Below are 132,449 nucleotides of genomic sequence, written 5' to 3'. Positions count from 1 at the left end.
GATCCAAGTCATCCAACACACCCTTTTTTTATTTTTGCATTTCTGTATATAACATCTTTTTTTAGGTGAAATATACAGTATCAAACCTCCCTAGAAGACGAATTTAGAAAATATAGGACGTGAACATATTATGATATTCGATTGAAGACTACTGAAGAACTACTGGCGTCAATGTTCTCAATGAAATTCGCATCAAGAATAAAGTATTTAATTTCGTTAGTTTTTGTTGATAAAGAGATAAAACCTTACGTTTGTTATGCAAATTCTTACATCGAATATGTAGAAAACCCACTTCAAACTTAAAAACTTTTGTTCGTGACGCGATCGTTGCTAGATTTCAACAGACACTATTTCCACACTCATAGAAGCACTGCACGTGATTACGTCTTCTTTGAAGCACCGAGGCGGGAAATTTGAACTTGTATCAAACCTTCCCTTGTATCAACCCTCCCTAGTCTCCTCTACACTTTTGCATGTGATTGAACCATCATTCGAAATATTTTTTCCAGTCAGAAGATGGTAGTTCAAAATATGCATTTTGAAGGCCTCAACCGCATCTTCGGGCGATGGAAATCGTTGTCCACGAAGTTTATTTTTAATTTTTGGGAAGAGGAAGAAGTCATTCGGTGCCAAGTCGGGGCTGTAAGGCGGATGACCCATCAATTTGATTTTGTGTGTGTCAAAATGTTCATTCGTTGCATTTGATGTGTGTGAGCTCGCATTGTCATAATGCAAGTTGATTCGTCGTTTTGGGTTTGTTTCTCTCAATTTACTGAAAACTTAAGGCAAACAAATGGTTTCATATCACTCTGAATTAACGGTCTTTTGATTTTCAAAAGCTACAATTGCCATAGTTTTCGTGAAGAAAGACGCCACCATTTGCTTCTTAACGCTTCGAACAACTTTTGTTGGCTTTGCTTCACATTGAAACACCCAAACTGCCGACTGGCCTTTTCTTTCTGGCTCGTATGCATAAATCCACAACTCGTCACCTGTGACTATGTTGTATATCGTTTTGAATGAACCACAGTTGTATTTCGAAATCATTTTACGGCATCAATCAACACTAGCAATTTTTTGAGCATCATTCAACAAATGTGGAATCCAACTTGCACAGTGCTACCGAACACACATATGTTCGTGCAAAATCTTATGTATGCTAGTCATACTAATGCTTAAACATCTCTCGATTTCCTGATATGTCACATGACAATCTTCTCCAATTAGTTTTCGCACAGCTTCAATATTTTCCGACACAACGACTGATTTTGGACGACCTTTTTTAATTTCGTACGTGAACGAACTACGTCCACTTTTGAATTCTGTGTACCAGCGATATACAGTGTGGCTTCTAATGGAGCTTCATCGTCAAAAGTTGAATTTAGTTGATATAACGTCGAAAGTCATAATTTTCATAGGTCGAAAATTTTCATGAGTTAAATCCATATTTTGGCAGAGATGGAATTCCAATTTACTGTAAACAACAAAAATTGTGCTCGTACATCAAAATGTTGTGAGTAGGACTTATAACACATAAAATGTTAAATTTCACGATGTCGATAGCAGATTCCACCTGGCAATATCAGTGTTGCCAATTCTCAATAAATAAAAAGTAGCCTTGGTATATATATATATATATATATATATCATTATGTAAATTTGAAAATTTGAGCGCCATTATTATGTTTTTTGCGGGTTCTTGAATTTTTTTTGAAGGAGTTTCTGTTCTTCTTCTCAGGCATCTTTCCAATTTCATATGAAAACATATTTTTGAACTGAAAATCACCTTGTCTAATTTATCATAGGACGTTTTGTCGCTTTCCTAAAAAAACGCCCTTAATTATTTCGAAGTATCAAGCTCTATACTAAATAGATGACACAGTTCTTTCAGGTGCATTTTAGTACCAATTTGTGTTTTCATATATAACTACTTGAGAGTGCCTTTTCGTTTTCAATTGAATTGGCGCTTCTCAAATTTTAATTTACTACAAAGAGTGGTATTTTCATTAAGAACATATTTTTGTGTCAAAAAATTTATCTTGTTTTACTGACATTTGGCGCCCCGGCAAAATGTCAGGTGTGACGGTCTTGGCGGCGGCCCTGGACCTAAATTGTAACCAGTCATTTTTTTTTATTTTCCCTCACTTGAAGCTATAGCTATAGCTTTCCACGTGGTGATGTTGGTTGCTGCCCGAAAATCCATTGGGTTCATTTGTTTGTTGTTTTTCTTCAAGTGTTGCTCATCTAGCACTTTTTCACCGTACTGATGAGGGCCGAAATCCGAAACACGTGTCTACGGTTAGCACTTCTCCTGAGGGCTTGTCCAATATTCTTTTTCCTTGCTTTATAATAGTACCTTCGGTAACCTTTTCACATAGAAAATAAACTAATTCAACTTGCAATAAATATGCTCATGCCCAAGTTAATGAGGAACAAATGAATACTCATAGACTTAGAATGGAAAACTGTTACAGATTCAAGAAAGGCCGCGAAACATCCAAACGATGAACGAAAGAGACTAGTTAACGATAACCCTGTCGAAGATGTGATTAGCTACGTAGAAAAAAAAATTGAGAAAACTCAATTTCAAATATCGAAAAGAATGAAAGACACAGGTTAACAACAAAACCTCACGATAGGGATTGCAAAAGAGGTAAAAATCAAAAAGATTCAAATCTATAATAAGCAAATAGATATCCGGAAACTAAGAACATCAGGTTAGGTTTACTGAGTAGGTCATCCATGATCATTTTCCCTGCTTAAGGAAGTCACTTTATTTTCGCATCCACATCATATCTATTTTATAAAAGTATTGTTACTCCCTATTGTTTTTTATAAAAGATTTAGGCTGCAAAAAGTACACGGACTAGACTTTCTTGCGTTACACCATCTATCGAGGAAATCTCAATAAAAAGGTGCAAGTAAAATGAAAATGCACTTTACTAGTTCTTAAAGGAAAAGGTGTCCCAGAATAAAAAGGCAATTTTTATAATATAATAATAGTAGTCTGAATCAACCTTCAAAAAATAATATATCAGTCAATAGTTACTGCGAAATTATTCGTTCGCTGAAATTCTCATCGTAGTTATTACTCATCACCCAACTCAAAAAGCTATACCGAATTTCTTAAAAATTAGACCTGTAGAACGCGAATATTTGGAATAACTGAAATTTCTATGGAACCGCTTACGACTCAATCCAAATAACCAACCAGATTTCATCAGAATTCGATCAGTAGTTACAAGATATTGAGGTGGCGGAAATGTATCGTATGTGCATCTGTAAAGTGCATCGTATATTTGGACCAACTTGAACTCGTATAAAATCATTTACGACTCAAACTGGATATTCGTATAATATTTCATCAACATCGCATAAGAGCCAAAAAATAAGGGCTTTTAAAAGAATGTTTGGATACACAGGCTCACAGACATGACACCAAAGATCTTGGGAATTTTTTGTAATACAAGGTTTAACTTAACCTTCGATGTACTCGGAAGCAATCATATAAAAAATTTAAAGTATAAATTGTCATACTAGTGACTACAATAAGCAAAAGTAAATTTTTAAATAAAATGTAGGCAATTCGTAATATGGGAGGAGTTGTACCAAACTGTATTTTATCAATGGAACTATTAGACAAATGTATCGACGAAGTATGCATCACAAAATAGTGACTGTGTATCAGTCTTCTTTATGAAGCTGTTTGAATTAAAGTCAATCAAATATTTATTTTGATTGATATATATTGATGATATTGTTCAATAGAATTATTTTGTTTTATATATTATCCTACGATAATTTTGAAAAAAGTGTACTTAACACATAATTTTAAAATAACATTACTATGATAATTAATTTAGTTCTACATTGTGATTTGCTTTTTTTCATGCTGTTTCTTCAGTTCATAAAAAAGTATTCATGTTTATTATTTTTCCTTCAAAACAACTGATTTTCCTATTTGGTGTATTCATATAACAGAATAAATTACTTATTTACTTTTATTCAAAATAAAAAAAATAATATTCATTATGAAAAATAAATAGGTAGTATTCTATAACAATACCACATTGTATAAATAAATTCTCATTTCTAATAAAATTCAGGATTTATAGCTATTATTTTTCAATTATTTCAATAGAACCATTAAATTAAATATGATTTTTTGTTGAAAATAGTACAAGTTCTTGTAATATTCGTTCTTGAGAGCAAATGTTTTTCCTTCAATGCAATGGTTTCCACAGATGCTCAAAATCAAGAATAGTTATTTATAATACAAGTGCAGAAGGCATTGATATTCTTCCACGAGTTCAAAATTCAAAAACGAGCCACGAAGTGGCGAGTTTTGGAATGAACGAGTGGTAGAATGAGCCTTCTGTACGAGTTTTATACATTATTTTCTCTAATTCATTGCATTTTCATTGAAATTAATGAAATATTTCCATAAATATATTTTAGTGATTTTTGCATTGAAAAATGTTGGTTGGCAGAACTGATTTTTTTTAAGGCGAATTGATGAACTGACAGATAAAGCCGTGGCGGAAAGTTCGGAGTACCAACATAGAATAATAAAATATAACCATGAAAACTGTGCGTTTCTGATATATTCTCGCACGATTTTGTTCTACAAGATGTGGAAGAATGAATGGAATAACCACAGAATTAGAGAAATATAATTCAAATTTCTCAAAAATTTGGTTAGTTCTTGTTGAATAATGACAGCAAATATTCGACATAAACAGATATCTGTCAAATTAAAGGATCCTCAAATAAAAGTTGGTTTCCTGTATTTAAATAAAGTAAGGGAGGCCCGTATTTATTTAAATCTGACTCAATACACATGCGTACATGTCAAAATAAGAGATTTTATTTTAGAAGATTGCTTATTTGTGCGTTACCAATTACTCTCTATTAACGATAAAATGGTTATTTATAATACAAGTGCAGAAGGAACTAATATTCGACGAGCTCAAAATTCAAAAACGCGCCAAGAAGTGGCGAGTAGTGGAATGAGCCTTCTGATGTACGAGTATTATACATTATTTTTTCTAATGCACTGAATTTTTAATGAAATTGATGGAATATTTCCATAAATATCGTAGTGTGATTTTTGTATTGAAGAATATGGGTTATTTGGGAGAACAGTTTTCTCTATCACAAATTTGATAGATAATAGTCCGTAACAGGAGAGTTCCGAGTACCAACATATAATAATAAAATATAACTTTAAAATCTGTGCGAATCTGAGATATTCTCGCACGTTTTCGTTCTACAAGATGTAACTGAATGAACGGATTAGCCACAGAATTAGAGAGAACATGGAAAACCCCTAGGTATTTGGATCGAAGTCATTTTGCCAACTTTCAATGTGATTATATCGCGAAAGCTGGAAAAAAGGTATACGCCTGGCAAAGTGCTATTGCCAACCATGATTCAATCGGCGATAGTTCTTTATTTTCAAGCTTGCCGGTTCACCCGCATTTGGATATAGAATTTCCACTTTAAAAAACAGTGGTGAAACTTTAATCAACAAACAACACTAGAGAAATTAAAATTCCCTTATTTACGTCCATCATATTGCGCCTCTGCTGAAAAAGCATCAACAAGAACATGACACTCTCATAACCACCCCCACCACAAAAAAAAAACATTTCCTGCTCCGATGATAATACATAACTGTCTTCTTTTGGTGAAATTAAATTCTAGTGAATGAAGAATATTGATGTTTTGATATAAGTATAATATTACACGAAGTGTGTCCAAGGTTTTAGAATAAAATGAAACAGCAAAACAGAACAAATACATACATATGAGTCAAAAATATCGTTATGCATATAATATATCGTAAAAATATCACCCCACAAGACACAAAGGGCGGTGTGGCATACAATATTTCAATATTGCTTCGAAAACTAATTGGAATACGAACATGTGTTCTGGTTAAAATTTGATATGTTTCGAATGCAAAATCGTAGGAATTTTTCATATGATGAATATGTAAACATCGGCTTCCAAATAATTCGAAAGCGAAGCTAATGTTGTTTTTCATGTTTCTGAAATCCATAATGATTTTATGCCTCTCTCAATGAGGGCAATAGTGAATCTTGTTTGAATTGGACTGCAATGCGATTTTCATTATACAAACAGCTTAGTAAAGGCGGTTTGGAGACTTTTATTGCAGGGAATGTTGACTAATATAACACAGCGGAGCACGTTTTTGAGAATCAAGAATGAAATATGAAAAGATGGCCAGTAAATTGGGCCTAATTGCTGCCCCTCAAATAGAGGCGCCTCAAACGGTCGCTTCACTGCTTCACCCTTAATGATGGAGGTAAATAAAGGAATGTTAATAAATTTTACATACACACCGCCAGAAATAAAGAACAAATGGAAAATGTTATCGCAAACATCCATTAATGGATATGCATTGGAAGAAGGAGAATAAAGTTTCTTGTTTATGAAAATTGCACTATTGTTTTTTAAAAGATATTTCATTTTGTTTGAATGTTTTTTTTTCTATGCAAAATATTCATTAAATTTTACGTGGTGGTCCGTGAGTTGTGGAAACAACGGATGGTGAAAGTATACTCCCACTTCACGGTGTGGTCTGTTGAATTCATGGACGTGAGGAGTTCGCTCATTTCAAATAAACCTTATCTCTAGTTAACACAACACATAATAGATCTTCATGGGACAGCACCTTGATGCAAAATGAGAAATGCATAGAGATGTCTTGACTATACTCTATGACCATTACACTTTGAAATCACTCAGGTTTGCTAATCTTTCTATTCTTCCACTATAAAGCTGTAAAGCTAAAACAGTAGTGTAGAGGGATGTGGAGCATGAAGGGTGCGGAGCGTAAATTCAAAAAAGCATATAGAGAGACCTGCTTTTGAAATTAAAAATTCATAGATTTGTAGGTTTACCTTAGTAAAAATTAGTAAAAGAATAATGGTCTGATTGCTCTCTAATCACAAATTGTAAATTATTTCTTAATTTTTCAGTACAAAACGGCACAACCAATTCCACTTTCAGCCAGATCGCTGAATATATAATCGAATTAGTTATCATTTGATCTATCACAATCCATATATTCCTATTTAAAAAATTAAGTAAAGGGGTGCGGGGCGTAGGGAGTGAGAAATAGGTATAATATTACAAATTAAAGAAAGAACAGGATGAATTGCTTTTGAAATTAAATATCGACGGGTGCGAGGATTTTCCTTACTAATTTTTCATACAAGAATTATTGACGAGTTACGTTACTTTTTCGGCACTCTGTATACTATACAGAGGATAGGATTCATGTCCTTTTTAAAAAATACCAACTCAGCTCTATATCTCTAGAAGGATAATTTATTCCTACATGATTAGTTTAGTGAGGCTGGGAGAAGAAAATCTCTTTTTCTTTAATTTTATACCTTTTTAACTGGTTACATATTAATTGATAAAAATTACAATTTTATCGTTTTCAATTAAAATATTTTCTTGCGTCACCAGAGGGCCTCGCAAAATATATCTTACCCTCATCAAATTAAGATCTTGCTCCACCACTGTTTGAATCTATTAATTTCTATCTGATTTCCCTATTCCTCAACAACTTTTTTAGGTTGCTTTCCTCTCCTGGGTTTTTGAGACTTCAAGACAGAACTAGCCCTACGCATCTGATGGATGGAAGTTTTTGATACTTGTTTTCCCTGAAGTACATTTTGCATACTCTCATCTATACGTTTTTTCTATTTCGTTTTCCTTCATTCATCACTGCAACAATCAGTTTATCTCAAGGAAAAATCACATATAGAAATATAATCATAGATAATGTTCTAGTTTCTCCTCACAATCGAGATTGCCATTGAAAAACAAAACCTGGATTTCTTTTCAATATGCACTAAAATCCTAATGAAATGCACGAAATGAAGTGCGTTATAAACGTTTACAGCTTTTCATTACCGAACAGTGACAAGAAACTCAAGAAAATGGCTTGCATCATACGCGCCGTTATAAAAATGACCTTTTTCAACTAAACCGGTCTCTTTGGCACTTGGTCAGTATTATAGCGACCAGTCAGCGGTTCTTTAGCGGGATGGGCTTCTTCCTTTTTCAGCAGATCAAATTGGTACGCACAATCGCTATAAATCAGGAAAAATAGGTGCATCGAGTCCGGCTATTTCAACTAAAAGTGTACATACAAACATCCTTCGAAGTGATTCTACCATCTGACTACAACAGCGGTCATACCAATTGTGGTAGACTGAATTTCTAAACTTATGACAACAATACGTAATGTTCATTTTGATGAGCAAAATATTCAATCGCTTAATGCATAGAGTAATAATCATAGATAGAGTGAGTATACGTAATTTTTACATGTCCTCAACATGGGTAGATTACGTTGTCTGATTGTGATATATTTTCTAATCCACAATTTTACTATATCGTTATGAATGTATATTATATTGAATGAAATATATTTATTCGAGTGATTCCCGATTAAATATGCAAATTTGAATATTTGGAATCCGATATTTTTCCTAATTGTCGAATTTATAATAAGAAAAATATTGATTCATTTAATTATTTAACCTGTTCACTTTTTTATGTTTAAAAAGGGCACTGCCCGAAACGTTGCCTATCAAATGACAGTTCTATCGTAAATAATAAATATATTCAGTAACAACCCTGAAATCAAATTTCACCTTACAAAAATTCTTTATTATTTTCTGTATCTACCTGCTCAAATCCATGGTTTTGAAACTTTTGCTCTCCTAGTGTCATCGGTTGTTTCACGTCGTTTGGCGCGCTAGAAGTTTGTTTTCTGAATTTTTGATTTATTTAGGTATTTATTTCAATATATTTTGAGTTAATCTCAAACGTTGATTCACCATGGGACATAAGAAGTGCGTTTTTTGTGGAGAAACTCTCGAATTGAGTGAAATATCGTATCACTGATATGTTTTCAATTCCGCGCGTTTCATGTCAAATTTGATAGTTCATGTTGGGGACAAAATTTGCTTACGGAAAATGACATTTGTGCCTCCATCTATGTTTATTACTCTGAGGCTTAATGTAATGAAAAATTTTGTTGGCCGCTAGTTTCAGGGGAACAGTCTACATTACTGTATTTTTTTAATTTGGTGGTCGATAGTGACCTTTAATGATTGATGGTTTCAACTCACTGATGAAGAATTCGTGTTTAAAATCGATTCTATCCGTCCAGTGATCTGAATATCTCGGTTCTTTGTTGGACAAAATCCATTGATGTTTCTGGAGTTATAAATTTTTTCGGAGAAATCAAAAAATTAATGACATCCAATCGAACCGTAATTCATATAATTAACAAAACAAGTGTGAAATAAGAATGAAAAATTGGTTTTTTTATTCCGATATCTCAGAATCTATCCTACAGTGATCAGTTATCAGTTCATCGAAAAAGTGTATTATTCAGAAGTTTGGTGTAGATTTTTTACAGGGAAATTATCGAATTTTTCTGATCTGATGACCCTATGAACTACAGAATATGTTTCAGAGAATGGATAGATTTGTTTCCAAGGTTTTCGGTAATTTTCAAGGAGGCTCGAAGAAATGAGAAGATGCTGGAATATACAAGGACGAAATTTACGAGGTGTGTCTTCTTTATGGCAAGTAGGCGTAACATTAATTTCTCGAAAAATATTTGAATATTCATTTCAATAAATAAAACAATGAATTTTAATAAAAAAATGATTCAATTCATAATAGAAAAATTCGAATGCATTATGTCCTTCTTCCAATGACTTGGAGTCATGCTTATTATATATACGGGGTATTTATTCATAAACTGGGCAAATATTTTTTTACATGTAAAATGTAAATTTGAACTGATCCAAGGATGTTAATGGCTTTAATAAAGGTACCGTTTCATATTTTTGATTGTGTTTTCATATTCATGTAAGGTATGGAAAAAGTACAATCGTTAAACATTTCAACAATTTCGGATAAATTTTTTTTCACTGTACCAAAACATGAAAAAAAAATTTGTTCGATTTATAAAAAATGCTTCCACAGAAATTCTTAGAAAATTGAGTTAATTCAGAAAATGATATTCGATTTGTCCTCCGAGAAAAAATTTCGAACGTTGCAGGTTTTCCACCATTTTGAATTTTTTCACCAGAGTTATTTACCATTTCTGAATTGAGCACCCAAAAATACTCTGATACGACACAAGAAATCGTAACAAGGTTATACGTAACTGATCACACTCAATAGATTTCTGAGCACATCTGAGTAATAGAAATGACTTTGCACACCCTATATCTCGCTTATGCTTCTAAAACGAAGTATATGTTATGAGGCATCGAATAAATCATATCACCACGTCTCGACCGTTTCTGATGAATGTGCTGTATCACAATTTTTGTCGATGCATTGTAATCCTTTTTAACATTCAAATTTTTATTTCATACTATTATCGATCGAAAAAAATAACAAAAACCAATGAAAGAAAACAAATTTTATTATACAAAAAATTCGTATTATATGACATAATTTTTCAATGAATATGTCATTTCTGGATAATCAGAAATTAATGATATGGTGTCGATAATAAATTCAAATCTTTAATCTTTTCTCAAATATGTATAGGTAAAAGTTCCAAAAACTTCAACTAAACATTAAACAAATTAATTGGCTCAGTGATCAAAAGGTATTATTATCTTACAATAGTTTATAATACTAATGATGAAAATAATTTTCATATTCAGCGTTTTCTTTCGTAACCAACCCTTCCATTAAAGATGTATAGCTCCCATAAATTTTATAAAAAGAATTATCTACACATAACATCAAAATATTTTCAATTAATACTTTAAAACCACATTTCGAATAAAATAACAAATATGGACATAACATTTTGAAACATCTTCAAATTCCTAACTAGAAAATATTTTTAGGATCAAAGCTTCTAGAAATGTTCGGTTCCCTTAACTTTCTTCATGTCGTTATATAAGCAATCTGCTATCAGAAGTAGGAGTAGAATAAAAAAGATAAGGAAGATAAGGAGAAGCCACTTATTGTCGCGGACGTCATCTGAAAAAATAGAAAAATCTCATTATTTTCATTATTTGGTTTACCTACTTCTTTAACGCAAAAAGCAATATGAAAAGGTACACGATTTATATCTTATAAGTAATCAATGAATTAGGATATAAATAATGATAATAATAAAAAAGGTATTAATTGGAAAAATTAAGAAATAACATTGAACTGAACTATTGGGTTCGAGATTTAGCTCGCACCGAATTAGGGTAAAATGCAGTGTGTGAATAAAGTGAGGAACAAATTTCAGAACTGTGTTATTGAATGTTTTCAGCAAAAGATCGGACTGGTCAATATTAATTTTTAATTAACCTCTTTATGGCATAAAAAATTAACTTATCATTCATTTTTGCAGATTGACATTATAATTAATTTTTTTAATGACTTCCCCTTTTTTTTTCAATAATTTATTGGACGATTCAACTTCAATGATGACATAAAAAAAATGGTACCATTGAATACAATTTTTTTAAGATAATAACCCAACGTGAATTACTTTGTTTCATTTTATCAAACCTTATCCTTTGAGACCAACTCCGACTCAAAATTCTAAAATTTCAGACAATGCGATGAAATGATATTGCACTCACAAACTAACAATAAATGATGAATTATTCATGCATTAGAAATTGCACTTATTCTTAGATTAAAAGTTGATTATATTTATTTCTTGAAGTTCCCATGGAAAGTATTGTGGATTCTTTCCATTCTTCCATTTTTGACAAACATTTGTTGTTGCTTTCTCATCATCAACTTTTGTATTTATTTTAAGAATTTTTTCATAGAATATAAAGATTAAGATTTAATTAAGGATGTTTCATTGCACTGCAACCTAATGCACCTAGAGCTAATAGTCTATTGTGTCCCCCATCAGAGCTATTCTCGCTATAGCGTGATCTTCAGCTCGCCTTTCAGTTCCAGAGTTCTAACGAACTATGGCGTCAAGGAGGCTATTTCCTCACTTCTACAAGTATCTTGTCTTAAGCAGATTTTGCGCTGGATAGTGATGGCGAGGCATTCCGTCACTAAGTGAGTTTCCTCCTCCTCCCCAGTGAATCTGCACTCATCATTTTCTGCTAGACCCTTTCTCATGAGGTGTTACCTACGGCAACAATGTCCTGTGAGGAATTCAGTGAGGAGGTGTACTATATTCTTGCTGAGATCCACAGGGCCCCCGCAACCGCGCGTTCAACGCGTGCACCGCACGCGGGCGCCACTCTTAAGGGGCGCCAAAATCTCTTATAGACCGCATGAAAATCCGAAAGACCAAAGGTTTTTGAAAAAGATTTTTTTTTATTTTTTCAAAAATTTTAAACGTGCAAAGACATCTTTTACACATCCAAACAAGTTCCCGAACGTCACAATCCCTATAAAATAACCTCGGCCACAGATTGCAATTATACGATTCTTTTCGAGTAAACAAATCATAAATAATCATCCCTTTGTCGGTACGGGATTTCTTTATGGACCACCTTGCACCGGACGGCGGGCACCATTTCTTCGATCATCACTAAAACGCATATGGTACACATAAACAATCATAAATACCGAAGCGATAGCTTTTAGCCAGGGGAATTACTGAAACTTTCGCCACCATCTGTAGGAAAAATACTACATGTTACAGAGAATTTCTGAAACTACCAAAATCTGCTTGCTATGCTATAACAGCAGAAACCTATCCAAAGAATAGTTATTTTGTTTCCAAACGTTTAGGGGTTGAGGTCAAGACGCAAAAAATTAAAATACTCAGATAATTGGAAAGACTTGTATTTTGTGTAATTATGGTTTGTTTTACTGTTTCTTGTTGTGATTAAATTAAATTTTATGAAATGGTAAGTACCTATCCACATACAGTATTAGCATTAGCATTAGCACAATGGTGCACATCCTAAATTAGCCCATACCTATATACTATAATATTATTTTTATTTGCTTCAAATAGGGAAGTATTGTTTGTAATCGTGAAAAAATTGAATCGACTTTGATATTTTGAATTTGTTACCTGGGGCCACCATCATATCATATTATACTTAATTTTTTTTTCAATATGCACCCTGGATCTGTATTATTTATTTGATGTTCGTAGCCGTTTGACATTCTAAAAAAATTATATTTCACCTTTGCCAAAAATTAATTATTATAACATGAAGAGGGTATGTGCTTCAGATCGGTCTTAACTTATTATTATTATTAATATTAACTCCGTTTAGGTTTAAAGGCTCGGATTTAAGGTTTAAATTCATAAAAATGAAAACATACGGGTTATTCTCAAAGGGATGGCGCAAAGTAAATCATGGGTGAATGTCCTTACCAATTTTGGATCAAGTTTTTCTTAAATTCTAGGAGCCATACAAGAGAAAACGACCTTCTGATGCAAAATTTCGAGAGCAAAAACAAGCTAGACTTCAACAAAGGGAGAAGATGGCTGGGAGTATGGAATAATATTTAATAATTATTAATAATAATATTAATATTTTAATATAATATTATGAATAATTTAAAGAAGAATAAAGCTCAGGTTTTGAAAACTCTGCAGTTTCATTACAAAATTAAAATAAAATGCGGTTTTGATCGAATGCTTGAATAAAATAATGAAACATTTAAAAAATGTATTATGCAACAACTGACAGCATAATGTTCTTGAGGCATTCAATAAAGGTTGCTGATAGTTTTTTTAACCCTTCTACAAATAAATTCCTAACAAAAACTGAAACATTTTTTGCCGATTATCCTGCGACGTTTTTCTCCACTTTCCCCCCTTAAGGGGCGCCAAAATATTTTCGGCACGCGGGCGTTGATGACCCTTGCGGGGGCCCTGGAGATCCAGATACTTCTTGGATCTCACAGTGTCAAATTTTCGAAGAATCTTTTTGGAATGATCCAAAGCTGGAAGATTCCTCCAGAGTGTTTCTCTTTTACAATGGAAGTTATTGTACTGGGTATCCTAAATTCGATGCTCACTGAGAGTATCTCGAGAACTATGAGACTTGGAGAAAAAATTTTCAAAGACCTTCGATCTCTGTTTTCGAAATAATTAGATATCAGAAAACACATCATGGATATCTTGATTTGTTCTCGAGTTGCAAGGTGTTTCTTGAAAAATTTCTCACAAATATTAGGCTAAGTAGCTATATCTATGATCCGTTATGAGTAGAATCATATGAACTATAAAAATTACTGAAAAAAACGTTGTGGATTTTTTTGAATATCTGGAACAGTAACCAAGATATAGCGATATATTTGAGATACTCATATGTGGCAACGAGGTGAATGTAATGATTCTGACTTGTAAAAATTTACTTTCTCGTTGAAGGTTAGGAAATCATATTATATTTTTTCAACAAAAAACTAATTTTTTTAATAGACTTCATATCAACTTTTGAGCTAGCTACTTTTCTATGCTGCAATATCACGGCATACTTATTAACATAGAAAACTACAAAATAGGTTCAATCCATTCAACATCCAAATGATTTCAAGCAAAATAAGGGTGCCCACAAGTTAAATAGCAAAATACCTGATGAAATCAAAGTAGGTCAAAACAATTTTTATATTACATTAAAATTTGTGGAAGTTTAAGTCATTATTAGTTAATAATCATTCAACGATCGTAGGCAACAGGCATAGGTCTCGTAGAACTAGTTATTTGAAATGCCTACCTTTGCACTCTGTGGTACGCCTCGGTTGTGCTCAACCGAGGCGTACCACACTTTGATTTTCTCTCCCTTTTTTTACCTACACATGCATTACCGTCATGTTGATTATATCGAAACCAAGGTATTTTACTATTTATTAATAGGAGAATTAATAGATGAATATAAAAGATGACATTTTCAGCATATGAATATATCGTAATGGGTTTAAGGTTGAACCTCAAGGAAATCATTTTATTCAAATGGATTATTTAATTCATTGTTTAAAATCAAAAATTGCTATATGCTGAAGAGATGTTTGCTCCTACACCATTTCCAATTGTAATTCAGAAAGCGTAAAATGTAATTCAGAAAAGCAAATTGAATTTCAGAAGATGTAAATTGTAATTCAGAATAGGAAGTTGCTATTCAGAAACTTGAATTCAGAATTGATTTCAGAAAATATAAATTGGTATTCAAATTTGAAATTCAGAAATAGAAAATTGTAATTCAGAATTGGTTACATATATTTCAGAACTAATAAAAATGAGTAGCCATTTCTATTATAATTATTATTACTGAATCAAGGTTGTTGCAGGAGGCCGCAGATACTGTTAACGAAGCCAGCAACATTCTTAGGAGGCTTGCCTGTTACTTCCTGAGTCTCCAGGAATGTCATTTCCATATGAGACCAATCAACTACAGACATTTGCACAGAACCTGCAAATCTCATCTGCTTACTCATCCATGTGGTACAAAAGGTATTTGCACCAACAGTGTCCTGTCAGCAGTCCCACCATCACCTGAAGCTCAGCTCGTGGTAGCTGCGAGAGCTTCCTGATATAGGTCGGTGAAAGCTCCACAAATTTCATTTCCTTAGCAAAATCAGGAGTGTTCCTCTCTCTCTAGAGGAGATTTATCCTATTGTTCAACTCCTTTTGTTGGACCTTATATTTTCCTTTTACATACCAACAGAAAGGCCCAAGACCAACAGGTGTACACCTTGATGCTTCATCGGCTTTTTCGTTTCATTCAATATCACAATGCCTTAGTAGCCATATCAATGTAATACCTGTGTTGAATATCGTGCTGGTACCTCACATTCGGTACTGTTCTGAATTAATTATTACATTATTTGAAATTGATTTGTTAACTTCTGAAATACAAATTTCTTTTTCTGAAATACAATTTGCTGTTTCTGAAATTCAATTCACTAATTTGAATTAAAGAATTTGATTTTCTGAATTCCAACTTCCTAATCTGAATTTCAATTTCGGTTTTCTGAAATTAAATTAATCATTCTGAAATCCCATCATTTTTTCCGAATTAAACTTTCCTATTCTGAAATACATGTTCCTTTTTCTGTAATTGAACTTTGATATTCTGAACAACAATTTAAAAATGTGTAGTTCTCTCATTTCTTATGTAATTGAAAAATTACTGTGAAGCTGTTGATAAAAACGTTACTACTAGTTTGGTTATTACAGATTGATCCAATATTAAAATTTTAAATTTGTTAAATTATAAAAATGACGATCTGAAGACTTGTTGTTTATATAGGTAAGTTTACTCAATCTACGAATGAAAAATATTACCAATTCTCTGAAATATCTTTTATATTCTTTAAAGTTATTTACAATACATTGAAATATTTCCAAAGAATATTTTGCGAAAAATTGATATAATGAATCAATATAAAATAAAGTTTGTATAACTTATGTCAGAATTAATGCGATGAAATCGAAATATATTCTCAGTATTGCTATGACAAAAACTGAAATTATCATAATAGTGAAAGTATCATTATATTTGAAAGCTCGGCGGTAATCATCCGAATCTGAAAAAAAAAAATATATGTCATTCTGCGATTTTGTTTTTCCTGAAATTAGAGAGTGATTGATATCAATAAAAAGAATTAATTTATAAAATCACGGAGTAAATACAATACAAATATATGAATCGATGAAATGCACAATTTTATTATTTGACGAAATAAAATCTCTATTACATTGATTTTATTCTTATTGTACTATTTCCCTATAAGAGAACAAAAATTGAAAATTAATTTAGATATTGACAATTTTTCTAATTCCAAATAAAAATTGAGAAACTGTCATTTATTTCAAGTCCGAGAGGAAGTCAAAAAAAATTGTATATATTTAAAATTACAACTGATAAATTGAAGAATTCTTTCTTTCAACAATGAAGGTTTGACATCGAAAGATGGAATTTCAATCCAGTTTCTAAAAAGGTTATGGTTATGAAATCAGTGAAATACACATTATTTCTACTTATTTCAACCTTATTGGGCGTTTTTGAATTTTCTGCTTTGATAAAAAAATGTGGAATGAATGAAAAATTAACGTTAAAAAAAATTGTACTTAGGCGTACAATTTTGCTACCGCCGTTTTAATCGACATTCGAGGCTCTATTGTAAAAAAATGGTTATATATTTATGATTCAAAGTTTTGTTCATCGCTGGTCACTACTTCCGCCCATCTTTTGGGCAGCGTACGAATCCTGCGTTGGAAAAACTGGTTATCTTTTGAAGCGATCCACGAATCGATCCAGTTTTTTGTTTCTTCATAAGTGATGGTCAGCCAGGCCGTGTGCCATTGATCGAAACAAGTGTAGTCCGAGGGAGCAACGTCTGGAGAATACGACGGATGAAGTAGGACTTCCCATTTCAACGTTTCCAAATATGTCTCTACTACTTTAGCAATTTGGGATCGAGCATTGTCATGCTGTAAAATCACTTTATCATGTCTCTCGTCGAGCATGACCTTGGAATCGTGAATATTCGGTTTGGCCATTGACGTGGAAGCATGGCCGCGATATCCCCGTAATTTTATGCGCTTGGGATTATCATAATCAACCCATTTTTCGTCTTTAGTCACAATGCGATGCAGAAATCCCTTCCGGCTTTGCCTTGCAAGCAACTGTTCACAAGAAAACTAACGCCGTTCAACATCTCTCGGCTTCAACTCGTACGGCACCCAATTTTCTTCTTTCTGAATCATTCCCATAACTTTCAGGCTTTTTTAAATGGCTTGTTGCGTCACTACCAGTAATCCTGCTAATTCTTGTTGCGTTTGATACGAGTCTTGATCAAGTAATGCCTCCAATTCTGCATCTTTGAAAACCTTCTCTCTTCCACCGCCATGCTGGTCTTCGACTTGAAAATAACCGTTCTTGAACACGTTCTTTCACTAATAGCGGCCTCACCATAGGTATTTGAGAGCATTCGATGAGCCTCAGCCACAGATTTCTTCATATCAAAGCAGAAAATTAAAACCTCCCTCAAATGACGAGAATTTGGTTCATGAGCTGACATGAAGCAGACACAAATCGAATAATATTTCGATGGCGTTTTGTTTACAAATAACTTAGCTTATTGTATGACATCTACGATCTATTTATTTCGACTACCACTTACCGCTTCAGCCATCTATTGTAAAATGGCGGAAACAAAGTTCTACACCTTAAGTGATGAAAATTGGTATGGATATTCAGTTTGGGTAGGAAATCTTCCAATTCAAAATTCAGCATTTCCATATAAAGGATGCGCGTTGAGCATGTACTAAATACATATCTCACATTCTACTGGTTCTATGTGAATTCAAATCTGTAGGTTTTGGTAGTAAGTATAGTTTCATAAATCAGATCTTTCGGATATTATGGTGCACCTTGATCAAGGTAATAAATATAAAACAAAAATTGCAAGCCTCTGGCAAAATTTAGTGTTGATAGCGTCATCATGAAAAATTCAACCAAAATATCTAAAAAAAACCTTTCTACTAAGCTGTTCTTTTTTTTCAATTATGGAAAATTAAATAAATTGTAAGAGGTCTTTTTTGAAAGAATGGATTTCAATTTCGAACAATAATCTTGAAATCGTTTTGGATACTGTCGTATAATATTATCCTATATCAAATTCAATATAAGCTAAGAGACAATTTCATTTCAATTTTATTATTTAACGTGGGTTGCTGAAGAGTCTCAAGGGATCAAAAACCTCTTACATTCAATGCTGATTTATTAGTCGGAAGGTCGAAGGTATGCACCTTAATTTCTTGCCTAACCAGTCAGACATGTGAACCCTTCTTAACACAGACTAGGAATCAAATTCTTTCAAAAATAACGGGCGTGTTTTAATGAAAAAAAGAACTGACAAATCATGCTATAAAAAATCTTGTAGAATGTAGATAACCAATTATTTGACCTATAGAATGCCATGGACACCACCGAAAAAGCGTAGCCTAGACAAGATAAATTGACCTAGGGCATTAAGGACCGTGTTATGAACTACAGGTTGTACAAGTTTCTGTTGTTCCCTAAAATGCAGTCAATCGTTTTATTCCTCTCATAATAATAATTAAGTTTAAATGGGTAACCATGGGCGTAGGTAATGTGAAGACCTTATGCATTATGTATACAGGATGGCCACTTTTTCATTGGGATTGTATTGGTAACTTTTAAACCATAAGTTTAGTTAGAAGGTCGGTCAAATGGAGAAAAAGTTGCATGCATAGAAGCATTATCATGCAGTTCAAACAAATCGAGATTGTCAGGGCCGGTTATTGAGATATAATAAGAAAAGTAAATTCTGTCATTTTGATTTTCCTTTTTTTCCCACTTTATTTCAAATATTATCAAAAAATGTTAAAGGAATTTTTTATTCGATAGTAAATTGTTCTCAATTTGACGTAATCAGATTTCGTATCCAACGTTTTGTGCTCTCTGGGCCACCCTCAACCTCATTTTTTCAATACGGACCCGTATATTTTATTACACTTTTCGAAATAACTTTTAACGCTGAATTCAACGATATATCATACAATGTCATTCCAAGTTGATTTTCAGGTGATTTTGACCCTTATCCAATTTTCTTTGGATCGGATTTGTAGTGAATGCAAATTATCAAAAACTGCTGTTAATAAAATAGTCAAGAGACGTGATAATAATAATAATAATAATATTTATTTATCCTTCAGAACCATATTTACATGTATGAATACAAAAAAAATATAAAAGTTATAGGATATGTCCAAAATGATTATATACAATCAAGTAGCATCTGAAAAGTATTCCTGAAGAGAGTAGAAACACTTAGACAATAAAAATTTTTTAACTAACCTATTGAACTCACGAATATTTTCAATTCTTTTTAATTCTAAGGGGAGTGCATTATAAATTTTGATTCCCATATATCTTGGTGATTTTTCGAATCTTGATAAGTTATGATTTGGAATTACCAAATCGTGCAATTGTCGTGTAAAATAGTCATGATTAAAATTCAGAGGCAGGAATGTATTCATGTTCTTTTTGACGTGTTTTACAATTTCAAAAATATATAGACAGACCAAGGGTAATAGCCTCAGTTTTTCAAAGAGTAGTCTGCAAGAAGTTCTATGAGATACCCCACAAATTGACCTTACTGCCCTCTTTTGGAGTTTGAAAACTCTTTCAGTATATGAGGAACAGCCCCAAAGTATAATTCCATATTTTATCCTAGATAAAAAGTGGCTGAAATAGTACGAGAGACATATTTCCCTATTGGTGATATCCATGAGTCTATACAGAGCAAAGCATACAGATGATAAAATGGAACAGAGTCTGGTAACATGATCTTGCCAATTCAAATTTGAATCAATGATTACTCCCAAAAATCTAACCGAATGAACTTGTTCTATTGAACTCTTTCCAACTCTTAGTAAGAGGCTTTTATTTCTGTGGTCTTCAGTATTTATCAAAGAGTACCTCATAAAAAATGTCTTTTCCGTATTCAGAAACAATTTGTTATCAACAAACCATTCAGAAAATCGTGTCATGTTATTACTGGCACTCAACAATGCATTCTGCACTGATCCCTCCGAACACAGTAGTGTATTATCATCAGCAAACATTATCAGCTTAGATGGATCATCAGCAGCATCAGAAAGATCGTTCACAAATATCAGGAATAGTAATGGCCCCAATATGGAACCCTGAGGTACGCCACACCTAATCTCAATGAAAGATGAACGCACTCCTGCTACCTCGACTAACTGCATTCTTCCACAAAAATAAGATTTTATTAAATCATTTATATGGCCTCTGAGACCTATCGAGTTCATTTTCTCCAGTAACAAATCATGCGCAACAAGGTCAAATGCTTTACTGAGATCCATAAAAATTGACAAGCATTTCTCCTTTTTTTCAATACTTTCATAAAGTTTAGTAATGAAAGACTCTAATGCAGACTGAGTTGACCTTCCTTGTCTAAATCCGTGTTGACAATTGGATATTAAATTATGTTTATTCAGGAATGAAATAACTCGCTCAAATATTACTCTCTCTAGAATTTTCGAAATTGATGACAACAGTGAAATGGGTCTATAGTTTTCAACATTTGTATGTTCACCCTTCTTATATAGCATTTTTATACGCGCCAATTTTAAAATATTAGGAAATATACCAGTCTGGAGTGACGCATTCACGAGATGTGTTAAAACAGGTGTAAGCCAGGCAGTAGTGTTTTTAAGAAGAATTGTTGAAATATTATCAACACCCCGCGAATATGATCCTTTCAAACCGCTTATAATATTATAAATTTCTGTCTCAGATACCGGCAAAATGAACATAGAAACGTCAATTTCATTTTTAATATTAAGTTTCTTATTTATGGATTTATCATGCAATTTTTTGTACATTTGTGGGGGCAAATTAGCAAGGTAATTATTGAAATGATCTGCCACAATTTTAGGATCATCAACAATTTTCTCGTCGATGAGAAGACTCATTGATTTTACAGTATTAGTTTTCACAGATGAGCCTATATTCTCTTTTATTATTTTCCATACTGTTTTAGATTTATTTACCGAATTGTTATAATCTCTGCTATTTTGAAGTTGTTTAGCTGCCCTTAGAATTCTTCTGTATATTTTTCTATATTTCCTATAAAAATTGATATTTTCAACTAATCCTGTATTATGAGCTAGTGCATACAGTTGTCTAAGCATTTTCGAAGACGTTCTGATACCACTGGTGATCCATCGTTTGCAGACACCCCCACCCTTAGTATAGACTTTCTGAATGGGAAAAGCTGAGTCAACATAGAAAGACAAGGAATTAACAAAAATTTCGAATGCTAAGTCAACAGACTGTGCATCATAAACATCCAACCATGATTCCCTTGAAATTAGGTATTGAAAACTATTAATGTTATCTGAGCTGAACACTCTAGTGAAAGTATAAGCCCTAAGATCGGGACCAACATCTATAAGAAATGATACTTCTTGCGAACAATGATCTGATAGACCATTGGGGCATATCTTAGTTTCCAATATTACATCTTCAGGCAAATTAGTACAAACATAGTCTATACAACTGTTTCTATAAATTCCTAATCTAGTAAATTCATGTATTAACATTCTAATATTATATGAGGTGAGTAAATCAAGAAGTTCAGATTTGTATATTGTAGAACCCAAAAAATCTATGTTCAAGTCTCCACATATCACAATTTTACAACAATTTGAACAGAGCCGACTCAACAATGAGTCAAACTCTGTCAGAAATAATTCAATGTTTTCCATAATCGGAGATCCATACATGCTAATAATCTTCAATTTTTTTCCTGTCGCCAAAGTTAATTCAATACCACATACCTCTATTATCTGTTCTTGAGACCTCGATACTAGATAAGGAATATCAGTAATTTCTACACTCATACCATTTCTACAAAATATAGCGACTCCACCATTTTTAAGTTTTCTCCTACAGTAAACAGCACATAGTTCATATCCACGGATCTTTATCATTTTAACTTCCTCCTCACGCATCCAGTGTTCAGAAAAACAAACGATGTCCATATCTCTACTCTCCAAGGCAACCTCAACAACCTCGATCTTATTTCTCAAACACTGTATATTCTGATGGAAGACACTCAAATTAAAGCATTTATTTTCTGCAATATTAAATTTCGCCTCACTTGACGGAGGCTCTATTCCTCTAAAAAAGAAGCCTTTTCCTTATCATCTTTACGTTTCTTCCAAAAATTATATCTTCTAACTGATACACCTTTGGGCCAATAATCTGGATTTCCAATTTGGTCCAATTTTTCAAACGGAATACCGATCATAAATGACGAATACTCTCCCTTACTGTCAAGTTTTTCAACAATAAGTTCATCTTGTGGTATATTTTCTATTTGAAGATAATCGATGATCATTTGCGGCGTTGCATTTTTGTTACTTATGCTGCCTAGATAAAGCCAACCTTTTTTAGGTTTTGCCATTCCAATGAGTTGACCTCTAGATCTATCTATACAAGACCTGCTAATTTGGGTATTTCGCTTGTTAACGGAATCGTTACTCTGATTTTTTATATTTGATAATCTGGGAGCCTTGGTTTTCGTGGCTTCTGCAAAAGTATTTTTATGTTTTTCCGAAAGGTTTGTTATTTTTTTCTTATGAGAAACTTCGGCCTTGTTATCGACGAACGGAATTCCATCCTTCGGTGATTTGTCAGTTTTGTTGATATTCATGACGGGTTTCAGATTTGAGACATCTGTATTGACATCCGATGCATTCGTTTTTCCACTTTCATTTCGTATTTTTATTATTTCTGATTTTAATGCTCTCACCTCAGTTTTCAGGTCGTTGATTTCTCTATTTGCTTCTTCTAATTTGTGGCATACCTCAGTCTTTAGTAATTGCCGGAAATTGTCCATCATAACTGAATACAATGATTTCAAATTTGAATACCAAGCCTTGCAAAACTTATATCGTAACGATATCAAAATAAAGTTCGATTCTGTAATTTGTTTCAACGAAACAAATGACAAATCCAACAATAGTGATTTCTCGCGAGAAGATTAAGAATGTATTGGAAGGTATTCAAGAAGACGAAATAAACAAATGTAAAAGAAGTATGGGTCCAGAACCGTTAAGTGCATTTTACCAAATGGTGGACATTTCGAACACTTACTTCATTCATTTTCATTTACTTTCGAATAAAATCATTCGATTTTTCTTTCATTGAATGAAAATTCGTTTAATTATTATGAATTGAAATATGTAAACAATTATTACCTGTTTCTTGATTTGATTCTGATATATTCCATTTAGTTCAAGATGAGTAAGTTGATTTTCTCATCGAAATGTATTGCATGTTGTTAATTAAACTAAAGGTACCTAAATGTAATACAGATCCTACCCAAATAAATTTGGATAAGGGTCAAAATCACCTGAATATCAAGTTTGAATGACATTGTATGATATATCGTTGAATTAAGAGTTAAAAGTCATTTTGAAAAGTGTCATAAAATATGCAGGTCCGTATTGAAAAATATGAGGTTGAGGGTGGTCTAGAGAGTACGAAACGTTGGATAGGAAATCTGATTACGTAAAATTGAGGATATTTTACTGTCGAATAAAAAATTCCTGTAATATTATTTGATGATATTTGAAAAAAAGTGGGAAAAAAAGAAGAATCAAAATGACAGAATTTACTTTTCTTATGATATCTCGATAACCGGCCCTGATAATCTCGATTTGTTTGAACTGCTTGACAATGCTTTTATGAATGCAACTTTTTCTCCATTTGACCGACCTTCTAACTCTTATGGTTTAAAAGTTACCGATACAATCCCATTGAAAAAGTGGCCACCCTGTAGAAACCCTTATCGTTTATTACGATTAGAAAATATTTAAAAAACGTTCTGAAAAGCTATAAAACCATCGAAAGTACCTACAATATGCAGTCTTATATGCTATTTCACCTACCAAAGTCTTTATGTTATTGTATTTGCATTATCCGAGATCATTTCTAGGAATAGTAGAAATTTGACCAACGTGCTTAATCTGTAAGTCCAGATTTAGATAGCTAATGAGTTTTTATATATTTTTTCGTATTGTAAAAAATTGTTTCCAGTGCCCTGAAGATGGCCATGTAAATGACCGAAAGCTAGGTCAAGTTTAATAAAGAACTTAATAAGATCCTTAAGTGACTTTATACCCAATACATTATTCATTTGTGTGTACATATCTGCGCCTCTTATCTAGAAGTTTACTCAAACTTTTCCCTAACTCTTTTTCAGACACCAGTGTGTTTGGTTAATCGCACCATCAGCAGCAACAATTTTTTTTCATCAGAATCTCTGTTCTATGAATTAAAAAGCGTACGAAATCTCAAGATGAAATTACTCAAAGAAAGTTACCGGGATATACAGGGTGTCCCGGGAGGAACTGTATATACTCTTATGTAGAGTAGGACGAGGTGAGTACAGATTGACTGCAAAAAATTCCGAGTATTTTCTGTCTTTCCTAAGAAAGCTACAGGGTGAGTTTGTATCATCATCATCATCATTCTCAGCTACCAACCCATTGTCGGATTGAGCCTCCCTTAGTTTTGTCCATCTCTCCACATATTTTTCCTCCAACTTCTTCCAAGTTTCCCGGTTTTGAGCTTGTTGTCCCCAGTTTGTGCCCAGAAGTCTTTTAATAGTTTGCATATTCATGGAAATAATGAAACTATCATCAGCACCAAATTTATCGACATAATTTATTGAAACTTGGGATGTAATTGACACATGCCGAGGACGAGTCAGAGACATATTAATTTTTTTAGTATTCCAGGACCGGACTCATTATTTCTCATTTGATGTGTTCAGGTTGAAAATATCACCTTGTATTTTGAATTTGAAATCATTGTTCATATTTTCAAAAGGTACCGGGATTTTCACCTTAATTTGACCCCCCCCTTTAACTTTGTTACTAAAAGGGATACAAAAAAATGTTCTCCACAAAAGTTTAACGAAATCAACTAGTGTTTTTTAAAATGATTTTACAAAACGAAATATTTACAGAGTGGGCAACATACTGATTGCAACTTCGTTTTCTCAAATGGAACACCCTGTATATTTTCTATATTTGACTAGCTTTTTTTCCCCTGACTTCGAATATATAATATATGTTCGGTCTATCTCTCTTATTCTGAGTACCACAGAGAGAGTTTCAAATTTTAAGAACCACCTAGCATGCTCAGTAATCAGTTTTCAAGTGGTAGGCTGCGATAAATCAAAATGTCCTTTTTTGAGTTATGTCGTTGGCAATGATATGACATACGTTTTTCACTAAAAATTGGAATTCGATTTCAATAATTCGGATGCAACTCCATATATTCTCTCCTTGTAGCTTTCTTATTTTTATTGTTTTGTTGTTCACATAAAGTGAAAATATTTCAAATTTTTCCGCTTATGTGTAGTACATATTCGATGAATATTTTCATTCAATGACAAACGTATGTCATATATCGTTGCAAACGAGATAACTCAAAAAAGGGCATTTTGAATTATCGCAGCCTTCCACTTGAAAACTGATTACTTAGCTTGCCAGGTGGTTCTTAAAATTTGAAACTCTGTTGTACTCAGAATAAGAGAGATAGGCCAAACATATGTTATATATTCGAAATCAGGGGAAAAAGGGCTAGTGAAATATATAAAAATATACAGGGTGTTCCATTTGGAAAAATTAAGTTGCAATCAATATGTTGCCCACTCTGTATATATTACGTTTTGTGAAATCATTTTAAAAAACACTAGTCGATAACGTGAAACTTTTGTAGAAAACATTTTTTTGTACCCCTTTCAGTAACAGAGTTAAAGGGGGGGGGGGTCAAATTATGGTGAAAAACCCGATACATAAATTCAGCTACAATACCCGGTAGGTATCACTCAAAGTTATCACATCTAATTTCCTTTTTTAAAAGTTTTTGATATTGGACAATTTTTGAAAAATTTGATTCTTTATTACATGCCGAGAGAAGATAATTGATCCTTTAAACTACCCCTTGAGTAAATAGAAGTAGTAAAACCTTCGTTGGCACTCTACATAGACCCATTAAAGGTTTACAGGTATATAAATTATAAACTCATCATAAAGGGTGATTCGAAATTCAGTATGGAGATTTCAGGGGCGTATTTTTCAGTTCAAAACCAGACTTTTTGCCCCAGAGGAGAAAGACAAAATCTGATACCCCATTCTCGTTCTCTTTTTCTGAGAAACTAACAAGGGTAGTATTCATTTTTGGCCACCTTATTTTGTTTTCGAGTTATAAGCGAAAATTGGAAAAATGGCGATATCGAAAAACATTTATATCTCCGCTCTGATATTAAAACATTATACAGGCAATTTTTTACGTAGAATCCAGTGGCGTGCTCGTCTTTTCAAAAGGGTTTTTAATTACGAAGCTATGGCCCAAAGTTATGTTTTTTTAAATGGGAACACTAGATTTCTGTGCCATTTTTTGAAAGCTTAATTTTTCCTGATTTCAAAAATATATATTATCGTAGGGTTTGCATTAAAATAAATAACAGAAAATGGTCAAAAACCTTTTTTTATCTAACCGTCCCAATATTTCTATGGTTTCAACTGTTGATGAGCACCAAAAAATTGAGCTTTCTATAACAAGAGCAGTGTCCTTCCATCAATCTGATTACTTCTATGCTTTTCACTCATTTCTACAAAATTCGAATCTAGATATATTTCATAAAAATAGTTTCGAAAATATAAATGAACTCGGAGAAATTTTCCTTGGTTGTTTGAACACAGTTTCCAATATTCATCTATTGAATTCGGTGCGAAATATCTAGGAGATGTGTCGACTGTGCATTGTGCAATTGTTGTCATTATCAGGTTATATATTATTTCTTGTTTGTTCCCTTCGTAATTAAATTGTTGAGTTCAATCATATATCCGCTGTTTCATATGCTATTTGAAAAGGATTGGTTCTTGTGCGTATTCATTCTGGAGACCTATGAAAATAATCTTCTGATACATCCATCTCATTACAACTCTTTCGATTGAAACATTCGATCTTGTGGATCTTTTCGTTATTTCCAAGTCAATTTTCAGATGAAAAATTTATAAAACATATCTAGATTCGAATTCTGTAGAAATGAATGAAAAGCATAGAAATAATCAGATTGATGGAAGGACACTGCTCTTGTTATAGAGAGCTCAATTTTTTTGTGCTCATCAACAGTTGAAACCATAGAAATATTGGGACGGTTAGATAAAAAAAGGTTTTTGACCATTTTCTGTTATTTATTTTGATGCAAACCCTACGATAATATATATTTTTGAAATCAGGAAAAATTAAGCTTTCAAAAAATGGCACAGAAATCTAGTGTTCCCATTTAAAAAAACATAACTTTGGGCCATAGCTTCGTAATTAAAAACCCTTTTGAAAAGACGAGCACGCCTCTGGATTCTACGTAAAAAAGTGCCTGTATAGTGTTTTAATATCCGAGCGGAGATATAAATGTTTTTCGATATCGCCATTTTTCCAATTTTCGCTTATAACTCGAAAACAAAAGAAGATGGCCAAAAATGAATACTATCCTCATTAGTTTCTCAGAAAAAGAGACCGAGAATAGGGTATCAGATTTTGTCTATCTCCTCTGGTTTAAAAGTTGTAGTGCTAAAACATCGAAATTTGCCCACCCTGTACATTTTTGGACCCGATAGTTGAAATAATAGAAAGATTCGTCGGTTCGCAATTGAGAATCAGATTCTATTCATATTCATATGAATACCAGTTACTTGAATGAAATAAAATGTATGTAGCTCTCTTAAAGAGATTGATAGAATGACTAATTTGAATTCGAATTTTATCATATCAAGTTCAATAAATGAAATTTTCAGCTATTTTAATACTAATAAAAAATTTGTTCATAAAAAATGGAATATTCAGTGAATATTCGAATAATGCAATTCGCAATTAGTCGAAAAATATTCGATGAATATTCAAATCATTTATTCATGATTCCCAGCCCTGATTGAGACACGTTTTAGGATACGATCTTGGTATAATTTACTCCTACATTGAAAAAATTGGAACTCTGTTTCTTATTCAGATTGTCATTGACATATCTGGAAAGATGACTTAATTTCATCATCAGTTTGAAATTCTAGATTAAAATAAAATTACCTAGAAACCGATAAGCTGTAGTTGGACGAACAAAACCATTTTCTCTTGTATTATCGGGAATATTCACATAATCATCCAAAAGCGGTTCATTATCACCGGAGTTGTTGCTGCTATAATCACTATTTGATTCATTTTCTCTCCTTCCTTCAATTCCCTGTTTATCTCCTTTCACATCTTTTTCCTCTGATTTACAATCCTTACAGCTTTTAGTGTGATCTTTAATCATTTTCAATTATTGAAGTGAAGGCAGAAAATACCTTTCAGGATTTGAATTCTTCAAGCTTGGATGCAGTTAGCTCCTTACACACACAACAACTGAAAAAGTTGGGTGTCAATGAATAGAATAGAGAAGGAATTAAATTTGAACGAAACACGTTTTAAAAATATTTGAAAACAGTAAAAGAGCATAAATACAGTTTACTTCGTATGAGATCAATTGATAAATTTATCCATTGATACTTAGGCATGCAGGGACACCATCAGACATTTTAGAATTCCGGCAAAAAAAAATTCATCTTTTTTAATACAAATCGGAATTTGAACTGTAGAACTTACCTCATAAAAGTTTTACACGAAAAATTAGGAACCTCTTATTGGAGAAAATGATCTATTATATTAATGAATTTTTTGACTGAGATATGTAATATGTTTATAAAATCTTTTTTAATTGTAAAGTGCTAGTTATCACTTGTGTAAATTTTAGATTTGTTTGTTATATACTTGTTTTTATGTTTTTATTGACGAGCCATGTAATAACAATTTGTTTTGATGGCAATAAATATTATTATTATATAAAACTACTATCACGGATTGACTAAAGGTTGGATCACTTCTGTCTAACTAACACCATACTCAGAATGTTAATTTTTATAAATAAGTAAATTATATAATTTGATGCGACCGTTGTATTGTATTGTTTAAAAAAAAAGAATAGAAAATAAAAGAATATATTTACCTAGGTGAACTGAACAAATTCCATTGAAAAATATAATGACAGTAACTTTAATACCTACATAAAAAACTTAAAATTAATGATATAAACTTTGCGAGAGAACTGCTATCGTGATTGGAGAATGGACAATCATTTTTCATTTTTGAAATATCAAACAAGCCGTCTTAAGAATATCCCACATAGAAATAAGCCAACTGGTGAAGTTGGGAGCAAATGCCGACCAAGGGCGAAGAAATGGGGGGTATTGGGGGTAATTACCCTCAAGATTTCCAAAATATAAAATGAAGAATTCTCTCAAAGACGAACGAAAATTTTTCCATAAAATTAACTAATACTCTTTTTTACTTTTCTTTGAAATCGACATGGCACCAAAAAATCGGACACTTTTACAGTTAATGAGTTTATTTTCGCTTTCAAGATGATTATATTGCACTACGAGCACATCTATATCCGAGGTTTATTATTTTCCTTTATCTACCCATTTTGTCGGCGTCCTCCTTTCCCTTCACAAGATATTTAACTTAAATTTGGCATAGATATTCCAATATAAAGTTTCCGTGATGTGGTATGCTAATTTTGAATGCAAATCTACAGGGTGATATTTATTCTGGAAGAGTTTCCTCTTCTTTCCACCAGATTTTTTCTTGCTGAACCACTGGTAGTTTAGCAAAATGTAAAAGGAAACGATCACTAATAGCGTCTGGAGAAATAGGTACAAGTGTTAGAAAAAATATTTTCAAGAACTTGCGAACTTTTTTCATGAACGAAGTCAGAGAACATATAACATATAACTTCAAAACAGATGACATTTTCGAAAAACCAATAAGGTGATGATATTTGACTAATCTGAGGCTCAACTAGGATAAAAAATATAGGATTTTCATTGAAAAAACCAACTTTCCTTCAAACCTATTTAACAGTGATGAGATATAAGTAGCATTTACATTACTTCTCAGTAATGTTCAGATTAACAGATCTCAATAAGGATTTTGCAGCAGTATATTATATTATACAGGGTGTCCCGTAAAGACCACGTCAAACCGAGGGAAAATGTAGATCAAAGGATAACCCACCTGCTATGACAAAATTCCTATAATAAAAGTCTTACCGTTTTCGAGACATTTTTTTTTTGTTGAAAATAATGAATTTTTGCCCCTTTCAATAGTTTTGTCCTTACGGTTGGTACAATTTTACATCTTTTTGGTTAATTTTTTCAGTAAAATGTTGCTGAAGAATGATTTTAACGTTTACATTGAAAACATCCTCCGAACATTAAAAAGGGGGGCTATGAGAAATATTTTTATTGGAAATTTTGGTAGTGGATTATTTTGTTCATGAAGTTTAGCCCATCGTAGTGGAAAAAAAATGTACCGAGCTACTGCTGCACATTACACCAATAAATTGTCTATTTTATAGTGATTTCAAAAAGGTATCACACAAGTCATTTGTTATTAAAAGAAAAAAGATATGGGTGTTTTTATCCAAATGGGTACGTTTCTGACAAAATCGAGTTTGTCAATTCTGTTAAGAAATCTTCGATGTTGCATTACTTAATGAACAATGGCAATTGTTTACGTGCGAAAATATTACTCGCATAATTATTCACCTCAACGAAATTCAATTTTGCCGGCAAATTTTGGAAAACATCATGCAGATACAGATTCTTTTAATAAGATCATTTGGAGCGACGAGTCTTCCTGTACCAAGGATGGGTACATGAAGACCTAAATCCTCTGGACTTTTAATATTGGGGCTGCCTAAAAGACAAAGTATACGCAACACCCATACGTGATGAAGCCGAATTGCGGATGCGTTCTCTCAATTCGGCTTCATCACGCATGGGTGTTGCGTATACTTTGTCTTTTAGGCAGCCCCAATAGTAAAAGTCCATGGGATTTAGGTCAGGTGAACGAGGAGGCCACAAAATTTCACCTTCTCTTCCAATCCACCGGTGGGGATAAGTTCTATTCAAATGTGCGGTAACTTCGAGTCCGTAATGTACTGGGCATCCATCATGTTGAAACCAGACATACGTCGCAGCGCCAGTGGCACATCTTCCAATAAAATGGGCAGCTGGTTGGTTAAAAATTCCAAATAATTGTTTGCGTTCAGTGATGGCGGCAGTTCGATCGGGCCCGAAATTGCACCATTAAATATTCCAGTCCATAAATTGATCTTGAATCGATATTGAAATCTATCTTATCTCACCTCGTGTGGTTTTAGATATTCCAGCTATGCAAATTATGAAGATTCATGTACTCATCCTTGGTACAGGAAGACTCGTCGCTCCAAATGATCTTATTAAAAAAATCTGTATCTGCATGATGTTTTACAAAATTTGCCTGCAAAATTGAATTTCGTTGAGGTGAATAATTATGCGAGTAATGCAACATCGAAGATTTCTTAACAGAATTGACAAACTTGATTTTGTCAGAAACGTACCCATTTGGATAAAAACACCCATATCTTTTTTCTTTCAATAACAAATGACTTGTGTGATACCTTTTTGAAATCACTATAAAATAGACAATTTATTGGTGTAATGTGCAGCAGTAGCTCGGTACATTTTTTTTCACTACGATGGGCTAAACTTCATGAACAAAATAATCCATTACCAAAATTTGCAATAAAAATATTTCTCATAGCCCCCCTTTTTAATGTTCGGAGGATGTTTTCAATGTAAACGTTAAATTCATTCTTCAGCAATATTTTACTGAAAAAATTAACCAAAAAGATGTAAAATTGTACCAACCGTAAGGACAAAACTATTGAAAGGGGCAAAAATTCATTATTTTCAAAAAAAAAATATCTCTAAAAGGGTAAGACTTTTAATGGGAATTTTGTCATAGCAGGTGGGTTATCCTTCGATCTACATTCTCCCTCGGTTTGACGTGGTCTTTACGGGACACCCTGTATGTATATATATATGATCTGCTTTCTGATATCTCTTTATCTCAAAAAATAATTCAGCAGTCCTAGAGCATTTTTTCTCAATAGGTAATTCTCATGCATGATCGAATTGAGGATAAGTGGTTATACATTAAGTTTGAAATTGACAAAAGTAATATCGATAAACTGAGAGAGATAATTGTGAAGGAAATTGATTCAATTTTTGTCAGTGCCATCACAGATATTCAAGAAGATTTTCAAAGTCTGCAGCTTTGTGGGCGGCTTAAGGCATGGAATTTTATCATTTCATGTCATATAGCATATACCTAGGTTTGAGTCAATTGTGAATTACCTATTTTAATCATGGCCTTTATAGTTGATAAACAAATCGAACATAGAAATTAATTATGTTCAAACCAAAACTGCTTAGTTTTCAAGATAACTCTGGAGGAACGTTGTGTAGTCGAGCATTTTTTTTTATATTTCTTCTAAATTTTACATATTCCAAAATGAAAACAGAGAAATTGAAGAGGTATTTCATTATGAACTAGGTATATTGAAGTTAACATTCGAAAAATTATAGAAACCTTATCTCTTCCATGTGATGTTTGTTATTATTGATTATTATATTTATATCGGTTTATCAATTTCAAAAATGGTTTTCAATCGAATCAGTGATTTTTTTTTCAATAACTCAAGAATATCATGACAAATATGTAATGAAATGAAGTCGAAAAGATGAATCTTCATTATAATGTACCATTTTGATTTCGTTTTCGTATTCTACCAAAATGAAACTTCATTGTGAAAATTTAAGTAGCAATAATTATTTTTCAACAAATGAAAGTATATATCTTTCGATTCAAAAATTATTTATTTCTTCAATTCACTCGAGCTGTTTGTCTAACCTTTTCATATTAAAATTTCTTTACTCATTGTTGAAACATATAATATTGATTTACTCACAATGTTCATAATCAAATTCATTATTATGAATTCATTTTCATCAATCATAATTTAATTCTATCAAGAAAAAATTAAAATTATTCACCTCATTAACAGACAATCTTCATTACTAAATACGACAACACATCACAAGAACAAATGAAGGGAGTAACTTGAATGACATATTCCTAGATTGGTAATACACATTATCGCCCATAAACATATGGAAGAAATTAATAAAGAAGAAAGAAAAAATTTTTGAATTGATAAATCGCTGCAGATTCCATACAAATTTTCAGTAAATGGATCTTTATACCTACAAGGAGAATTATATTTCGTCATCTATAACATTGAGGAAATCCCATATTCGGACCAAAAGTATACAGGGTGTCCCAGCACTACGTGACTCTTTCTCAGGTGTGAATAAAATATATAAAACCAAGTGAGCTACTAGAGTTACTTAAACTTTTTTTCTTTGATTGATATTCATTTTTCTGAAACTCCCATTAGCTCTCGTCATCATTATGTATTCGTTATTCCACTGTGAGATTCAGATCAATTTATGTTCTGTGTAATAAATTTGGAAAATAAACTTATTCTTTATTCGATTTTAATTCATCTTATATTTCCGAGACGATATTCAATCAAAACTTTTTCTACAATTTGTATTGATTCAAATTAAAAAAATTACCTGAATCGGTTGAGTCCTTCGAAAGTAATCACAAAAAACTGAATTGAAGGAGTACTATTTGAAGGTAGGGTGGCCTCGTAGTAAATAGTTATTTACCTAACAAGTGCGGAAAGTGGTACTTTCCCGCACGAAACTGCCGTTGAGTTGGATACTTTCCCGCAAGAGTTAGGAACAATATTTTTGCTACAAGCGCTTGAAATTAAAACTCAAAAAATTTGAATTATTATTCCTATACACATGATTGACAGACGTAATTCCGTTTTGCTGATTTTGCAATTATTTTATTCTTAGTAGGCAAATTCTAGGAAAGGCTAACAATATTTGAAATGCTTCCAGATTCCTCGGCATCGCTCGTTGTATGCATTTTATAGTTATTTATGCAACAAGTGCAAAAAGTGAACGTTTATTGCACTCGACGTGAAATTGTCCGACGAGGCCGTTAGGCCGAGTTGGACAACACGTCGAGTGCAATAAACAATTTTTGCACGAGTTGCATACAACATTTTTTCTACGTTCACGCAAAAAGCAAATGTTATCATGAGGTGTGGTCATAGTACAGACAGTTTGCTCTATGTAGGTAGACGGTTACAAATCGGATCAGTTTTGATTAAGGAGTTATTCTCGGGAAGGCATTGTTTGTTTATCTCTGGCTGCTAACATTAATACAAAATAATATAAAATATGTAACTGTTTAAAACGTATTGCCAATCTCACAGCATATCTGATAAATATGTAGTGGGTTTGAACGTTTTTGTTTGTCATGATGACAGCACGTTGAAGTAGAATGATAGATGAGTGCAATAAAAACTTTATTGCACTAGTACAATAAAGAACTTCTTTTTCCACTAAATATAGTTCAATAAAGTTTTGCTTTTTGCATGAATGTAGAAAAAAGATATTACATTTGTGCATAAATTTAAAAAAGAAATAAAGAACTATCTTGTTGACATGTGTCCCTATTCTGTTGAGGAATATTTTGAGAAAACTCATTGAACTATGTCCGGACTGCAGCATTCACTTTGCTTGATTTTAAATATTGACTTAACTGTGTGTTTCTAGTGATTTTTAGTGTTTTCTTTATGTTTATGTATTGCGTTACTGTATTTGTTCATTAAAATGATTGCTTAGTTCTTGTATTTTAAGGTAAATTCTGATTTCAGTTTTCAATTCAAATTTTCAATTTGTTCCTATTCTGACTTGTCTTATGTCATTTGATATTACGAGACCAATAAATTCTATCTATATATCTATCTATCATGACGTATACATAAAAACCTAGTTGTCATCTTTCATTATTTTGCCTGGTGCTCAATTTTTTTTTCTTTTGATATTTTTGGGCGCTCCTGCGGACCTTGTGTTCGTGGCAAGTGACACCCTCACCACGCCCTAGATACGGCCCTACAACAAAACACCCAAGCGATATAAAAAACTGCTAGATAATCCATTATAATATCACAAGTGCATAGACAATATTCGATTGTACACAGATTCACTAGACGTAATTCGCGAAACATCACGAGAGCACAGTTCTAGTGGTGTTTCGCGAATTACGTCGAGTGAAGAGGTTCGTATAATCGAAATTTATTGTCTATGCTCGAGTGGTATTCCTTACGATTATATAACGAATAATTGCAATAACTATAACCGAAGCACTGCATTTTAATAATTCAATGACATTTCGCTGAGCTTGACTTATTTTTTGGCGAACGTCCAAGAATGTTACTATGGAAATGATCACAATATGGCAGGAGGCGAAACACCAAAACGATTATACCACGTCGTCAAGTAGTATATTCACTTATCAATAAGCCGTAACTATGGGAAATTTACGGATTCTATTGGTTTATCTACTCCTATTGAATTATATATTCATTATTCAACTGCTTTCGAGCAATTAATAGTATCTATTAACAAACATCGTGAGTTATAATAACTCACTACTATAACTCACTATAATAAATCGGAAAATATGGATCTGTGCTTCTATACTTCTCTGCTTCTATTCGATTGGCCGAAAAGGAACATTCCATTATTGTTATTGGGGGGAGGAATGTCCGAGAGAATGTCACTTTAATAATTTTGACGTTTTCAAATTAAGTTGATATCTAATTATTGTGAATGTTTTGCTGAAAACGATTAATTCAGATAGTGAAGATGAAATATTATATAGGTATACATTTCCAAAAGACAAACAGCTAATGTTACCATACAGAATTACTTGCCCGAAAAAAATATAAAGGAGTTTGTAGCAGTAAGATCAATAAGTCGTCGTTTACAGGGAATGTTTTTTGGTATATTTTAATGCATTTTTATAGGCAACTATTAAGGGTTTGCAATATGTCTGTACTCTGTACTGGATTCGAGTTAGCCGAAGCTAGTTCGACTGTGATTGGTGACACTAAGATTCCATCTCTCTTGTAGTCGGGATCGAACACATATGTTTATTTCCCGTTCCTTCTGTCTATATTCTAGGTCTGTATTTTTTTCTTAGTATTTATTGATATAGTCGTAGATAAAGTATACCTATAGTATTCAACTTGCGGTAATGGTCATAACTCACTTGATGAAACTTCATCTGCGTGAGTTATGACCTACATTACCGCTCGTTGAATAATATACTATTATCAGAACATGAGTTGTATAATCTCCATCATTAATATCTACATGATACTTTTCAATCTGCTGAAAATTTCAAATCGTGCACTAGTCGTTTATCACAGGGTGAACCATTCAAAATTTGCATCTTTAAACGGCTATAAATAAGAAAACTTGACATTCACGAATGAAAAGCAATATCATTCAATGATAGAGACGGAATCCCAGGTACCAGAAGACCAGTCGGCAGACCCCCTAAGCGCTGGAAAGACTCCTGGATATCTACATCCACCGAGGACTAAAGTGGAATATACAAGCCCTAGGCTTAAATTAAGAAGAAGAAGAAGATTCAATGATAGCCACGACTGGCAAAACAGTACCCCATCAGATAAACCCATAGAGTTACAAATTTTGTTTTTCAATAATGCTTAAAAGTAAAATTAGCACAGATGAAGCCAATAGGGTTATTGGTATGATCGAGGCTGGACGTAATCATAGAGATGTTGCGAATTCTTTCAAATAAGTGAAAGCGTAGTTTTCCGACTCGTCCATCGATAACGAGAAATTGAAGACATGACAGAAAGACCAAAAAGCTAGTGGACGCCCAAGATCTACCACTCATGCACAAGATCGGTTTCTGACTGTGTCTACCCGTAGAGAGCTTTTGAGTATTTGTCGAATAATGCAACAGCGGCTTTTGAACGCTTCTGGTGTTTTGGTTTCGATTGAGACAGTTCATGAAAGACTTCGAGGTATTATTCTACATTCTCGACGACTTTTGAGAAGGATTCCATTAACTCGAAATTATATGCGACTGCGATTGGAGTGGGCCAAAGAGCACGTGCATTGGTTCAACCAATGGAGGTCTGCATTGTCCCCATAGAGCTCTGGAAATCCACGATCAAAGTTGACTATGTTTTAACAAATGCAAATTTACTTGATTGTAATGTTAAAGTTTACGAACCTCATATTAGTGATCATCGGGCTATTACACTCGAGTTTCAAATAAATTTGCCCCTAAAAAATCATGATGTATCGAAGTTAGTTAGAGACCTTTGTCGCCAAAATCTGAAGGATTTTGAATATTGTATTTCAAATTGTGATTTCCATGAAATGTATAAATATCCACATGTTGATGAATGCTTTGAAGTGTTTGTTAATTTGATTCAGAGTTCTTTTGAAACTTGTTGTCCTATCACATGATATGTCAACAATGTCAATGTTCTCAAGAAATTTACTTCTCCAGAAATTATTTCGGCGAAACGAGACCTGAAAAATCTTCACTGGTTACATATCAATATCAGGAGTGAATCTACCTATAATTTGTATAAAACAGCCAAACATTCTTATAATAATCTGTTAAGAAATGCTAAATTAGATTTCCACTGTAATCTTATTGATAAATCTACTAATAAAAATAGAACTGTGTGGAATCTGGTCAATACTATGACCGGACAAAAAAGCAATGATCAAAGAACCATAGAGCTTGTTGTTGAAGGTGTTTTGTTCGATGAGGCCAAAACTGTAGCTGAGATGTTTGCCAACCATTTTACAACGGTTGCGGAGATAAGCCTTAACCGTTACTATAATAGTTCATTGTCCACTTCATGTACTACTTCATGTATGCTGAATAATAACTCTTTCTTTCATCCAGTTATGGATCATGAGGTTGCTGACGTATTGAAATCTCTTAAGAATGACTTAGGTGTTGATTTTGTCTCTGCGCGAATCTTGAAAATGATAGGTCCTGATATCAGTCGACATTTCGCCTATTTGGTTAACATGTCGGTTACCACAGGAGTTTTTCCTGATCTCCTCAAAAAGGCCACTATTATTCCAGTTTATAAAAAAGGTGATGTATATGATATTAGTAATTATAGACCTATTTCTGTTCTCAGTTGTCTTCCCAAACTATTTGAACGATTAGTGTTCAATAGAATGATGAAATTCCTTGATAAGTTTCAAGTGCTTACCTCTGCGCAGCACGGTTTCAGATCAGGTCGCTCAACTCAAACTGGAGTTTTTGAATTTGTTGAATTTGTATACGACTGCCTCGATAATGGCTCATATGTTGCCGGATTATTTTTTGATCTTTCTAAAGCATTTGATAGTATCTCCTTTCAATTCATATTAGACAAATGTTACAATCTTGGATTTAGGGGAGTATTTCATGACTGGATTCGAAGTTATCTTGAGGGCAGAGTTGCATCCGTCAGAGTTCAGAATTCTTCATCCAGTAAACATAATTTGAAGTTAGGTGTGCCTCAGGGCTCTGTCTTGGGACCGCTCTTGTTTTTGATATTTATCAACGATCTGCCTGAGAATTTGTTGAGGTTGTTTATTAATAAGTCTAAAACTTGTCCAGATCTGATGAAGATACTAAGAGCAATCTTGTTTGCTGATGATTTTTCATTAGCCGTTGCTGCGGATACTTTGGAGGAGCTACAGGGGTTGTGCGATTTATTGGTTCATTGCTTCGTTGAATGGTGCTATGTTAATGCTATCATGATAAATGTGAACAAGACTGAATGTGTTTACTTCTCGATTTCGAATAATGATAGAACCCTTGTAGTTCGACATTCAGATTCTATTATTACATCAAAGAACTGCACGAAGTTCCTAGGTATCTATATCGATAGGCACTTAAAGTGGAATTCACACGTTGATGAAGTATGTAAAAAGCTGTACAGTTCTTATTATGCTTTAAGTCGTGTCAGGTATCTACTTCCGTTGTGCTCACTTATGAATGTATACTATAGTTTAGTATTTAGTCACCTATCGTATAATATCATGGTATGGGGTAATTCGACAGAAACTGATAGAGTCTTTATTATTCAAAAAAGAATTTTACGTATGATATTCAACGTATCTCCACGATCCTCTTGTAGACCAGTTTTCTTAGAAAATAGGATATTGACACTGGCTTCCATTTTCATATTGAGATGTTTGGTTTTTGCAAAGGAAAATGAGGAAAGTTTTGTAAAATTGTCAAGCTTTCATTCCCATAACACTAGGAATAAGAAAATATTGTCAATTCCCAAACATAAGACATCAAAATTTGAAATGTCACCTAAGTACCAGTGTATTGAGTTATTTAACCATCTACCTAGTAACATTAAGTCGCTCAATTTATTTAAATTTAAGAAAGTTGTTAAGTCTTTACTTCTAAAGAAGTGTTTTTATAGTGCTAATGAGTACTATAATGATAGCTTAGAAAATGTCTGAATTGTTATTATTTTTGCATTTGTGACTTGTCCTATACATACCTTGTTTGTCTAAAAGGATCAATAAACTATTATTATTATTATTATTCGACTTTTGCCTATACGCGTAGGATTTCTCCTCGCCGTCGGCTTCTCACTCCTCGCTAAGAGGAACATTCACTCAGTCCCAGATATTTAAAATATCAGAAGGGTAGAGCTCGGTCGTGTCCGGTCCTTGTGGTCCCCCTGGTTCTCGTCGAACTTCTGGTCCTCTTACACGCGTTCCTTGGACCTGTCCTTCGTTTCCTAGGAATTTTCTCACCGTCCTTGCAGTACCTAAAAGAACAGCTTTTTGCATTATATTACATATATACTCACTAAGTCCTAGTTGCTTGATATTTCTCTTGAGATTTTTGGGTACTATTCCTGTTGTTGAGATAATAATTGGAATAGTTCTCGTTGATATCATTCCCCACTGGCGCTTTATCTGAAATTCGAGGTCCCTATATTTTGAAATTTTTTCGACCTCTTTTTGACGCATGTTGTTGTTATTAGGTATAGCTACGTCGATGAGTAGTGCTGACTTTTGATGTTTATCAACTAGCAATATATCTGGCCTGTTGTGAGGGACTGTTTTATCAGTCAAAACTGTACGATCCCAGTACAGTTTATAGCGCTCGTTTTCTAGGATGGTTTCCGGTCGGTACTTGTAATATGGCACTTTTTCAGAATGAATTAGTGTTAATTTAGTTGCCATTTCTTGGTGTAGTATCTTTCCTACTGCATCGTGTCTCTCTTTATATTCATTTCCTGCAAACATTTGACATCCTCCCGTGATATGTTGAATTGTCTCATTCGTTGGACACCCATAACGGCATCGATCGTCAGTAATAGTTCGATCCTTTATGATATGCTTGCAGTAATTTTTTGTTGAGATCACTTGATCTTGGATGGCTAAAAGAAATCCTTCCGTTTCTGGATACATCGCACCTGATGTGAGCCAATAGTTCGACGCTTCAATGTCGACATGATCCTGGTTCACCTCATTGAAATGTCGTCCATGTAGGGGCTTTTCTCTCCATCTTTGCAGTTTTTCTTGGATTGTCTGGTGGTTGTATGACAATTGCTCCTTGTGCAGTTGTAAAGGTGTTGATTCGTCTGCTTCACACAGTACTTTGTAGATCTCTGACATGCCTGATTTGTCTTTGAAATATGTTCGTAGGCATTCAATTTGCCCATGGGCAAGTTCCATGATGTCTAGCAGACCTCTGCCTCCTTTATTCCTCGGCAGTGTCGTCCTCTCAATGCTACTTTTCGGATGGTGCTTGTGTGCTTTCGTCATCAAGGTTCTCATTTTACGTTGTAGGTTTTCTATATCTGTTTTGGTCCATGGAATGATACCGAAAGAGTATGTAAGAATTGAACATGCATATGTATTGATAGCTCTTGTCATGTTCTTGCTGTTGAGGTTTGTTTTTAAAATTTTGTTGATTCTCCTAATGAACTCAGTTGTTAAGTCTTCCTTCATTCTTTGATGGTTTATTCGTCGGTTTTGTTTCATTCCTAGGTATTTATAGAGATCGTCCGATTTCATTGCTTCTATCTCCTGTCCATTGGAGAGAGCTATCGGTTCATCTTGGATTTTTCCACGCACTACGCTAATAGTACGACACTTGTCCAATCCGAATTTCATCCCCACGTCTTCCGAAAAATTTTCCACCAGTTTGACCATAATTTGCAAGTGGTTTTTGTTGCCTGTTATAAGTTTTAGGTCATCCATGTATAGCAAATGATTGAGTGCAATAGTATTTCTGTTTCCTTTGACATTGAAACCTTTTCCAGTAGCATTCAGTTGTTTAGAAAGGGGGTTCAGCGCCAAGCAGAACCATAAGGGACTTAACGAATCCCCTTGGAAAATTCCCCTTTTTATTGGAATATCTTTAGTAGTTATGTTCGCCGTAGAGAGTTCGATATTCGTTCTCCAGTTGCACATTGCATACTTCAGAAAGTTTATTGTAATTGGATCGATCTTGTATATTTCCAAAATTTTGGTCAGCCACCCATGTGGAATAGAGTCGAAGGCCTTCTTATAGTCAAAATATGTCATAAAAAGATTTCTGTGTTTTTTGAAGGCTTGGTTGCATATGATGGAATCTATTATCAGCAGTTCCTTCGATCCTAGTGCATTCTTGGAACATCCTTTCTGCTGTGCTGTCATTATATTATTTGTCTCGCAATGTTTGTAGATACGAGATGCTATACATGATGTGATGATTTTATATATTGTTGGTAGACATGTAATTGGTCTGTATTTTGATGGATCCGCTGTGTGTTGCATATCCTTCGGTAAGAGGTAAGTGGTCCCTGTTGTTAAAAATTTGGGCATTTCCGTTGGATTACTTATAACACCATTTATGGTTTCAACTAGCCTGCCGTGTATACACCAAAATTTTTTCAACCAAAAGTTGTGGATTCCATCTGGGCCGGGTGATTTCCAATTGTGTGTGTTTTTCAATATTTCATGGAATTCTTCTATTGAAACTGCGTTATGAGACATTTGTTCTATTGTCTCACAGGATTTCTCTTCACTTCTTATCCAATCAGCCTGGGAGTTGTAGGGGGTTGGTGTAGCCAGTTGATCTGTCCAAAAATTCTCAATATCCTCGACGGTTGGATAACTTCCTGGTGTTGCTGACATATTATTGTTTAACATTCTATAGAATTTTCTTTCGGAGTTTTCAAAAATCATATTATCCTGTTTTCTTCTATAGCTCTCATTGTATCTTCTGAGTCTTTCGGAGTACACACTAAGTTTTTGTTTCAGTGTGTCTAAAATTTGTTGAGCATTTTCATTGTTTGGATCATACGTTGTATGTTGCCGGTGACGATCCATTATTATATTCACCATTCTTTGTAATCTTCTAGACGGCGAACCTTTTGCAAATTGGGTGAGCCTCCCAATATCTTGGCGGATGCTATGAACTTTGTCTTCTAGCCTTTTTTGCCAATGTGGTTTATTTTGTTGTTGTTCTCTTGCTGGTTGCTGACTTTTAGGTTTTGGCTTCACACCTAGCACTGTTGCTATTGAAAATGCTGCACAGTATATGATGAGGTGTAATGATTCGAGATCATGGTAGTCAGAAAGATACTTGGGTATAATCTCCTTGTTGGTCATGACCAGAAGATGAGATAGTTTCTTAGATGTCCTCAATCTTGGCAGAAGCGGTCGTCTCAATGGATCTGAACCCTCAAAATCTATAACGCATCGATTCATTGTGGCAAATAGTCGCTCCAGTAGTTCTCTTTGGTCTTCTTCTGGATTTTCGACGGGTGCAGCATATATATTCCGTCGTTGAGCATCACTTATTGCTATCATATCTGTGTTGTTTTGTTCCTCAGAGTTCATTTGTGCATTGATGTTGTGTTGGTTTTCAGCACAATCGTAGTTTTCTTCAATTGTCGTTTCGTTGTTAGTGAGGTTCCTATTCTGTAGCCTCAGTTGGACTTCATTTTTTATGGTGTTAAGTCTCTCGTCGGGTACAAGTTTATTTCTCAATATGACCCGGTATTGGTCGGCTACTCTTTGCTCAGAAACTTGAAGTTCGGGGTAGTTTCTGTGGAATTCTGCAAATAATTTTTGACGGTAGCCTATTTTATCCTCTTCCATATTAGTCACTTCATAATATATGCGCATGATCGTTTCATTTATCGAACTTGTCCATTTCATGCGTCTTCTTGGTAGACCTGCTTGGGTGAGCGCTGGTTGGGGATCCTGCGTAGCACCTTCAGCGGTCGGAGAAACTCGTGTTATTCTTCTCCTAGAATGTTGAGATTGTGGAGGCGTAGCATTTTGTTCGACAGACGCCCGTCTCCTTAGCACTCTGTCACCGACGTCCCGCATACTGTCATGTCCAGCGCCGGCTCCAGACACGCCCTGACGAACCTCAGGCAGCGGCTCTATATTCCTATTTCTTAAATTCACCATCATTCATGGGTTCCTCCGTGTCGTGGAGGAGACGGCCTTTGATCGCTTTTTACGATCCGCAGAGCTACGGTGGGAGAATTCTTGAGCTGCTTTCCACACGGCTTTTATTATTATTATTCCGCATTTGACCTTGCCCTCTCGCTCGCCAACCCTCAATGCCATCGAACACACTTGAGATAAGCTACAAAGAGCTTTCGATTTTTACCAATCACCTCCTTATACCTATTTTTCCGCATTTAAAGTTCTTCCTCGATAACTCTTGAATTATTCATTTTAGGTATAAGGTTTGCTTAAGTAACCCCCACTATTTTTGTACGTAGAATCGACTAAAATAATAAAAAATATAGGTTCTAATTTGAAAGTCTTGAGTTTTGATGAATTTGAATTGTCCAAGTTCATGATCTTCTTATAAATACTCTGTACATTTTTGGTCATTTTGGAAATATTCAAAAAAATGTCCTCATCGCCACTATTTATTTTATAAGAATCCCATTAACTCTTGAATTGTTAGGTTTTCACCCAAGGTATAGCATATTGCCGAAATAATCATCAAAAACACTATCTAATGATGAATAATATACTGGGTGTGCCGTTTGAAATAAGGAAGAAGTAGTCTGTTTCCGGTATAATCGGGAGTTATAGAGATCTGGAAATATTTTAGGGAGAAAGATCATTGTCTCAAACCCCAATATGCAAATATTCAGCTCAAGATTATGATGAGTTTTCCATAAACGTCTAATAGGCCATCCCGGTGAATCACCCGGTTTTGACTTTATAAAACGCTGAGCTTGTTGAACTGATTCAATTGATTCTACCTAGTTTTATTCATCCTAAATAAATTCATAACAATAGGTTAGGTTAGATGCTGAGCTCCCTAAAACTTTTTGGGCCGAGGCTATAAATACAGCCATATATCTCAGAAATAGGTGTATAGAAAGAGGTCTGAATTACCGAACCCCATTCGAACTCTGGTATGCAGCCAGAATCTGGTAAGAAACCAGATATTAATCACCTTAGAATGTTTGGCAAAGAGTTTATGGTTCATGTTCCAGAAGCCAATCGACTGAAATGGAAGGAAAAAATCCAAGAAAATGATACTATTTGGATTTGGAGAAAACGTTAAAGGATATAGATTATATGTCAGAAGAATCATATGTCAGAAGAATCATAACCAGTCGTGATTAGAAAGAAGCTAAAGAAATTTTAGTCAATGAAAACTTTGGCTTGGACGAGAAGCAAGAAGATACCAATTCAGTGGGGGAAACAGAAGATCATGAAGACTCCTTAGACTCGGATGATGAAGAATCAAATATCCCTCGTAGATCAAAGAGAGTCAGAGTACCAAAGAAGAGATTGGAAGAATACGTAACCTACGTTTGCAAGGTTTAAACTGATATAGACGATATACCAATGAGCGTCAAAAGCCCTATCAAGACCAGATAAGCACAGATGGAACCAAGCTATGATAAAAAAATGCAGTAATTAGAAGGAAACTCCACCTGTGAATTGGTGGATGCGCCAAGGCATGGAACCATCGTTGACTTAACCTAGAAGGCTATTCAGATGCAGATTGGGGATCCAATAAACTAGATTGATAATTTTTTACTTGCTTTGTATTCAAGCTAACGGGTGGAGCTATTTCCTAGAAAAATATCAAACAAAAGAGTACTGGACTTAGCAGCACTGAAGCCGAATATATGGCGATGGGTGAAGCTACCAAGAAAGCCATATATTTGACGAATTTCTATCAGGAATTGAATGAAGGTCTGGATTCCTTTTAATTATTCATTAACAATCAATCTGCTCAAAAATTAGCTTTGAATCCTATATTTCATTCACGCTCCAAACATATAGATGTTAGGTACCATTTTATTCGAGAAACGGTGGCTAATAAAGGTTATCAAATTAGAATACTTGGCGTCATCTGATATGACGACAGAAATTTTAACGAAAAGTCTACCCACAGTCAAACATAAAATGTTTGTGGAAAAAATAAGTTTAGTTTAGTTATTTAATTTGAATTTTTCCTTTTAATTTTGACAACTCTAAAAATTATATTCAATAGATGGGAGTGTTGAAAATTGAAATATATTAAATATTATTTTGAGTACATGTACCGCCATCTGTTTATGTTCATGTTAAACACCCATGTTGGGTGAACTCTACTGAGGACAGTTTTTTTCTCCTATTTCTTTTGATCTGTCATTATACACAGAATGTAGGTATTTATCTATGATTTTTATTAATGAACATTTTTGAAATTCTGTCTTCTCTCATGCAACTCATAATGTTAGTGTGTTCATTTAAATATAGACTTTAAAAAACGCTGAGCTTGTTAAACTGATTTGATTGATTCTACCTAGTTTATTCATCTTGAACTCATTACAATAGCCCTTCAACAATCTGATAAAGAGTATGCAAACGTTATCAAGATGTGGTTGATATTCGAGGAGGCCATACTGTTTACTGAACTTTATTTTTTCAATTTTTTAAGTGAACTGATCTAGCTACGCACTGATGAACAAATACTAAAAATGCATTTTCATCTGAAACTGTGAAACTCATGAAGGAACGGGCAAAAAAATTTTTCAGATAAGTAAGTTAGCATTTAAATCTATCATATTTAAAAAATTGCTGAAAAAAAAATGAAAATTTTCGAAAAAACCCAGAAACTCTGAATTTCTGAGTGAAATATCGTATCACTGATATGTTTTCATTTGCGCGCTGAAATTCACATTATCCAAGTTTATCTGCCCACCACTGACGCCTGCGACCAAGATATAGAAGACTTCTATGCACTTTTAGAAGACTATGACGTCCTTAAAACCCAAGGGGATTACGGTCTTAATGGGCGACTTTAACGCCAAAGTAGGATGCACAGGAGCTGATGACCATTTGAGAGATACAGTGGGGCGTTATGGGATTGGCAAACGTAACGAACAAGGTAACAGACTAATCCAGTTTGCCATTGACAATAGTTTAACTATAATGAACACCATATTTAAGCATCACATACGCCGCCTCTATACCTGGACATCTCCTAATGGACAACACAAAAATCAAATTGACTCTTATTGACAAAAGGTGGAGAACTTCTTTCCGTACACTAAGACCAAACCCGGTGCAGAGTGTGGATCCGATCATCGTTTATTGTGGGCTTCTCTTAAGGTCAAATTCAACAAACCAAAGGTTAAATCGAAATTCAGAAAATTAACCATTCCTGACCCAATACGCTTTCAAGATGCTCTTCGAGAGAGTGGTCCGCCAGAAATAACAGGAAGTTGTGATACAGTTTGGGATAGAACCGAAAAATGGATTGTTGAAGCAGCCAGTAGAGTTCAAAAATCTGATAGAACAACGAAGCGCCAACATTGGATGTCAGACAAAACCTTGGAATTAATTGATAAAAGACTGACCATACGACAAACAGTTACAGATGCAGAGCAGCAGAAACTTATGCTTAAAGAAATAAACAATGAAATAAAACAAGCTTGCCGAAGAGATAAAAACGAGCACATAAACAAAATATGCGGAGATCTAGAAATGCATGCGACTGCGAATTACTCTAAAGAACTATACAACAAAGTGAAATATTTATCTCGAGAATTCAAAGCTAAGACTCAGATCATAAAGGACAAGCAAGGAAATATTATCACAGATGTGGAAGGTATAGCCAAAGTATGGAGGGATTACTGCTTCCAATTATTCCAGGATACTCCAGATACCGTACCGGAAGACCATTTAAAAGACCTTGAACCTGAGATTCTAAGGGAAGAGGTAGAACGCGCAGTGAGAAGGCTACGAAATCAAAAGTCACCAGGATCCGATAGAATAACTGCTGAGGTTTTGAAAAGCATGGGAGAACTGGGCGTTGACGTTCTTCACGCTCTGTGTCGAAAAATTTGGGAATCGGGATACTGGCCGAAGAAATGGTGTCAATCCACATGCATACCATTGTACAAAAAGGGTTCACCACTAGAATGTGAAAACTACCGAACCATCGCACTCATCACACACGCAAGCAAAGTCATGCTCACAATATTGAACGAAAGACTGAAAGCTTTCCTTTTACCGCAAATACCCATTGAACAGACAGGATTTGTTCCAGGGAAAGGGACTCGAGAGCAGATTTTGAATGTACGACAACTGATTGAGAAAGCAAGAGAATTCAACGTAAAAATGATATTGTGTTTTGTCGATTTCAAAAAAGCTTTCGATAGGGTATGGTGGCCGAAACTGTGGAGGATTCTGTTGGGAATGGAACCGCCAACACATCTGGTGCGCCTCATTCGGCAATTATACTCTTCAGGCACAGCGACGGTAAGAGTCAATGATTTCCACTCAGACGAGTTTTCAACAGCTTCTGTAGTGAGACAGGGATGCATTCTGTCTCCTCTTCTCTTTAACATTTACAGCGAGTACATTATGAGAGAGATCCTCGAGAACTGGAATGGAGGCATTGCAATTGGTGGTAAGAAGATTAGCAATCTACGATACGCTGACGACGCATTGATAATAGTCCAAGACGAGGGTGAACTGCGAATTTTAATACGAAGATTAGAAAACAAAAGCGCAGTATATGGTCTCGAAATCAACAAATCTAAGACCAAGGTGATGATAGTAGATCGCCTTAACAATAACAGTCCAGACATCACAAGGATTGCTGACCTCGAAGTTGTCAACCGCTTCGAGTATCTGGGATCTATTGTGACGAACACCGGCGAATGTGAGCACGAAATTTGAAAGCGCATAGCGATGACGAGAAACGCTACAGCGAAATTGGCCCGTATCTGGAGGGATACCGCAATAACAGCAAGAACCAAGGTTAGGCTAGTCAAATCACTCATTTTTCCTATCGCAACATATGTAGCAGAGACTTGGACATTAAAAATGGCAGATCGACGAAGAATCGATGCATTGGAAATGTGGTGTTATAGACGCCTCCTTAGAATACCATGGACTGCTCGTCGCACCAATGAGTCGATTCTGAGACAACTGGGCATACAAATAAGATTGTCGACCATGGTTAGTCAACAGTAACTTAGATATTTTGGACACATTGCCAGGAGATCGGATGGAATGGAAAAATTAATCATCGAAGGAAAAATCGAGGGAAGAAGACCTAGGGGACGCTCACCATCACGATGGATAGACCAACTTAAAATTCTAACTGGGGAGAATATGCACGAAGCCGTTCATCATGGCCAAGATAGGGAGTCCTGGAAGCAGCTCGTTCAAAGAGTCGCGACATGATGTCACTACACCCTTACGAGGATTAGATTGAGAGAGAGCTCTAAAAAAAAGCACACTTTACAACAAGTCGCCACTGGAACTGCCCTGAATCTGGATGTAATAATCGAACGATTCCGAACAATCCGAGGGTTGCGAGATAATTGCCAAAAGCGCTACATTTACCATTAACAAACTTTAATTGAGCTACAGCAGGTACTCTCTGAACTAAAATCCGTATACATCACAGAACACTACAAGATTATGAAAATACAATCAATCAAATCAATCATAAGGAAGAAAACTTCATGAACTTGAGGTTGCAGCTATTGGACAGGTTATGTGGATTTCAGTGCATCTGCATCAACGAGTTCGTTCCAGTTTAGGAAACGATTCTTGATGTAGTTCTTATGCCATCAAATCCACGCATCATTTTCGAACAAATCCCCTACAGAGTCGAATAGGTCCGAATTTGTACAATTTCAAGGGGCTCAACCATCTCTAAGAATGGAAAACTTCTTTAAACCCCACTTGTACACAGGTATACATTCAGAATTAGTTGGAGCTTTGACAAGAGACACAGGATGATGCAAACCTACGGATTTCACAGGAGTTGAGGTAGAAGGAAAATGAGCTTCACAAGGTAACACCTTTTCTGATATATCAGACTCCAACATAAGGACTTATTCATAAAAATCCTGTCTGATAGCAGATTCATCATCTTTATCAACCGGTTGCTGTTAAATTCTATCAGTTATATGAGTGAGTATACGATTGTAATCAATTTGTAGGGAATTTGAGTTGACCTAGCGCAAATCTCTTTCAAATATGCCAAACTCTCTTTAATGCCTTCGACATTTTCTTTGAAAGAAAAAGGATCAGATAAGATAGTGAAACTACGATCCAAGGATTCCTGGGACAGTAAACCACTCAAAATTTTACGTTTGTCATCCACTCATGACGGGATCTCAATACCTCGAATCGAGTTCATTCTGTTGAGAGATATTCTCCACGATAGAAAAATTCAAAGGAACTATATAGTAAGTAAAAGAAAAAGTTGAAAACTGATTTAAAAAAGCCGAAAAAATTAATGCCTACTGAAAAATCAGATATAATTGCTGAGAGATGATACCAAAAATAATTATTTGAACTATCTGGAACGAGAATAATGATCAACCCCGAATTACTAGTCACTTCCACCAGGAAAACTAGTATTCTAGTGATCGAATGTTCGAAAGGACTTTAGCAGCCCCACGTTGGGCGCCAAAATGATGTGTAACCTTTTTGTTACAACTCAAAATGCCCGAGCTCAGTCGTTTGTTTTAAGTCATGGTTCTGATCTCTGAATTTACCAAATGGAAGGGACAAAAACCCAAGTCGATCAAACAACTCTTATATTCAAATGAATTTTACAAATTGAATTTTAAAAATATCTGGTACCAGAAAAATTTACATACAATATTCAACAAAATAGAAATATACAGGGTGTCCCAAAAACACCACATCAAACGAATACGGAATGAAGATCTGAATTTGCTCTCCCTGAAGTGAAAAAATCTTTTATATGAAAGTCTCACAGTTTTCGAGATATTTGATTTCCACATCGTTTGTTATGGCGCTCATGTCATCTTTCTGTCAATGTCGTTTTGAGGTTAAATCGACTACCTTCGACCTTAGAACATAGAATAAAATGGAAAATTTTGTGAAAAAGCAAAAAGGTGATAAAATCAGTGTTTCACAGAAATGTTCTACTTTCGATAAACATTTGAATTTCTTTTTTTCTGAATAAGATTAACACCTGTATTTACGTGTAATAATGTAAACCAATGATTAGCAGTCTATGGTTATATATTATCTAAGGTTTCATCTAGTGCTAGTGGCGCTACAATCTGTTTTATATGACATTAGCTGATACTGCTCTACTCATAATCTGGCTGATATATAATTTTCCAATAGTCTATGATAATTTTTTTAACAGTTCAACACAGTTTTTTTGATAGTTTTTAATAATCAAAGCAAATTAAATATTTCTCTAATACCTTTCATCGATGATGACATTTTTCGCGCCAAGAACTAGTGAACACCGGGAATACATATAAGACTTTGAATGCCATACGATAAATTTCGAATTTTGAGAGGATACTAATTGTGAATAATGGCAATGAATTGACTAACATTTTCCTCAATATAATTCGAAAAATAATATGAAATTCTTGTTTGTGTTGCTTTTATGAATTGACATTCGGCATAGAGGCTATTGAAATTTTCTATGTTAACTTTTTTATCGTGGAGTTGGGAGCCAAATCCAGTCAAATTATAGAAAACATAAATCGAAATTTTCATTCAAAGTATATTTTAAGTTACACTTCGAAGAATTTTATACCTATTTTCGTTGAAGAATGGCTGGTTTCTAACAATTTCGAAATTGTTTTGTGATTCGAGAAGTGAAAACAATGTTCTAAAGTGTGTTCTCAATTTTTGAAAACTACAAAATGTCCCAACCAGGCAATACAACAGGTTGGCTTATACAAGGTGCAAATGGACAACCACAAATGATAAAATTGGTGCAAACTTCTCAAGCTAGTGGCAAATCTGTTGGCGGAATTCTAACTTCAAATGTGACTACACAACCTATAAAAATATTCAAGACCACTTCGGCTAGTGGTCAAGAAATAACACAGTTGATGAACACTACTCCGCAATCACCGATAATTAAAACTATCGGGTCTAATATAGTTACAAAAACAGTACCAATACATGTGAATATGAACTCAGTGGTGAAAGGTCCAAAAACTATACATCTAAGTCCATCCCAAATGCAAAACATTCGATTTGTGAATACTACATCTCATCAGAACACAGTACAAATGCAACAGGCAAATCCTCAAAGTTTTGCAGTAGCTCAACAAGTACAACAATCGTCTCAAAATATTAAAACAGTTTCACCACCAATTCTTCAGCGAAAGAGGCAGGACCCCCTTGAGATGGATTATGTCCATGATTCTAAAAGATCTAGAAAATCAGATAAAGTAGGTAAAGGCTTGAGACATTTTTCAATGAAAGTTTGTGAAAAAGTTCAAAAGAAAGGAACTACTACATACAACGAAGTGGCTGATGAATTAGTTGCCGAATTCACTAATCCCATGACAAATAGTTCGTTAGCTGACCAACAATATGATCAGAAAAATATCAGGAGAAGGGTATATGATGCTCTTAATGTCCTAATGGCAATGAATATCATATCAAAAGAAAAAAAAGAAATCAAATGGATAGGACTACCTACTAATTCCCTTCAAGAATGTATGCAACTGGAGAAGGAAAAACAAAAAAAATTATATAGTATTAGGGAAAAGAGAAAACAACTTCATGAACTTATCTTAAATCAAATTGCTTTTAAGAAATTAGCACAGAGAAATAAACAAATGGAAGAAACACATGGAGCTCCTCCACCCAACTCTTCGATACAATTACCATTTATAGTAGTGAATACAAATAAGAAAACCATTATTGATTGTAGTATTTCCAATGATAAGTTGGAGTATATTTTTCAATTTAATGATAAGTTTGAGATAAACGATGATGTTGACATATTGAAGTCTATTGGTATGTTTATGGGCTTAGATACTGGTACTGTTACACCTGAAAATCTGGAAAAAATTAAATCAATGGTGCCTAAATCACTGGTAGAATATGTGGTTCAGTTAGCATCAGGTGAAAACAAAGATTTAGAAAACCTAGATGTTGATGCTGGAACTAGCACATCCTTCTTAATGGGTTCAGAAGAATTAACAGGGGTTCATTTAGATGAAGAAAGTTCTCGTCATTCTTCTAATTTTGATCCTTTATCTCCGTGTGGAGATGATTACTCAGATGATGATGTGGAAGGGGAATCTGATTTATCTAGTGATATTGATTGAATTTTTCGATTATATATTTTTTATGGGTTAAGATTGTACAGGTCATAATTTTGGCTTCAAGTGAAAATAAGGAGTAGGTAGGAATGAAAATTTGCAAAATTTACCAAGACTGACCTGTTTTTCTGGACTCTTTAAGAATTTGTTTTTTGTTTTATAGAGCCATATTTTCTTTAATTTAAGATTACATTATTAAAATACATAGGATTTTCTGTTTGGTATTTTCAAATTCTATTGATAACTTCAATTTGCTCTCATTTTTTTTCTGAATCGCTATTTTAGAGTATATTAGCATAGTTAGTTAAAAAACCTGAATAAAATTGTTTTTAATATTGCAGTGTTTCATTATTATCGCTCAAATTTTTCAATGAACGCCACTGTCTTGAATATTATATAGAATATGTGAAGAGATCTATAGGAAGAAGAAGAATGGAGATGTCAGGATTGACACAAAACATTTATTACACTATTTTTAGATGATATGAGATCATTTACTGGTTTTCTTTTCATTTCAAATAATCAACAGTCCTTTTCGAATGAAAATTTGCCTTTCTTTATTAGTATTCAATAAAACTGAAATCTAGATCATTTGAGACATATCCTTAAATGTTCCATATTTCAAAATAAAAACCTGTCATGTCAGAATTTAAAATAAGAAAGAATTTTCGAAAGGCTTCTCATCTAATTGAAATCAATATATTATAAATACTAGTAGTTATTGGTATCGATTTGTCAATGTCAATAACAGATTATAAAAACAATGACGAGCAAGTCAATTTTAATAATAGAATTCTTACTATTTTGAGTTTACAATAAATATTGAGAAAAAGGTTCAGATTCAGAATTTTTTCAAACATTTTCTGCGACTGCCAACAATCTTTACATTCTATGAGTTAAATCTTAATTGTATTGGCAACACTGTAGATAATAGGTTGAAGTGACGGTATCCGATAAAAAGTCAATCTTTTTTTGAGTTGCATTTGAAAAAGTTTCCTGTTGAAATAAAATGGCCGTTTCACTTGTGTGAATTTTAATACTACCAGTTACATATAAATTGAAGAAGTGCGTTAGATATACATATATTTATCTGCTTCTATCATTGTTAAATTTGTTTCTTGAAATTATAAGGGTAAGTATATTTGAAATCTAATAAGAATGTGGTAAATGTTGATTGAAGAGCTTATACAGACTTACATTTATGGTATGGTTTATTAAGGGAAAGTTAATTTTTTCAATATACTATAGTGTTTATTCTAAAGCAGATCTAGTTAATTCTATTAACCATAGTAATTTCGAACTAGGCCGGTATTGTACTTTACTTTTTATCAACTTGTGATTAGTCACAATGACCTCCTGTAGAGAACTGGTGTTGAATTTGGGTTTGCCTTATTTTGTTGTTTTTCCATATATAAACAATATGATAATAATGGAAGTCACGTTTAATTCTTAGAATGTTTTTCAGGGTTATATCGAAACTACATACAAAGAATAGGTTATACTTCAGAATTTTGTTCAACATTTAAACTTCAAAAATGTTACCTTCAAATGTTTTAGATTTCGACTTAAAGTTTGGGGTTATTTCAGATGGCGGTGAACGTTTATTCGACCAATGTTACCTCTGAAAATCTCTCAAGGCATGATATGCTCTCATGGGTAAATGATTGTCTACAAAGTAGTTTTGGAAAAATAGAAGAACTTTGCACAGGTGCTGCTTATTGCCAGTTTATGGATATGCTTTTTCCTGGATCTGTCCAGTTGAAGCGTGTTAAGTTCAAGACTAATCTCGAACATGAGTATATTCAAAATTTCAAAATATTGCAAGCTGCTTTCAAGAAAATGGCTGTTGACAAGGTGGGTACTTATTTATTTATTTTTTCTTTCGTTGAAGGCATCGACTGCTAAAGTCATTAGCCTCTAACCTAACCATCACTAGACATGTACAACATCCATGACCTAGCCAGGATTTGAACCCAGTACCTTCGGCACCACAGTTGACCTTTCAGTCCATTGTGGGTACTTATCATTACATTAAATGTGCATTAAACTAAATATGAACAAAAATTATGAGAATCCATGAAAAATGAAACATTGCATGTAATATATTATATTTTTATAATAAATCTAAAAGGTCATTTGTGAAGAAATGTCGATAAATTATTCTTTCAGAGAGGATAATTTCTGTTCGATTCAGTCATTGGTGAATACTTAAATATTTTGTATTACGGATGAAGAAACTCCTAGTTTTAATTGATGAACTTATCCCTTCTTTTCCATTAGAATTGTGGAATATGAATGGTTTGAGGTTTGAGGAGTAGATATTATAATGATTCATTAAAAAAATGTTGATAAGATAAAATGATTAATTGTGGTTATGAATTTCAACTGTGCACTTGAAGTTTTGTTCAGCATGTCCCATAATTAAATGATATGAATTTAAACCCACTGAAGACATTCTGATGATTCATTTTGAATAACCAACTCTATCCCTTTCAATGATAAGATGGCTTATTCGAATCATCTACTTTTACTAGTCACAAGCATGCAATTTATCGATATCATGAATTGATATTTTCTAATTAGGAATCTATGATTCATTGGATAATGGTAATAGAATGATTCTGTTGAAATCATCTTCTTCATATCACTTGAAAATACTTTCAATTGATATTTACATAAATATCACCTTAAATATATGAAATTGAATTTCCTCACAAATTAATGATAGAGAATTATATATTTCAGCAGGATATGAGAAAATGACACCAAAGGGATATTTTAAATGTGTATATTCAAAAGAAAAATTGTTACAAAATTGAATGATGTTACAAAATTGAATGATGAAATGAAATATTAAAGATCTCTAATTTTTACTGTGAGGCAAGCTAGTGTAAGATTTTCCTCTTTCAATTTTTGAAGAAGAGTGGAATTGGTACTCAACAAATAAACCTATCATCAAATTATTCAGATTTATTGAACTGTCAAATAAACATGACATCAGATAGATATGTGATAAAATACTGAATAAACTGAATGGAACAACATTTTATGAACACACAAATGAATATGGTGTTGTAGTTGTCTATTCAAGTTTAGGAAGATTTTTTAGGGATAAGTTTTCTGAGGTGATGTTAATTTAGCATATAATTCATGGCTCACTGTGTGAACACTACAGACCATGATTCCTTTGAAGTGCACTTAATGACACTTAACTGACATCCCAAACACAATACATTATTATACACTGTGTCCATAAAGTATGGAACAAATTCATTTTTAGCTAAACAGACCATTTTTAGAAATAACCCTGAAACACGTCGATTTTTTATTTCAATTTACCGTATTTTAAAATAATAATCTAATATACAGGGTGAATTACTTTCGAGTAATGACGTCACCGTCATTTTTGTTTAAATGAAACACCCCCATTTTGTCTCAATTTTCCGATTACTTTAGCTGAACTGATTCCAAAAATGTATCACAGGTTGATTCCAATTGGTACGAATTGGGGGTGTTCCATTTAAAAAAAATGACAGTGACGTCATTACTCGAAAGTAATTCATCTTGTATATTAGATTATTATTTTGAAATGCGGTAAATTTAAATGAAAAATCGACGTGTTTCAGGATTATGTCTTAAAATGGTCTGTTTAGCTAAAAATGAATTTGTTCGATACTTTACGGACACAGTGTATATGCGTGTGTTCTTATGCATCCCTATACTTGTCCACGTCAGGGTGGTTGCATATTTGAATTGTTGAGAAGCTTCTCAAAGGATATTTGGATGTAAAATCTCATTTAGTTTTGGTGGTTCTAAAGAAACATGTTTTTCTTGTGGAACTTCGAGAGCTGAAACACCCAAATCTAGCAAGACTAACGATACTCATAATTGTTGAATTGCTCACAGTATTTTTAATATATTACAGTAAAACTTTGTTTAGACGCTTTCCTGCATAATACGTTTTTTTTCATCGGTCCCTTGAATTTTCCTATGTTAATACAGTAAAATAATACTCTGTAAGACGCTGTGTTTTGTTGGATAAGATGTTCTTTTTTCGCAGCAGATAAACGGATTTTCAGACGAGACATATAACTACTGACAGCACAGCAAAAGACACTGACGAAATTCCCCGAAATTTTCCCGATTACGCGCCAGTGGATGAGCCCTTATAACTAGCAACAATCATACAATTGATGACATGATCGTCGACGCCGCAACCTCTCCACATATTCCACCAAGAACCATTTTCATTTTTCGGGAATTGAGATATTTTTTACTTTCCCGGGTAAGACCCTCTTTTACATCGGTCCCTTGAAAAGCGAATATAAGATAACTAGATTGCTTTACTCTAATGCCGGCTCTACACTCACGGCGCGAAAACCGGCGTATTTCGTGGACCACAGATGTGAATAGTTTTGCGGGATTCCCCGATCCGAGTCGGTATTTTGTTCAGCTTCAAATGATTTGGCGCATGAAATACGAATTTGTTATATAGTATGAAGAAGTTCATTTCGCTTCGACATTTACAGCGAGAATCAAGGCTTAATTTTGGGACGATACCCAAGGTAGTGACTACCTCTTGAAATCTACCAAATTTCATTCGCATATCTCGACCGGTTTCAGAGCAATAAATAAATAGTTGGTTTTTGATTAAAACTTTACCCCGTATCTCGGAAAACGAAGTATTTGCCGACAAAAGTTTTATAGCATGTATTTATTTTTTCATGCAGAATCACCTCCTGAAGTTTGTCGCACTTATTCACTAACACCCTGTATAAATATCAAACCGATCTCTATTATATAAAATATTTGATATTTACTGTATTGATACTTTTCAAGCGATACGAAGTCAATATCGATACTGCTCGATCCATTGTATCGGAAGATACTTTTCGAAGTACAGTACAGTCTCGATTATCCGAAATGATGTGGACCAAAGTGATTTCGGATAATCGAAATTTTCGGTTTTATCCAAATTTTTTTCGGCAAATTCGAGTTCAGGGTACCGATTCATAAAGATCCCTAGGGAGCTAGGGAGAAGGAGCCAAATTTTAGGCTCCGCCCTAATTGACCATATTCACCGTCGCCATATTGTTATGCGACAATACCAACTACCCAGTGTTCCCAACGGAGAAATATTGAGTTTACTACAAAAATACCGCTAATATCAAAAATACTATCAGCCATAAAGACTATTCTTCCACTGACTATTTCCAAAAATGGAGCGAAGCATTCATTTATACACTCGGCCACAATTAATTTGTTCAGAAAACCACCTTTCACTAATCTTTTTATTTCCAAAAGGTGAAATTTTTGCACAATGTTGTCCCAAACAAGCCTATCTGGCGTAGCAGCCAGAAAAGGTACACATAAACTTCACTTATAAACTTTATATTGTGGAATTTTTCTAGTAAACCCAATATTTCTTCGTTGGGAACACTGGGTAGTTGGTATTGTCGCATAACAATATGGCGACGGTGAATATGGTCAATTAAAGTAGGAAGAAGGGGGATCGACGTTGCCAAATTGAAGGGCGAACTTTGAACTATTTTTCTGTGACATTAACAGAAAAATAAATAATTTCTATTTTTTATGTCTATCTCAATCTAAAATAAATCTAGCACCTATAAATATGGAAAAAACAAATGGATAACAATAACTAAAGCTTTAAATTATATTCTGATAGTAATTCGAGGTCACTTTTACTGTCATACAATAATTCCACCATTGCCAAATGTACATATTACATTGGATCTATTTTTCAATTCAATACATTTATTTCGATTTTCCATAATAAACCATGAGTGATATATTTAAACTTACTGTATTTAACATAAGCAGTAAAATGAGCTAATTATAAATTATAATAACACCAATAATCGAATTTTGAAGAGACACCCCACGTGTGCATCTTTGACATTTGTCACAGAGAATGTCGTTTATGTCACAGCGTTGCCAAGTTTGTATCGCAATGAAAACCGCTGGGTCCAAGGCAGCGGATTTGAAGTCAATTTTTTTCGTCTAAGAACCGACAACGTTGTAGGTTGTATCAAAAGTTGCCTATCATAAAATGGTTTTTAATTTATTAGAATATGACGATTGAATCAAAATTTATGTTTAAAATGAAAAATACATCTAAATATCAACAATTGAACAAATTATGGTAATTTTGCATCTATATCGGGGGCTTGAGCAGAGTGGGCGTGGCTCCTTCTCCCTAGCTCCCTAGGGATCTTTATGAATCGGATGTGTATATCATTAGATCGACTCAAAAACATTCATTAAATATTCAACTTGAATTCATGTTTTAGTTTAAAAATAACATCAACAAATAATTTGTTTAATTTTTATTATTTAATTTTTTTTAACATAGTATGTACAGGGTGGGCAAATTTCGATGTTTTATCACTACAATTTTTAAACCAGAGGAGATAGACAAATTCTGATACCCACTTCTCGGTCTTTTTTTCTGAGAAACTAACAAGGGTAGTATTCATTTTTGGCCACCTTCTTTTGTTTTCGAGTTATAAGCGAAAATTGGAAAAATGGCGATATCGAAAAATATCTATATCTCCGCTAATACTGATGATAGAGCTCTGAAATTAAAACATTATACAGGCACTTTTTTACGTGAAATCCAGTGGCGTGCTCGTCTTTTCAAAAGGGTTTTTAATTACGAAGCTATGACCCAAAGTTATGTTTTTTCAAATGGGAACACTAGATTTCTGTGCTATTTTTTGAAAGCTTGATTTTTCCTGATTTCAAAATATATAACATCGTATGGTTCGTATCAATATAAATAATAGAAAATGGTCAAAAACCTTTTTTTACCTAAGATTCTCATTATTTCTATGATTTCAACTGTTGGCGAGCACAGAAAAATTGAGCTTCCTATAACAAGAGTAGTGTCCTTCCATCAATCTGATTATTTCTATTGCTTTTTCCTCCGAGTATAAGACATTTAAATGCAAGGTAGAATATAAAATCTATCCTATTCTACATTCCACACTACACTGCATTTTGTAAAATATTTGAGAATAAACCCAATCTTTTTACGACAATAACAGACGTAAAAACATATGTACTTGTAACACTGTCGGCTTACCAAAACAATTCGCATTTTAGACCGTTGTATTGCTGTGGAACCTCGAGGGGAACCACTTAGCAGTATAGGTGAATCCTAGACACGTTCCGTATAATGCTAATTTTTTCGGTTAATCGGGATTTTTGTTTTTGAATAGTTTGTTTCGGATGAAACGGATTTCGGAAAATCGCAATTCGGATAATCGGGATTGTACTGTATTGCCCAATACCACGATCTCACGTTGCAGGGATTGATGCGTCGGTCACACTCAAGAAATATTCTTCCCGTCTAAACACACTATTAGGTGTATATCCTTATCGGATATCCTTATGTTCCTTATATCATCTTGATTACTGTGGTTAATAAGTTTAGCGGTGACTATTTCCTCAAACTTCGGTGAGTTATCTGTCACCAGAGCAACCGTACTTTTAATCTGGTTAGTATCAGTAACCCACACCCACTCGTCTTGGCAGTTGTCATTTTATTCTGTCAAGGAAACATTTTGTTGAGCAATGACAAGAGTCAAGCGGTCCATATATACGAAGCAGGTTTCGAAAACCACTCTGAAATTCTTGGTGATATGCGGACCTTACCCTATGTCCAATTTTTTCAATGTAATTGAAAGGAATAATACAATCATGGAATCGACATGTCTTCACTTCTAGATAATACCAGTAGACAAACTGATCAAAGGCCGTTTTCAAGACAACTTCGAATTCCTACAATGGTTCAAGAAGTTCTTCGACGCAAATTATGACGGTCGCGAATACGACGCCTTGGAGGCGAGGGGCGGCCTAGTAATAGGCTCTGCTGCCATTCAACACGACCACGGAGGTCTCGTCCAAACTACCAATCACCACCATCCTACCCCAAGGGTGGCCCCGGCTAGACAGCAGGGTAACCGTTAGCTTGGGAATGGTGTAGAGTTGCTAAAAATGTTTGTTGGCTAAAGATACTTCATATCAAACGATATCATGAAATTTGATTGATTTGGAAAAGCAATGGTTTTTCAAAGAGTTTTATTCAGAATCGCTTGCAGTTCCACAGTTTTCCTATACATATTCTAAATTTTGATCCCTTGTAGTAACGTACCCTATGGAATGTTACACCGGAGCAAATCATTTTTCTCACAGAATATAATGGCGCGTTCAGCAGAAAGATCGGTAGCGTACTGATAGGTATCAGTTTGGTAACGTTAGTATTCTCTGCTGGACGGGTTGCTCCTTTTCTTGACAGCATTGAAAGCAATAGGTTCTGTGGGTCTTTCTTGAAGGTTACATTATGATGAAAGACAATTTCCTGTTATAATGTCAATTTTTATTTCCAAGTTTGCTTACGGTATTATTACTTTTTTTCTTCAGTATATGGCAAACTTATTCAGAGTATCATTTCAGAATGTTAATAAAGATATATATTTCATTTTCCATTATTGCTATATTTGAAATGTAAATTTAATTTTGAACTCGTGGAAGTATATCAATGCCTTCTGCTCTTGTACCATAAATAACTATTCATTTGAGAGCACTGGCAAATGTTTCATATATATGTCCAATTGACCATATTCACCGTCGCCATATTGTTGTGCGACAATACCAACTACCCAGTGTTCCCAACGAAGAAATATTGAGTTTACTAGAAAAATTCCACAATATAAAGTTTATAAGTGAAGTTTATGTGTACCTTTTCTGGCTGCTACGCCAGATAGCCTTGTTTGGGACAACATTTCGCAAAAATTTCACCTTTTGGAAATAATAACATTAGTGAAAGGTGGTTTTATGAACAAATTAACTGTAGACGAGTGTATAAATGAAGGCTTCGCTCCATTTTTGGAAATAGTCAGAGGAAGAATAATCTCTATGGCTGATAGTATTTTTGATATTAGTGGTATTTTTCTAGTGAACTCAATATTTTTCCGTTGAGAACACTTGGTAGTTGGTATTGTCGCACAACAATATGGCGACGGTGAATATGGTCAATTTAGGGTATATTGTATACAATCTGCATCAAATATTGACTGAAAAACTAACAATTCATATACATATTTATATTTCGTTCAGAAAGGTAATTTGAGTGAATGTCGCTTCATTCTTTCATGCTGAGAAAATTATCTTCACTTGAATTTTTTATTAATTTTTTTTTTTCAAATTAATTTTCGATCTTTTAGTTGCGGTGGAAATGAACAATTATATTTTGAAGGAGTAACATGAAATATTGTTAATGTGTATTTTGCTATATTACTTATTCTTGAAGAGTAGTAAATACCACGAAAGGTTATTTACTTTAGTCGTCTAAAAAGATGCACTACATATTTAAATTCAATCAACCACAATTTAGCTTGACAAATTTTTCAGATTTTCAGTGGTTAGATGAGGTTTGATAATATCCTCATTGAACAAATCACAAAATGTTATTATCAAGGTGTTATAATGCAGATCTTCCATAAGAGTCTTGAATTTTTAATTAGAAAATGACCAAATATTCTACATTTTATTTATCTTTTCCCAATTGAACGTCTCTGTAATCGCCAAAACTTGGGAACATTTGAAACAAATGTGAAAATGTATTCTCACATTTGCTATTATCTTCTCCAGCAAGCATTTATAGCACATGTACATGTATGTTCGAATAGTGCATCATACCCTTACAGTTGGAAAACATGGCTCTGGTGCTTCATATTCCTTTTTTATTTCGTTGTCAAACCTTGCTGGCCATCCTTGCTACCATGGTTACCAATTCTTCATTTCATGATAATGCATGATTAATTGCACCTTATATCAATCTAAAGAGAGAAAACGTTAACATTATCCGACTTAAATACGTCTGTTAATTCAAATTGATGAATTGCAATTTTTTATTGTTCTCCCTTCAAAAAAACTTTCTTCTTCTATGATGGAGTATTTATATGCAAATCTGATTGGTTTTAAATGAAATGAAACATCAGTTAAATCATTCAGAGGTTAATAAAAAAACAAAAATTCTTAAATATTTCAATGCAACCAGTGGACAATGAGGTTGAATTATTCTCAATATGTCAAATTGAAATGAATTTATTGGATTTTACATACATTTAGGAAATTTAAATATAGAAAACCATTCCAATTTGAATAAACACGGTTGAATAAATTTCTGGAGCAAGCATAATAAAAAGTCCTAAGTTATTTTTTGGGAATTTTTAATTTGAAGAAAATTGATTATTTCATTTTTTATTCTCTTTGAGAAGAAAATTATTTAGGTGTACTGAAAATAAATTACTTCGAAGTCAATACCCGATTTAAAATTTCCATATTTTCATTATATTCCTATTGTATGGTATAAATTCTGTCGACTTCTGTAACAAAATTGATTACCGATTTAGATTTTTTTCCATAGAATTTTAGATTTTTATGATTTTGTGTATCCTATCAGATCTTTTGAATATTATTACTTGGTTATCATCCATTGTTATTTGATAAATAAGAAAATATTGGACACGATTTTATTCTATTGTTTAATTTGTAACAACGCCGACGTTTCGAAACAGTTCGTTTCTTTTTCAAGGCTAGTTACGACAAACAACATCGTACGCTTATTAAAATCATTAAGACAATTTTCAAGGAATCAAAATTCTTTCACACCGCAGATAATCAACATAAACACTTTTGAATATCTTTCTAAATTAAAAGTCATCTGCTGTTCAGAATTTCCTTTGGTTATTATGGAATATTTTTTAGTTGTATTTCATGACTAACAATAATCGTCACAGGCCTAGAGTTCAATCTACTAATTTTGCAAGTTTTTTATTCTAAGATTTGAGACATCTGTAGGATAATCTTTTCATAGAACATATATGTAATTGTGGTTTCTAATTTCTTAGCACTTGACTCTTCCAATTTCTGAAATGCTAGGCTAATGAACTAATTTCGTTTCATTATTTCCAAATATATCAGGTGTGTGAATAAGTCTTTCCCGTTTTTTGTAAGAGATGGCGCCACCAATACTGTGCGAGTATTTAATGGTTACATATCGTCGGCTAAGAGTGTAAATCTGCTAAGTCCATTTTGAACAATTTCACAGGAGACCAAAAAAACCGTACAGTACAGTGTTATAATAATAATAATAAGAGAGTTTATTCATGAAAATACATTCAATAGAGTTTATTGAATGTATTTTCATGAATAAACTCTCTTATTATTATTATTATAACGCTGTACTGTACGGTTTTTTTGGTCTCCTGTGAAATTGTTCAAAATGGACTTAGCAGATTTACACTCTTAGCCGACGATATGTCATAATCAAAGCTTATTCATCTGTCAACAATTCCACACTAACACATTAGTTGAAATTTTTTCGCATCATAAATTTTTGAAACCGTGAAAATGTCGAAATTTGAGCCGAGTCGACGTCATTTGCGGGAAGTTTCACTTTATTGGTTCAATTTGAAGAAATCTGCTGCCGAGGCGCATCGGTTGCTTCAGGAAGCTTATGGAGAAGGTTGTGTCGATGATTCAAGTGTTCGCGGATGGTTTCGACGCTTCAAAAGTGGCGATTTCGACGTGGAAGACAAGGAGCGTTCCGGGTGGCCGCAAATCTTTGAAGATCAAGAATTGGCGACTTTGCTTGATGAAGATTCGTGTCAAACGCAAGAAGAACTTGCTGAAGCATTGGGAGTTGACCGAACAACCATTTCCAAGCGTTTGAAAGCCATGGGAATGATCCAAAAGCAAGGAAATTGGGTGCCGTACGAACTGAAGCTGAGAGACGTCGAACGGCGTTTTTTCACTTGCGAACAGCTGCTTCAGCGACATAAAAGAAAGGGTTTTCTGCATCGTATCGTGACTGGCGATGAAAAGTGGATCCGTTACGATAATCCGAAGCGAAGAAAATCATGGGGACTACCCGCCATGCATCATCATCGACGGCCAAGCCAAATATTCATGGCGCCAAGCTCATGCTCTGTATATGGTGGGACCAGCTAGGTGTGGTTTACTATGAGCTTCTGAAACCGAATGAAAGGATCACAGGCGAGGTCTATCGACGACAATTGATGCGTTTGAGCCGCGCACTGCGAGAAAAACGGCCACAATACTCCGACAGGCACGACAAAGTTATTTTGCAACATGACAATGCTCGCCCACATGTTGCACAGCCGGTGAAAACATACTTAGAAACGCTCAAATGGGAAGTCCTACCCCACCCGCCGTATAGTCCAGACATTGCTCCGTCTGATTACCATCTTTTCAGATCGATGACGCATGGCCTGGCTGACCAGCACTTCCATTCCTACGAGGAAGCCAAAAAATGGGTGGATGACTGGATAGAGGCCAAACCGGTCGAATTTTTTCGCAACGGGATTCGTATGTTGCCAGAAAGATGGGGAAAAGTTGTAGCTAGCGATGGCCAATACTTTCAATAATTCATTTGTAACCATTTTTTCACAAAAAAAGGCTCAAAATTTGAAAAAAAACGGGAAAGTCTTATTCACACACCTTTAAAAAATTTTAAATATAACCTAAAATTATAATGAAAATGTTTAACAAATGTGTTCTATAATCTATATGCAATATTGCACAAATTAATTTAGGAATTTCTGGTTCAAATTTTGCAGCAAATTATAAAATTTTACTCTTGATAAGTATTATATTATAAGGAAATAATAACCCACAGTTTTAATTTTCTTTTTTTGAAGAGTGAATATTTTAAATTTTGGTTTCTTCAATGGATTTCAGATAATATTTATTGATAATAATTGATGATTATCCGCACCATATTATTTTTGAACCAAGAACAAATTTGTTGAAGAACCTTATATACCTAATTTTCTTCATGAAATATAGAAAAGTGAATAAACGAATATCTCTAATTTGTATAATAAAAAAAATCCTCAATTTCAATAAACTTTCTAGAGTATTTTTGTCCTTGAACATTGTGGAGGAATGACTCCATCTGTTGAACTTTATTTCCCATTTATATTTATAAATTCCTTTCAAAATTGCACATTCAGATAGTACCGATAGACAGACTGGTGAAAGGACGGTTCCAAGATAACTTCGAGTTTCTTCAATGGTTCAAGAAATTCTTCGATGCCAACTACAATGGCACAACAGGTTATGATGCACTGGAAGCCAGAAACCATGAACAGATGGGCAATGGTGGAAGCAATGCTCCCAAAGGAGGAATGATGCACAGAAAACCTGCAGCTTCATCTGCTGCATCCACTGCTTCTAAAGCCAAGCCAGTTGGTAGAGCCAGTAGGTTTCAAATTCAAGATTATCAAATATAGAAAAAATATATTGGCAGTTTGATAACAAGATAATTCTATTAACATTTTATGCAATATATTGATTAAGAAAGAAAAAAAAATTACAAAATTTAGTTATATTTAATAGTATGGAACTCTTTGCTAGGGAAATATTGAAGTTAAACAGGATTCTGTTCTGTTAGTTACAACATTTTTATTCGTATATACTCAAAAAAACTATTTTAGGCAGATTTTCTTTTTTACTTAAAAAAAAATGGTAGAAATCATAATTTTACAATAACTGACAAAAGGAAATTAGAAATTCTGTTCACACATCAGTCTATCCAATTCAATTGAACCAATTGAGTTTTCAGTTTTGCGCTCCAGTTTGTTAATTATGAATGCACTGGATTTTAGAGTATATTTTTCCATATAATAATAGTAATAATAAGAGAGTTTATTATTATAGATATAGTTATACAAACAATTTTCTTGAAGGGAGAAGAATTACTTTCCTTTGATGTATAAAATAAAAGAGTAAAATCTTGAGCTCATGTTAACTATTCATCCACATTATAATAGTGTTAATTTTTAGTAACATTGGTTGAAAGTTATCTCAGACCTCATATAATAAGTTTTCACTCCCACATTATGTTGAGCTTTTTTTTACTGTAGAGAGATTGTTGATTTTTTGAATCTTTTTTATTTCATTCTCTCTGCTCCAAACATTTATTATAATCTGTTGCCATGGCATGATTTGATCTTTTTTAAATTTTAGACTTCAATTATGTAATTTATAATCAACTTATTTTTCTTTAGTGGTTAAAGCGAATCCAGTTCGTCCAGTTCCAAATACAAAAAGTAATCTCAACAAAGGAGGTGATGCAGATAGGGTTGAAGAATTGAATCATCAGCTCTCAGAATGTAAGGTAGATGTACAATCTTTATAATATTCATCATATTATTGATTCTTTCAGTATTTTGAAGTATCTCAAGGTAGATAAATTTCAATATGTATTTTCAGAGTTACTCAAAATGCATATCTTATCATTATTTCTGAATGAAAAGCTTGATTCTCTTCCTCATAGTCTTTAAATTTTTAGCTGACGATAGATAGCTTGGAGAAAGAGAGAGATTTCTACTTTGGAAAGTTGAGAGATATTGAGGTTATGTGTCAGGAAACAGATGAAAGTCCATTGATACAGAAGATTTTAGATGTTCTTTACGCTACTGAAGTAAGTATACATCCAGTGATTCCCATATTCAAATGCATGTGTATTATTTAAAATATATAAATCTTATTCAACACTTTCAGGAGGGTTTTGCTCCACCTGATGAGGTAGAAGTTGTTGGGGAAGAAGAATATTAAACTAATTTTTTTATTTCAAACCCTTTAAGATATACAGTTATTGAAAAAAGAAATAGCAGTTATTTGTCTTGTTTAAATTGAATGTGTAAATTATTAGATCTTGCATCGATTTTATACGAGTGTTTACAGTTATCAATTTGCTAATGTTATCTTTCAATTTATGGATATGAGTTTCTAAAAACTAAATCGCTTGTGTACAATGAATATAATACAGTTTATTTGATAAATATCTAGTTTTAATGATTAAATATGAACCCTTGTTGAAATATTTTGCCTGGAACTCAAAAACAGTAAAGATATTATACATAGAAGAATGATTTATGATTTCCTATGCAAAAGTACAATAAAGTGCCTAAACGAATAATATAATAAATTTTTGGAATAATTTAAGAGATATTCATAGTATTTCCTGAAAACATATCTTTCTTTTGGAGAATTGCTAGTTAGAAAAGGAGAAAATTAGAGGTGAATTTCATTCATGAAGTCTTCTTAAATAGTCTTATTTTAGTGAACATTGGTGGAGGAAAGAATGTTTATTTTTCCTGGTTTAGGGAAGGATATAATATGTATTTACATATTGTCAAAGACCAGTAAGATCTCAGATCACAACTACTTTTTCAGCTAATGTTCGTAATTATAGTATCATCACCTATCTCTAAGTCATACTTGTAGAGTGTTATTTGGCTATGATCAAAATTTCTTTTTTTACTTACAGTTGGTATCGTATTCTCGTAAGTGGAAATGTTAGCGGAAGTCGTTTTCATAGACCTCTTAACCATTCACAACACTTTTTATTATACCTTTCTTACCTTCAGAATATCCAACCAAGAAGTATAAGCCCAGATATTTCATTAATATAGTCAACTAGATGGATATTGTAGAGAATTGTTTCTCGCGCCAAACAATTTTGAGTAATGACTATTGCCGATAACATATTGCTCTTTTACCACTTGAACCATTTTCGAAGAAGGAAAAGGAGGATTGAAAGGCAAGAAAACTTCTCATCATAATGTTTTGCCACACTTCTGTTTTGGAACGGTTGTATTGGACAAATAGGGGGAATGTCGTCGCCTCTACTTAGATCGCATTGTTCATTATAACAAGACGTGGAATAAATTGCTCCTTTTGAATTTGACATTACTGAAGTGTGTATTCTTTAAAAAATCTTTCTGTCCTCTCTCGTCTCACAATAATTTACCATATAATCGGTAACAATGCTGATGATCAGAAAAAATATAAATTGGGGCTCTCCGATGATGGAAATTGATCTTGGGCAACCATCTTGGCACAACACAATATCATTCCAAATAGATTTTTCTGTTGACAGGCCAAGATTGTGATGGAAGATAGCGAATGAAATAAGTCTTTCACGATAAGGTCCTCCTCTATTATGTCATACACAATAAGAGATACACTTGGCCATGATGTATAGTTGAAACAAACTATTACATACGTTGAAAATGAAAAAAGCACAAACTTGAAGTTTTTTAGCACTAGTTCATTCATGCGCCAATTGCACCCTTGGAGCCCTCATTACTAGGTATATATGAATGAACGAGCGTTCAAATGTCCCTGAGTTAGACTCAGTAATTTCCTCAGTTGTTGGGTTTTTACCTAAGTTATGGCATATTGTCATCAAATAAGATAATCATGCAATAATATACTGGTTGTGCCATTTAAAATAAGAATGTATAGTAGTCTGTTTTCGGTACAACCGAAAGTTGTAGAGGTCTGAAAATATTTCACTTCTCAATCAATTAATGCAAATTATCAGCACAAAATTTTGATTTGTTTTCCATAAACGTCTAAAAGGCCATGGTGGTGAATCGCTCTGTATATACACGCAAAATTTTATATAGGAAGTGTTGGATATTTCTTTATTAATATTATTTTTATTATCTATAGTTTTAATGATGTGATTTCAATTTTTTTTACGGAGCTTGAAATCGTTTTTTCATATCAACACCTAAAATTTAAATTCCGTCGGTACTCTTTTATGGTCACGGAAATATTGAACAATTTTTTTCGATATTCTTGTTGCTTTTTTTTGCACCTGAGTGTAATTGCTTTCGAGTCTACAGAAGATAGAGATAATTACTTTTGGGATGAAACAAAATTTCAACATTTCCGTTAGTAAAATGCATTTCAAGCCATTCTGAACAACTTTGATTTCGTATCGCTCTGTGTTATAGCTTCACCTTCTACATTTTTTATCCTATTCCAATGAAATTTTATATGAATAGTAGAAGGTTGTTCCACACGAATTCCACATCTCCAATTTTATACTATTCCAAGAACCTCACAATTTCGCATTTTACGAGTCAAATTTTGGTAGAATTTAGTATGAATACTTGAGTAGAGACAGAAATGATGATTCTATAGTAATTTCAGATCTTTTGAACCTATGTAGGGCGTGGCTCGTGTATACATTAGAACATCTTGGGAGATAATAGGATTACAAGACCGAAAATAACGCCGAGAAAACAATAATATCTCGTTTTTTCCACAAAACCAACCTATTAGAATAATCGATCGCACTATGCCTTCTCTCCTGAATCACGCATTCAGAGTGAGATTTTTTCAGCCAACTGAAAAGTGACAAAATTTGGACTAAGCAAACGGACAATTAACAAAGTTCCACCCAATTTGCCATTGCCTAGCCTTATTTCATGATATTACATATCAATATATGTAATATCATGAAATATCTCTTCAATAAAGACATTACTATTATTATAAGGCTAAGGCAAATATTTGAAATTTTTAGTCCTGGGATTAAATGGAGTGCATTTTTTCAAATAAAACTCTTGATTTAAAAATAGTTTCATATAAATATACGAAATAAACTTTATTTGCATAAAAATCTATATTACAATTTCAGTCGTACCAAGAACTGAACCTCTCAGCTGCAGTTCTCCATTTTGACATCTTTTCTTGACATTTGGTTGAATTACCATCGGATTTGTAAATTTTTCGGATCACTTTCAATTGGTTCAGATCTGCCATATTGACCCATAAGCCTGCAATTAAAAAAATAGTTGGTTTTCGTATGAAAGCTTTCACCATGATACGTGTCTTTCTTTCATCAAGTACTTGGGCTTTTTCTGTAAAAGTGGCCAGATGTCGATAAATAAGCACTACACCCCCCCACCTCAAGATGTAAATGGTTTCAAAAATGTTTTGATTTTATTATTTTGTAATCGGAACCTGTATTCCATACCTACCATATCCAAAATTGAGATACGAGGTCCGGCTATTAAATAACGAGACTGCGCGCCTAGAGGGCGCCGTAGAGGGGTTGGGAAAAAAAGGGTAGTGCGTTGCGTATCTAGATATCTTGTCTATGCACGTACCAAAACACGTTCCCGTCACTATTATTATTTTTGTGCATTAGCGAAGGTTATTATGTTATTTGGATGGACTAGGTTGATGTTATTTATTATGAGCTGTTGGAACGGTACCGACTTCAATTGATACGATTGAGCCGAGCACTGCAAGAAAAACGGGCATGGTAAAGTGATTCTACAGAATGACAACGATCGGTCCAACGTTGCTCAACCTATTCGGAAACGCTCGAATGGGACGTCCTACACCAACCGCCATATACATATATTTATGTTACGTCAGATTATTACTTATTCCGACCGATGGCACATGGCTGGCTCATCTGCAGTTCTACTCATATGAGGACAGAAAAATTGGCCTGATTCGTGAATTCAAAAGATGAACACCTTTACCGTAAGGTTCCTTTCACACGGTGAGCCGTACGGCTCTCGCTCATTAGCGCGAGCGTTTTCCGCTCATACATGCAATCCTTTCAGACGTTGAGACGTACGGCTCTTGCTTATGAGCGATAGGCTTTTCCGGTTCTACATACAACTCTTGTGAGATTTTATTATTGCGGTGTCACACATGTGTGTGGTTGGAGCAAAATTAAGAAAACAACTCATTGTATTTTTGAATATGTTCGTATGGAATACAAAAACAAGTGATTGAATGTTGAATATGAATCATATCTTCATTCATCCAAAAATTCAATTTATGGAAAAAACGAAGGACATGAATTATGTTTTTCGTTTCATATGAAGATTAATATTCTGCGAAGCAAGATGTATATCCCCCATTCAAAAAATATACTCAGCCTTGAAATCAAACTTCAAGTTCATATTGAATATCTGCATCCGATGTCTCCCTGAAAACTAAGAAACTTTCATTTGAAATTTTTTTGAATAGATTGTTTGCAGAAAGTTATTCATTTTATTATATTATTATAGGGGATCTTACAGAATGGGACTCCATTATTATTTGCGTGTTCATTTCCTTCAATTCCTCCTAAATGGCTGGACGGATTTTTATGACATTTTGTATGTATGTTCAAGTGTATTCGACATAATGGGTTTGGATTCACGTTTTTATAGTATTTATAAGATACATTCAAGTGAATGAATAATCCCGATCCAGAGAAATCAAAAAGAACTGAGAATACGCATGACGAACAGTTGACAATTGCTTTACTGTCATTTCGTAGACCACGAAAAGTTGCTTCTTCTGATTTAGGTTCTGAATCAATTTGACAGTAATCTAAATTTCCTTCTGCTTTGTTTAACATTTCGCCTGGGATTTGTTCATCTTGAGTATTTTCGATTTTCATTAAACTTTTGAACTGATTGCAAATTATTTATGTTAATAATCAACTTCTTCAAACTTTGTAGGTTTGAAATACAAGAGGGGACTACAGTTGGAATATCTTCAAGCTTATTTCATTGAACTTTCTTGGGTGTAACCAAGACAGGTCCTCTAAAATTTCTCTATTTGGACAAAAACTTTCTTCAATGCTGGTTCTAACACATCGAAAAATACTGACTTGTAATTATTTTTGCTGAGATTTTAGGAGAATCATCTTTTGATTTTTCCCAGACATCCGTTTTTTCTTTGAAATTCTTCTTTCCGTGAAATGCAATTTTATTTCCACATCAATATTCCGATTCTTCCTATATTCTTCCGATTTACAATTAATAGCAGACTCTTGGCGCATACTCTTTTATTTTCGTGTATACAACTTCAAAATGTTTATCATTTCTTTTTTCATTAATTAGTTTGAGCAGTGATTGAAATGAATTCCAAGCAACAGCGTAGTTCAATGTTTTAGTTTGCAAATATTTTGAACCAGGAGTTATAACAAGAACCAAATGTAGAACGAATGAAATAAATGATTTTCTAATTTTTGATCATTGATTTGCCAAATTTCTGGCCATATGTCTGGATTAACAATCAAACTGACCATCATGTTTTTTTAATACGGTTTACTGACGTCAATTATTTATCTTTGGCAGTTTTCTTCAGCACACTTTCATCAATTATCGAAAATGTTGTTTTTTGTTTCTTTCTACCATACTGCCATTCGCTTGTAAGATGAACTCAGAAAAACTGCAGATTCTTCCACCAATCCAAACAAGTTTTCTGTTTCTAGTAACTTTACTGCTGAATCAGCTACTAGGTTCAAGACGTGATAGATACGTCATATTTTCATTTAGCTTTTTAAGGTGAGCCTGTAAACCGTTATAATACTCTTTCATGTTATTTTTTCCATCGAATGAACATGAAACGATATTTGATTCCAGAATTCCGTACTTGGTTAATTCTGGAGTTACACGTTTTTACAATGCAGGACCACTCGAGTCCTCAACTACAGTAATTTCTAGAAGCCTTTCATAATATTTTCATCGAATGACATATCGTACGAAAATAGCCAATTGGTATACATATAAGTGCTTCCTGTATCTTGGGTAGAGTCTACCATAACTTTATGAATAATTCTATCGTGGAAGCCTTTCAAATTAATATTGCGTTTTATCGAAGCAATTGTTTTTATCAACTTGTTCAAATAAAAGATTTTGACAAAAATATCAATACAGAACCTTGCCCATAATGTATATTCGTTGTTCATTTTAAAACGTTTAAATTAAATAAAATTGTCAAAAAAACATATTTTCAAAAGTTTGGTTCAGCTGGGGGCCCCCTTGAGCCGGGGCCCTCGGCGATCGCCGACCTGGCCAGACCGGGCCTGAAATCCATCAAATATTTCTTCAATCCAATTCATTTCAGTATGTGCGAGAACATCAAAATTTAAAGTATTCATTATTTGTGTGTTGCTTTGAAGATAAAATTAGTCAATTTAATTTTTGTATAAGCTAGAAATGATGAACCATAATGTAAAATTTGCAGTGTTTTTACCTTTAGATAGACCGCATGAGAATAAAATGCCCAATGTTGTTATTTCTTCAAACTCAGCTTTTTCAACATCAAGATCAGTAGCGTTTGCTATTTGTTGGCAAATGAAATCATTATTTGAAACTCCCCCATCAACACTGAAATCATTTAGAATATTAGTGTTATTACCTATTGAAAAAAATTCATGATTCTCATCGGAATACAGTTAAACTTCATTATCTTCTTTATAATAGAAATAATTACCATATTTTTTTGAAATCATGATTTGAACTGAATTTCAAAGTATTATATGCTAATCCGACTCTAAATATGATACTCTCCATAACAGCTTTCATCATTTTATTCTTTGTTGTTGTTGGCTGGATACCAATGAAACCGGAAGCAGCTTTAGAGTCGTTGATTGGAGGCTAAAAAAAATTATAACAATCATTGAAAAATATCTAAATATCAGAGTTCTGAATTTAAAATCAAATATTCCTTATACAGGGTGGCCACTTTTTCAATGGGATTGTATTGGTAACTTTTAAACCATAAGAGTTAGAAGGTCGATCAAATGGAGAAAAAGTTGCATGCATAGAAGCATTATCAAGCAGTTCAAACAAATCGAGATTATCAGGGCCGGTTTTCGAGATATCATAAGAAAAGTAAATTATGTCATTTTGATTTTTCTTTTTTTCCCACTTTATTTCAAATATTATCAAAAAATGTTACAGGAACTTTTTATTCGACAGTAAATTATCCTCAATTTGACGTAATCAGATTTCGTATCCAACGTTTCGTACTCTCTGGGCCACCCTCAACCTCATTTTTTTCAATACGGACCTGCATATTTTATGACATTTTTCGAAATAACTTTTAACGCTGAATTCAACGATATATCATACAATGTCATTCAAAGTAGATTTTCAGGTGATTTTTACCCTTATCCAATTTTCTTCGGGTCGGATCTGTATTACCTTCATTTAGTTTAATTAACAATATGCAATAAGCAATAAATTTCGATAAGAAAATTAACTTTCCCATCTTGAACTAAATGGAACATATTAGAATCAAAGCAAGAAACCAGTATACTGGTTTCTTGGTTCTTCTTGTATAATAATCATTTGAATATTTCAATTCATAATAATTAAACGAAAGTATCATTTAATGAAAGAAAAATCAAATGATTATTCGAAAGTAAATGAAAATTAATGAAGTAAGTGTTCGAAAAGTCCACCATTTTGTAAAATGCACTTTACGGTTCTGGAACCCATACTTCTTATACATTTGCTTGTTTGGTCTCCTTGAATACCTTCCAAAACATTCTCAATTTTCTCGCGAGGTATCACTATTGTTGTATTTGTCATTTGAATCGTTGAAACAAATTACAAATTCGAACTTTATTTTGAAATCATTACGATATAATTTTTGCAAGGCTTGGTATTGAAATTTAAAATCATTGTATTCGCGTCTCTTGACTATTTTATTACCAGCAGTTTTTGAAAAATTCCATTCACTAGCCACAGTTCTCGATTTTTTTTCTGGGTTCGATTGAATTTGGGTCAGAACATTGATATCGTTAATAGACTTGTTTTTTCTTACATAAACACCATTAAATTTGGATGAGGGTCAAAATCACAGCTGAAAATCAACTTTTTCTCCATTTGACCGACCTTCTTACTCTTATGAATTAAAAGTTACCAATACAATCCCATTGAAAAAGTGGCCACCCTGTAGAATTCTCGCCTAAAAAGAAATACCATGAGTGAAAAATTGTCTTCTCCAATACCTAGAGCCATTATAGATAAAATCATCTAATTTATTTGCGAAAAAATTTGTAATGAAGGTATCATTGAAATTTTTCGAATATATGTGAATATATGTGAAACATTGACCAAATAAATTTGGTCTAGGAGAATGATTCAAATTTTGTCGAAATCGAAAGCACTCGAGACATAAGATCAAATTCCCGAATTGAATTGAATTCCCGAAAAGTTTTCTGCAAATTGACGGATCACTCTACAGGTGGTCTGAAAGACACTGTAATTTTAAAAAAATGGCAATAAGACCATTTTTTCAAATGGCATGCCCTGATTTTTTTTTTTTTTTGGCTGTCGGATAACTTAGTGAGTAGTTTTCATTTTTTACCTAGACATGTTGTGCCTGAAATGAATAATTTTTAAAATACTTCGCGTTTCATGTTTAGTATTGGGGCTGGCAGTATACTTTTCACGGATACAATTTTAAAAGGATAAGTTACTCAACTCCACTTAAAAAATATAAATATTAATCATTACTGTATTGTATTCAATACGTACCCCAAGACCACTAAAAGCGGGAACGAAGAAAAGCTCTTCCGGTTCATTCCTTTCATTTATTATTTCATTAAGATCAGCTATATTTTGAATGTATCCTGCAAATTTTTCTATGTTATTCATAAGTACCAAAATTTTACATGGAAATTGATCACAACAAATGATGAGCGAAAAAAATCTAAAACGATTATTTTCATAGTCGAGGCAAAGGGCGTAGATATGGGGGGAACTGGGCTAATTAACCCACCTCAGGACTTCCAAAATATAACATTTCAAAATTCTAGCCAAGATGAAGAATGAAAATTTTTTCGTACACCTTTGGACTCGATATTGGATCTCTGATAGAAAGGTTTGGCAATATGAGTATTATATTATAGTATTATAAAAAAACACAAAGGACAAACTATATTACGAGTATATGATTTTATTTCCCTTTCACAACAACTGTTTTTGAGTCATGTGGGCGTGTTAAATTTATGTTTTTTCTGTTTATTATGATCACAAATTCATTAAATGTTTTCTTACGGAAAAAAGTTTGTCGTTGTTTTTGAAATGTTTCTTGTACTTGAATTTTTTTTCGATTATTTCCACCCCCCGCCAAGAAAAAAAAAGATTACGCCCTTGGTCGAGGGAGAGACTTTGCCTTTATGTTCTAGGTATTCGCATCATCGCAGCTTCAACTCAAATTACCTGCTTCTTTCATCCATTCGATTAAAGATCCACAATCAGAACACGGAGCTTCACTCATGAACGTGATTTTGTCTTTTAATTTCCAACCAACAAGTGGATACATTCCTTCCAAATGACAATCTATATTGTTACCTGTATTCTTATTTATAAATGCACCAGTTCCAATAGTTAATTTCAAATCATTCTCTTTGAAACATTGTGAACCCAACATAGCTGCACTTTGATCGGCCAACTGAAATACATTTATTTAAAGTATTATTCGAAAATTATATTATATTCGCGACTTTGCCAGCATAAAAGATTATCTTGAAATGACTATTTTTCACTTCCATTCGATTTCAATTAAACAAAAGCCCTAAGGCAGGAACATACTAAGTCAACGCAGAGCAGACCAATGCTACGCACCAAAATCTGGAGCACTGGTTTTCCTTTAAGCGAACATACTATCCTAACTTGACGCTGATTGGCGGTTACCGTCAGCTATCGATATGAAGGATCCAGATTTTCATTGATTCGTCGAGATAATTCACGCGTTGAAATTGCAGCATGCACATGAAAAATCTATCGACATTCTCTATTTTGCGTAATAATTTGACAAGAGAAAGGAATTCAAAACATTCCTCTGTATTCCGAAAAGTTTCAGGTAACAAATATTGTAGTAACACAGCTACGGCTGCTTCTTCTAACTCCTCATCAAACACATCATAAGAACTACTGACTGTACCTACATTTTGATTATTGTGTACCCTTTCCTCAAAATGAAGGCTTGCCAAATATAGTCCAAGTTTTGTGAGGTCTCGAAACCAAAGTATACTTACTAAATCAGTATAATAAATAAATAAATAAATAATAAGTTGCTTTGTTCCAGTTAAGTCAAATATTGAATATGTATCATATAATACACTGAACAAAAAGTAATGTCCTTTTTTAATTAGCTATATTTTTAGGAGCTAATGCTACTCCCTATAATTCAGAATATACGAGTATCTTACCACATTCGAGATTTCTACGGGGCTCCCGAATACATCTGTTGTTCCAAACTCATAATCATTATCCACAACAGGCGGCAGTATACAACTAGGTATTTTTAGAATATTGATAGCCCATGAGCCCCATTCCAAAGTGAAAGGATCAAAAAATCCAGTAGCACTTGCATTGCTGATATCTGTAACGAATGTTTTGCCTTTTGTCAGTTTATATATTAGCCAGGTATCCAAGGTTCCAAACATTACATTATCCTTTTGTATTTCCTCCTTTATCATTGGAATTTTATCCAGTACCCAGAGCAGTCGAGATGATGCCTGTAAAAAAATGAAATTGGAGAAAAACTGAAAATCCAAATGTTCCATTCAAACCTTCGGCGGATTTATAAAATTTTGAAACTTGTATTCGAGGAAAATCTCAACTGAATTTACCAGTTACGTTTTTTTAAAGGGAACTTCAAGGGATGATTTATCCATTTCATATCGATTACAAATATTTCTTGGGTTCAAGGATGAATGTGGGAAAATAACTATCGAAATATACAATCATTCCAATAACATCAGCAAGGGAGAGGGCACACCAATCGTTCATATCGCCTAGTCACCAGTAATGATTGCACCGGCAGGGCCGAATTAGACTAATTTCCTCCCCTAAGCCAAAAACAATTTTCCGCCCCTCTGGATAAAGATAATTAAAAAAAATTTCTAACACGTGATTTTCGCAGGTGTTAAGACAATTTACTACCTGGAAATGAAACAATCTATTGTTTCAGAGTGTTTATATTGAATAGTATTTTACATAACAACCAAAAGATTTTCAGATAACACCTCAATTACAGTTTTCATCATCAATATAATGAAGATTTTTTCTTGCCTTTTTTTTCGAGAATTTTCGCAACATTACTTCGAAGTCTAATTCTGTACATATCTTAGCTTCAATGCACAAAACGGTAAGATAATTGTAATATCAATGTAGGGAAACGTTTGCACTTAGCTTTTATCGCTTCTAATGAAGGTACTCATTTCGAGTAGAGTTTTTGGAGGATGTTCTGACTGAGCTACGTAGGTTTTGAACCGCAAACATTCATCGTGAAGTTTTTCATCTAAATCGTCAGGAAAAGTAGAGATGATATAGTAACTGCTACTCCTAATTGTTCAGAATCAAGCGATTGCAATTTTAATGAAAAAAAGAACTTCGCAGCAAAATGCTTGTAGCAATTTTTACGTTCATTCAATTCTCTTGTTAGATGGTCAATTATAACAAGATAAATCTCTACTCTGAATTTTTCCCTCCCACTTGAAACAACATGTCCCACTCGAGTTAATCAGCAGGAACAGTTCTTGTTGTGGCTCTTCTTTCTTCATTTCGATTCTTCTCAAGTCCAGAATTGCTCTCCACATCCTCCTCAAATTGATCTCTTAATTCTCCGATATAATCAACCAATGACTCATAATACAAAACAACTTCATTTATACCAATGTCAACTTTCTGTATCACTTCGCCCACTTTATCAAATCTTTCCAAAATTCAAGTGATATTAGCTTCGGTGTTTATTTCTACATTTTTGTAGAAGATTTTTGTTATAATTTACCGAAAAATTTCCGCCCCTAAAACCGTGCTGCCTCTAGGCCATGGCCTACGTAGGCCTAATCGGTAATATGGCACTAGGCACCGGAACCAAACCAAAAGTCCACCTAATGGAGAAATACCTTTACCGAACTAGTCGAGCGAAAATCTCCAAAAGACATTCTGACCCTAGAGATCCATAGAAGCCGGAATCTCCAAGTGTTGTCTCCTTTTCTATATTAAGCATACACAGCCGAAATCCCCAAGTCTGTCTAAACTTCTCTAGCCATATACCATGGCTATGTCAAAAATCCCCCGATTGACAACCAAATACCTTCAAGACAACATAAGCCGTCTGGAAAAATGATGCAGTAAATTGCAAAACACAGTGAACCCAGACAATCTCTGTTCTTCTCCCTTTTGCCACGTCCTAATCTATGGACGTGATATCCTCTGAGAACCCGAAGTAAAATACTTGGGACTCATCTTGGAAAAGAAACTTACTTTCAACTAGCATCTGGACTATGTCCGCCAAAGGGGTAAAATGGTGCTTGCCAAATTGTCGTGCTGCAACATGTCCATGCAGAACAAATTTATCTTGTTTTGAACTGTTGTCCATCCCACTGTAACTTATGCTGCAACGTGTTGGGCTTTCGATACGAAGTTCAATATGTTATAAATCATTTAGAATAAACTCCTCAGGATCTAATAACTCCATTGTGAGGCAAAACTACCAGCGTTGCAGAAATTTCTTCATGAAATCGCTCTCAAAACCCAACCGACTAGTCAGTGAATCCCTCGACTACGACGAATATTCCACCAGATACAAGCGTCCAAAGCTTGCACTTCAAACCGTGTCTTTCGATAACTATCAGTGAATGTTGCACTGTATCGCTCAATCTACCCAAAAGACCGTTCAACCAATGGATCATTTTCAAAAGCCTCTCTAAAGGTGGAAGGCAATCCCAAAATTTGTCATTCAACCCCTATCAGATTGGAATACAGGTCAGAGGAGTGTATTCCAAACAACAGGTTTGGTTTAGTGAATAAGAGTCTCACACTGCTCGACATTCATAAGGTAGGTAGTTCGTCTATGAACATTTGATTCTGGGAGAATAAGTTCCTTCCTTCCTCGGTAGCTCACAGGTAGAGCACTGGACTAGTGATTCGGAGGTTGAGAGTTCGAGTCCCACTTGAGGAGGTACTTTTTTCGGAATTGAAAAATTGTCTGCATGCCATGATGTTATTTACTTGGTGATTTCCCCTACTTTCACAAAAAAAACCTCCAATATGTACGAAAAAATCAGAAACTTATAATATTCAATGCTTTATCCTTGTTAGTGTTAGAGTTTCATGAAATCGAAATCGAATGAAAAAATCAGAGTATATGGTTGACTTCTAACTTGCGGTCTAAGGCAGGCGGAGACAAAATGATGATCAAAGATTGATCTCAAAACAGGGTCATGAGTCGGGGTTACTTACATGACTGCAGGCCATTTTCAATTTGCTTCCAGCCTGATACCTTCCATTTCTTGTAACCAAATATAGCAAACGGGAGGCTAAGCGTATAGTCTACAAAATACAGATGGAAATATTGATGTTTATAATAATTTGCCATATAAATATATACCTTTACTATAACACTATCATTCCAATCTTCGATAATATTTCTACTTCTCACGTCCTTCCATGTGATGAAATTGTGAAAATGTTCTCCGGTATCTTTTTTCCATGTGATAAATGTACCTCTTTGAGTACATATTCCCATAGATTTAACATCGGCTGAACAAATTTTTGCATCTGGAATAATATGGCTGGATGAAAAACAACACAAAAACTATTTACGTAAGAGGAATAACTGAAAAAAGGTTTGGTTTCCTATAACTGAAGATGAATAGTCTTTATTTACGTAATATACATAAATTCATAGAAACAAATAAATATTGATTAGGACGGTAATTTTCCTACATCTTAAAATCCTACATGAAAATTAATGGCAACACTCTACGGCTAAACAGGGGCTGCTTATTATCAATTTTTGAAAAATACTTAAATGCAAAAGACCATAAAAAAGTTATGTTGAATTAATGAAAAATGATGACTAATTATAACATATATATAATATAATATATAATAAATCGACTAGACCACTTTGCTAGAAAACCAGTAATTTAACTAATTTTTTAAGTCAGATCTGTTGTTTCGAAAATATTTGGTACTTTTTCCTATATTCTGCTCGATCTTTTTATGGCTATTTTTCTAGTGATCAACATGAAATTTTCTAGAAAACTTGAAATTGGTGTTCTATAATCTATATTTACTTGCAAAATTCCAACTTGGTCAGCGATCTGTTGCCAGGGAAATATCGTTTGTTTCTTCGCTATTCTGATTGAATTTTGTTTGGTTGTGAATAAGCAATTAACACGAAATTACGCATGAAGTTTTTCATTATTATTTCATATCAACACACAAAATCGATAGGTCGGATTTGTTGTCACTGAAATGACTGAAATAATAAGTACTTACTTTTTCATCCTTTTGAGCCCTAATACCGATCGTCTACGATTTCGTCGACTGATGACGAATTCAATTTTGTCTGTCCGTCCGACCGTAAACACGATAACTGCCGAATGAAAATAGCTTGGAACTTCGGCCTTTCGAAATTTTTTCATTAATTTCTGCAAATCCTATCGAAATCAAAATTCGCATTTGGATTCAAGTTAATCACGTACCCACCCAGAACCATAGAAAATTATTAAAGAAGAAATATCGAAAAAATCACCCAATATTTCCGTGACTATATACAACAGTCGGAGTTAAGATTTTGGATGTTGATCTGATATACATACATATGTATATCAGATCAACATCCAAAAAAAAAATTCTTAGAAAATTGTGTTCATTCAGAAACTAAAATTCAATTTGACCACCGGAAAAAAAAATTAGGAACGTTGCAGGTTTTCCGCCAGTTTGTAATTCTTTTTTCCGATTTCATCAACTTTTCTGAATAAAGGACCCAAAAATACTGAGATTTGACCAAAAACCGTTTCTTTGAGTATTATACAAAACTGACCACACCCATAAGAATCTTGCTCAAAATTGACGTTTAACACCCTGTATCTCGCTTATGCGTCGAAAACGGGATATATTGTATAAGGCAAAAATGATTCTCCCGATGTCCTCTACACGAATATATATGTTTGTCCAGTTTATGATGAAACACCCTGTATATGCGGAAATGAAGTGTTTACTTTTTTAATTATATCAAGATGAATTACCGTCAAGAGGGATTATCACCATATGGTTTTTCGCGTAACAGTCAAACTTTGGAACCCATTCATTTCACCTCTGGCGTTACTGCGATGACCAAACTTTGTACGGTGTACGAAGTTGTAGAGACTTCATCTTCTTTCTTTTTTCGGAGCAAATAAGTAGAGGGCAGCACTATAAGACGACTTTCACGAAATTATAGTTTTACTTCGTTGGTGATGATTTTTGATAGGTTTGTTTTTACGAATATTTTGAAAATATATCGGTGCTTTGTACGACGACCCAATCATCAATTTTTCTGGGAAAAACGAAAAGTTACCAAAATTTTGTGTTTTTTATTCCATTCGCAAATTAAAAATATTTACTTTCTTCCATATAAATTATTGTTTAAGGATCATAGGTGAAAACTCCATAAAAATCGGTGATTTGTAAGAAGAAATATCTCTAATTTCGTTTTGAACTGGGCAGCCACGTGGTGGTGTTCTCTCTTAAGCAGAGGCCGAAACAGTCAAAAAATTATTATATTGTTTGAGTTATTTCAATGATTGTTAAATGGATTTCAAAATATGTAGAATTTCTTACCGTATAATGCATCATTTACCACTGCTACTACATTTTCCCACAACCAAGTTGGATCGATCTCAACACCACCTTCCTCAGGATATATCAATTTGACCTTGAATAAAAAATTGTATAAGATCTACTCGAATAGAGTCAGGCATAAATACCTTTCTGAATGATGATCCAAGTATTTTCACATCAGAATCAATAATTAAACATCTAATAGTTGTAGTTCCGATATCCAAACAGATAAATTTATCTTTCATTTCTCTTTTTCGAAATGATGCAGAATAAAAATATCACTAAAAGAGAATAGGATCAAGATAACTATAGATAGAACAGCATGAATATACCTAATATGTTATACTAATTACGTGAAAGAACTATCGATATGACTCGAAACATTAGATTTTCTAAACTGCGGTTAGTTTATACTGAGTTATCTCATTCATTGTTATTTCCAATGTAGAAATATTTGGAGACACCTATACTTTTATTTCACTCTAATCGTAACTAGCTGCTTGATAATAATAAATGGTTATAATATAACCTTTGGAATCTGACAATTATCGAAAAGTTTCAACGTTACCTGTGTTTTTTTCACTGTATAGGATGTCCCAAATTCGATGCTCACTGAAAGCATCTCGTGAACTATAAGATTTAGAGAAAACATTTTTAAGGACTTTCGTTCTCTTTTTTTGAAATATAAGATATTAGAAAGCAGATCGTAGATTTTTGAGTCGTTATCCATATAGAGCATTATTTCTTAAAAAATTACTGTTTCAGATATTTCTCCATACCTTGGTTTCTATTCATGATAATCGAAAAATTCTAACGTTTTTAATAATTTTTATGGTTTATAAATGATACTTAGTTATAAGAGATCATAAAAGTCAATTACCGTTTTAGAGATATAGAGGAGATTTGGTGTTTTTTAAAGGGAACCTCCTATATATGATTTAAATACATTTATACAATAGAAACAAAATTGATTTAATTTTGAAATAAATGAAAAATATTTTTATATAATGTATTCCATCAAAAGAAGTCCAAAAACTCAATATCTGCGAAACGTATGACATTTTTGAAAAAACGGTAACGGATGCTTTTCGACAAATCTGCGGCTAAAAAACTGATTTTAATGATCTGTTATAAAAAATCATGAAAATTACTAAAAGAAAAACTTTTAGAATTTTTCGAATATCTGGAACAGACACCAAGATATAGCGAAATATTTGAAACAGTGTTTTTCAGAGTCGCCCTGTAACTCGATAATGAATCAAGAAACCAATGATTTCAATTCTTGGGACACCCTGTATATACCCACAGTGCAGTGGCGACGCCAGCTTTCAAAGACAGGGGTGGCCAAGAGGAGGCCGGATTTTTTGGGAGGCCAAAGTAAAGCGAAATTAAAGTACTGCCAATCTTTTAGCCTGATTATGTAAAATTTTAGGGGGGGCAGCAGACTCTTGGGGGGGGGGTGGGCCTTCCCTGGCCGCCCTAGCGTCGCCACTGCCACAGTGACAGTCACTACAAGTATAAACGAAATAGAATTCACCTAAATGCTCTAAAAAAAAATTGAAGAGGAGGCTTTACGAATAATATCATAGATTAATGTTTTGGTGTAACTGCACGTGACAAAATACTTTTTATCTCAAAAACCACACTTTTAAATCCTAGTTGAAATACTTTAAACTCCAACACTACCTACAATTTTAGCAATCCGGATAAATATGTATAATACATCTATAAAGGGAGCCTTAAAACTTGGTACGCATCTTTAGTTTATGTTGTGTAGTATATATCCCTAATATTTGGAGCGAAGGTGAACGACCTCCATCGATAGTTTCCTTTGTTTGTTTTATCAATTTGTTTTGACTATTTTTGATATATGTATTTCAATGTTTTATGAATTGTCTATACTTCAATTATTCGTCTTGTATACCTACATAGTTTTTGCAGATGAAATTTTCTTGATGAAATTATTTGTTATTCAGAATAATTCTACACAATTTCGAAAAATTCTCCCATAAATTAGTATTGTAAGTTTTCCCAAAAAGTTCGAGAGAAAGCTTATTGAACCATGTAGTTCGAAATTCAGAAATTAGAAGTACCTAACATATGTATAAGTGCACCCGTCTGCGTACTTCCTTCACTCTCTCGAGAAGAGGTATTCATTGTGATCAAGAAAAAACATGTGTTTATTTTACATAAGCAACGTACTTACCTCGTATTCTAAGAAAATCTCAGAAAGACATATACCTAATTCTGATTGTTGAAGTATCAAATAACCTCACAAAATTCTTGTACAATTGCTCAATTTATACACAACTGTGGATCAGGCCAGGAATCTAACAGAAAGCTTCCTTCATTCTTTATGGTCATATAATTTAGATATTCAAATAATACTCAACAATTTTTATCCTTGGTAGTTATTAACGAATAATTAAAAACCTATTAGACGTATTAATTGGGTATACTTAGATGTATGTTCAAGGTTTAAAAACAGAAATAAAATGATAATTTGTAAGTATATTAGGCTGTTTATTGTTTACCAACTGAACGAAAAAAATCACGAAGAGATAAAATTTATTTTCCTCTAGATTACAGATTCGATGGATTCTTTCCTTGGTTGATCGAAATTCATTATAGATAAAATAATTTTTTCATGATATGGATATATTTGTTATCTCTAACTGATATTTTTGCCCTAGAATCCCTTCACTATATCAATATTCTCTTGTAATTATTTAGCTATGATGATAGTAAGTGCAGGTATTTTTTAAATGAGTATTTCTTACGTTTTCTCTTGTATACCATTTGTTATTTAAATTACCACGAATTCTTCCGTTCTTTGCCTAGTTTATAATACTGAAATTAAAATTCGGTTAAACCACTGGCTGCCAACTTGTCAAGCACGTATTTTTCAAATATTAGTTATTTCGATTTTCAGCGAAATTTTCATTCAGCTGTTTCTGATCTGAATGTACCTAGGTATCATTCATAAGAAGCCTTCAATTTGTTTTTTTATTGTAATATATTTGCTTTTAAACGGAGTAAATATACGTGGGATTCAAAGGATTCTTTTCATTATAAAACTGCAATACATTACTGAATTAAAAGAAAATTTATGACACATATCAATCAGCAAAAAATTACTTTTCCTACAACTGCTATGAAAAGTAGCGTATTCTTCATAGCTTACTCAATTTCAAAACTATGTATTGCTCATACTGTGAGAAATATTATTCTCACGGCACTTTACCCACACCTCGCTTGGTAGACCAATGGGCTTTTGAGTCGTTTCTATGAAAACGCAATAAATTAGCACATACTGTCAACGAAGGCCATTTTAATTTGAATCAAGTCCATTACTTGAATTATTGAAATTAGTGCAGTTGTAGGAAAACTATAGTGTGCAACATGTGGAGAAGGTCCTTTTCTCGCTCGTTTGTTTGCGGCACTCGCGAGAAAAGTTGGACTTTCCCCACTTGTTGCACAATATACTATTTTAGGTGATCTGGAAACGGTTTTCATCTGATAAAATCAATCGTTTTAATGTCTTGGAGAAAAGTCCAAAGTTTCTTATGTTCTTCATCTTCATCAGAGATACAGGAGTTATATATTTTAGAACCCGTGTAGTGCATACAAATTTCTGAAACCATATAATATTGACTTGCGGTATCTGTCCTGTAACAGGACATACATAGGTATGTGCATTTGTGATTTTTATCATCTTATTCTGATATATAAATTTCAAACCATTGAAAATATACGATTATTACGATTACTGCATGTCCATTATAATCATTATTCAACTGTTATGGAGGTCATTCCATTCGAAAAAACGCACTTTTTATCATTTTAATATGTCTCGTTGAAGCCTGTGCTTTCGAACAACCCTGTATGATTAGGGACGTATTTCATCACACATAAATGATACACGGGAAATTGGTAATCCATACTAGAAATATCAGCTTTCTAGGATTCCACACAAAAAAGAAGTAAATCAATCAATAACTCGAAAACCGCTAGAGATAGGGAACAAGGAAGTTAATACATAAATAATCAAGTCGCTACGGTAAACTATTTGAAAAAGTTAGTACTTTTTGATATAAGCGGCATCACTGCAACGCTAAAAATATTTTAGATCGATGTAGAGCAGGAGTTCCTACTAAATAACTAAATAAACCAAATTTTCAATAAAATCTTACCTTCCGTTCTCTGTAAAAGTCTAGGGTTGCATCGACCATTATGGTAGATCTAGATGATGATATGATAATATATATGAAATCAAAATATAAAGCCGTTTTTCAAGTCTAAACGGTTATTACCCTCAGTTCATTTGATTTTTTTTACTCAATTTCAATAATCTATATGATCTATCTATTCATCGAAAAAATTGGCTAAGATTCTTGTGAAATTGCGAAGAATGTATAAACTTGACAACATTGCACTACTTAAGAATAAGTCAAATAAAAGATAAGAAAAGGTACACCTACTTATCTTACAAATAAAAAAAACTACTGTTCAAATGAGTTTGTGTAAATTTTGAGTTTGTAAAATAATAACACAGCCAAAGAATCCAACCCAAGTAACTGAATTTTTTTGATGCTTTAGTAGGTATTTGACATACTGACATAGGTACATATTTGAAATTATCCAATTTTATCTCTATTGAAAGACATATTCAAAAAAGATAATTTATACAAGGATTTTGATTGATTACATCTGGATCAACCAGGTCAGGAGCTTTCCTATAAATCAAGTTTTGTCGCACTAATCGACGTAACATAACTTCAGAGATATTAATAAAAACAGGCATCCCTGGATGCTGGAAAGACCAGATAATAGGCAAAAGGTACCTTATTAATAGCGCACAATTCCCCACGTTCAAAATTGGCACTGGGCCCAAGCGGCTAAGCTCAGCTTTAACCATCTAGTCCGAACCTGAAGTTGCACCATGCGGGAACGTCATTGTTGAAAAAGAAGGAATTTTATCGGTTTGTAATTGAACAGTGAACGAAAAATAGCAATAATGGATCCCGAAGCTTTTTTGGACATCGCCAATCAAGTGGTGAAATTGAAAATGTTTCCTTATTTCGACATTGCCCACTGTGCATTATCAGCTCTGTCTGTGAGAGAAGACCTTGGACAAGGTAAGCGGTGTTGTCAGATAACATGTCTAAATTTTCAATTATCTTATCAGTCCAAATTTAACAAAAACCTAACCTCACTTCCTTCTTTCCACCAGACAAATTATATTGAAAAGTGCACTTAACTTCTGAGATTGATTAAGGAAAATATTGTGTTCACATCAAACTAAATGATAATTTTTACTAAGAACATAATTAAATTCAATTTCACACAATGTGGGAAGAATGTTTATGTTTACATCCACTTGGTAGTAAAATATTTATGGATTGTACAATTATTGTATTTCGATTGATGGATACTTAAGCATATCAAACCTGCACTTTATGAAGAGAGGAGTGGAAAATTTGTCTGATGGTATACCTTTTTCATATTGAGAATAAGTAGTTATTCATTTATCCGATTTGAATTTCAATATTTCATCAGAGTAAAACTTTTGCATGGATTTAATGATTTTGAACTTCTCATTCCATAGGGGCACAAGCTTTTTCAAGAAAACATCCACTGTCATGTTGGCTATCTTATATGCTAGTGGTTTATGCCGGTGGAATGGTAGCAAATGGTCTGTTGGCTGAACCTATTCTAGCCCCACTGAAAAATACACCACAACTTGTTGTAGCAACTCTCACTTGGTAAAATGATATTAATTTTATAATCAATTATACTGAATTTTATATAGAAACCTTTCCAATGCACTAATGTGTGAAAAGACACAATAAAATCTTAGAATCTCATTATTCTTATATGTATACTTAAATAACAGACACTTTTATGTAGATAGTTTTTGAACAGTCTCAGATGTTTTTCTCTCCTTACTTCATTATATTTTGTAATATTTTAAAACACAGTTTCGAACAAAGGAGTTTAAAAAAGGTTTATTTTTCAACAAAAATTTAGATGACACTTTTGACAATATTTCTTTAAAATACATTATCATTACCCACTTAAACTGATGTAGCATTATCAAAATTACTTATGTCTTCTATAGGCATTATAAAACAAATTTTCAGGTATGTAATTTTCTACACACCTATGGATATTGGTTATAAGCTGGCTAAATTTCTACCTGTGAAAATAGTATTTTCGGCAATGAAAGAAATCTACAGATGCAAAAAAGTACATGATGGTGTTACTCATGCAGCAAAACTATATCCAAATGCATACCTTATTATGATCATCGTAGGAACACTGAAAGGCAACGGGGCTGGTTTCACCAGGCTTATTGAAAGATTAATTAGAGGGGTTTGGACTCCAACTGCAATGGAATTTATGCAACCAAGTTTGTGAGTATAATTTTAAAATTCTATTTCATTTAAGCTCCTGATATATGTTACATTATTGATCCTTTTCTTCATCAATTCATGTTATTGGGTGCTTACCTTGAATAATACTTAGAATAAAGAAAGAAAAAATTCCTTTGATTTAAAGCACTTCGACTAAAGTACCAAATTTATAAAAAAGTCAATTCAATGTTATTACCTGTTTCCATGTTCTGAGGAATACGAATTCTTAGACAATTTAGTATAAAGAGAGAATCAAATCGGAGTTGTCTCTACTATGAAGCCAAGTCTAAACTTCATGGCCTGATATTAAATGAACTATTTGTCAATTAAGCCATAAGGTTTTGTGGAACTAATGAACCAAAAAGGAGTAGACTTTTGGAGGGCCTCAATTTCAGTTGTGTTCTTCAGTTCTAATACTTATTCATCCACCTAAATACTTGAATGCAATAATTTACATTATTGCAATACCTCAAATATATACTTGCATTATTTCCACTCTTGACATCTATTTTTTTTTTTCAGTTATACCAAAGCATCCCTTGTGGCATCCATCATCTTTATACTTGACAAAAAAACAGAATTAATATCAGCGCCACATGCTTTAGTTTACTTTGGTATTGTAATATTCTTTGTATATTTCAAATTGTCATCTATACTCCTTGGAATTCATGATCCTTTCATACCTTTTGAAAATTTGACTTGCGCATTATTCTTTGGAGGAATATGGGACAGTTTAGCCAAGATATTAGGCAGAAACCAACTCAAAGAAGGGGACACGAAAGATACAAAGAAATTGAATTGATGAATGGTAAGACAATTTGTTTAATTATAAGAGCAAGTAGAGCAATGAGAAAAAAGAATCATAAAAATGTAACAGAAAACTTTTTTGTTGAAAGAATTTTTATTCATTCACAATTTTTATAATGAAGCCTTTTAATGCATTGATTCAGTTTAATTTTTATTTCTTTGGTAGTAAAAATTCACTACAACATGTACAGTATAATCCGGTTATAACGACATTGAGGGGACCGTGAATATTAGATCGTTATATCCAAAAATTTGTATAAAGAACGCAGAAGTAGGATTTATCTGTGTATTTTATTTTGAGATAGTTAACTATACACAAAACGAAAACAAATATGTACATATGAGTATATGGATAATATCATAATACATACTGTGAATACATGTTATTGAACTTATACATATACAATTGAACAGTAATAGGCTTACAAAAATTAGTAATTTTGCTTTGTTTTTTAAATCTATAATTTTCATAGAAGACACTTTCTAGTCTTTGGTCAATCATAGAAATACTGTTTAATAATTTCTGGTCATTTAGTCCTTCATAAGTAATGAATTTTTTCAAAATTGATACTGCTTGTAGGGCCTCGGCACATGATGGCACTGAACACAAAAAATTATCATCTTCATCGTCGTTTTCTTCTACTGGCTCGCCATCGTTCTCAATATTCTTGACAATATCCGCTTCATTTAAGTCTTAAGTTTCTAATTCTATGTCAACATCTATAAGCTCCAAAAGTTCATAATCTGATAATACTGTATTAATACAACGTTTCCTAAGTTGGGCCAAGGGAATGTTATCTTTTTCATCAGAATTATTTTGATCTGCCATTTCATTTGTTGATATAAAGCCTGCATGACGAAAACATCCTTGAATGGTTTTAGGTGTTACCTTTTCCCACGCAGCCGACATAATTAAAACTGCGTCTAATAGTCTTATAGCAGTTTCTTTTTCCAGTTTTATATTTTTTATAGTTTCCAACAGTTGCATTTTACGGTAGTGAGTTTTTAGTGAATTGATTACACCTTGATCCATCGGTTGTAAAACTGCAGTGTAATTTGGAGGCAAGAAACACAACTTAATTGATTTTAAATCTTCAACCTTTGGATGCGCAGGACAGTTAATATCCACAACTAACAAAATTTTTCTTGAGGATTTTTTCAGTTCATTGTCCCAGTCATGAAGAAATTTTATGAATAAATCGCTGGTTATCCATGATTTTTTGTTATGTTCATAAACAACAGGCAAGTTTTTCACATTCTTAAAACACCTAGGATTTTTCGATTATCCAATAACAAGCAATTTTCGCTTTTCAATTCCACGCATGTTTGCCGCAACCATAACAGTAATTCTGTCCTTACTCATTTTTCCTCCAGAGCATTTTTCTCCTTTGAACCTCATTGTTTTATCATAAGTCATTTTATAAAAAATCCCAGTCTCGTCTGCATTGAAGATATCATCGTCCGAATATCCCTTTCTGGTTTGTTGAAAAACATTCTTCAACCATGATTCTGGAACAGCTTTACTCACGCTTGCCTCTTCTCCTGATATTTTTCCAAAGATAATGTTATGGCGAACTCGAAATCTATTAATCCATCCCTCCGAACAGTGGAAGTTTTCTTTTTTTAAAAGGATACCAAACTCGTTCGCTTATTGCCTTAAAATCGGGCTGGTTATGGAAACATTTTTGGCGCGTTGATTTTTAAACCACTCCAACACTTGTCCAAGTTTTCATGAGGTGTCCTGCGGAGCTTTTTTGATTTCAAAGTGCACTGATTAAATGCTTCTTTAATTTTTTCTTTATTTTTCCACATCGTTGAAATCGTTGAATGTGCAACGCCAAATTCCAAAGCCAACTGGGTATTACTCTCTCCATTTTCTATTCGAGCTACTATGGCTCCCTTCTCTTCAATTGAAAAGGATTTTCTTTTTAATTTAGACGTTGAAGCCATTTTAGTGTACTCACTCACTCGACGAATAAACTGAAGTCAACCAATTAAGACCTGCTTATGTTTTCACAACGTAACATAAAACTGGGATTCCCCTGCATCGCTCGGGTATTTATCGAAGATCACGTTGACAGTGCCTGCAACGGCGAATTTTTAAGTGGTACGTCGCGGCGTAACGACACGTCGTTATAAACGGAAGAAATAGAACAAGATCAGAAAATTTCGACGAAAATGTTTGTCGCTATGAGCGACTTCGTCATTATAGCCAAAGTCGTTACAACCGAACGGTTTAATGATAAATTACTTAGAATTTCAACCAATTGTCGACAATTTCGTCGTTATATACGGATTTTCGTTATAACCGGTGTCGTAATAAACGGCTTTCACTGTATATCAATTGCAACTGTTTCTAAAAAAGAAAAATCTAAGCTGGTTAATGATTTCAGTGTGTATCTAGATAAAAAGTCAATCTGCAATAATTTGCAAAACTAAAAATTTCGATTATATTTAGCTCAAAACTATCATGATTTATGAAATATTCTCATTTTTCTTCTTATTCAAAATAATTGCATTTCAATTTCAACATTGTTTTTTTTTTTTAGGACACATCAAATGAAAAAATTTGACTAAGTGCGGAAAGCCAAATTTTTCTTTATCAGTATGACCAAAGACTAATGTTGCATTTTGAATGTGACTGAATTGTCAATCAGTTCTTATTATTGTACCAAAATATTTATTTATAAAATAAACGTTAAGTTTCAAGTTTAAAATGTTTCAACAAATTCTAAATCAACGATTCCCAACTAATACCTAAAAATGAAAAAACCTGGAATGTCATGCACATCGAATAAGGATTTACACCCATTAAGATTTATATCCAAGAATTAACCAAAAACTCATGAGGTACTAGAGAAGTCTCTCTTAGTCCAAATTCAATCAAAATTTTTTTGGGAAACCTCACCAAATATGTAATTGAAGGACCTCAACATGAAGGAAACACATTTCACAAAAAAATGTTCTTGTTACTTCATCAAAGATAATTTTTATCAATTCATAAATCCTGTTTTATACTTGAATATGTGTATGAGAATTATTATAATTATTCTCATTGGATGCCATATAACATGTAATGTGATCACTATACGTTTACTATTTATATGTGATTCTTTGTGTATGAATTCAGGATCCCCTGAATTCTACATGTTTGTTTTGAGTTCAATATGTTATGAAAATTTTCTCCAGTCTCCACATAGCCATGATCACAAACTTAGAATATAGATAGATAGAAGGAAAGGAAAGTAAACATTTCTGCTCGATCCTGAATACAAGAGGGATGGAAATTTAGTGTCGCCAATCACAATCGCGTTAGCCGAATTCATAGGCGTGCAGAATCCTGATTTGATTGTTGAATGTTTTATCAGGAATCCTTCTTTCATAACTTCACAATAGCTAAATCATTAAACTGAGAGAAATATTGACCTTTTTTGAAGCATGTTGGGGATTTACAAAGAAAATTTTAGTGGACTGTATTTAGAGTTAAATCTTATCCCAACACAGTACGAAAACGAAAAGGACAAGTGAAACCAAAGTAATAATAAAATAATATTCTTACCTAGAAGTGGGTGAACTTAAGTTATGGATCTTGCAGCAGTCCTCAGCTTCCAGAAGCAGATTGATTGAGCTCAACAAACTGAACCAGAAGTGGTAGATCCTTTATGATTGACAAGCTGGAAAATTATTAATTCGACCCCACTTATCCTTAGAAATGTCACAGAGTTCGCCACTGGTGACAACTTTATTTCTCAAACGGAGTCTTTTGATTTAATGTTTATGGAACAGAAACACTGTATTTCTGATATACACAACTTCGATTGTCAGCGAACAATGCATTGAAAATGCGATATTTTCCGAAATTTGTGTACGTAAATTAGAACAATAATTATTAATTGGTAGCAGAATGGAAAACAATCAATCTTTCGTATAATACGTAAAGAAGGATACTGACTGATATGGAAATCACAACATGTGCGCTAAGCGGCAGAGATCACAGCTGTTTTAAAATTACGATAAATACTACATTAAAATTCATTCAAAATTTAATAACTGAAAATTGAGAAGTTTGGAGAAAATTGAATTAGAAAAAAAAGAACGTTCACTTGGCGTGAACAAAGCACGAAAGAATGTTTATGAATAAATCACATTGTACTATTTTTGAGCATCACTTGATAATTTCGAAATAAATAAAATTATGTTACGTTATTGCTATAGTGTCCTGTCAGACAAGGAGTGACGAATGTTGGAATCAAAACAAATGCATCTGTTACAAGGCAATTTCCGTTCTTCTTATTGATGTTCTAAGATCGCAAACTATAATTAAACAACAAACAGTAGACTTATTATTCAAATTTGGTACGTCTATGAAACAAACTAACCACTTCGACAAACCTTTTGGGTCAGCGCTGTGTTGTGGCTGCACACTAACCGGCAACATTAAAAATCAAGTTTTCAGCTACAACAATCAATGGAATATTCGTTTGGTCTGCTAGTTTTCGATTGTTTAAAAGGCTTTTTGAGTGCAAGTTAGCGATCATTGATTATATTCTGACCACGACTATACCCCATACGAAAACTACAGTTTCTTGATAGATGGAATGTCTGGTTTTCAGGGTGGAAAAGAATAAGCTTAAGAAAATAGTATTGGCCGCTTAACCACAAAACATCCTAATTGCCTTCGAAATATTTTCAATTCAATTATGGTGTCTTCAGGAGAGAGAGTAAAAAAAAATTGAATAAGAATTGATAATACACTATTTTTTCTACAAGCGTGCGCTTTCAACTCTTTTTTCATTTCAAGTCACTAAGAGTCACTTTCCCACACAGTGCGGAAAAACCTTCTACTATTTCTTTTCCGCACGCATATGCGTGCGGGAAAGAAATAGCAGTGGATTTTACCGCACGCAATAGTCATGAAGTTTTCATTTTTGGCTGGGTAAACAGACGGTTTTTTGTGTTTATAAATGTTGAGGTTTAATCTGAAAATCTGAATCATCAATATAATTGATATTAGGATTATTAGGTCTACGGAAATAATATAATTCTGTGACTTAACCTGTTGATATGAATTTGGTTATATTATGATAGATGCTGCTCCTAATTTTGAAATGTATTGATGACAATAAAATAAATGTTAACATTGAGCTCAGAATTATTTTATTCTGGGACATTGAGTGACGAAAGAAATGAGTATCAAAAATACTCAAATTTTGCAGATCAATTCGGACAATTCAAATGAAAAATGTAGACTTTGTGGCAGGCATGATTTGAAGCTGGTCGATATATTCTCTGAAGAAGGTTTAGAGAATGACTTATCGAACAAAATTGAAATGCATATTCCCATTAAACTTGTAGAATCTAAAGAACAACGTATGAAATGTTGTTCGGAGTGTGTTGCCACAATTCTTTCTTGGCATAATTTTGTACTAAAAGTTTTGGAGGTAAATCAAACAACAAGTGAAATATCAACTCACGATACAGTTGAAGAAGATTGTCCAAAAAGGTAAGAATGAATTTTAAAACAGATTAACAAATAATGAATTCTTATGAAGCTACTAGGATTTTGGTAGAATGATGTAGACTGGTGGAAGACGTTTTGCTTGAAGTTTCTGATTTACTGATAAAAAATCTCATTAATTAGATTAATTTGTTTCAGGGATATTATATCTCCTACCTCTACAAGTCTACAACCATTCCACCAACATTCAGAGAATGAGATTCCAGAAAATCTTGCTAATAAGTCTCAGAATGAAAAATTTAAGATAGAGGGAAGTGGTGAAGTGATAAATAGTTATGATTACACAGAATCATCAACAGATCTCTATAAAGAAAGTGGAGAAGACTCAGAAGGGCAAGAAAATAACATTTCCATTCAAATGGAACCTTTAGGTCATTCTTCAAAACTACTTAAACCCAATGAATTGTTGAATAAACAATATCTTCATGTTTCTGATGATGAAGATTGTCAAAATGAAATATACAGAATAAAAGGATTTCGTTCTAAAATCGATCCCAAAATAATCAATGAAGCTAAGGTTATTGTCAATGATCGGACATACTATAATTGTAAGCAGTGCGGTAAAAGTTTACTTTCACCGTATACTTTTATTTGGCATATGCGTATTCATACAGGCGAGCGACCATTCATGTGCGATTTATGTGGAAAGCAGTTTAGAGTATCACAAGGATTAGTGCGACATCTGAAGGAAACTCATAAGGGGATAAAGAAATTTTCATGTGACTTGTGCGGTAGAATGTTTGCGACTAAAAGAAATGTAGATGAGCATCGAAGAATACATACAAATGAAAGACCTTATGTTTGTGCTGTATGCAGTAAAAGCTTCAAACAAAAAGCTTCTTTGTTTGTGCATAATAGGACACATTCAGATCATTTTCCTTTCAAATGTGATTATTGTAATCAAGGTTTCCGCACCAAGCCACCATTATTGATTCATGTTACGAAACATACAGGACAAAAGCCTTATCCATGTGATATTTGTGGACGTTTTTTCAGGATCAAATATGAGTTGAAACGCCATCAGCTTGTGCATTCAGAAGAGAAACCCTTTGTTTGTTCTAGTTGTGGTTTGAGATTTAAGCAGAAACGGTATCTGAGAAATCATTTCAAAGTAAATCATACAAATGTAGTTTGATATGAACTCTCAGTTTGATATCTTAATGAAGATCATATTGTTACAATCTTGAATAAGAACTGAATTCAATTTTGCATTTATTTGATCAAGTATCCAGCAATACAAATTTTGCTTTTTTCAATTATCAGTTATGTAAAGATCTCATGGTGAATAAATAAACCTTTTTTATTGAATTTGTTCATTCTGTGAATAAATTTTAAATGCATTGGGTTTTTCATAGGCAAATCTTTTTTGATAGAAGGAAGAACCATCAGAATAAATCATTTCTTCAAAAATCGCCTATTTAATATCGCAAGATCACATCAACATCTGAAGTGTTGCAATTTTTTTTTCAATATGCCGCATATTTATTCATAATTGAAATTTTGAATTTATATACATGATTCTGCTTTATGGCAAGTGCAATGAAAATTCTATTGCAACAAATTGATTGTTCACGGCAAGATTTCCCTGGTGACATTGTCTATATCCACATTATGTTCATTAGTTTTAGATTTAAATCCCTACAATTTCTTTGTCTGGGAGTCTAGTGAAAGACAAGTGAATTCCATTGAAAAAATTGAAGATTGAGACATCGCCATGGGCGTACCCAGCGAAGGGCAGCTGACCCCTGTAAGCAATGGGATTGATTGTTATTAAATTTTGTTGCTGCAATTCATTACAATTCTTCAAATGACTATTTTAATAATAAAAAAATACTTATACTAATGAAAATTATGAAATAAGGTTAATTTATCGTTGTTTTATTGTCGATCGAAATTGTCGTACAATCGTACTCAATTATTTTCTAAAAAAAAAACATAAAAATAATACTAAAAACAAATAATCTTACATCTTGCAATGCTTTTTTCAAGCATGATGCGCGCTTGCCAAGAATTGAGTGTGCGTTGCGCATTAACTTTTGCTCTAAAAAAATATAAATAACCGTTTGACATTAGGACGCTGGTCCAATGTACTTTTGGAATAATGTGCAATAGATTGAGTATTCAACATACGCCGTTAGGTGACGCAGGCGTCACTGAAGAGAATCTCTAGCTTCCTGAGCGAAGAAAAACTCAACTCCGCCGAAGGCAATCAGTTCTTTCCCAGCATTAAAATAAATGGTTCACCAACATCAATTTCGGAATCCAGATCGAAAGGCTTTAAAGATCTGCCTTCAATTTAACAGAGAAATTTTGCAGGGCGGGAATTCCCTTTCTGACCGCCCTGGCGAGAATGCACCTTACTACATCCAATTGGATTTCGTTAATCCAAAGATTTTTTACATTACGAACTCGTAATTCCATGTTTCATCGTCAGTTGCAGTTAGAAATTATAAACTATTTTTAGTTGCCACACCGGCCACATATTTCCACTTGAAAGTCATGGAATTTAATATAAAAAAAACCAAACAAACCAGTTTATGGCAAGAAAACCCGGCATTTATTAGATTCCAATTGAAAGATCACCTTAATATGCATTTGAGTGCAGAATATCTTTCTTCCACGATTTGGTGCCTATATAACCTGTATAACTGGAACTATGAAAACGTTCCCAACTAGGGCATTGGAGATCATTGCAGATGTCACACCTCATCTTGTGATAGATAGAGTAGCCTATGACTTATGAGGCGATTTTAAGACTATCCAGAGAAGAGATTGGAAATTAGGAATGAGAGAGCTTGGTCCTACATGACCAATTACATACCATTAGCGAACCTTCTTAGTGACGAGATGATAAAGAAAATAAAGCATCGAGAAAATCTCCACTACGATACTGAGTAGAAAAGAAGTTCGGATAAAGGAGTCCAAATCCTAGTTCTCAAAAAAAATGGTCTACAATCACCACGACGGGGACCTGGCGCTGCAGTATTCGGGACTGGGACCAAATGCTCCTTAGGCTGCTGTCTAAGCGTCTTTAAATAGAATAGAGGATGTATGGAAATTAACCTAGTAAGAAACTATCATAAATATGATATAGTGATATATTTTGATAGTCGGGCCGCAATCAAAGGACTGAGCTCACATATCATCTATTCTAAGATGATATTGGAGTGCGGAAGAAGTCTCAACGAAATAGGCAAGGTTAGTCTGGGTTCCCGGTCACTCGGAAATTAAAAGGAATTAATAGGCCAACAAACTTGGTAGAAAAGGAGCATTGGCCCTGAAACTTTCTACAGTATAGGCAAATGTACCTACAAGAAATAGTTTCAGAAGAAGGAAAAAAAAACGAAAAAGAAACACTGGGTTGGATAATTCCAAAAAGTTTCTTTGAAACTTCGGGAGTATCTGGATCTTAGCAAGAGTATACTACACTCCTCACTTAGCATTGTCGCCTCAGGAAGCATCTCATGAGAATGGGTCCAGCAGAAAATGTCGAGTGCAGATTCTGTGGGGAGGAGAAAGAACATCCGGATCATCTGGTGACGGAATGCCCCGCTATCAGTAGCTAACGCAAAATCTTTTTTTGACAAGAAACTTGTAGAAGTGAGGAAATAACCTCTTTGAAGCCATCTCAGATACAGAGTTCATTAGAACTCTGGAATTGGAAGGGAGCTGTAGATCACGTAATGACGAGAATTGCTCTGATGGGAGCACAATAGACCATAAGGTCGCAGTGCAACGGAAGACCCTTAAATTAAATCTAATAATTATATGAATGTAGGATGCGGTTTATTGTTCCCTGTAAATAATTGAGATGGTCAACCGGATGCTTGGAGACCTATTAGTCTCTTCAAGTGCCAAGGGCATGACAAATTCAATGAATTTACAGGGAACGAATGGTTATTGTACATAATGCACAAAGGATGTGTTATTCTTCGGGGTGTCGAAGAAATGTGTCAGGTCGGTGGTAAAACTTAAGAGATTTATTGGAGGGTTGATAAGGTTCGAAGACAATACGGTCATGCCAGATGTGTTTAATCTTTTTTCTCAGGCTCTAGTCCTTCTAGAATATTCGATTCCCAGGAATCCGCGAAGATCTTTGGGGGCGGTACGGCAAAAGATTTCATTGGACTAGGAGATGGTAGGTACTTTCCCCTAAGGGTGTGGCCAAAACGAAAGGAAGGGATATTCGAGACAGGGTAGTTCCAATCGAGAGAGAGCACAGTTCAGATTAAACCGATGACGGGTACAGACGGTACAGTTTTAACTCAAATCAAAGACGAGACAAGTTCGGTCGGTCAACTTAAGACGTAAGACGAAAAGACGGTTCGCGGACTAGATTAAGACGAGTCGCGAACAAGTTGAAGACGAGACGACCGAAAACTTGAAGTACGACGAAGACGTTTCGAGTAATCAATTAAACGAGAGTTAAAAACGAAATTCAGTACCGTATACCGTATAGTAGTAAGAAACTTGTTATTAAGACGTTATTGGGATCTTCTCAATACTGAGTTTTCACTGTATAATTGTGGCTTTGTAAATAGATGTAAATAATTCGAAAGAGTTTCATTATTACAAATCCAACAAAGTCACGGAGAAAAAGACGAAAGGCCAGGTAATCGAATCATACCTCTAGACGATCGATTAACCAAGCCTACATGTATTTTAATGCGTATAACGAGGATAAAAAAATGACATTGTGCTGTGTTATATCAATGTGGTTTGATGGAACACCTGACTGTTCGTAAACATTCTCGTCTATCAAAGAATCACTCCACAGTTCCGACTAAATTGCAATAAAATTGCCCCATTTTTAAACGCTTGGTGACTGGTGATGAAAAGTGGATCATTTACGACAACGTCAAGGAAAAACGTCGGAAACGACAAGGAAGGTTTTACGGTATGTTTAGTGGGATTGGCAGGGAATTATCTAAGAAGAACTCCTCCCCTAACACACTCGGAACTGTAGTTATCGAACAAAACAGCGCTTATTGGACCTAAATTGGACCATTCTAACTATGGTAATTGAAACCTTGTTCTTCGTGCAAAAATAATGGATTTATTTTTACTACACCTTATATTTTCTTGCGCCTGGGGTTTCTTATGAAATTTGAGTATCCAAATGTACGAAATTCACCTCGCTTTACCTCACCTTCGAAGGTGCAGCTAAGGGCCTTATGTTAGTCTTCACCTGCAACAGCCTCTCCGTCGAATTCTAATGCCCACTCTAAATCTACATCTATATTTATGAAATATGTGAATTTTTTTTTAATTTGTTTTTGTCTTACAAAATTTTGAAACTGAATATGATATGACTGACTAAAATCCATATTGCTATAAAAAAAAAACACTTGACCCAGTAGGTACCAACAAAAAATCCCGTTATTTTGCTAACCTATATGAGCCGTGCCTTTCTATAGCCGGACAGTTTTAATGGTTTTTACATCTGGCCAGACACATTGAAAGTCTGCTGTAGGTGCGAGCGCGAGTGCTTAGTCGATTGCGATCTTTTAAAATATACATACCTACATACAAAATAAAAAATGTTATTTTAATATTCTAAAACACAAAACAAAAGTATTATTGCATGTAAAAAATATTATTGAATAATTTTTAATTTGTTGAAGTTTAGGGGTGTCTGGCAGGGGGTAGCATATATCATAAGTAACCGGCAATGGATGACGAGTTTTCTTAGATTATCTCGAAGAAAATTTAAAAAAATTAGCTCTACACTTGAACGAATTTGAGGTAATATATTTTATACACCTTTACTACCTGTTACCTGCCAAAGTAACTACAACCCAAATCCTATAGTCGCTGGTCGTCTTTAAGTGTGTAAGAGATAGGGATGGGACGGTATTTCAATACCGCGATTTTGGAACGGTATTTTTGAGTAACGTAGTCGCGCGTTCCACAAACGTAAAGTAACCGGTTCCAAAGTAACGATAGTTACGGCGTACCGGCACCGGACTTCGAATAATAACATCGAAAAAAAAATAGTACGCCAGTGCCTTTTACAAAACTAAATTCATTTATGATCACCCAAAAACTCCTGCTGTCAGTGCTTTTAATTTTTTTTCATTCATTTGCGCCATGTTCAACGAGGAGAAATTACTTTACCTTCCTGTAACTTCGTAAAAATCGTTTTTGCCATTGTGTTTTCAGTGCCTAATGGAATATATTTGATTTCCATAGTATTTTCCAGAATTAGAACTAAACAATTCGATTAATGATTTCAATATTTTCGATGATTTTTTTAAATATTTTTTGATTATTTTTTCGATAAAAATTGGTTGTAGCAAATGTAAATTAGTTAGTCCGAGATTACTTTCAACAATTGAACCTTATTTTCAATCGGAAATGCTAATATACTTAAAAATTCTCTGTAAAATAACGGTAAACAAAAAATCGATTCTAGATATTACTATATGTGAAATAAGTTTCTATCAATTTGTAATATTCAATTTGCCAATGGAATTCCAGATATAATTTCTTTCACGTAATACCTAGATTACCCGATGATGGTATATTTCCACTGGAGTTTACACCATCTGTTTTTAATGAGGTGCCCTTCGAAGATTCTAACCTTTGTTGTTATTCTGAGCCACCAAAACATTTTTATAGTTTTATGATTTTGTTATGCTTGCATACGTTCTTCTAAAATTACGTAGAAACTCAATGAACAATGAATTATTATTCAACAGGACAGTCCACAAATAGTCTAGGTATACCAACGGTCTCGTTTCATTCGTTCCTCCGTCGCTGGTACTCAACTTAGTTGCAAGCGCCTACGGTTTTGTTACCTGTAACCACAGTTACAAAATCGCGGTATTTTGGAGCGGTATTTTTCTGGAGCGGTCGCGAATGTAACGCGACTGGTGAGTAACCGGTATTCCCATCCCTAGTAAGAGACATGTACAGAAAAACTTTCAGCTTTTATAGAATGACGAAGGTATTGCCGTTGTGGGCTCTTGCTTTGTTATTAGGTACTATCAATCTTGGGCTGATTTTCAAAGAATTATTTTATTTTCAGGGCTGAACACATTAATGACGTTTCTATTTGTCTAGTAAAAGAAAAACAATCTGAACATGAATCATCTACATTCGATGAAGAGGAAGATAATGAATTGAATTTAAATATATTACCTAAGGAAAATTCCAACGAAAATGAGATTGAAGTAATTAATAGCGAATGTAATGAAGATAATGAATCGTTTCACCCCGAATCCAAGGACCGTCTGTCATCAGAAATCAAATCATCGCCGAATACTCGTCGAAGAAAATGTGAAGTAGAAAATAAATATTTCTGTGAGTTTTGTGATAGAGGATTCACAAGAAAATATGACATGGAAAGACATAAAAAATTGAAACACAATATTGAAGCAACAAATTCTGAAGCTCGAAGAAAAAATAAGGAAATTATCAGTAAGTGTAAGATTAATGACAATGGAAAAGTTCTTTACGAGTGCGACTTCTGTCAGAAGAGGATGAATACTTCATATAATTTAATGAGACATAGGACTGCACATACTGGGGTGAAACCTTATATTTGTCATATTTGTGGTAATAGTTTTCGTTTATATAGCTCGTTCAGTAAACACATTAAACAGTTCCATGAAGGTGTCAAAAAATATAAATGTGATATATGTGATAAAACTTTCGGTGTTAAATCGGCCAGAGACCAACATATGAATACCCATACCGGTCGCAGACCGTATACTTGTGATATTTGTCAAAAATCATTCAAACAGAGTGCGTCCCTTTATGTCCATAAGCTATATCATAACAAAAATTTCAAGTTTGAATGTACTCTTTGCGACAAGAAATTCAGACGTGCTCGTGAATTAGAAGTCCATGATAGAACGCATTCTGGCCATAGACCTTATTCATGTGATGTGTGCAGCAAGGAATTCAAATATCGTCAGACATTGAATACTCACATGAAAGTCCATTCCAGAAATGACGTGGAATGGATGTGCGCTATTTGTGAGTCGACGTTCACCCAGGAGAGATATTTAAAACGCCATAAAAAGGTGCATAAATAGCTTCAAGACGCATGAAACATATTTCTATTTATTGTTCGAATTTGACGAGGACTGGATGAATATTGAACTGTACGTCAACCATTTGATGCCTTGTGTATATTTGTTTATTATTTATTATTTATAATTTCTAACTCCACCTCTAGTTTTTATGGGCTCGATTTTAAAATAATTGTAAGATATTTATTCAATGAATAAATAGACCGAGAGAACATTCTATGGTCAATTGATTGTACAATTTTCTATCCTTGAACAAAACTGGTAACAATATGAATCCAGTATTCCTACAGGGTGTCCCATAAGTGGCACGTCACAGTGACACCGGAGGTAGGTCAGCTAAAGAGGGACCTAACAAGCCTAACATGACCCCAGTAAAAGTTGCATGGTTTTCGAGTTATTACCAAATTACGTTTTTTAGTGAATTTTCACCTTTTTTAACATTGTCAGGGTCAGAATTCTGCTGGAAAGCTCTCGAAGCTTATTTTTTTGTTGTTGTAATGGAATCTTAAATAGTTATTTAAGATGACATGAGTATGATTCTGTCAAAAAGTTATGTGGATTTCCGTAAATTGATGGATAAATCTTGATTTCAATTGCTAGCAAAACGAGAACTTCGACTTTGGACACCTGCTGTGAAAAAAAAATCCTTGAAACAAAACGAGCAAGTAACATCAAAAAATTGGGCTATATGGTCCGGGCTGCGTCGAGTGAACGCGTTCACTCGACGCAGCCCGGACCATATCGGAAATTAGGTTAAGAAAATTGAATCGTAATTTTATAAAACGGTGTCATTTATGCATTAGAGTCCGAGGGAAACAGTTTGAACATTTACTGTAAGTTAGATTTAAGAATTAAATAAATAATCGAAAGTTAAGTCTGTTTTTAATTAATTTACCTTTTTTTTCAATAATATTCCTTTTTCGCTTCCCCTAATCCATCTTTTTCCCTATTGTGACTTTAACAAATAATAACAAAGCGCGGTATCAAATGTAATGTCATAGCAAGCGGCAAAATGACCTGATAGCGGGGTTCCTAGTTTCAACTAAGTTAAGTAGGGCATCGGTAAAATGATGAAAATACCTAGTTTTATGGGCATAAGATTCGTGTATTGTACCATTTCTAAATCTGTCTAAAATGCCCAATTTTTTGATGTTACTTGCTCGTTTTGTTTCAAGGATTTTTTTTTCACAGCAGGTGTCCAAAGTCGAAGTTCTCGTTTTGCTAGCAATTGAAATCAAGATTTATCCATTAATTTACGGAAGTCCACATAACTTTTTGACAGAATCATACTCATGTCATCTTAAATAACTATTTAAGATTCCATTACAACAAAAAAAATAAGCTTCGAGAGCTTTCCAGCAGAATTCTGACCCTGACAATGTTAAAAAAGGTGAAAATTCACTAAAAAAAGTAATTTGGTAATAACTCGAAAACCATGCAACTTTTACTGGGGTCATGTTAGGCTGGTTAGGTCCCTCTTTAGCTGACCTACCTTCGGTGTCACTGTGACGTGCCACTTATGGGACACCCTGTATATGCTCAAAAACAATTTAAAAAAAGAACGAAAGTAAACTAAATGAATCAAAACAACTTCCCTTCCATCTAGTGTACACAAAATTCCCTCCCAGATGCGAGACTACAAAAAACGAAAAGAGTGATTACAACCCCTGAGCTTCAATATGAAGAATACCAAAACCGATCCCACCGATCTCCCTTCAATGAGGAATAATGTTCTAAAACTTTTATAATGACCTCAATCTAAATATACTTATATTGGTCTAGAAAATAAGCCATTATTAGATGAATACAATATTTTATAGCACTTTTGTATCTGAAATTAAACCAATTTCTTCAGGTGGTACACTCATTTAGAATAATCACCTCATATAGAATTAGCGTATGAAAATAAAATAGGACAGCTATTGAGATTTGATATTTTTATAATATTTTCGAAATATACATTTTTTTGCATATAATCAGGTACGCCAATTTACTTTTTTGCCTCCATTTCTTTTTTCAGTTGACTCAATTTCGTTAAACAAAGATCTCTCCAATCCCTTCTCTTCTGGAGTTTATCTAACGGGACATCAGCTTCCAACTGTTCAGCAATTTTCGGTACAAGAGGTCCTTCAAATTTAGGTACTGGTTTGAAATCTTTGCTCACGCTATGCATTGTATTTGCGTATCTTTCACAATAGTTCTTGAATCCTTCTGCATTCAAGTGTGTGGTTTCAAGAGTACCTAAGAAAGCATATCTCATTCCAAGACCATCCGACATAACTTTATCGATATCGTGAACATCTAAAATTCCATCGTTGACCAAATTCCAAGTTTCGTTCAATATGGCATATCTGAAAAAATATATAGCTGTTGAATTAAACGGATGATATATGAATTTATTCATCAATTAAAAATAGTTCAAACTGATGATCTCTCTTGGAATATACGAAAAAAAAATAGTTAAGTTATTACTTACTGTATCCTGTTGAGTGCAAATCCAGGAACTTCTCTAGAAAGTGAAACTGGACTCTGTCCGATTTCACTCATGATTTCTCTTGTTTTTTTAGTGACCTCTGGGACTGTCCAGGGTGCAGGCACAATTTCCACCAATGGTACATAATAGGGTGGGTTGACAGGATGAGCAACAACAATGTTTTTCCTAAAAAAATATCATCATTTTTGATAACATTCTACTAAGACACTACTTCGTCAAAAAAAGGACTAGAAATTGATAAATGAACCCAAGATATGTATTATTCTTTCAAATGTATTGTCTCGCATTTACATGAACTTACACCGAACATTTTATGAACTCATGACTGGCGCCCCTGCCGAAAAACAACATCATGATGACCTTCCTCATAACCACAAGCAAAAAAAAAACAGAACCTGCTCCGATAATAAAACAGTAATATTACACCAAGTGTTTCCGAGGTTTTTCAATGAAATAAAACCACATGACACAGCGTACGGTCGAAGAATAATTACCTCTCACACCACAAGATGCAAAGGGCGGAAGGACATGCATGCATGCTTTGTATTGCTTCAAAAACTCATTGGGATTACAAACATGCGTTCCGCTGAAAACATTTCACATTGAACAGTAAATAGTTTCGAATGCAAAATCGTAGGAAATTTCCATATGTTGAATGTGTAAACATCGACTTCCAAATAATTCGAAAGCGAAGGTAGTGTTGTTTTTCGTCTTTGTGAATTACATAATGATTTTATCCCTCTTTCAATGAGGGTAACATGGAATTCTATTTATATTGGTTGGGCTATCATGGCTGGCTCTGCTAACCATCGAAGCCTAGAATTAAAACTAGAAGCCTTCATTTTTTTCCTTTCGCGATAAAAAATCGATATTAGAAGGGGTTGCATGATCATGAGAAGGTTACTCTGCTTAATTTGTAGAGGTGTTAAAGTTTCAAATTTCCATGCCGACCTGTGCAAGTAGTTTCTAGCCTCAGTTTTTCAAGTAATTCAGGGAAAGTGGTACCGTTTTTACTCAAAATGAGACATAGAATTTATGAACTACACATTATATAAATCAGCTATCAAAAAAAGGTTGATATTTATTTTTATTTATTTATCTTAGGTACAGATAGTCGCGGAGGATATGTCAATCGGTATTCGGTAGACTGACTCTTTTTAGTCGCTATGGAGCGTTTCGCGGGAGCGGATCGAGGTTATCGTCAGTAAAATGATGCGCCAAGCATATCTCTCATTCAGAAATGGGTTAAGAAGTTGGAGGAGGCCGGTTAAACACGAGATAAACCAAGCACCCCAGCTTATTGAGAACATGGTCTGTTCGTGATGATCCCGACCTCTCCATTCGGAAGCGTGAAAGTGATTTTAATGTGCTTGGTAACATCATTGACCCCCCGCAGTCCTGATTTGACGCCTATAGACGTTTACCTGTGCCACCTGTGGGGTTTCCTTAAATATAAAGTTTACGTTAGTAAACCAACTCATCTGAAACAGTTGAAACATAATATTAGCCATGAAATCATCACCGAGTATACTTACCAAGCCGTCATAAGAAATTTTAGTTTTAGATCTAATGAGTATCGTGAACGCGAGAATGAACATTTGGACTGCATTATTTTAAAGACAAAAAATCCCAAATAGTGTATTTTCATAATTGATACGTTATGTCAACAAACGGTTCATTTATTTTAATGACTTTTTTACATTCTTTAAACATTCTTTTGAGACAATACATTCAGGGGGTCACCAAATATAACTTTTTCTTGGAAAATTGAATCATTTGAAGAAATTATTTAAATAAAAATATCTTACTTATTCTTCAGATGATCACTGAATAATGAAGGAAGGAATGTTGATGTCGAACTAGAGAAAATAGTATTGCTGTCTGCAACATCATCTACGTTCTTCCAAACTTTCCTTTTCAGTTCCAAATTTTCTGGCACACATTCCTGAACTAATACAGCACCCTTTACGGCTTCTTCAAGCTTCGTTGTACCTGCATTAATTGAATTTAAAGGTATATTGCCTTGTATAATTCTCAATTCCAATATTTTGTTGATATTATATTATTTACCTTTAATACACGCTAGCTGTTCTTTTGCGTTGAGTTTTCCTCTCAACAAACCATTTTTCTCCAGAGATGAAAGTTGGTGTTCTACATCTTCTAGGGCTTTCTGGATTTGTGTTGGTTCAATATCGTAGATATAGCATTTATAACCAACACTGGCAAAGAGCATAGCCCATGATCTACCGATTAGGCCACTGGAAAGGATTCAGAATTGAACATTGATTCAATTAGGTATTGAAAAAATTTATATTTGCATGAATACTGAATAAATTATTATTATTATATCTTTACCAGTATTCAGAATGAAAATGAGGTAAGAAATTGCATAAGTGATGATGCCTTCGAACCAAAATAGGTAAGCACCATACACATTCAAACATTTCCACTAATTGGAGTTTATAAATGAAGAAAAAAACAACTTGTTTCATCAGTATCATCATTTATATTCTCAAATGCTAATGAAAAGACAAACCAGATTCCAGACTCTACCAATAATTTTTTGTGGTGGATAAATAAACGAATTTATGTTCTTCCAAAAATTTCAGTCGTTTTTGTCTCACCTCGTAAATTTTCACACATATGACCTTCAGTTCTTTTGTCGGATAGTAAACCGTCAACAAATTCCGTTCATTAAAAAAATCTAGCCATATATCCATAATTGTGAAAACTTAAGACAATAGATGGCGATACTGATATTGTTGGTTAGTAGGGTAGAGATCTCTACCCCCCATAGTTTTAGGAGAGATCGAATATATGGTTAGTGCTCTAGTGTAATCTATGACTGTTATCACATGGTAGATTGACGGATAAGATCTGTTAAGATTAATGATCTAATAACACATAGGTAATAAATGCGCCCTTGAGCGGTCGTGCAGTGCAGAGCATTGACTTCAACATAAGAGAGAGAAAGATTGAGCCTTATTTCACCTTCACGTGATCAAGAGGATTATGGAGGGTAGAGATATCTTTACCCACCATACAGAGGTTGAAGATGTTTAAATTTCAACCAATGGTTAGGTAAGCTAAATCACGTGATAGTTTAAAAGTTGATCGATTTGGTTCGATATGTTCAACCAATCAAAACATCGGTTTGTGCTAGGCATCTTAGGGATGAGTCTAAAAATTTCGAATTAATTACCAATATGATTCAGTTTCGAAAATCACCACAAGAAATAACATAGGCCGCAAGCGAAACTATGCTTTACTCCGCCGCTATTCCATCTTTTCGCAGACAAAACGAATGCAAGGTTATGGCATAGTATAATACTATCATGGGCGTAACGAGGGGGGGGTTATTGGGGACGTAACCCCCCCCCCATTGATCAGAAGGAAAAAATTTTTTTGGCAGAACAATAAAAAAATAACTTGGAAGATTTTGCTTTTTCAAAGTTGTTATTGTGGAATCACAGAAGTATCATTGTGAGAAGAAAAATATTTTTAAATTGTACTACGTGAAAAAATACTTATTTGAAGTGTAAGCAATTTTCTCATTAATTCATCAGCTATTTAAGCAAGATACCAAAATTCCCTCTCTTTTCAATATCATTTCTTACTTTTACAAGCAGAATAGTCTTCTCGCCCAGAACCGCGCCTAACCAAGAGCGAATAATACTATCATTTGAGGGAATCGGAGCACCGTAAGTGCCCCTCAATACTCGGCGCCTCTGGGCCTAGCAAGTCACGTGATCCGTCTGATTAATTATGTTATTGCTTATTGCAATCATCCAGGGTTGTCATGTTTCATGTTGCGGTATTTTCCCCCAAATTTGGGGGATTTTTGAACACTCTGGGGAAAATTTGGGGGACAACATTTCTTGGGGTATTTTTTTGAGGGTTTCAGTTTTTCACTTGGGTGTTTCACAGTGGAAGGATGTAGAATCAGCGTCGATGGCATCGCAGCTTTTATGTTCACTTCAGACATCATCCTTTATAATCAGTTCGCAAGTGATGGCTAGAGTATTTTCCTTAAGTTTACCCCTTGCTCGATTTTTGCAGCATGAACATATCGATCTTTTAAATGCTATGAACATGGTGACTAATCTAAAAGGGACGATAGAAAAAATCAGAACCAATGCTGAAGAAGAATTCGCAACCATATTTAACGCATCAGAGACTATGGCTGCATTACTCAGTACCTCAATAAAAGCCCCAAGAAGAACTGGACGACAAACTGCAACATTGAAACTGACAATTCTCAATCATACTTTAAGATATCCCTATTTTTGCCATTTTTAGATCACTTTTTAAGTGAATCAAATAGTCGGTTTCACCAGAACACAGGAAGAAAGTTTCAAAAAGCTCCTGAATTTCTATCAGGAAGATATTCAAATAGGTGAAATCGCTGCCATTGGGGAACTCCATATGTGATACGAGAGGGTGAAAGATTTGAAAATTAGCTCAAGGAAGGCAATCAATTATTACACTGCCTGCCATCAGGATGTTTTCCCCACTATCAACACCCTCCTGAAAATTCTTACCACTCTTCCTGTATCGACATCAACCAGTGAAAGGTCCTTCTCATCTCTTAGAAGATTGAAAACATACTTAAGGAACACTAGCCAGCAAAGATTGAACGGGCTTGCTATGCTCAATACTCACAGAGAGCTAGATATCAATGCTGCTGAAGTGTTGGACGAGCTGGCAAAAACACCTCGCCGTCTTGAATTTAGACTTTCTTGAATGATTGTATAGAGGAGCGTGATAGCAATTTTCACTTATACATTTATATTTTAGAATATTTTCAATCATTTCTTAATTCTTACACGTATTTCATTGTTTATTAAGTGTAGCATTCAATAGTATAATATATTGTGCCTGTATGATGAAATAAACTAAAACTTGCCACTACCCATAACCCCCCCCATGAGTCAACTCTAGTTACGCCACTGAATACTATGGTTATAGAAATGAATTTCATCACGTAGCATAAGCTGCTGCGAAACCTGTGCCTTATGACTTTAAAACGAATAACCATTTTAATGGCTGTCATGTTGTATTCGAAACTGCATTGACAAACTTCAGGAGGTGATTTCTCTCAATATTCTAATAGGAATTTTCCAAATAAATATATGTCCAGAAACGCTTTATTGTTTCCAAGATACAAGGTAATAAAGTCATACGTGGAAGTACCCTAAAGTAATGACTTCTTCAAACGAGGAAACAGTAATACAAAATTGAATTTAACCACGAATTCGTCATTAGCGAATAGAATCTTATCGTTTGAGACCATATTCGGCTCAAAAATTCGGGGAACGAGAGAAAGGCCCGCTCAAAACCAGGCAAATTTTACACAATAATTCATGATTTAATTCCTCCTAAGTATCCTATCATTCTCAACATATACCTAAAATGAACATTATTTCGCAGTGTTCTACAAAAATCTGGATTATGTACAGTCAATTGTGGAATTTTTTATTCGATTGTTTCCAAAGATTTTATTGGAAATTGGCCATGGCCCTTATGGCCCCTCTCTGTATCCGCCCCTGGATTCAATCAAGGTGGTGACATTATCAGGAAAATATTTTCGTATCGAATATTTTGTATTTCTTCAATCTCTTTAACACAGGGACAGTAATTCAGAATAAATTGAAAATTCAAAATCAATCGTCGAATCGGAAAAGAATCAAATATAGAATTGATGAAACTAGAGTTGATTATAATATAGGTCAGGTAGGTACATAGATCGTATTGTATCTATATTGTAATATGTGATATTTTGCAGTATCATAAGAGAAATAATTGTAAAACTTCTTATCGTTTTATATTTGTTATTAGCGGTGCACTGATTGTGACGAATTTACTGATAAGATTTTCTTTTTCAGTGTAGATAAGTGAATCGAATTTGTGGTAACTACCTATTTCGTATAATAATAAGAATTCATTGCATGAGATTCAAATGTTCACATTGATTCCATGCATATTAACTGAGTGAAATACCTACATGATAATATGTTTTGAATTTTATCAATGTTGTTTCTAATAATTCTTCTTAATTCCTACAATTACTTAAATAATTATTTACTCCAATAAGTTTCATATTGACTTCATATGTTAGGTTAGAAAGCAGTTATTTAAATATAGATTTTAACATACCTGCCAACAATACCAATTTTCTCTTGCCTGCTAGCCATTTCTACTATCTTTTCTATCGTGACCCAAAGCAAAGTGATATTCACTGATAAAGTGTGTTGTTATTATCTCCGTTGCGATAAATTTTATCCTAATCATGAACAGTAGTTCAATTGGGAATTGAGTTATGTAATAAACTGATTGAATATTTACGTACTGGATAAAACTGTATTAATAATAATCCATTCACTGTCAAGTTGAATTTACTAACAAGATGTAGAACAATCCAATGTTGAAATCACTATTTTGTCTTGATTTCCATTTCTTAAACCAACCATGAGGATCTAGAGTAAATACTTTCACAAAATTATCATTATAATTATTGTGGCACATTTTTCGTATCGCTTCGCACTCAATCCAAATATTAACATCTTTGAAAAATTGAAAATATTTGTGTAGAATATGATTCGTTAAAAATCGATTTGCATCATTTATTCCTATTTTCTTATACATAGGTATATGATATTGTAGAGACTATAGTATTGATTTGTTCCATTAGGGTTTTGTTCTGGCATTATTTCGATTTATATTTTTAGGTTTATTCATTTTTGGATCGAATTATTAAAACAGCTTTTGAATTTATTTTCAGTGATCAGAACTAATTTTCTTCGTCTTTTATAGATTAATGTTTTTTAAAATTACTTAGATACTACTTTTTAGTGACTTTTTAATTGTCCGGGAGATGGCGTCGAGGGCGGCGGACCTATCGGAACCGCTTGGGATATAAACCCGACTGTTATACGTCAAAGTCACCATGCTCCCGCTATGAAGATGGAAGGTGTATTTGGCAGGGATCACTGAGTGCCAAACTGATCCATGATCCCGAAATAAAACATCGCAATCCCTTGAAAAAGGGCGTATCTTCGAGATTGACTGAGGACGCTTAGCCAAAACTTTATTGAGTATAATAAAGCAATTCTGTTAGATTTCTTGGAAGATAATATTACTGTAGTGACTCTTTGCTAGCACGAGAGATGCCGTCGTGGCTGTGTATATCTCGCAAGAACGGGCAATAGCAACCCTTGGGGCATAAGCCAAATCGTTCATCAGAGTAATCTGAGACAAGGCCTACCTTCGAAATTGGCTGATAATCCCACGCAAAATTACTATGGATCTGATTTAACTTGTAAATTTATTTATCATACAATTTGACAAGTCTTATATGAGTATTATTATTACATGAGCCTTGGATATTACTTCGTGAGTATACAGAACTGATTTTCCCATGTGAGTGGTTTTTAGGCCAGATCTCATCTGCTGATTTACCAATGCGATACAAAAGGTATTTGCACCGACAGTATCCTGTCATTACCCGAAGCTCAGCTTCTGGTAGCTTCAGAAGCTTCCTGGTCGGTTGAAGCACCAGATATTTCTTTGCCTGAGCAAGACCCAGAGTGTTTTTCTATTGTCCCTCCCCAATTTATATATGAGTAACTTTAGTACTACAAGTATCTAAATCTCACTAACAGCAAGCTGCACATCTTCATTGGCTTCCTTGAAGTATATCACCAGAAAGCCCCTAATTGAAATATGAGTATAACTATAACGAGTGCATCAAAAGCATTCTGAAAACAAATAAGAGATTCATTATCTATTCTAGAAAATGATTCATTCATATTCTAGAAAATGAATATTGAATTATCAAATTGGATTGGAGAATGTAAGTTTAAAAGTGATGCGTCCTTTATCATCAGAGAGGCACATATAAGAAATCGGTTGCGCATTTCTGGAATTTTCTTATAAGAATGAACATTTCACAGAATTACATACATTTATGTAAATAAAATGTTATCATAAATGATAAATATATATAAATATAAATGATATCATAAAATGACATTTTCATTAGTAAAATAATTATTTCTAAATAATCCAGTTCCAGTACAGAATGAGAAATTTCAAGATATCACCTTTAATATAGAGGAAGGCATTTTGTGATTGTTATATTATCGTTACAGTGAAGTAGGCGATCAGAAGTTCCTTCCTCCTCAGCTCCTCCTCACAGAATCTACACTTGTCAGTTTCTGATAACTCTATTATCATTTAGTTGGTGTTTCTTGAGGCGAAAATTCCCATTAAGGAAGCCAGAGAGATGTAGAATGTTCTCACATAGATTCAAATACTTTTTTGATCTAGTAATTTTAAAGTTCTGAAAGAATTTTTGGAGTGACCCATCCCTTAAGGAAGTATTACTCTTTTGGTTGCGTCCTAATCTCAAAACAACAAATACAATATTTTGATTACAATGTATATTTTAATCAAAAATTACAATCAAGTATATAATTATAGATAGGTATCATATGCTCTTCAAATAACTTAGAGAAATTACATCACTGGAATAATATTTAAAGCTTTCTTATGATTTAAGAGTTAGAACACCATTATTTTTGTGATATATTTATTATTGCTTCAGCAATAAAACTGCAAAAATTATGATTTAGTTTTAGATTGATCAAGCAATTTGGACTAAAAATATAATGTTTTTATCACATACATTTTATTATAAACTTTGAAAATCATTATGACATAATAATAAATGTAGTTTTATGTTATGCCTAAGTCCGCTTTGGTGTTTCATTTTTTTAATCCAGGAAAATATGTTTTCAAGATCCAACAATATTTTTTTTTCACTTTCAAACATACGCTACTCAAGATATTTCAAGTGGCTAGTCTTTTTTTCTCTCCTTTTATATGTTGTTATTGAAATATCTGTAGGTATATATCAAAATTACGAATGTGTGTAACTTTTGTTTACTAATGAATGTCATCAGTGAAAAATACAACTGTTATCCTGAATGACCAATCTAAGAATTCATCAATGAATCAATTCAAATTATAACAATTAGTAATAGTTATTTACTGAAGCAATACGGAGAGAATATTTTGACAATCCAGAAATATCACTCATTACACATTGGAAAATTCAAGAAATTATCCTTAATTAGGCTTCATCAATTGATTGAAAATCGAAATTTATTCTATTCAGCTAATTTTCCTAAACATCAAAAAAGAAATTATACTTGTCCCGTTATCCAGCCCACAAATAAATATTCACTAGAATAATATCTGGATATAATCAGATATTTCTAATTTAGGATGATAATTTGTAATTTAATTTTAGAAGTTTCATTAATAATACACACATTATGAGTAAGCAACTGGGAATAAACTATCAACAGATAATGATCAATTTTTTATTAAATGTATTACTATTAGTGCCAAAAAATTTAATTATCAGTAAGAAATTACTCACAAATATACAGTGCAATGCCATTTACTCGAATTTCTGAGAAGATTAGGTTGATCCAATGAATGGAAATATCTATCATAATCCATGAGATAAACAACTTCTACATTTTACTTCGGTTATTATAACCAGATACTATGAATACTACATATTATAGTAGAATCAAACTGTTATTTAATTTTTTTATTTTCAAAAATATTTAGGAAAACTGGCTAAAGAGTGCCATACTAATAAGAATTGAAATTTATAAAATGATAAAACGTACTATGAATGAACAATGTGATTTGTATAATAGTATATATCACTAGAGAGGGATATCTCAAGACTGTTCTGATTAATCAATTTACCATTTCGGCTGTAGTTGACTGACTGATATTAGATTCTCTTCCTAAGGAACTACCAGGAGACTCTGCATTTTCATTGATTAACTTTTGTCTTTCCCGATACATTGAAACCCTAATATTTTCTATTTGATGATAGCGGCAGAGTTTGATGAGAGCAAAAACTGAAAGTCCAACCCATACGGCAAATGAACCCCAAACTCCAAATTGAGCAGTTCCTAGTTCAATATAGAAATGAGTTGTGTTGATTTCGTCCTTCTTATCAATATCCTGACCAGCAGCTAATTCACATCTAGAATTTTATATTTTCAATAAATATTAAATAATACTTCCTTTCAAATCACTATCCATATAAGTATTTATTTTATATTCCCAAATGTTTGATGTGTGAATAAAAGTAGGCCATGAAATTATTTAGTGTATAACATTGAAAATTGGTAAAACAGTGAAGAATGCAAGTAAAGTACACTATAAATCCTTCAAAATGGAAAGGATACAAAAACAATGCAAAAGGAAAATTCTACAAGTAGGGAAAACCTAGATAAAAAGCATTCTGATCAGATTAATTTAAATAAATCTCTTTTTGTCAGAGTAATACCAGTTTTTCCATCACTTTCAACATTATTAAATTATACTTACGAAGAGAATCTTTGAGTTATATTTTGACACCAAGTCATAAATCCTAATGTTATCATGAGTGCAGCAATAATAGTCATTGCACATAATAGTATTCCTGATAGTACATCTATGAAGGCTGAAAGGAAACTGCTATCTGTTCCCTTGTGTAAGAATACAGACAATCTATAATACAAATAATTAAGTTAAGGAGACATTTTTTGGAAGAGTCCTTTGTTCACCTGTATATTTGAATCAAAGATACCAAACATAACACCACCCCAACAAAGATTGTATAGTTACAATAACCTTGCGAAGCCCAATTCACCTTTAGCTGACCATCTGATTCTTGCCATTCACCTGTTGAGAATAGCAAACAGTGGCCCCTAAAATTGGTTTATTATATCATGCTATTTTCTTCTCCTATTATCACTACCTGAATTCATCTTGGTGGAAACTCATTGGAACAACAATACATAGTGATAAAATAAAGGCTACAACGTATCCTGCGATTTGACTTAGCAAAATAATATTTCTGAGAGCCATCTTATTAAGTTCCCTGAAAGTTCATATAACATATTACATAGAAGCACTTGCAAGTTGATTGTTTTGCTGTGGAGAAAAAAACATTAATCATTAATCCTTATCTGTCAGTGTCAGTTGTTTTCCAATTATTATGATTCATTTATTTATACTGCCCAAACAGTAAAAGTCAATTATTGTCAACTACTGTCAACTACTTTCAGCTGATTTAAGCACAGATTTCTCTTATTCTTTATCTTCCAGACTCTTGAAGTTGAACCTATCTTAACAATGAAATTTATGCTTTGCTTTTAAGCGCTCGTCTTCGAACAGAGCGTATATCATTTCGTCACAATGTCTGTAATTTTCGAATTTCGAGGTGGAAATGTTCTCAAATGATAAAGATCGACTCGTACTGAGATCGGTATATCCAGTCAGGTAATCTGTAATGTGAGAAAATGAGGTTTGATAACGAAGTTTGACTCAAATTACTCAAAATATTTTTTCTTATTGTCGATTCGATTGTTTCTTCCTTATACTGGGTTTTCCTAAAATGGAGTTACGAAGGGAAATGGGAGATTCTTTGGGTAATTTTAAGAAAAAAAGTCGTATAAACATGAGCTCGCAAACGGTTTCTTTTCGACATACAGTGTGTCTCGTATGGTCGTAATTTTTAGTGATGATTATATCAGTTTATAGATTCTTTATTAATCTTCGATACAGAATGGGTAAATAAGTAGGTACCAAAACTAATAATTAATTTATTCATCACAGCTTACTAAATGGATCTTTATAATAATTTGGATTTTGCTGAGGATTACTACAGAGCTATTTTAATTTTTTTTCTCGAAATTGATAGCAGATTCGGCAAAACTACAACAAACCAAAAAGTGAAGTACTGGACCAGAGTTTATTTTCACATTTTTCTAAAATACCAGTGGTTCACCAAAAAACAGTTCTGGAAAAAAGAAGAGATTACCCAGAAAAAATATCACCCTATAGATTTGCATTCAAAATTATCATATCACAAGATGAAAACAATGCGGATGAACAATGGGCCACTGGGCCTCAGTTCGGCTGGGTAAGCGCCGCTCTAAGAAGAAGAAGCATATCACAAGATGAAAACTTTAAATTGGAATATCTATGTCAAAATGTCAAGTTAAATATCTTGTGAATGGAAGGTGCTATCAGAAAAAAAACTCGAACTTCAACACCGGTACCTCAAAAACGAAGAAAATCTTCACTACGATAATAAGTTGAAAAAAAGATTGAGAAAGGGAGTCCACAATCTCAGTTCTCAAAAATAATGGTACACAGATGGTTCTAAGACCACGAAGGGAATTGGCGCTGGAGTATTCGCAACTGGCACCAAATGCTTAGTATCGTTCGGACGCTATCTAAGTGTCTTTCAGGCAAAGATAGATATGTGCAGAAATTAACCTAGCAAAAAACTATCAGAAATATGATATAGCGATACTTTCTGATAGTCAGGTACTTTTTAGTCTGGGTTCCCGGTCACTCGAGAATTAAAGGGAATGAAGAGGCTAACAAACTTTGCCAGAAAAGGAGCACAAACTCTCATTGGCTCGGAATCTTTCTATGGTATAGGCAAATGTACCTACAAGAAAGAGTTCCAGGAGAAGGAAAAAACCGAAAGAGAAACATTCTGGTGAACCTTCCTGCATTGGATCATTCCAAAAAGCTTCTTCGAAACTTTTACACTGTGAGATCGAAGTCTGGATATTAACAATAGTATACTACATCTCATCACTGGATTCCTCACAAGGAATTGTCAACTCAGGAAGCACCGCATGAGAAAAGGTCTAGCAGAAATTGACGAGTGTAGATGAGGGAGAAACTCCGGATCACCTGATGACGGAATGTCTCGCCATCACTGGCCAACGCAAAATCTGATTTGAGCAAGAATCTTGTCCAGATACTGGAGTACATTAGAACTCTGGAACTGGAAGGCGAGCTGTTAATTACGTAATGTGGAGAATAGCTCTGATGGGGACACAATAGTCCACTAAGTCACAGAGCAATGGAATCCCCTTTGATTAAATCTAATCTAGTGAATTTTTAACATAACGGTCGAATGGAAAACGGCCTGAATGCCCATAAAAATCGGCATTTCAGGGTGAATAATTCAATTGAGTTCAGTCCAGTCTCCGATAATCTACAACATATGTGCAACACTTGCACCGATATACCTCCGACAACGAGAAGAGCAAAGATTAAAGATTCCCACATCTGTTCACGAGACCGACGAAAAAGTACCTGCAACCGAGCCGCAACGACCCAAGTGACCAACGACCCTCAAAAAACGATTAGACAAATTATCATCTCCTTCATACAATAACATAGACTAGTTATTTTACTGTTTTTTTTTTATTTGGTCGGAATTGAAAACCGGTGGGAGTTTTGTTTCAAAACTCTCTTCGATATTGTCACCAATTTCCAACAACTGTTTATATACAGGGTGGCCATTTGAAAACGAAACAGACGAGATTACAGACGAAATAAAGTTTTTCGATAGAAATGCTCGGACAGATCGATTTCTGTTTCGAGGGGGACAACTTAAGATGTAGGTTACGGACGCATAGCGCTTCAACCCTTGCTACTACAACCCTCACCCCCAAATTTTGAGTAGGGAAGATGGGGTGAGTGATACCTCATTTGAAAGGTATTTTTATACTGATTTCAGCACAGTAATTGTTTTTTCATTTTGTGCATTAGTTCTCGAAATATTCTTAACTAAGTATTTGAAAATGAAGTGGTGTTTTCATGGCACTTGTAGTAATCGACATTTTGAGCTTCAAAACAACCATGACTGTGGCTTCCTTCCTAACTAACTAACGCATGAATATTTCGAGAACTAATGCATAAAATGAAAAAACAATTACTGTGCTGAAATCAGTATAAAAATACATTTCAAATGAGGTATCACTCACCCCATCTTCCCTATTCAAAATTTGGAGGTGAGGGTTGCAGTAGCAAGGGTTGAAGCGCTATGCGTCCGTAACCTACATCTTAAGTTGTCCCCCTCGAAACAGAAATCGACCTGTCCGAGCATTTCTATCGAAAAACTTTATTTCGTCTGTAATCTCGTCTGTTTCGTTTTCAAATGGCCACCCTGTATAATGTATTTATTGTATGATTATTGTTATGAAAAGTATTGTTGGAAATAAAGTATATTATTATTGAATAAATTGTATAAGTGTTATACCTTTCTTTTAATTCTCTTATTTATCCTTGGCCTTATGAGAGAGGCCTGTTATTGATGCTTCAGGCGCCAAAATTACTCGTGGCAAACCCTAAATCTTAAATGGGAAGAGGGGTTGAGTGAAACGTCGTTTAAATAAGTTGTCTCAAATAGAGTCATCTCAGAACGCTGTGGTTTCGAGAGTTGATGAGATGACTAACGATATAGTAAAGATTAAATCTACTCTATCCGCTGCTCCCGATAGACTACCAGCTTTATGTTCTTTGGATTCCGCAGAGATTTTAGAGCGAGTCAAACGTTCTTATAACATTTTGCTTAAAAATGTACCTGAATCTGACCCAGAGGAGGGTGACGCCGACGTGGCTGTCAAGATACTGGAATCTATTGATAACTCTATACAAAGCACGATTATCAAGATTTCCCGTATTGGAAAACGTAATCCATCCCACTCACGTCTGCTGAGGGTTTCCTTTTCGAACAACGGGGTTGTGGGAATATTGCTGAGAAAAAAGAAGAAGCTTCTCAATTCTGGAGATTTCAAGCGCGTACTAGTTTCTGATGACAAGACTCCTCACCAGTTAGCAACTCTGAGTCAGCTTCGCCTTGATTTGAAGGAGCGCGAAAGGTCCGGAGAAAGGGACTTGACAATAAAGTACGTCAGGGGAGAGCCAACAATTGTATCCCAGACTCCAGAAAACTGAGTGGTAGTAGTGCCATGCATGAATAGAGTTTTGTTTATACTTACATTCAATCTCTCCATTCGAAATATCATGAACTTCTCTCATTTGTTAGAGTGCATGGTCCATCGCTCATTTTCATTACTGAATCTTGGTTGCATACTGATATTTCTGATTCTGTAGTCCTTATTCCGAATTACCAATTATATATATCATACGATGGATGGTGTACTCGGCGGTGACTTTGTATATTTACCTTTATGCTTTTTGGTTTACTTTAGTTTAGTTTAGTAATGTACTTCTGTTTAATTTAATTTTTTTTTTCCATTTCTGAGCTTTTATAGGTTACCAACCTCAGCTCTTATTCCATGTAATAATAATAATAATAATAATAAAGGTGATTCGATCACCTTTTCTAGAATTCCATACACTTTATTCTTTTTTGTTAGTACTTCCCCCCTATTTTTTTTTTTTTTTTTGATGTGCCTCACCACATTATACTCTCACTAGCCGCTACTGAAATAATGTAGAGCTGATTTCACAGATTACCCTTGAGAGGGATTGCCACCACTTGGCTTTCAGCGTATCAGTAAAACTTTGGTACTCATTCATTTCACCTTTGGCGCTCCTGCGAGAAAGAAGATAAAGTAGATGGCAGCCCTGTGCGGTTGTCGAAAATTTTTTTCGAAAAATGATAGTTTTACCTCTTTTATAATGATTTTTGGTAGGTTTCTTTGTACGGATATTTTATAAATTTATCAATGTTTTGTACATTGTACCTATATATCATCGATTTTTTTTCATTCCAAAATAAAGAATATTTACTTTCTGAAATGTAGATTATTGTTCAAGGAAATTATGTGAAAACCTCACGAAAGACTGTGATTTGTAAGACGAAATATCTCTTATTTCGTTTTGAACTGAGCAGCCCATGGTGGTGTTCCCTCTTGAATCATAAACTTAACAAAGCTTGGCTTAGACTAAATAAGGCCTGCTTAGTTCCATTTTTTTAGTATAGTCTGTTAATAATAGACCGACCACCTGAGAAAATTCCTTCTATGATTCTTCGGTTTTGGGTATTGTGTTTGGGCATTGTGTAGATCACGAAACTGCTTATTGTAATATTTAAAAATAATGGAGCGGATAGCAGTGACGTCATGAACATTCCCGCCGACGGTTTCGTTTTTCGTTGATTACATCGCAACCATTAGGTCTATTTACTTGTGTATAGTGTCGTTTGAAAGCTTATTAAAATAAGTTGAAGAACATCTTATAATTTTTCAAATGACACCAAGAAATAGACTTTATGGTTGCGATGTAATTTAACAAAAAACAAAATCGTCGGCGGCCATGTTTATGATGTCACTGCTATCCCCTCCACCATTTCGAAACATTACAACAAGTTGTTTCGTGATCTACACAATGCCCTGAGCAAATCCATACATGTTGTAGGTATACAGAAGAGATAACGACGAGATTTGTTAATTTTGAATACTTGGTTCGGCAAAAGTGACATTATCTTCCATGTATTAAAGGTTACATATTACGGAAGCACTATTCGGGATCATATAGGAAAAATGTATTTGGAAAAAAGTGATATTTGTAGCATGAGTATTACAAAGATCATCAAAGGTTGTGTATTTTCTGGAATGAAAGAATGCAATATAATTCAAAAAATACACGAATTAGATTTTTTAACATATACAGGGTGTCCCATAAGTGGCACGTCACAGTGACACCGGAGGTAGGTCAGCTAAAGAGGGACCTAACCAGCCTAACATGACCCCAGTAAAAGTTGCATGGTTTTCGAGTTATTACCAAATTACATTTTTTTAGTGAATTTTCACCTTTTTTAACATTGTCAGGGTCAGAATTCTGCTGGAAAGCTCTCGAAGCTTATTTTTTTTGTTGTAATGGAATCTTAAATAGTTATTTAAGATGACATGAGTATGATTCTGTCAAAAAGTTATGTGGATTTCCGTAAATTGATGGATAAATCTTGATTTCAATTGCTAGCAAAACGAGAACTTCGACTTTGGACACCTGCTGTGAAAAAAAAATCCTTGAAACAAAACGAGCAAGTAACATAAAAAAATTGGGCATTTTAGACACATTTAGAAATGGTACAATACACGAATCTTATGCCCATAAAACTAGGTATTTTCATCATTTCCAGCAGAATTCTGCCCTGACAATGTTAAAAAAGGTGAAAATTCACTAAAAAACGTAATTTGGTAATAACTCGAAAACCATGCAACTTTTACTGGGGTCATGTTAGGCTGGTTAGGTCCCTCTTTAGCTGACCTACCCCCGGTGTCACTGTGACGTGCCACTTATGGGACACCCTGTATAGCTGACGATTATTATGACTTAACCTATTACCTGATTCCGGCTTGACATCGACTTCTGGCACAAACTGTATAAATACCCAGTTCTGTAAAGATTATTCAATAAAAAAAAATAATATTTCATCTATATTTTATCTGATTTTTTTTTAATATGCATATATATGTTCACATATATGAGTTTTTACAAATATAAAAATCATTTATGTCCACACAAAAACATTACTTATAATGATATATTTATTGAATCTTCAATGAAAATTCATTGCATAAGAACTAGTTGTATTCGCTATCAACGAAAAAGTATCATCTGAAGAAGTAGTTGTATCAACCATGACACTTTTACGACTCCCTTGATCAAATTGAATGAAAATTACCAAGTACGTCGTCACTGCACCCACTATCTGAAAAATTTAACGATATATGAAATATGTTTTTCATTAGGATTAAAACTGATCCTATACTCAATCCTATATTGTATACATATACATTGTGGCGGCTTCTCAGAAAGCTCCACATCGCAACAATAAATACAGCACTCGGTGGCCTAGAGGTTAAGAGTGTAGACTCACTCACCGAGATGCGACAAGGTGCCGGGTTCGAGTCCCGGCGGCTCCCGATAATAATAAATTCCCCAAGCGTCTGTGACACGGCACACACAAATATACCAAAGTCACACTGATGAGTCCGGTGTGTGTGCCAGGGACGAAACGCATAAGTAGGCATATGTGAATTTCTACAACATCATATACTTGTGCCACCCCCTCAGAACCGTATCTAGTGCGTGGCAAAGGTGGCACTTGTCACGGGCGCGAAGTCTGCAAGGGCGCCCAAAAATATCAGGATTAATTTTCCATGTGAAACTGAAATTATTGATGCTTTTTATAGTTTGATAAGAAATTTATATATCATGTTGCACATTGTTGAAAACGGAAAAAAGCTATTTTATTTTTTATAGAAATTGTTATAGTTAACAATAAAAAAACCATAAGTTTGTTTTATAACTTCAAAACTGATGGAAATAAAAAAACAAATTATTACACAAGTGGATTCTACTGAAAAAAGTGCCTGTAGGGTGTTCTTGTTTCATGTTGATAGCACCAATAAGTAATGAGAATTTTTCATTCCGCCTCATGTTCCAATTTATAGTTTAAAAACAGTTGAATTTATAATTCACCATATTGATTCTCTCAAGAAACGAGCCCTAAAATGTGTCACTTATTTTTTGCCAGCTCAAAGGAGTTCTGAGATTCCCTCACTAGACAATGATTTTGGACACCCGATAAAAAAATTTGGATTCCTGTTATGAGAGCTAAATGAGTTACTTGGAAGTATAAAAATGATATTTATATATAATTATCTGTGTCCAAATATTCACACATTTACTTGAGGAGTTTTTTTCAAGTCTTTTATTTATTTAAATTCAACACAAACACTACACTGTTTACTATATTATATATATGTTCATTTATAGTGACTCTTTGCTAGTCTAGCAAAGTCACCCACAACACGCTAAAATTGTCAGTTCGCATTAAAAAACAAATCCCAAGAATTAATATATTTTCTCAATGAACATTATATAGATATAATGTCACTAAATGAGACTAAATTAGATTCTACTGATAAATTTTCAATAAGGGGTTATTATATTCTCAGAACTGATCGCAACAATAATGGAGGTGGCGTCGCATTGCTTACTAGGCAAGGAATTTCCTTTATGGAAATACAAAAAATACGATGTTCTATAGAAAATATAGGCATCTAACTAGAGAACAAAATTTTTATATTCTCTTTTCATAATTTCCCTTTTAACTATATAGCTCAAAGACGATTGAATCAATAAATTCATAAATATCAACGATATCTCTAATATTTTCGGTGATTTCAACGTCCGTCATACTGCCTGGGGACAGATCTTCCACCCTATTTGAATATCACGATACATAAACTAAATACAAAAAACAATAGCCTATGGAAAATGAGTAAAACTCTAAAGACAAGGATCAATAATAGCAAAAGTATTCGAAGAATCTCATTACATAGTTCTAAGTGAGGAAGGTCAGGTAGAAATAGAAAATACGGTCAATGAATATCTCTCAAATGATCACAGCGAAAATTACGGAACATCCAATAACTTCCCCGAAAGAATTAAAGGACCTCATCACGAAATTAACAAACAAAAATCCTCAGGCCTGGACGAAACGATAATATATTATTCAAAAACTTACCTAAAAAAGCCATCGTTCAACTAATATTTATCAATCAATAATTATCAATGCGATCCTCATGCTTTCATATTGGTAAAATTTTTGGAAAAAGTGTCTTATAATACTTATACCAAAAAAAGGAAAGAATCATAGCCATCCCACAAGCTATAGACCAATCAGGCTATCAGTAAACTAGCAGAAAAAAACTGTCCTGGATCGACTTCATAAATCTTCCAAAAAATCAAATATACAGAACACTTATCAATTTGGTTTCAAGAAAAAACACAACAATATACTTCAAATTTCAAGAAATGTCACCGATATCATAACGAATTTCAACAAATCGAAAAATACGGTAATGCTGCTTTTAGAAAAGGAGAAGGTTTGGCTCAAGGGTTTATTGTTCAGATTGATCGAACTTGAAACACCACCATCCTTGATCATTTTTTACATTCTTACTTAAAAAACAGAATATTTGTGATTAAAGTCCAGAACACACTATCCCAATCAAAAAACATCGTCGCAGGTGTCCCACAAGGCTCAGTCCTTGGCCTCATACTTTTTAATATTTACATTAATGATTTTTCAGAATATTCTAACACCAAAATTATCTATTCTATTCACTATTCTTTGATGACGCAGCTATTTACTTTTAGCCGCACTACGCCCAAGCGACGAACTTGAAACAACTTACTACAAATTCAAAGATTTTATAAGAAATGGAAAATCACCTTGAACGAAAGCAAAACAGAACAAATTAGGTATATCCACCCGAAAATTCACCAAAAATAAGATATTTACTCCCCTAAGAATAGACAAACATTTAATAAACCCCAAAAGCTCTGTTGTCGATTTGTGTCGTAGCCGATGCGGAAATCGTACAGGTATGCTACAATGGTACCATGCCAGGTAGTGAGGAAGTGCCACAATATGCGCCAGGCCTTAAACCTAGAGTACAATGGCCTTTTGGTTCTTCTTCCTCAATGGTTCACTGCCTGTTGAAAGATTTGCTGAGGTCTGGTTAAAGAATTTTCTTTTCATCTATTCATTAGGAATTGCTGGTGTCCCAGTTTGGATAACAAAGGACTGCGTGTTTGAATCTATTTTTCATAGCTAAAGAAACTAAAACGAAGACGATTATACCGTCATATTTCTATTATCAGGTGATATTTAGCTGTGGTCTTATGATTGCCGAAGCTCTTCTTCGCCAAACATTTTATTAATTTTCATCTATCCAGTTTGTCCGCTTTACTCGTTTTAACAGCTTATTTTATTTCTTTCATTTGAGCCATCATTTGTGAGTTGTGATTTCGTGTGTATTAGAATCCAAAGAAAATGAATGTTAAAAAGCAATAACGTGTTTTAGTGAACCTGTCAAACGACATAGTGAAAGGAACTTATACCAGTATTCGCAATCTCCTTAGTTTATACCCGAACTTTTCCTCCATGTTCGAAAGCAACTTGGCGATACTGAATAACCAGTCAATGCTTTACACACTGATTGAACCTATTGTAACTTGAATACAAACAGCTTTTTCGACGCAAATTGGAGTTTGCGCCTTGATAGTTGTTCCCTCCCGAGAAAACACCTCCATACTCTGTTAAAATCTCTAAAATAATTTTGACGGTTTCGATCTATACCAGTCAGCTCTAACAAACCGTTTCCTCCTCAGAAAGCTAAGCGATAAAATTTTATTTTCACTGTTGACACTAACAGCTTAGCATGTTTCATTCTATTGTAAAAAAATCAAGTAGAAGTAGAAGATACCTACCTCTTCATTGAATTCATTGAAACAATCGATTATGCTCAATTATGGATAAATAGTTGAATTTGAGCCAATAGTCCAGTCAACTTAGAAATTAACAGCGGAATTTGAGATATCCAGTTATGAACTTGTATTTTGACCTCCTTAGGGCCGGTATTATAATGGATGGTTGACCTTCGCTTGAGTTCAACCGAGCGTCAACTACCAAAATTCGTATTGTAAACGTCAAAACGTAGGTTGAGCTCAGACTCAATTGGAAGTTGACCCAACTGGTGGAAAGAGTAGAGGTTTTGTCTCGAACCGACGGTTGATGGCATTTACCGTTGACGAATATATAAGATATAACCTTACTTTCTATGTTTATTGTTCATGACTAGATTATGTCTAGAACTAGAATTCAATGTTCTTTTATAGTTTCTAGACATCATCTAGTCATGAACAATAAACCAAGAAAGTGAGGTTATATCCTCATCTCATACTATTGCATAGAAAGACTCTTTGGTGAATGGAAGTGTTGTACAAGGTGTCCAAAAAGGGTATCGGGTATTTGTAACTTCGATAAAACAAAAACTAGTTACAATTAAAAAAAAAATTATTGTTAATTATTACAGCATGAAGTGGAAAATTATTTGGAAAAGATTATGTTATCTAAATGGTGACCGTTACGCTGCTGGCACTCTTCTAATCGGGATTGAAAATTGGCGATCACACGCTGACACATAGCTTTCGATATTGCTGCCATTTCTGACCTTATGTTTTGGTTCAATTGGGTCAAATTCATTGGATTATTCTCATACACCTTACCTTTAATGTACCCCCATGCAAAATAGTCAAGTGGACTAAGGTCGGGGCTTCTGGGAGGCCAGTTGATGTTACCCCTACGCGAAATTACCTTATTAGGGAATAATTCTTCAACAGCTACCATTGCTTGATTTGTTGTATGGCGAGTGGCCCCAACTTGTTGAAACCACGTTCTTGAATTATCATCTTGAAATTCCAGTAACTCTGGACCCAAAAAGTTTCGCAGCATATCGCAATAACGGTCACTATTTACATTGAGTGGTTGGCCTCGTCGATTTTCATGAAAATAAGGACCGTTTCTTCCTCGCGGACTGAACGAGGGCGTTCAAATTCTTGAATTTTTATCGTCGCACCTGTATTTTCGAACATTCGGATCCATTTTCTAATGGAGTCATCACTTGGTGCATGGCGTGTACGATATTCCTCACGATATAAACGTTGAGATTGTTGAGAAGCTACTATTGAATCACCGTTGCGATAATACTCTCGTGCGCAAAAAGCGCGATGCGTTCCTGGGTACTGCTCCATCGTCACTGAAACTCCAAAAAATTGCGGACATCACGATCCCCTTCACAATACCCCCCGTCACTCATTCTTAAATGCAGCGACAAAACAAATACCCGATACCCTTTTTGGACACCTTGTATATTGTAAAAAGATGAAGATATTCTGTGCCAATATTCTATGACCACAGAATATCGAACAACCTCGAGATGAGAGAGATTAGGTCCTTCTCGAACTTGCACGTGTACAGACAACAAAACAACAGCTACATATAAATTAATAAAATAAATAAGTTCACACAGAAAGTGTCTTTAAATATATAAATATATAAAGTGATCTAAAACATGAAGAGAAGTTCTTTCATAAGAAATACGGTAAAAACTACAAACAACAAAATTGCCCATTGTAGCACGTGCTATATTGCAAATATTTCAATAAAATAAAAGAATTTAATCCAATGGATGATCCCAAATTAAGAGTAGAAATTGAGGAGATTACTCGAATCAATGTTGTAAATGGGGGAGATCGTAATTCACGGAAGGAATTTATCTTATATTTTTTGAACTTACAAAATTAAATGCAAACATGTTTTTTGAAATAAAATTATAGCATTTCAGTTTTTTCTTCTGAATGTCTCTTTGATTATGTATTCATATCATGTAATATCAACTGTATATGGATTATACATTCATGAATGTTTTATTGTTATTTATAATGCAAGAACCCACAATTTCATTTTTCCCGAATATAGATTAATCATGACGGAGAAAGGCCACTATTGTGCACTACTCGATCTCGAATAAATTGTGGCGACGAAAAGCAATTACACATAATGTCTATGTCTAGCCGAAATTGTCGTCACAATACTTGATATAAATGTACCTGCATTAGTATAACAATGGTCTTTCGTGGTACTTGTGCATACAACTTTCTCATTCATAGGGTTCTCAGAAAGATACAATAGAGAATATCTTTCCCCTACCCTAATTAGTGTACAGGCATCATGATACCATTGCGCAGGCATACAACTTAGAGAATAAGAACAGGAAGAAGAAATTCACGGTGTACAGTATGATTTTATGTTTGTAACCCAGGTAAAAAAAACTGGGAAAAAGAGAGTTCAGTGGAGTAAGTTACGAGGTTGAGTTAATAGAGTGTTCAAGGATGTTTCCAAGTACTGTACCTCAATAAAGTTCTCGTCTGCCGTCCATCAGTTTTTAAATAATCCCCCCGAAAACGCGATAAACCAAAAAATAATACTCAATGAGAAATGTAAATTATTGAAAATGAAAATGTATTTATCATTGATTAATCATCTTTATATGGCGTGTTTTTGACAGGGACTACCTCAATTAATACTCTCCCGAAAACGATTCAACGTATAAAAACTTGTGAAACAAAAAATGTAGGGACTTTTATCTTCTATAGTAATGACAATAAATAGCGAAAAACCTAAACAAAATGAGAAATTTTCAAAATATTCACCAAAAAAATCGCTTTCATGAACTTTGACCTTAGATTTTAAAAGTTGCGGACATCCTACCATATGGAGGTAAGTAGGTTCTGAGACAAATTTCAGGATGCCCAAATACAAATTTATACGAGTTAAAGCTGGGTATTTCAAATTCCGAGACTAGTCCCTGCTCTTCACGAAGGAAGATGACTGGTTTTTTAGAATGATATGAAATTTAAGTTTATGCTTACTGAATAGCTGAGGGTATAATCAATAACAAAGTATCCCATAGCAGAAAACTCTATCTTTTGATGGAGCATTTGTAAGGAATATGTTTGTACCTGTAAAAGAAATGTAACATATTTGAGATTTCATTCCTTAACAATACTACTCACATTTTCTTCAAGTGAAATATTGAAATTATTGTTCCTCATATCATGTAAAATAGCAGCTGTTGAATTTGCCTGAAACACAAAGAAAAAAATATTGGTGAATTGTAGTAATGAAATTTAAGCAACACTACTATAGATACCTAACACTTGTTCTAAGGAGGATATCATTACTTCATTATTGCAAAGTAATGAATCAAACTGAGGAATACTTTATCTCAGCATGTTCTGTTTTCTAGAACTCACATTATCACAGACTTCTACACAAGAAGTAACCAACAGTTGTATCTCCATCATTTCATCCAAAGTCCAAATGAGCGGAGTTATGATGGCAAGTGGAGTTATATTATTTTCTGCGAGAATAACATACAAATAATATGTCTGAAACAGAATGTTACAAACTGAAACAGCAATCGAAGTCAATTGTTGAAATCCAAAAGCATCATTCAGAATCCTCATCCTTTGGCATAGTTGATGGTGTTGTCGACACATAATCGAAATTCCTTCCGAAATAAGATCCTCATGTATCAGATGATTGAAGATTATTTTATCCTTGGTTGCTTTCTTGAAGATTTCTATCATTGTATCGTTCACCTTCTCGAACCTTATTGCAAGTTGTTTAACATAAGAAATAAATTGGTATTTCGTCAAAGCTTTTACAGATATAACTCCAAATACTGTTAACGATTGCAAGAGGTCTAACTCCACAAGAATAATCATTATTATGCTCCTCATCAGAATCGAACTGAACATCAAAATCATGAGACTCACGTTATCCTTTTTCAAATGTTTATAATCGATTTTTGCATTATATCTAAGAAGAATCATGTCGATTTTTCCAAAGGACACCAAACTGGAGGAAATCAATTTTCTCATAGAGTAATTTCCAGAGAGGATGCAAAATACCAAGAATACCATTACAGCAATCAAAATACTGAACTTGCTGTTCGCATCTGCGAAAAGAGAGGTCATTTCTATCAACAAAGTGACCATTGTGTATCCTCCAAGCAAAACATAAAGGCTACAAAAGAGAGAATAATATATGAAATCGTGTTTGTCGTGTACGATGATCAGTGAGCCTTCTTTAGACGTGGAAAAAGTTATTGGTTCAAGACCGAAGAATTTGCAAGCCCAATGGATACATTTGATGGACTCGTATATTTCTTCGAAAGTCGATTGTGGATATTGGGCGCTGAAGTGTGGCGCGAATTTATGCCCTTTGACATCAAGCATGTTGGTGATAATATTTTTTTTCGATATCTAATATACCTTATATCTTTTCGAAGTCATTTGAAGTTCTAATGTTATTAGATCTTTAAAAATTCATGTAACTGATAATCGTCAAAGATAAATAAGGTGATAAGGAAATCGATTCAACCTACAAAGTGAACATGAATTGGTAAATTATAATTATGAAAGCGAAATAGGAGCACTTCTGTAGATGACAATATTTTAATCGTATTTTGAAAAAAATGTCCTCGTACATTTAAAGAGGTGGTTTATATCCAATCCAATTCCTTGCTT

At 33.9% G+C, this 132,449-nt stretch overlaps 9 protein-coding genes across 17 annotated transcripts; 4 read left to right on the top strand and 5 right to left on the bottom strand.

Annotated features, from left to right (window-relative positions):
• Positions 1–10,477: 10,477 nt before the first annotated feature.
• LOC123688850 lies at positions 10,478–33,731 on the bottom strand. Of its 4 annotated transcripts, none has more exons than XR_006750121.1 (3): positions 33,575–33,731; positions 28,683–28,997; positions 10,478–11,067 (listed from the first exon to the last, which is right to left on the bottom strand). XR_006750121.1 is itself a non-coding variant. In XM_045627574.1 (2 exons), exons 1-2 carry the CDS (start codon positions 28,906–28,908, stop codon positions 10,943–10,945), a joined length of 351 nt encoding a protein of 116 aa, XP_045483530.1. In that variant the 5' UTR covers positions 28,909–28,997; the 3' UTR covers positions 10,478–10,942. The 4 variants fall into 4 exon arrangements, 1 of the variants encoding a protein (XP_045483530.1); XR_006750122.1 differs by having other exon boundaries at positions 33,490–33,642; XR_006750123.1 differs by lacking the exon at positions 10,478–11,067 and adding an exon at positions 16,307–16,545.
• A 17,583-nt stretch (positions 33,732–51,314) lies between these two features.
• LOC123674907 (transcription factor Dp-1) lies at positions 51,315–53,417 on the top strand. The gene has a single exon (XM_045610056.1). The coding sequence runs from the start codon at positions 51,664–51,666 to the stop codon at positions 53,086–53,088; it is 1,425 nt and encodes a 474-aa protein (XP_045466012.1). The 5' UTR covers positions 51,315–51,663; the 3' UTR covers positions 53,089–53,417.
• A 593-nt stretch (positions 53,418–54,010) lies between these two features.
• Positions 54,011–67,979, top strand: LOC123674910 (microtubule-associated protein RP/EB family member 1). Of its 2 annotated transcripts, none has more exons than XM_045610070.1 (6): positions 54,011–54,214; positions 54,670–54,936; positions 66,147–66,393; positions 67,203–67,312; positions 67,487–67,618; positions 67,699–67,979. In XM_045610070.1, exons 2-6 carry the CDS (start codon positions 54,670–54,672, stop codon positions 67,750–67,752), a joined length of 810 nt encoding a protein of 269 aa, XP_045466026.1. In that variant the 5' UTR covers positions 54,011–54,214; the 3' UTR covers positions 67,753–67,979. The 2 variants fall into 2 exon arrangements, with proteins under 2 accessions (XP_045466026.1, XP_045466034.1); XM_045610078.1 differs by lacking the exon at positions 66,147–66,393 and adding an exon at positions 60,832–61,063 and having other exon boundaries at positions 54,016–54,214.
• Positions 67,980–70,563: 2,584 nt separating this feature from the next.
• On the bottom strand, positions 70,564–94,334 carry LOC123671424 (putative glycerol kinase 5). 4 transcript variants are annotated; one of them, XM_045605276.1, is made up of 11 exons: positions 94,152–94,334; positions 83,516–83,650; positions 83,370–83,463; positions 81,148–81,317; positions 81,000–81,089; positions 77,960–78,268; positions 76,968–77,199; positions 76,281–76,375; positions 74,227–74,390; positions 73,987–74,120; positions 70,564–70,772 (listed from the first exon to the last, which is right to left on the bottom strand). In XM_045605276.1, exons 2-11 carry the CDS (start codon positions 83,612–83,614, stop codon positions 70,630–70,632), a joined length of 1,530 nt encoding a protein of 509 aa, XP_045461232.1. In that variant the 5' UTR covers positions 83,615–83,650; positions 94,152–94,334; the 3' UTR covers positions 70,564–70,629. The 4 variants fall into 4 exon arrangements, with proteins under 4 accessions (XP_045461232.1, XP_045461231.1, XP_045461230.1 ...); XM_045605275.1 differs by lacking the exon at positions 94,152–94,334 and adding an exon at positions 88,214–88,352; XM_045605274.1 differs by lacking the exon at positions 94,152–94,334 and adding an exon at positions 85,576–86,532.
• Positions 88,373–93,309, top strand: LOC123671425 (trimeric intracellular cation channel type 1B.1). 2 transcript variants are annotated; one of them, XM_045605277.1, is made up of 5 exons: positions 88,373–88,507; positions 88,978–89,134; positions 89,513–89,785; positions 90,308–90,593; positions 93,142–93,309. In XM_045605277.1, exons 1-4 carry the CDS (start codon positions 88,387–88,389, stop codon positions 90,585–90,587), a joined length of 831 nt encoding a protein of 276 aa, XP_045461233.1. In that variant the 5' UTR covers positions 88,373–88,386; the 3' UTR covers positions 90,588–90,593; positions 93,142–93,309. The 2 variants fall into 2 exon arrangements, with proteins under 2 accessions (XP_045461233.1, XP_045461234.1); XM_045605278.1 differs by lacking the exon at positions 88,373–88,507 and adding an exon at positions 88,626–88,859.
• An 854-nt stretch (positions 94,335–95,188) lies between the features above and the next one.
• On the top strand, positions 95,189–104,397 carry LOC123672280 (zinc finger protein 569-like). Its single transcript, XM_045606337.1, has 4 exons — positions 95,189–96,095; positions 96,249–97,236; positions 98,427–98,521; positions 103,141–104,397. Exons 1-4 carry the CDS (start codon positions 95,779–95,781, stop codon positions 104,150–104,152), a joined length of 2,412 nt encoding a protein of 803 aa, XP_045462293.1. The 5' UTR covers positions 95,189–95,778; the 3' UTR covers positions 104,153–104,397.
• Positions 104,398–106,071: 1,674 nt separating this feature from the next.
• On the bottom strand, positions 106,072–113,938 carry LOC123688729 (lambda-crystallin). The gene is made up of 5 exons (XM_045627370.1): positions 112,800–113,938; positions 108,714–108,901; positions 108,452–108,635; positions 106,626–106,808; positions 106,072–106,500 (listed from the first exon to the last, which is right to left on the bottom strand). Exons 1-5 carry the CDS (start codon positions 112,835–112,837, stop codon positions 106,140–106,142), a joined length of 954 nt encoding a protein of 317 aa, XP_045483326.1. The 5' UTR covers positions 112,838–113,938; the 3' UTR covers positions 106,072–106,139.
• Positions 113,939–115,069: 1,131 nt separating this feature from the next.
• On the bottom strand, positions 115,070–117,765 carry LOC123688583 (transmembrane protein 179). Its single transcript, XM_045627171.1, has 4 exons — positions 117,475–117,765; positions 117,281–117,424; positions 117,063–117,224; positions 115,070–116,715 (listed from the first exon to the last, which is right to left on the bottom strand). The coding sequence occupies exons 1-4, from the start codon at positions 117,582–117,584 to the stop codon at positions 116,421–116,423; spliced, it is 711 nt and encodes a 236-aa protein (XP_045483127.1). The 5' UTR covers positions 117,585–117,765; the 3' UTR covers positions 115,070–116,420.
• A 6,261-nt stretch (positions 117,766–124,026) lies between these two features.
• LOC123686150 (putative gustatory receptor 28b) lies at positions 124,027–131,541 on the bottom strand. Its single transcript, XM_045626152.1, has 4 exons — positions 131,172–131,541; positions 130,932–131,000; positions 130,788–130,877; positions 124,027–124,209 (listed from the first exon to the last, which is right to left on the bottom strand). Exons 1-4 carry the CDS (start codon positions 131,505–131,507, stop codon positions 124,057–124,059), a joined length of 648 nt encoding a protein of 215 aa, XP_045482108.1. The 5' UTR covers positions 131,508–131,541; the 3' UTR covers positions 124,027–124,056.
• Between the last annotated feature and the right edge of the window lie 908 nt (positions 131,542–132,449).

Source organism: Harmonia axyridis, chromosome 1 (genome assembly GCF_914767665.1).
Source record: "Harmonia axyridis chromosome 1, icHarAxyr1.1, whole genome shotgun sequence".
Classification (NCBI taxonomy): domain Eukaryota; kingdom Metazoa; phylum Arthropoda; class Insecta; order Coleoptera; family Coccinellidae; genus Harmonia; species Harmonia axyridis.
Note: the sequence above shows the minus strand (reverse complement) of the source record. Positions and strands in the feature narration are given on the sequence as shown.

Coding starts and splice junctions, on each gene's coding strand:
- LOC123688850 (XM_045627574.1), bottom strand. CDS start 28,908: ATGATTAAAGATCACACTAAAAGCTGTAAGGATTGTAAATCAGAGGAA. Junction 11,068..28,682: donor TACAGCTTATCGGTTTCTAG/GTAATTTTATTT, acceptor CTATTTTTTCAG/ATGACGTCCGCGACAATAAG.
- LOC123674907 (XM_045610056.1), top strand. CDS start 51,664: ATGTCCCAACCAGGCAATACAACAGGTTGGCTTATACAAGGTGCAAAT.
- LOC123674910 (XM_045610070.1), top strand. CDS start 54,670: ATGGCGGTGAACGTTTATTCGACCAATGTTACCTCTGAAAATCTCTCA. Junction 54,937..66,146: donor AGAAAATGGCTGTTGACAAG/GTGGGTACTTAT, acceptor TTGCACATTCAG/ATAGTACCGATAGACAGACT. Junction 67,619..67,698: donor ATGTTCTTTACGCTACTGAA/GTAAGTATACAT, acceptor CAACACTTTCAG/GAGGGTTTTGCTCCACCTGA.
- LOC123671424 (XM_045605276.1), bottom strand. CDS start 83,614: ATGAAAGATAAATTTATCTGTTTGGATATCGGAACTACAACTATTAGA. Junction 78,269..80,999: donor TGAAAATGGCCTGCAGTCAT/GTAAGTAACCCC, acceptor ATTTTTTTACAG/GCATCATCTCGACTGCTCTG. Junction 74,121..74,226: donor CATGATTTCAAAAAAATATG/GTAATTATTTCT, acceptor AAATGATTTCAG/TGTTGATGGGGGAGTTTCAA.
- LOC123671425 (XM_045605277.1), top strand. CDS start 88,387: ATGGATCCCGAAGCTTTTTTGGACATCGCCAATCAAGTGGTGAAATTG. Junction 88,508..88,977: donor GAGAGAAGACCTTGGACAAG/GTAAGCGGTGTT, acceptor CTCATTCCATAG/GGGCACAAGCTTTTTCAAGA. Junction 89,135..89,512: donor GTTGTAGCAACTCTCACTTG/GTAAAATGATAT, acceptor ACAAATTTTCAG/GTATGTAATTTTCTACACAC.
- LOC123672280 (XM_045606337.1), top strand. CDS start 95,779: ATGAGTATCAAAAATACTCAAATTTTGCAGATCAATTCGGACAATTCA. Junction 96,096..96,248: donor GAAGAAGATTGTCCAAAAAG/GTAAGAATGAAT, acceptor AATTTGTTTCAG/GGATATTATATCTCCTACCT. Junction 98,522..103,140: donor ATTTTTTACATTACGAACTC/GTAATTCCATGT, acceptor TTTTATTTTCAG/GGCTGAACACATTAATGACG.
- LOC123688729 (XM_045627370.1), bottom strand. CDS start 112,837: ATGGCTAGCAGGCAAGAGAAAATTGGTATTGTTGGCAG. Junction 108,902..112,799: donor AAAATTGGTATTGTTGGCAG/GTATGTTAAAAT, acceptor AATCCTTTCCAG/TGGCCTAATCGGTAGATCAT. Junction 106,501..106,625: donor TTTGCACTCAACAGGATACA/GTAAGTAATAAC, acceptor ATATTTTTTCAG/ATATGCCATATTGAACGAAA.
- LOC123688583 (XM_045627171.1), bottom strand. CDS start 117,584: ATGGCTCTCAGAAATATTATTTTGCTAAGTCAAATCGCAGGATACGTT. Junction 117,225..117,280: donor TCTTTGATTCAAATATACAG/GTGAACAAAGGA, acceptor TTTGTATTATAG/ATTGTCTGTATTCTTACACA. Junction 116,716..117,062: donor ATAACTCAAAGATTCTCTTC/GTAAGTATAATT, acceptor ATAAAATTCTAG/ATGTGAATTAGCTGCTGGTC.
- LOC123686150 (XM_045626152.1), bottom strand. CDS start 131,507: ATGATAGAAATCTTCAAGAAAGCAACCAAGGATAAAATAATCTTCAAT. Junction 130,878..130,931: donor ATATTTCACTTGAAGAAAAT/GTGAGTAGTATT, acceptor TTTCTTTTACAG/GTACAAACATATTCCTTACA. Junction 124,210..130,787: donor ATTATACCCTCAGCTATTCA/GTAAGCATAAAC, acceptor TAAATTTTTCAG/ATAGTGGGTGCAGTGACGAC.